This window comes from Diabrotica virgifera, chromosome 1, assembly GCF_917563875.1.
Source record: "Diabrotica virgifera virgifera chromosome 1, PGI_DIABVI_V3a".
Lineage (NCBI taxonomy): Eukaryota > Metazoa > Arthropoda > Insecta > Coleoptera > Chrysomelidae > Diabrotica > Diabrotica virgifera.
The window spans coordinates 274,088,119-274,232,297 of NC_065443.1; the positions used below are offsets into that span (position 1 = coordinate 274,088,119).

Consider the following 144,179-nt stretch of genomic DNA (forward strand, 5'->3'; position numbering starts at 1 on the left):
ATTGGGTTTAAAATAAAACATTTTTTTTATTTTGAAAAAAATGGAAATTTTACGGAATTAACTTAAAAATTATTAGTAATACCAAAAATCCCAAAAAGTAATAAAATGTTCGTTTTGATTTTCTGAATATTTCTGATTTTTTGTTTTCTTGTTAGACAAAAATGGGTTATAATATGGCTGTTCAAAATTTGCCTAAACTCGTGATTAGTTGCTCGTTCAAGTCATTTTAACTAAAGCTTTTTCAAAATTAAGCACTTTGAACCGATGAAATTTACAGATTAAATAAATAATACATAAGCAAAGTAACTTGTCAAGTGGTAATGATAAAATTTATTTTTGATGTTTATTAGAGGGTGATTTTCGAGATTTTTTTTACCAAAATAAAAGGGACCATCAATATTTTAAGCGTAACTCACTTACTTTTAATGTTAGAAGTTTTTTTAAAAAACAAAAATAAACCTTTTTTTAAACACAACACTTAAAAAAAGTTGAAATGAATTTTTCCCGAAAAGTGTTCCGTTTTTGGGTTATTTCACATTGAAATATTCGACTTGGAATTTGACGAAGAAGAACCTACTTTTCATTAGCTACAACTCTGCTTCTACTGGGTCTACAGACCTCATGCATAAACCGTTTTTTTTTTTAATTTTTTATAAGCTATATTTTTGCTAAGAATATTTTTTTCAATAAAATATTTACTTTTTGAGTTATCTCCGAAAAACCGTCCAAAAACATGTTTCTTTTTTTTTTGTTAAAAATGAACATGTTCACTCGCAAATAACTCAAAAAGTATTGACTTAGCGAGAAAACTCTATAGAACAAAAGTTGTTTAGAATTAGTCATTTTATCCAATTCCGGTCTTATTTTAAATGTATATTTGTCATATTCGAGAGGGGGCATTCCCCTCTATTTTTGTAAAATGGAGGGGATGTAGAATTATAAGCTTTTTCTTATATAATAAAAGACAATTTCAACTACCTATTCCCAAATTTTCATCCTTCCTTTATTTTTTTTGGGTCAGATTGTTCTTTAATCGGGCTAATTGGCTGCTGCGATCCTGTGTCAGATAGACGGCTTCGTGTAGGGATTTTCCCACGACAGTCTTCAATTGGTCTGCCAATCGTGGTAAAGAGCTTCCTCTTGGTCTTTTGCCTTCTAACTTTCCATCTACTACCAATAGTTGCATGGCCCACTTTCTTCTGGCTAAGTGGCCAAATAAATTTCGGTACGCTCGGTTTACTTTTTTTAATAACCTTTTATAATATACAGCTCGTCCAGAATTGACAGGTTTGTTCTGTGTTCTGTTCAGGCCTTTCTCTAGACTATCTCTTGGTATACTTCCTAAAATTGTGAAAACAGGTATTATGTATACCTATTACCATCATCATCAACAGCTATTTCATCCATCGTCGGTTTTAAACCTCCCTTATACATATTAGTTCATTCATTTCTATTCGTTGTTTTTTTACATCCATTACATTTGCAATTTATTTAAATTTTTGCAATTGATTATTTCTGTTTTAACTTCAATATTATTATTATTTAAATATATTGACGATTTATGTAATTTTAGTAAATTGGATTGTTACTGTTTTGTTTTTTTGACTATTTATAAGCTTTGTCGATAAAATTGTAAAATTTTTCATGACAATAAAGCATATTTCTATTCTATTCTATTCTATTCGTTGTCATACATTCGCTTGATGTCATCAGTCCATCTAGAGAGAGTAGTAGAGGCAGATCTCAAACCAGATGGAGTCTATCTATATCGATACCAATACCTAAATATACAGAGAGAGTCTGTAAAGTGGAATAAATTCAATATCTCAAATACTAATTGTTTTTTTGGAAAATGCTCAGACCCGTCGATTAGTATTTCAAATTGTCCTTTTTGACATTCAATAATAATGTATACAGGGTGTCCCAATTTAGAGATATGACGTCATCGTCGATTTTCTTAAATGGCAACACTGTCATTTTGATAGCTAATTTGATAGGGTTTGTAAAGTTATACATAACTGCAACATATCAAATTTTTATTCTCTACCATTTACAAGATAATAGAAAATAACAAAGTTATATCTGTAATTTGGAATATATTCAATAATTAAAATACTAACTGTTTTTTTGAAAAATGCTCAGACCCGTCGATTAGTATATCAAATTGTCCTTTTTGACATATAATAATAATGTATACAGGGTGTCCCAATTTAGAGATATGACGTCATCGTTGATTTTCTTAAATGGCAACACTGTCATTTTGATAGCTATTTTGATAGGGTGTGTAAAGTTATACACAACTGCAAAATTTCAAATTTGTATTCTCTACCATTTAGATGATAATAAAAAATAACAAAGTTATGAAAAAGAAGTAATCAACTAATAATTGAATTTAATTATTTCAATAAATTAAGCAAAAACTCATAATGTTGCCCTCAATTATTGTCAAATTGTCAATGGGCAACGTTATGAGCATTTGCTTAATTGAAATAAATAAATTCAATTATTATTTGATTACTTCTTGTTCTTCATAACTTTGTTATTTTTTATTATCTTGTAAATGGTAGGGAATAAAATTTTGAAATTTTTCAGATGTGTATAACTTTACACACGCTATCAAAAGAGCTATCAAAATGATAGTGTTGCCATTTAAGAAAATCAACGATGACGTCATATCTCTTAATTGGGACACCCTGTATACATTATTATTATATGTCAAAAATGACAATTTGATATACTAATCGACGGGTCTGAGCATTTTTCAAAAAAACAGTTAGTATTTTAATTATTGAATATATTCCAAATTACAGATATAACTTTGTTATTTTCTATTATCTTGTAAATGGTAGAGAATAAAAATTTGATATTTTGCAGTTATGTAGAACTTTACAAACCCTATCAAATTAGCTATCAAAATGACAGTGTTGCCATTTAAGAAAATCGACGATGACGTCATATCTCTAAATTGGGACACCCTGTATACATTTTTATTGAATGTCAAAAAGGACAATTTGAAATACTAATCGCTGGGTCTGAGCATTTTCCAAAAAAACAATTAGTATTTGAGATATTGAATTTATTCCACTTTACAGACTCTCTCTGTATACACATACACAGCGAGTGTGTTACAATCCAAGCTGTTTGTCGCTACCTCTGCTTCAGCGAGATCTATCAAATCTAAGTCATTTTGACCTAAATTCCTCGCTAGCATTTGATTTTGGACCTAAACATTCCAAGTCCAATTTGGCCGTTCTTCCTTTGCAGTTTCTTCCTTGCAATGAATGCCCACTCCCACACTCTTTTCGACCGTCGACTCTCTTCCATTTTCTGGAGGTTTCCATACCACATACGCTGCTTCATATTAATATTATTGAGGATATTGTCGTCTAATGGAAAACTACTAATGGGATGTGGCGCGGCTGTGGTTTCGTGTTGCAACGAAATTGAAAATGGATATTCATTTTTGATTTACATGTTTGCTCTGATTGGAGTACGAAGGGAACCATTCTCGTTGGAACTTTACCGCTCTGAGTAGATGAGACGTGAATTATAAATTGTAAAATTCCCTCATCTTCCTTAGTCTCAGCATCCGTTATGGCCTGCAAATTTTAGAAGCCTCGGAGGTGCAACCAGAGAAGGTTCCCATTGTTTTCGATCTGGTGGGGTGTTGGGCAACATTTTTGGTGTTGTTTAATGTGCTGTTAGATTGAAGACTTAGTTTTTTGCTGGCAGTTGCCACTGGGCATTCCTAACATTTCGTTCGTTGCAGTTCGTGACTGCACGTCGGGGTTTGTCCTTGTTGGGTCGGAGAGAGCAGCATGTGTGCCCCCTGGTGAGAGACTAATAACTTTCGAAACCGGTAGGGGTACTTGCGGCGCTCTCTGATTGGACTGGGATGTGGAGCAGCTGTGGTTTCGTGTTGCAACGAAATTGAAAATGGTTATTCATTTTTGATACTATTTGTGATTCGGAATAAATCATACACATAAATTAAAATTTTTTGGAAATTTGGGAGTAACTTTTATTAGCGTTCATATTATAGTAAAAAAATATTCGATAAACACATTTTTGGATTTTGAAGGTAATTAATTAGGAAAATAGGTAAAAAGTAATTTATTGTGCAAGATTATAAATTTTCTGTTTACATATATTAAGTTAATTCCAGGTTTTAAAATATATAAAATATTTCATTAATATACCGGGCAAGTATAGTCTTTCCAGTAGCTGAGGTCCAATTTGTAGATAAGGTTGCATGGGATTGGAGAATTTCTAAAAAAAAGTGAAGGTTGACAAATATTGATTATGGAAAGAATAATAAGTATAGGATCCGAATATAGGTCGATTTGTACACATCTGCTTGCCAGATGGAACATTGATTTTATTAAGTTTCATACATAGACAAATATTTCTAGCATGGGTTGCCTATCAAAATTGTGGCATAGCTATCCTTAAAGGTGTTGAAATCAATATTTCAAGCACATTTTTTTGAGAGTTTAGTAAAATTATTTTATTTTTAAATTAAATAGGCATATTCAAAATAATTCATAGATTACTCAAGAAAAAATTCAAGAAGAAATATTGAAAAATAATTCAACATCATTGAATCATGTTAAACAAAGTATTCAAAAATATTTTATTAGATCATGGGTTTTTCTAGGTAATGCTGTCAAGTTTTTTTTAGTTTTATCGAATTTTGACTTTTTGATATCACTCAGAAACCAAAACAACGATTTTTTTTTTGCAAAAAAGGTTGAAAATCAACAACATATTTATTATTGTTAAACAAAAAATAAGCATAAAACAAAAAATATCTCGAGAGCGTTATCTCAAGGAATGTCTAAAGACAATATATACAAAATTTTAGGTGGGTTGGTCAAGTAGATTTGAGTTACAATGTCTACAGCCTTTGAAAAAAGCGGTTTTGATTAAAACGGGTTTAAAGTATTGTCAATTTTTATTTTCAATTTTTTTTGTCTGTCAAATCATAAAGTGATGCACACAGGAATATGCTCTTGAATTGCGAAGTAATTTACAAAAGAAAAAGAGAGCAGCTGTTGACCGTTTCTCACTACGCTCAAGCGCGCTGGGACAAACTTTCTGCAAAGCGAGTCGAAGCTAGGAAGGTAGGGAGATAGTGTTAATATCCCTACCTTCGACTCTCTTTGCAGCGGGTTCGCGTCAGCACGCTTGAACGTAGTTAATAACGGTCAACAGCTGTTCCCATTTTCTTTTGTAAATTACTTCGCGGTTCAAAAAGATACTCTGATGTGCACCATTTTAAGGTTTTACAGACATAAATAAAATTGAAAATAAAAGTTGACAATACTTTAAACGTTTCTCCTTAAAACTGCTTTTTTTTTAAGCTGTAGACATTGCAAATCAAAAACTACTTGACCGACCCACCTGGAATTTTGTATACATGTTCTTTAGACATTTCTTGAGGTATGCTGTCGAGACATTTTGTTTTATGCTTATTTTTTATTTAACAACAATAAATAAATATGTTGATTTTCACCCTTTTTTGCAGAGCAATCGTTGTTTTGATTACTGAGTGATATCAAAAAGTCAAAATTCATTAAAACTAAAAAAAATCTCGACAGCGTTACCTCGAAAAGCTCATAAGCTAATAAAATAGTTTTGAATTTTTTGTTTACCATGATCCAATGATGAGTTCTGATGTCCACCGCAAAATTCATTGTTTTTTGAGGCGTTAAAATTTTGCCACGGTTGGCTTATTTTTCAATATTTTTCCTTGAATTTTTTCTCGAATAATCTATGAATAATTGTACTGAATATGCCCATTTAATTTAAAAATAAAATAATTCTACTATACCTTAAAAAAGATGTGCTTGGAATATTGATTTCCACTAAGGATGGCGGTTATTGACAAAACACCGGTTTTCGGTTATACTGGTTTTTTTACTTACGGTTGAACCTGGCGGTTATAACCGGCCAAAAAAAGGTTATTGCAATAACCGGTGTTCGGTTTTTCTAATCAACAGCCAATACCCAGTAGTTATATTTATATGCACTGTACTTTGCAATACTGCATTAGGATCGGTATCAATGTTATCGATAACGATAACATTGGAAGAGGAAGAATACATAAATACCAAGATAATTAATCGATATGTAAAGGATTCAGGATGGCTTACAGCAGAACATAATCTCATGGATGAATTCATTTCTCATAATGTGTTCGAAATTTATCTTTTGAGATTTGATGGCGGGCTCGGTTATTCTTCATTCTTTTGCGGATCTCCCCATTTACGACTCATCAGTCCACGAGATCTTAAGTATTTTTTGATATACATAGCAGTATATCAAATACTTCGAATTTTCTGTACATATCTTCGTTCAAGATCCATGATTAGACACCGTAAAAAATGACAGAAAAGACATCGCCACATTCTTCTTTTTATACCAAAAGCGAGGTTGAAGCTCTCGAAGGAGGCCCTTATCCGGTTGAAAGTGGATATAGTTTTTTCAACAGCACTCTTATCCTGGTTGTTGGTTCATTCTTCATTCATTATGGTGCCGAGGTAGCTGTAGTTCATTCTTTCTACTGAGTTTTGGTTGGCGTAGACTAGGCCTTCTGTTATCTTTTTCCTGATAATTTCTATGATCTTTGTGCTCTAGATTTACAATAATCTACAATTTTGGCACATTGATGAAAAAACAGTCAATATATACTTATAAAATCCGCCTTTATTCTCAAGGCAATACAAGGTTTGAAGAATAATACCTTAGCTATCTAGTTTATAGATGCTTTTATTTCAGTTTATAGATGTTTCTCTGAAAATATATGAGAGTGGATTAATATACAGGGTGAGGCAGATAAAGGGACTATTAGAAATATCTCGAGGACTAAAGGTAAGAAAATCATGAAAATTAAAATATAAGGGTTTTGAGGTGTGAACGATTTAATGAAAATATTTTGGTCTCTTTGCTACTTCCGGTTATACCGGAAGTTGACTGCAACTTCGTTTTTTTAAATGAGACACCCTATATATTTTTACATTTTTCTCCTCGATTTCTTCTTTCTTAAAATAGAAGGTTTTGTAATATTATAAAAGGTAGGTTAAAAGATAATTACGTTTTCTTATTAATTTCGTAGCAAAATTCGCACCCTGTAAGATTGTAGTAGTTTGACATAATAAACTCTATTTATGTTCAGATGATTTTTAATATAATCTACTATTGTTAGGAATTATTGGTATAGATAAATTTTTCATTTTAGTATACAGGGTTGGTCGAAACTCGGAATGAGTGTTTTCTGAGTTTTCTTAATTGGAACACACTGTATTTTAGTACTGTAATGAAATGTTATTTTATGGTACTTTTTAACTTCTTAAGCATTCCCTATACCTAACTGCTTTAATTTGTGAGTTATTGGTGATTCAAGCCAAACATTAATTGCAACACAAAATATGTGAAATTGTATTAGGTTGGCCGTGAAAATATTAAATCACAAATAATTTTTGGAAATAAATACATATTAATCTAGACTGATATTTATAATTGCCAATAATGGTTAAGATATCAAAATACCAACGAAGTTAAGACTGTCGGTACGATTAACAATTAAGCACAAATTAAAGCAGTTAGGTATAGGGAATGCTTAAGAAGTAAAAAAGTACCATGAAATATCAGTTCATTACAATACTAAAATATAGGGTGTTCCGTTTAAGAAAAACCAGAAAATACTCATTCCGGGCTTCGACCCACCCTGTATACTAAAATTAAAAATTTAGGTATAATAGTAATTGCTAACAATAGTAGACTATATTAAAAATCATTTGAACATAAATATAGTTTATTATGTCAAACTACTACAATCCTACAGGGTGTGAATATTGCTACGAAATTAAAAAAAAACGTCATTATTTTTTAACCTACCCTGTATAATGTTACAAAACCTTATATTTTAAGAAAGAAGAAATCGAGGAGAATCAAAAATGTAAAAATATACAGGGTGCCCCATTTAAACAAACGAAGTTATAAGCCAGTTCCGGTATAACCGGAAGTACCAAATAAATGAACATATTTTCATTAAATAGATCACTCTTCATAAAAACCTTGTTCCAATTTTCATAAGTCAGTTGCCTTTAGTTCTCGAGATATTTCTAATAGGCCCTTTATCTGCCTCACCCTATATATTATAAACCCCATAATATATAGAAGAACTTTTCCTCTAAATTCATTATTTTTCCAGAGCTAACTTATCCGGTTTTTCACCGGTTATTACTTTAAAATGGAAAAACCGGTTAAAACCGGGTCAAAAAAACCAACCGACAAAACCGATTATTTCGAAGTAAAAAAACCGGTTTTAAGTTATAACCGGTAGGTTTTGCCCATCCCTAATTTCAACCACTACGGCCCCCCTTAAGGATAGCTATGGCACGATTTTGATAGGCAACCCTTGCTTGAAATATTTGTCTATGTATGAAATTTAATAAAAACAATGTTTCATCCGGCAAGCAGATGGATACAGATCGACCTATATTCGGATCTCAGACTATAATTAAATATTTGTATATTCTTGCCCAAGTATAATTTCGTTCCTAGAACATCATCAAGGGCGTTTCCTCAAATCAGGAAGGTATCCTAGCAGACTGTTTTAACATTAGTTTAGTGTAAGAGAGATGGCCACTGGCCAGCCTTCATTTTTGACGTGCAAATGATGTAGGTAGTACCGGCATTTATTAATATTTGTTCTGTTTTGTCCTTTGTCCAGTGTTTGTTTTATGTTATGTATTAATTTGCCAAGCCATCTCTCTTACTAAAAATATGTTACAACATTCTGATAGGATACCTTCCTGATTTGACGAAACGCTCCTGATAATGCTCTAGGAGCGAAAGTATACTTGGGCAAGATTTAATAAAACTCAGTGTTCGATATCTGCCTTTTATTTCCATAAATTTCAATTAAATAATGTGTTACTGTTTTATGTCATTCTAAATAATAAAAATAATAGTCTCCCGTTTTATGTCGCTAAAGCAGGCCGCGCACTGAATCAGCATAGAGGGATCGGCTCGGCTAAGAGCAATCGACAGATTTTGCTATACATGGAAATAAATGAGCCACCGCGCACCGCCTAAGAACGTTCGAATGTCGAACGGTCTTAGGCGGTGCGCGGTGGCCTATTTATTTCCATGTATAGCAAAATCTGCCGATTGCTCTTAGCCGAGCCGCTCGCTCTAAGCCGATTCACTGCGTGGCCTGCTTTACGCGGCTTTGGAATTATAGCAGGGTTGTCTACTATATCTAGGGCCTAGGGTATACAAGGAAGATAACAGGGCCAATGCTACGCTTTAACCGCCTGGCTTTACCCAAAGTACTCATTTTATTCAGGCTGAGTCTACCTGGGGCCTCGAATTGTTACTAACAAAATGTTGTCTGGATTATTTTAGTTTGGCTTAGAGAGAGAAACATATTTTATGCATTATCTGATGAAAAACTAACGAGTTTTGAAACCGTAAGGTCAGAGTGCATATTGCGCGAACTGAGATATAAGACGGCTTTGGCTTCGTGTTGCAACGAAATAATAGTACATTATATACCGCGGGACTGAAGTAGTACATTTAATCCTGAAGGTAAAGTTTATGGCCCGACCGCAGGGAGGGCCATAATTTACCTGAAGGATTAAATGTACTTCAGTCGCAAGGTATATACGATACTTTTCGTACTTCCGGTATGATTTTATTAATTATTTCAATAATTTCAATCAGTTTTTTCTCTCTTCAACTCATTTAATAAACTGTCTTTAAAATAAGTTACCATAGTAACATTGCGTTGTGACAGTTATAATAATTTAGAAACATTGTCATTACTAGTGTCATTGTAAAGAAACATTGTTATTGATAATTATTGGTATCATGAGTGAAGAAGGTGTATCTGATATTGATAAAAGAGCAGCCGAAGTAGGTGAAGAATTGTTACCACCGAAATCTAGAAAACTATACGAGCAGCAGTACGATGCTTTTATATGTGTAAATGTTTTATTTAATTTAGGAAAGACTGGTCAATATGACGAACTGTCACAATATTAATTTGAATATTAACGTTAATTACCATTCTAATTAATTATATTTTTCAATAAAATATCCCTTAAATTCGTTTGTTTGTGATTTAATCGTTCCGGGAGTTTCGTCAATATTTAATCCCGGAGGGATTAAATGTGACACTTTAGTACCTGTCACAAGGGAGTGAAGTTGTCACTTTAGGCCCGGAAGTACGAAAAAATGGTTATTCATTAAAAAACAATTTGCTTATACTAATGGTAGGGTTTCAGCAACGACAAAAATATAAGTGTTTTCGATGAATAAAAGTTATTCGAACAATAAAAGTTACTCGACCAATGAATCTGCCACATTCTTATCATGACTTATTTTATTTATTTATCAAATAAATATTTAGTCTTCAAATAAATTGACAAGTTCGTTTCTTTTTAAATATCGATAATAAATAAAATTTGCCCGTTTAACTTTATATTATCAAAATTGTACTGAAGCACAATAAAAATAAATATAATCGACTAATAAATTTTATTCGACGAATAACTATTCACTGATTTATTTGTTGTTAATGAAATCGGCCCTAAAACATATATATTGTTATGCGGAGTAAAAAATTGCACCTAGGCGGCAATTAAAAAAAATGCCAAAAATGCGCTGGACAGTTGCGCGTACGGTTTGTCGCGTGTTCATTTTTGCAGTATGGTAAAAGTAGAAACGCACTTTAAAAGGCACAAATGAAGTGTTAACTATGAGAATTTACTAATTGGAGCTGTATATCTTAAAACGTTGCACTTTCTGTACTCCAAATTAATGACGTTAAAAACAAAAAATACGGCCTTTACACATAATGTTTAGATAAAATGTAAAATGACGTAAAATAATAATTTTACGTTTTGTCAGATAGTTTGATCAGGACGTGTGTAGTGCTAATCCTGAGAAGAATGGTAGGGGAATTCTGTCATGGCAGGAGGTTTGGTCAGAGCGTGCGTAAACAAAGAAATCTCGAGTCTCATAACATAAAATCATAATAGTTGCAGAACAACACATTTTAGTGTCTTTTGAATAAATAAATACTATATAACGTATACAAAAAAGAAGTAGATTCAGTTGTGACTCATTAAATTTTTCTAAATATATTCAACATGTACTTTATTCGTCCTTTTTTTTGTATTATTATAAGATGTAACAAATCCCATGTACTTTAAAACAAAATACGAGTGGCAATATAAAGCAAACTGGAATCATAAAAAGAGTTACTTGTAAGAAAAGAAAAGAAAAGAAAAGAAAAGAAAAGAAAAGAAAAGAAAAGAAAAGAAAAGAAAAGAAAAGAAAAGAAAAGAAAAGAAAAGAAAAGAAAAGAAAAGAAAAGAAAAGAAAAGAAAAGAAAAGAAAAGAAAAGAAAAGAAAAGAAAAGAAAAGAAAAGAAAAGAAAAGAAAAGAAAAGAAAAGAAAAGAAAAGAAAAAAAAGAAAAAAAAGAAAAAAAAGAAAAAAAAGAAAAGAAAAGAAAAGAAAAGAAAAGAAAAAAAAAAGAAAAGAAAACAGAAAAGAAAAGAAAAGAAAAGAAAAGAAAAGAAAAGAAAAGAAAAGAAAAGAAAAGAAAAGAAAAGAAAAGAAAAGAAAAGAAAAGAAAAGAAAAGAAAAGAAAAGAAAAGAAAAGAAAAGAAAAGAAAAGAAAAGAAAAGAAAAGAAAAGAAAAGAAAAGAAAAGAAAAGAAAACAAAAGAAAAGAAAAGAACAGAAAAGAAACGAAAAGAAAAGAAAAGAAAAGGAAAGGTAAAAAATCCTGTTTGAGAAAAAAGGCAACGAAAAAGTGTGTAAAGATACCGAAATAAAACCAAATACGTATAGTCCAAGGGTAAATAAAGCTAAGTTAGCCAAACTCTTATTTTCCCAATTTAGACAAGCCACCGCGACTTTGATGATAAATGTTACAAACTAAGGTTTCAGTGTATATTCATTAAATTATAAGTTTCTGTTTACCTGCCAATTGTGTAATACTTACAGATCCACTGGTGGCTTCAAAGCATATAGTTGCATCTTATCAACATCATTACCATTTTCACAGATAAATCCAGCAAGACTAGTTTTTCTAATTTCCGCTAGCTGAACATTGGAGAATCCTGCCTCCTTGTGCTCGAACCAAAATCTGTCGCATCTGCGGACTCTCAGGAACTGTTTTGTTATGATACAATGGAATGTTGGACCCACTTTTGCACCAGACTTAGGTGTTTCAAGACTACCTCCCACTATTCCATCTATATCGGCCACCGATTCGTACGTTGATTGCAATCTTGCAATATTCTACAAAATTCGTCGACTTTAATGTTTATACAGCAAGAAATTAAAGATAGTATAAATATAAAGAAAATTAAAATAAAAATCTACATAGAGCCAGTTTATCTATGATTCGGGAAAGGTTACAATTTCATAGGTCAAATTTATTTTTTATCGAAGAAGACATCGTAAGTATTGAAGATTTGCTTTTTGGAATGATATCAAATTCTGATTTTGATCGAATTACTTTTAGTTTACAAATAATTTATCAAAATTCATACAAAAACAAAGAAATATACATTTAAATAAATTTAATATTCTTTTAGAACAAAATAGTTTACATGCTTTTGATAACCTAAATAGAAATAATGACATGTTAGCGACAGTTGTCAATCTATCAAATAGAAATTTGAAAATTTAGTATTGTCAAAAGGTTTAAACTATGCTGTTTCTCATCCATCTATTCCAAAATTAGACATAATTAGCTCAGTGGAAAATATATCCCAGTGTTTACCAAATCATGAAAAAGAACAATATAGGGTACTATGTAAACTTGAATTGGAAAAAAGTCTAATAAAATTGAACAGAACATCAGCAAAGAGGAAATTAAAGCTTTAAAAACTTTAAAAAATTATGACTCTATAACAATCCTACCCGCAGATAAAGGAAATGCAACTGTAATAATGGATAAAATACAATATGAGGACAAAATTACAGATCTAATTACAACTGGACCTTATACCAAATTAACGAAGGATCCAACGAAGACACTGGAAAACAAAATCTATAGAACTTTATTCAGATTTAAAAATGATCTAACGTACTATCAAAGAAAATTAATGACACCTCATTACAGTAAGACACCACATTTTTATGGAGTACCGAAAATTCATAAAGCGAATATTCCACTTAGACCCATTTGTAGTATGTACCATCAATTCTCCTTGTAGTGAGCTATCAAAATTTTTATTAAATATTATAAAACAATTTGCAAATAATAATGACACATTTATAAAAAATAAACAACATTTTTTAAAGAAATTAACAAATATTGAATTTAATCAAAATAAAATTTTAGTAAGTTTTGACAAACAGTATATTTACAAATGTGCCATTAGATAAATCTTTAAACATAATTAAAAGGAAGTTAGAAAATGATGATACATTGACAACTAGGACAAGACTAAATGTATCAGCTATAATGGAATTATTGACATTATGTACTAATAATACCTATTTTCAACTAAATAATGAATTCGATAAACAAAATTTTGGTCTAGCAATGGGTTCTCCTTTATCTCCATTATTGGCTAATATATTTATGGAGGATTTCGAAACTAATATCATTTCTAAACAAAATTTAAAACCCACAGTATGGTGGAGATATGTAGATGATATGTTTTCAATATGGCCTCATAGATCAGAATTGTTGAATACATTCCTGAATATTATAAACGATCAAGAAGAGACAATAAAATTTACAATAGAAAAGGAATACAATAACACTTTGCCTTTCCTCGATGTTTTAGCCTCAAAGAAGGATACTAGATATGAGACTCAAGTGTATAAAAAATCAACACACACCAAGAGATATCTCAATTACAAATCAAATCACAACATCAACGTTAAAAAGGGAATCATTAAATCCTTATATGATAGAGCCAAAATTACTTGTTCTAACGAAAATTTATTTTTAGAAGAAAAACAATTGTTAACATCTGTTTTATTAAAAATGATTATCCTTTATCGTTTATAAATAAGGAATTGACAAGATTGGATGGAATGGAACAGAACAACTTAGAACGGGATCCTACAACATTCACAAGAAATAATACGAGGAAAATAAAAATACCATATATAAAAGGACTATCCGAGAAACTTAAAACAATAGGAAATAAATTCAACATTTCAACAACATTCAAAACAACGAACACATTGAGATCTATTCTATCTAAAACTAAACCTAACAATGAACAAGAAAAAACAAAGAATTGCATTTATAAAATACCTTGTGAATGCGAATAATTTTATTTAGGTGAAACATCAAGACCATTAAACGTTAGAATAAGTGAACATCAGTCTTATATTAAAAATAGAGAATTTGATAGATCTCAAATATGCCAACACGCATGGGATAATGAACATAGAGTTCAATGGAGAGATTCAAGTATAGTCCTAAAAGAATCAGATAGTAAAAAGAGAAAAATCAAAGAAGCGGCTCTAATTATGCTAAAAGAAGCCAATTGTGTCGCAAATTCCTCGGTAGAATGCAGTAGGATGGGGTTACCCATAATGAAAGAGGAAGTCAATAGAAAGAAAATACCACGATAAGTAAGTCAATAACATATCGAGTTAGTACAAATTTTATATTTTAGTATTACTTATTGTATATCTATGTATTATTAATATTATTTATAATTTAAACATATTAAAGTCAGAATTTGGTATTCGTTTTTTGAAGGTAAATTAAATGTAAGACCAAATACTTACGATGTCGGGATAGTATCACGAGGTTTTTTCCTGGTTTTCCCTCGTGATTTACTATGGAATCTCTAACGCGAGAATTTTACTATCATCGTTGCATTTGGTTGTCTTTTTAAAGACAGATCATATGCTATGATTTTTGCGACGGATATTCTTGAGTTGGGATTGATTTCATGTAATCGAATGAACTATCTTTTAGTAAAGTCGTCCCAGGAACGCAATTCATAAATATTGGCGATATCATTTTAAAGTCTTCTACTTTAAAATGTATAATATACGTCTGAATTGCCAATATAAATGAGTCAGATTAAATAAATTATTAAAAGAATTTTTTTACTTAGCAACAACATTTTTGTTTATTTTAATACTATTTTGTATTTTGACAACGAAACCCGATTTGGGCTTCGAAACGTTAATAAATTCATTTTTTAGTAAAATTGTGGCTTATTTCCCATAGAAAATACTTAATTATAAAGAAAATTAAAATCATTGAAAGTTAAAATCATTAAAAAATCATCGCTGTAATTTTTATTCTTGTAGCTTTCTATTTGTCAGAATCTCTATGAATGAAACTATCAGTAGTAATTACACGAGAGCTCTAAAATTATCGATTTGTATCCCGAGTGATACCTTGACAGTTTAAATTTCACGACCTGAAGGTTAGTGAAATTATGTCAAAGTGTCAGGATGGCAAAACAAATCAATAATTTAAGAGCTTGAGAGTAATTCGGAAAGATTATTTCATAAATAAAACTATCTTTTTAAATCATTTTCACTAATATTATATTGACATCGCCTGAATATTTACTAAACCTGTTCCTTGGTGTTCTCTGTGACAAGTAGTAAAACATTAATTGTCACTAATGTCACTGAATGTACTTTTGCGTAGCAACGAAAGGCATCTGAGTAAAGTACTTGACGACGTAAATTATCAAAAATCATTGCTCTAATTTTTATTTCTGCAGCTTTCTGTTGGTCAGAATCTCTATGAATGAAATGAAGGGTCAGGGGAAAGAACGATGAATGTCTATCTGGAAGCATTTTTGGTAAAATGAGAAAAAGAGTTACATATTCATTGTTTTTTTCCCTCGCGTGTTTCCAATCTTGTGACGTGTTTTTAAGACAATTCTCATTGTTATTTTCCCTTGGCCATTCACAGGTTGATACTACTCTTTTTAAGCAAACAGATTGCACAAAAATCGCAAAATTACCAAAAATTTACATTTCAAAATTCTGACCCTTCAAATAATTTCGTTAATTCCCACGCACCTTTCGTGACCCGGCAACCATATTAAAAACCTTTATTACCTTCTGCCAGGTTTCTGAGTAGGTTCTCTACTGAGACAATACATAGCTACTTGGCTATCTGTATAAATATCGATTCTCTTTGCTTTGGGGTTTTACTGTACTCAGGAGTACTCAGTAGTGTAGTGAAGAGTGAACACTGTAGTTTCTGGGAGCTTAGGAGACTGATACCCGGGAAGCCCTGAAGATGACATAAGAGAGGACGTCGAAAGCTCTGTCCTCTGAATATTGTGGAGGTTCAACCGGGAAGTCTGCTGAGTTTAAATTTAAAATTAATTCTGAAGCAGAAATAATTTCTGGCTACATATTTTTTTAATTATTTTCTTCCTTTCATTAGATATTAACTACAGTAGGAAAAATGAAAGAATACTCATGAACGAACATATAAAACAGGCTCTATTTTCCTGTCACCGTGAAGCACAAAAATTTGGCCAGCGCAAGTACATGTAATAATTATTGTTACATGTACTTGCACTGGACAATTTTCTTTGTGACACGGTGACAGGAAAATACAGCGTGTTTTATATGTTAGTTCATGGGCATTATTTCATTTTTCCGACTGTACTTTATATCTAAACCCCCCTTACAATTTTTTTATTGAAATTCCAATCTTTAAATTTCACAAGAGCCAACCCTGTTAAAAAAATTCGTATGAAGAATTGTATATCAATTAGACGTTACTATGTTGTGGAAATTGCCTACCGAGTAGGGGGCGATTCTGGTGTTTTGGCGCAATAATTTTTGAATTTTTTCCTACGCAGTATCTTTCCGCCCTATTTACATAGCTTTTTATGAACAAAGAGGGTATTTTCACACTGTGATTGGCTAAATAATACCGGTTGACCACTAAAAATAAAAGCAGATGACAGTTGAAGCAGAACCCTCGACTCGACTCGTAAGAAATGCGATAGAACGCAGAAAATTTGGCAGTCCCAGAAAAACCCTGTTGATCCATAGGGTCTACCCAAAAGAATGGGGATTTAATAGTTTTTGGAATGGATGATTGATTTGTGACAGCCAATTAGTGCCCTTTCGTCGAAAACAGCTGAAAATACCTGTTTCTCGGAGGCCTTTGTGTATTGTTAACAAGTATGGATATGGAATAATAAGTGTGTTCCCGTTGTCCCACTTTGCAGTGAAAAGCCAGCCAGCCATTTTTAGGAAAAATTGGCCCCTTTTTTGTGTGATTAGAATTTTGAAATTTGATGAAGTTGATAGTTTTTGTAAAGTGTTTTGGGTTTCCTTCTTTAGGTAACATTCTCTTAAAATCCCTCATTTTATTACGAATAAAAAGAAATGAACATTTTGACAATGCATCCCTTAACAGTCTAAATTCAAGTTTGGAAGTTTTACACTGAAATAAATATTGCATTCATATTTTTTATGTATTTTTTAATACAATTTTTATTCATAAAAAGTAAAACCAACTTAATACGTTCTTTAAAAAAAATTATTTAATTAAACTTTCCAATTTACAAGTGACAATTGAAGACCTTGGGACCAGAAGGGTACAGCCACAATTTCGTCAAAAATGAGTTAAATAGAAATCGCACACCTTAAGATCATATTAATGTCCCAAACAGAAAATTTCAGCTGTTTTCTCATAGATGGTGATGCTGTAGTAAGTCCCGTTGTGTCACCAATACTTTATATTGCAACAGACAGAGACAAGCCACAGTAGTAATCAACCAACATGGAGGCGGAACATTCCCGTGTATATAAACGGAAAATAGAGTTTTCTGAGTTTGATTCTGAACACAGTGACCAAGATCCGTTTTTACATGAAAGCGAAGATAACAAAGACTATACAGTATCCGGAAGTAGCAGCGATTCGGAAAATATAAACTCAGGAACAGTAAGTTTATTAAATGCGTGGCTACAAATATTAAGATTGTTGTAAAGGTTTTTGTGGCTTACCGCTTTTTAGTAAAATACCTTCTTTATTGTAGGTTTATACCCCCACAGACTTCTGGAGGTCTTTTGCCAACTCCAGAAAAGAAGGCGCCTCCTAGATGGAGACACAAGGATACCCAACGACATAAAAAAATTAAGCGCAAGACTAAAAGAAATCTAGGTTACGAATATATCTAGATTTCGAGGCCATAATTGACATTATAACCGGTATAGTTAAGAGAAAATCCGAGTTGGAACGACTGGAGCAGAATGGGTGAGGCGGGTCAACACAATAGTTGTAAAATAAAAAAATAAATATAAAAAATAAAAAAAAAATAAAAAAAAAAGCAAAATAAGAAATAATAAAAAAAATAATCCGCGTCAGAAAAATATGACCCTAATTCTTCTAGGGCTCATTCTATCCGCCATACTACAGAACAGTCACCCAAGCCCTGCCGTCTTCAGGCAGGGGTTGGCCCACCTTCCTCCGTGTAGGAATCAGACTTTTCTCTATTTAGTCCTACCGTTTCTAGGCTGGAAAATAGACCCTTAAATGAACCAATGCTTCTGGTTACTTTCTTTCAGACAGCTCGGGATATCCCCATGCATCGCTCCCTAAGGAGCACGTCCAGGGATATTCCGGGTCGGAAGAGGGGGTGGTTTTAGTTGGTAGGCGGCTGGTCATGGGGGGCATGCGGGACGCACGGGCCATATTGTGGCTGGCGCGCCCTAGCGTGTTCTCCTTTCCTGTCCGAGTCCAACAGTACTAGGGACACCTTCCCTAGTCTGCTAAGAGCGTTCCACCTCAGTCCAAAAAAAAAAAAAAAAAAAGGTTACGAATATATAAATACAAAAGGAAGAAAATACAACCACAAAAATTAGATGCACCTTGCGGTTGCACAAAACAATGTAGGCAGAAAATGGTGCTTGTCAATAGATTCTACCAGATAATGAGAATACTGAACCACTGGAAGACATTGAACATTTGGACGACTTTTCAGATACTGAAAATATTGACAACTGAATTATTTTATTGTTGCATTTTATGTTAATTTTTTTAGAATATATTTTTTTATACAAAAGGGGATAAGCCTCATATTTTCTCAAATAATTTTCAAATACTCAAAAACCGTTAAATAAACATTTGTGTTACTTTTCTTGTGTTTTTAATAACATATTTCCAAACGATTATGGGCCTTACTTCCGACAAAAATGTAAAAATTGGATTTCAGGATTTGAAAATAAGTTTAAAATGATGTTTTCTCCAAAATATTGTTTGGTGGCATGTCCCCTTCTGGCCCCAAGGTCTTCAATTGACAGCCGCCATTTTGTATTTGTATGTCAAAATCCACTTGTAAACAAACCATACATGTTTCCTTCATTTTGAAAAAAAAAAATTCCTCAAATATAAATTTAAATCATCATAGTGTAAAAAAGATAATTTTATTTTGTTTTATTCTAATGGTAGAGAAAGAGTCGTACCCATAATTTTAACTGTTTCACAAGGGCAATGAATCTAGTAAAAGGTAAATAAACTCAGCCAATATCAAGAGCTAGTTTTATTAAATCTTTAGACAGGAGATCGTAGTGAACAGTAACTAACCACTATAAAAGTTTTTAGTTGAACCAAAAAGGCAAGAAGAACCCTAAGAAGTTTTCCAGAAATTCTTGAAAAAGGAGCCCTTTATAAATATTATCAGTAACTTCCTTTGTAAGTATCTTTATTATTATGAGTATTTAGCACTCCTCATCCCCTAGCCCCTTAAACGAAGCTAGGATACCTGTGCTCTCCAACCAAAACGCGAGTAGCCATCAAGCAACCACAGCAGTGGGGTACATTGTCCTTCCCGTAGTTTTCAACATAAGTATTCCCGTAGTTTTCAACCATATATATTCCAATAGTTTTCAACCCCTTTAGAGTAAGTACTCCATTAGCTACAATTCTTGTAATAATATTGATTTTAGCTTACTCATAATGTTTCATGAGACTATTTACCACTAAAGAAGTTATTGCTTATACCGGCAATCATTCTGTAGGAATACTTACCTCTGCACTCATACAGTCTGAAAGGTCGCTAAAATTCTTAGGCCTAGGTAAACCGCAGTAAACTCTTAAATCATTGTAAAACGGTACACCATGATCTCTGCTTCTCTGAATATCAATTGCAATCAAATCTAGGCCATATTTTTTTCTCAATAGGAAAAGCCTATTGGTAACCTAATGAAAAAAAATAACATTATTAATAATAAGCATGTCTTCAAAGTCTTTCGAGGAATCCGGTTTATACATTACCCTTAGACCATAAAAACTGATAGACACGCCTTGTACCGAACCGTTGAAGCAAACACCTTCCGCGAAAGTGACGTCACAATACGGCAAGAACTCGTTTGGATTGTTAGCAAAGCACTAATAAAATTAACCAATTTTAAATTAATTTTAATATAACTTCAATATTTTGTAAAAAATATGGAAGATAAATAATTTAGCAAAGTAATTAATAAATATTTTTGACTTAAAGTAATTTTGTAAAAATAAATGTTTTATTTAAAAGTAGGTAGGTACACATATTATATCGTTGGTATACCTCTTCTTGTTTGATAATCAAAAATAAATTTGAAGGAGAGTAATTTTCTTTTGGGTGGAAGTTTCAGGTTAGGTGAAAAAATATGTAGGAAATCTATTAATTTATTGACCACAAAACAAAATAGCTTTTGTTAATTTACTTCTAACTCTTATTACATTATTTAGTTTTTCACCTTCGTGGTACAATCTGATGTTGCAATAATGAAAACAAATTATTTTTATTAGATTAAAAAAATGGTTTGTCTCAAAATCATGATTAAACATATGATCTTTGTATGTACATATCTTCTCATTAATTTAGAATTGTTCAATTTTTTTGAATTGTACATGAATCTAATTTCGATTTCAGCAATTTTGCAAATATGAATGACGTCTTTAGAAGGTTGAATTAATTTTTTTTTGATATGCTATAATTTTTGTGTCTTATGAATGGAGATTGTAAATTATCACATTTAATTGCAGACAAACGTATGTCACAATTGAATGTTTTCTTAACTTTCTTAACTACAAACCCAGCGATATAGTATAGTCAACATCACAAACATAAGATGACAATGATTTTGAAAAACTTAAATTATTTACAGTAAAATCATGGTTACTAGTTATTGTTTCCCTATTATTTTCATCAGTTATAAAGTTGTCAATGAGTTGATGATCATCTGTTTTCATTTTCACAGTATTTGTTGTGCTCATTGCTAAAATTATGGAAGGTGTCTGTTCTATACAATTAACCTGGGTAGATCCTGTAACGCTTGTGTGCATTAAGAGTCTTTTATATGCAGCTTTAAATTGTTTTGCCGTTGGGTTGTTGTTGTAACCTCCATGACACCTAATAGAACTAAAGAAAACTTCTAAGTGATCTTGAGAAAGTTTATAGACCGAGAGAACTTCAGACCTTTATCCATATCCTCCAAGTAATTTTTCAAAATTCCCATTAGTGACTTTAAACTAATGATCATACCAATAAAACCCGTTTTTTTTTGGATTGGATTTTATAGTGGTTCACCATTGTTTGAACATTTAAATGATCTAAGATATTTTATAGATTCTTCAATTTTTTGAAACATCGCTTGTTTATTGTGCTGCTGTAAACTGGATTTTAGATGTTTTGCCAATAAATTTCGGCTATTTAAAATATCAAAAATATCATTAATATGTTCAATGAAATTTTGAGTAGCTTCGCTATGTACAAATTCTTTTGAGATTTTATTTCTCAAATAATGTATTGCCTTAACAACTTTTTGGCTGAACGTTTGGGCAGCTAATTTCACCTTCATTTTTTCCTTATACCAATTTAAATGCCTTCGGGTTATCCTAGTTGCAAGATGAAGGCCTTCCTTTTCTTGTATGTCTACTAATTCTTCCAAATATTTCCAATTAATCGCTTTATTATTCCCGTCAAAAAATTTCTTTTTAATGTAATATACGTTTATTCTAATCAATAGTTATTACAATAATTTACAATTTCAGTTTACTTACAATGAAATAAACGTAAAAAGTCTTAAAAGCATGAACATGCTTGTTGACCTAAATAACCTAAAGTATTGCGAATAAGTTTTAACATATTGTGGAGGGTCAAATATTGCATATTTTGATTTGTTACTGGATGTACAAAATATACTTTATTTTAATTCACAACGCCTATAAATACTTCTAATATCTAACGTTTTCTGCCGTAAAGTGACGTCACACACAGCTGTGTGAATCGTTTTATGTTGGCATCACTCTTCGAGACTCGATACGAGAGAATGGCATTATGGCGTGTCTATCAGTTTTTATGGTCTAAGACATTACCTCGGGGTCATAATCCGGACCAAGCTTGTGTGCTTTTTGTGTAAGTGATCCTGTGAGCAAAGGTTGAAATTGGTTCCTAGTAAATTGAGGTCTAGCCAAGGAGTCTCTAAGTGCTACGCCAAAAAATGGTTGACGGCATTCGTTAAAAAGGCTGTTAAATAAATTAGAAATTTAATAAGTATTCTTGAAATATTTCAAGTGATTAGATGTTTATAATATAATATGATTATACCATATTATGGTATAATAATAACAAGAATAAAAAACCGCTAAACGGCGTAAAAATGAGTGGCGCATACAATATTTCAGCTACAAAAGATCTGATATGAATATTAGTGGAGTCAATGAAGGTTTTCACCTCCGATTTCGTTGAACCTTCATAGATTTTCATGAAAATTGGTGAGTAGTTATAAGATACTTCAAGGAACAAAGGTGACATGATGCCAACTTGCGCTTTTACCCTGGGGGTGGATGCCACCCCTTCTCGTGGGTGAAATTTTTTTTATTTAAAATAATACCAGAAATCGATAGAGGGGCCACTTCTAAGCAAAATTTGTTATATAAAGTTATTAACATAAATCAATACTTTTTGAGTTATTAGATATCAAAAATTTTATTTTTTCTTAAAAAAATGCATGTTTTAAAGCCGTTTTTCACGTATTACTCAAAAACTATAAGCTTTTGTAAGAAGCTATTCTAACCAAAATTAAAGATAATAAAACATTTAGTACACTCCCTACTTAAAGAACTAAACTAAATTATTTTAAAGTGAGTTATGGGTAATTAAATATATATTTTTTTCGACGAGTACTCAAATCTAAGTATTCAAGCTTACATAACGGGAAAACGATGCATTTTATAGAATATACTTTGGATACACTTGTCAAAGTACTTCGGAATACCTATCAAATGAGCTCCAGTAGAAGTTAATAGCATCAAAATTAAGCAAGTTATGATGAAAATCAGAGAACCCTTTCGATTTTTTTAGGAAAAAGTGAAAAATTAAACATACGCCATTTCCACAAAAATTAAAATTTGTAGTAATCCTCACAAGAATTTCTTTAGGTTAACATAGTTAATGATTTCAACAATTTTTGCCGGTTTAGAATGCATATTTTTTGAAAAAATGGTATATTTTAAAAAAATCAGAATTTTTAAAATTATGGTACTTTTCATTTTCTTTTGAAATAACTCAAAAAATACTCAATAAACGTAAAAAATGATATATATCTAAATTTTAGTTTCTTCTGTTCGGAATACACTACCCATTTTACTATTTCCGTAGAGTAAAAAATAACCGAGATAGAAACGTTTAAATTTTCAATTTTGCTGCGAGAACCATGTAACCGGGGCCATTTTTAACCTTTTACTTTTAAAAAAGTAAGAGGTTTAAAAGACTAATTTCGACGTTTTTAATAGCTCTTGGAATCAGCTTTTAAATAGTTTTTAGGTGAACCTGATATATTAAAATTTAACGGAGTTGTTTACAAAAAAACAATAACATTTTTTGGAAAAAATTTTAAATGATATATTTTGAAACATTTGAGTGCATAAATTTTAATGCTATCAACTTGTTCGAGGGCTTATTTGATAGATATTTCTATTATCTTTGACAAATGTTTAATAAGGTTATGTTGTAAAATTCATCATTTTCCTGGTATTTAAGCTTGAATACTTAGATTTGGGTACTCGACGAAAGAAATACACATTTAATTATGGTTTGTTCAACAGTAAATGATTGAGTTCAATTAGTGCGGTCGTAAATATAATTAAATTTATCTGACCTGACCCATTGCTAACACCCACCCGGAGCGATAAGCCACCGATGTAGACAGAGTTGGTCTTTTGGAATTAACACTGACTAGACGGTATTCCCATAATAAAGTCTGAAATAAATTTTACCTGAAACCGGGCCTTTATACTATTATCGGTTAATCCAATATGTTTATAGTGGTAACTAATTGAACTCAACCATTTACTGTTAAACATACCATACCTATATCTCACTTTTAGTTAACACTGAAAGGTTTTTCTAGTAAGTTATTTGATTTTTTATTAGCCTCAATTTTGATAATAATAACTTTTTTCTAAAAACTTATAGTTTTTGAGTTATTTATGAAAAATCGGTTAAAAACATGCATTTTTCTCACCAAAAATTAAAATGTTTGATCTTTAATAACTCAAAAAGTTTTGATTTATTTTAATAACATTATGTAACAAATTTTGCATATAATTTTTCCCTCTATCGAATTGTGGGGTTATTTTTAATAAAATAATTTTCACCACGAGAAGGGGTAGCATCCACCCCCAGGGTAAAAGCGCAAGTTGGCACCATGTCACCTTTGTTCCTTGAGATATCCTCTAACCACTCATCAATTTTCATGCAAATCGATGGAGGTTCAACGAAATCGGAGGTAATAGCTCATATCCACCTTCCCATATCCAGTGACTGCACTAATTACGTGGCGCGAAAATGAATTTTCATTTTGATGCAAAACAAAATTCTAGTTTTATTTTACAAGATTTTTCTATATTATTTGCTCAATTTGAAGTAAAACGCGCCACAAAAGAGTAAATTTGATACAGTTTAAATTTTGAAAATTTTTGGGCCGCGTTTACTTCAAATTGAGCAAATTGAAAAATCTTTTATTATAGAAATAGAATTTTGTTTTGCATCAAAATGAAAATACATTCTCGCGCCACGAAATATTCATATGAGACCTTTTATAACTGGAATATTGTATGCGCCACTCATTTTTACGGAGTTTAAAGGTTTTTTATTCTTCTGTTCCTTATACTGTAAAGGCAAGGTGGGACCGACTATAGTTCCCAAACTGGATATTTGCAAAAAGTGCAATTTTTACAAAATAAAGAAAACTAATTTTTTTATTAGAATTTGCAGGTTTTGGAACTAACCATCATAAACTAAGAGCCGCTATATGTGAAATTTGCTAATCATTTTAGGCACTATAAGATCCTATAACTTTAATAGTAAAACCTAAAAGAAAACGAATGAACACTGTGTCGTCACTTTTTAGTGGCACATGCGTCGACAGTGGCGCATCAAACTTTCCACTTATGGACGGGATAAATAAATTAAAAGGTACCCTCCATCACTACTAGAATTCAATTTTTTTATTTTGTTTAAGTTCTATCTGATTAAAAAATAATACACAGCGTAATTTTAACCCACCACCTCCTTCCCCCTTCCCCCCTCATCAAAAACTTCATTTTTCGTTTTTATTTTTTAAGGAGTTACAATAAATTTTAGAATTTCGAAAAATTCATAGGCATGGTTGGAGCTTTTACAATCATGTCTATTTTTTATAGATCTGTAGGTTGACTGGACATAACCACAAAAAATTAAAAAAAAAAATTGGAAAAAACCGTATAACTTTTTTTGGAGGGAGCTGGAGGTCTAATTCTTTTTTATATATTGTGTATTTTATCAAACACTTTTTTTTAATTTTTCCATAAGGTTCGTCACCTTCAAGAATCTAAAAAAACAGTTTTTTTTTGTTTTTTTTTTTGGTTTTTGGGGATTTACCCAAGTTTATAGGCTTCAAAATAGATCAAATCAATGTTTTTTATAGGTTGTATATAAATTGAAGTAACTGAGTCCTTTAGAACATTTGAAAATAGCAGAAACACGTTCAAACCCCCAAAGGCCCCTTAAAAAACAGCTTTTTTGGATTTTTGAAGGTGGCGAATCTTTCGGAAAAATCTGAAAAAAAATTAAAAACAAAATGTTTGATAAAATACACACAACATAAAAAAATTAGACATCCCCCTTACAAAAAAAAGTTATACGCTTTTTTCCCAAAAAAGTTATACGCTTTTTTCCAAAAAAATAGACATGTTTTGTAAAAGCCTCAACTATGCCTATGAATTTTTTAAATTTTAAATTTGACTGGATCCTACCTAAAAAAAATAAAAACTAAAAATAAAGTTTTTGATGGTGGGGGAAGGGAGATGGGGTGGTGAGTTAAAATTACGCTGAGTCTTATTTTTTAATCACATAGAACTTAAAAAGAATGAAAAAAATTGAATTCTGGGTGTGATGAAGGGTAACTTTTAATTTATTTATCCCGTCCATAAGTGGAAAGTTTGATGCGCCACTGTCGACGCATGTGCCACTGAAAAGTGGCGGCACAGTGTTCATACGTTTTCTTTTAGTTTCTACTATGTAAGTTATATGGTCTTATCGTGCCTAAAATGATTAGCAAATTTCACCTATACCGGCTTCTACGAGGGTGGATTGATATAAAACTAGCCTTTGATAGAAAAAAACAAGTTTTTTGGGATTAAATGGATTTATTTCTCAACATAGTCCCCTTTTAGCTCGATACACTTGGTAAGACGATTTTCCAATTTTTTTTATCCCATCCGAATAGTACTTTTGCTCGAGCTCTTCAAAATAGGCCCAAGTTTCAGCGACTACTTCATCGTTTGTTGCGAAACAGCTTCCTCCGAGCCATTTTTTTAGGTTTGGGAATAGAAAAAGTCACTGGCGGCAAGATCTGGGGAATACGGTGGCTGTTCAATCAATTCATAGTCCAATTCGTGTAATTTTGCCATGGCGACGGCCGATCGGTGAGCCGGTGCGTTGTCTTAGTGAAAGAGCACGTTTTTGCTTGCCAAACCGTGACGTTTTCGACGCAATGCGGCATCGAATCGATCCAATAATGCTGGGCAGTACTCGCCATTAAATGTTTTTCCTTTTTTCAAGTGGTCGATGTGGATGATGCCCTTCGCATCCCAGAAATCAGTCGTCGTCACTTTGACGGCCGAATGTGCACTTTTTGCGTTTTTCGGCGGGCCTTAGCCGCGTTTGCGCCACTGTTTCGACTGTTCTTTGGTTTCCGGTGTGTAATAATGCACCCAGGCTTCATCAGCGGGGATAAATCGGAGAAAAAATCCTTCGGATCGCGCCGTATCATCGCCAAAAGCGTCTCCGAAGTGGTCACACGTTTTCGCATTTGGTCGATTGTCAGCAAACGCGGCACACATCGCGCGGATAGCTTTTTCATGTCAAAATGATGGTGAAGTTGTGTACGCGTTCGTATGAAATGTTTAGGGCCTCTACTATCTCGCGGAGCTTGAGTCGACGATCTGCCATAATCATGTCATGGACTTTGCTGATCATTTTCGGCGTGGTGACATCACTTGGCCTCCCTAGACGTTAATCATCAAAAACACTCGCACGACCACGAACAAATTCAACTTTCCAAAATTTTACTGTTGGTAACGAAGGTACAGCCTCACCATATACTTCATAAAAGTCGGCTTTGATTTGCGCATTCGTGTTCCTCTTCTTGTGGAGAAAATTAATCATCGAACGATACTCAATTTTTTCCATTTTTCCGAAAACATAAAAGTTGTTTGCTTCTAACGGCTGTAAAAACGGAACTAATAGTTTTTTGGCTTAAAATTTTTAAAGACGTCATGTCATGAATGGCAAATATTAAAACCGAGAGCAATTCGGTATCAGGTAACTCCATGTATCAAAGGCTAGTTTTATATCAATCTATCCTTAGTCTATCATCTTTTAATCTATTTTAACCTTTCGTGACTAACATTGCGTCTGTGAGATGGACCACTTGGAGTTTTTACGATTATATCCAAATTGTTCGTTGCGTATTTCGCCGCTATCAGTAGCTGCCTGATTCATGTGTCTGTTTTTAGTGTTGAAGTTTAAGTCTTTAGTGTCGTGATTATGCAATTATCGGCAATTTTATATAAAATGTTTTTTCAGAGACCGATGTCGGACGTGACATATTCGATGAAAAAATATTTATATCAACGAAACAGCATGCGAACAAGTAGTACTGATAACCCAATTGTCAGAAGTAAAAGGTGAAGATAGGTACAAAAAAATGGCAGTGGAAAAATTGAACTTGTTTTTCACAAATGAGATGTTGTATAATTGTTTTGATTTTATTTGGGATTTTGCTAATGTTTAAGAGGCTTAATACATTAAAAATAGCGGCGGGTGTAATTTCCTCACCAAACTAATCTTTTACCTGCGTTTGGAAGGGTATGCCGTAATCCCACAGGTATTTTCCTCACCAAAATCGAAGTGATTATTTCAGGTAGATTTTACAAAAAGACATTCAGGGGAATTATTTATCTACCTACTCTAAGATTACAGTAGGTACCTATAATAATTAATGAATTAATAATTATGGTATTTTATTTTTAGTCACAATTGCAATTTTGGCATATTTAATATGCAATGGCATATTTAATAGAAAGTAATCGCGATAAACCTTTACTGCTATTTGAAAATTTTATTTTTTATTAAGTGAAAGTTTTATAAAGTGAAAGTTTTAAAAAGTGAAGAAGTGTACTGGAGGCGTAATAAAACAATTTGTAGTGCGAAATTGTTTACTATTGGTGCAAATTTTACAATTTCTAGAAGTAGCCTACAACATAATCATGTACCAGATCGTCAGTAGATAGATCGGAAAATTGTTTCTAACTCTTGTAGACGTTAAGCCGAAGAGAATATTACTGAAAAACCAGCAAAAATTATAGGCCAAGAGCTTGCAGCTAATTTGGCTGAAATAATTCTACAATTGATATAAGAAAAAATATACGTTAATAATAAATATACGTTAAATACAGTCGGAAAAATGAAAGAATACCCATGAACGAACATATAAAACACGCTGTATTTTCCTGTCACCGTATCACAAAGGAAATTGTTCAGTGCAAGTACATGTAACAATAATTATTACATGTACTTTCGCTGGCCAATTTTTTGTGTGACACGGTGACAGGAAAATACAGCGTGTTTTATATGTTCGTTCATGGGTGTTCTTTTATTTTTCCGACTGTATATACTTTAAATATACGTTATAAGTTACATAAGAAAATATATATAATTATCGACAAAAAATGATGCCTGGTCGACTTCCTTCCAATATTGATAAGGTTCAATAAGGGGAAAAATATTCCCTCTATAAGCTGTGTCAAAGGTAAGATAAAAGTGAAACAAATGTAAGACTTTTAGCCACATTGAATTTTATATATTATATAGATGGCACATTTTCTTACTGTACCAGATATTATTTGCAATCATTCACTATTCACGGGCTAATTAATGGGCATTGTATTTCTTTATTATACTGTTTACTGCCAAACAAAAAAAAAACAAACTTACAAACATCTTTTTTATTTGTTAAAATCAGAAATTCTTAAAGATCTCAAAATTAGGTTTAATCCTAGTAAAATTTTTATAGATTTTGAAAAAGCTATACATAATGAAATCATTCAAATATGTCCGAACACTGAAATACATGGTTGCAGATTTCACCTACTGCAAGCTTCTAGTATGTGGTATAGAAAAATTCTGTCTTGATTTAACATCAGAATCAGAATATACGAATGATTGTGAAGTAGGAAAGTGGCACAAACCTACTTTTGGCCTTACCTACATATATAAAACCAGAAGACGTATCAGATTGTTTTGTGTTTGATTTAATGTCACGCAAACCAGAAAATGAAATTTTAGATAGATATGTTGATTATTTAGTTGAAACCTATACAGCGTGTTTGGTAAGGAAAGGACCGTAGCTTAACCTTAGATTTCTGAGGTTAAAATAGGTCGATTTAAGCTAACTTACCTTAGTACGAAAATTGATAATAACCGAAATGCACGGTGTCAAAGTTAAACTTTTATTTTATTTATTCTTGAATATTTCCTAAACTAACAGGCATGGGATAATAATACGAAATTTGGTAAGCGGGGGTTTTTGTGACAAGAGATCTAAATTTGCCACGAAAAATGAGTTATTATCCAGAGGGCGCCACATATTATGCCTTTCGCCGCTCATTTGATAGGTTCATTTTTTTATTATTGACTCTATATACTTTTTTGAATCAAAACTTTTATTCTCTTAAAATTTTTACTTAAAAAAGATATGCTAGATTTATCTCGCTGAACTCAACCGTTTTCGAGATAAACGCATTTTAAATCTGAGAGGTAACATAATTGTATGAATAATAATATCATTGTAGTTATAGGTACACTAAAAATAACTTAAAGCAATAAAAATTTCCAAAAATATATCGCAAAATTCTACAAATGAAATTTGCGATGCAAAATGGCCAAATCTCCGCTTCGCGTCTTTCGGCAAACTGCAATCGCGTGCGGAAAAGTATGACTTTCCGCACTTGTTAGGAAAATAACTATTGCCGGTCCTTAACGTTCACTTTCCGGTCTTGACTGGCAAAACGGTACTTTCTGTACAAAAAATTATTCAGAAAGTGTAAAACTATGAATCAGTATAAAACTATCATGCACCGTTGGGCACTTAAATACAGAAATAAAATTAAAATATTGTTTCTCTGATGTGGTATTGCACGAGTTCTTTTAGCTATAAACATCGAAATGTGTATTATATATGTAAAAAACACAGAAGTAATATACCTATTACTTAGAAGTGTTTTACTTCAGTGTTAGAGTTTTTTACATATTTTGTTTGTTACAAAAACCTCCTAATATACTTTTTCAGAGTGATTTTGTCGATTTATCTTGATTTGACCTTGAAATGACCTTTACCTGACGTGATAGATGTCAGTGGACTCCGTATTCGTGATCAGCGACCGCAAAAACTTCCTAGTCATATGGTTTCGTCAGATAGTCAAAATTTTTTTTGTAAACATGTGTTATTATTGTAGACCTACGTTTTCGGGTTGTAGTTTCGAAATTTCGAAAGCAAAGCGTACTATTTTGGAATTTGAGAACACTATTCTTCTGAAATTGTGAATGGCTATTGGTGAAAATTTAAAAAGATTTTTGTAAGAAGTCAGGATCTCGATTTTTGACCCTTCGCTTCGTTATCGATCATTCGCTATCGGTACACTAAACAGATACGAAGCGAATACGTTCGATAACGAAGCGAAGGGTCAAAAATCGAGGTCCTGTAAGTTTAAGTCACAGAAATTTCTGAGATTCTACTAAATATAGGTTTTCCCCGTTCAGTAAAACTTTTATAGGTCTGGATCCCGCGTATGAAAAAAAATTGATTAATAGCAAGCTGAAAATTTGTTAATAGCTTAAGGGTGTCTAGTCGGACAAACTTTGATATATGGGAACACTGGAACAGGGGAAGTTTTAATTGTGGAACAGGTTAAAAATTTGGAACGGTCAGGCCACGAAAACGGCACATGTATTTTGTCCGACAGAACAGACTTAAACTCTCCGAACAGAGATTAAACTCTCATGCAAAAATCAGACTGCAATTTATCACCAAATGGGCGTTTTAATGAGTGGAACATGTAGAATATGTCAAATGACAGGAATTATGACAGGTGATAAATAGCAGTCTGATTTTTGCATGAGAGTTTAATCTCTGTTATATGGTTTTACTGGTTGGTGAGGAATTTACCTCCGCCCAAAAATAAGTGTCAGTCTTGTTCAATTTCACTACTTCAAGGAGTAAACACAACCCTAAACTTGAAAGTGTGTCAATGGAAAAATTTTTTATATCGATCTCTGAGACGGATGTTAGCTTTAACCCTTGTAAGGCAGTGCAGGGTGTAGCCGCACCCCAGACCTCGTTTTTCTCACCTATCTTTTTTAATAAATTTTTTTGACTTTTGTCCATTTTTTTATTCGTATTAAATTCAATTCTAAACGTATTTCACCCATTAAAGCATTTAAAACTCTTTGCGTTTACGCGCTTTTTTGAAAAAAAAAATGACTTTTGGGTGCAAATGATGAAAATTTCGTATCCTGAATTGGACGTTTTTGATGTTCTACCTGGAGCTAACAGAGCTACGGGACAAGGTCGGTGTTACTTATGTCAGAGAAAAAAGACCGAAAGTCCCGGCATAACTGTATTGTGTGTAAAAACTTTGTGTTGCCCATTCTGTGAAAAATTTCATGTGTTTGTCTTGCGATGATAATAATTTTTTTTTAAGAAGAAATGAGTAGTTTTTTGTAAAATTATGTTTCGTACTATAATAAATAAGTCCTAGTTATCATTCAAATTAATTTCCCCGACGTTTACATATGAAAAAATGGATATAGAGATGGGGTGCAAATGCACCCCGCACCGTTGTTTACGTAAGAATCTAAGCACTGCCTTACGAGGGATAACCCTAGAAGGACCAAGGAGGGTTAAAAAGTATCCACAACATTGCATTAAATCCAATTTTCTAAATACCTTTGATCCTAAAAATCGCAAATAATTAGTAGTTGTCGGCGTACTGCTGCCCTATTAGATGGCATAATTACCATTTATATAATTCAATTCATTTCCTCATACTTTTATAAAAACTGGACAGTGGACTATAAATAATCCCCGTGAATACCTTCAACACCATCCCAAAATGGAAAGGGACGATAGCATTCATGTGTCAAATTAGGTGTTTGTTCTTCCAGATTGTGTCATTAAGAGATCCCGCCGCTTTACTTGTTTTTAAGCTTTGTTGTCGTACTCCCTCTTCAACATCTCGGTAACTGGTTATATCTATTCCCAGATATCTAAACCTTGCTTCCTGCTTTATTATTTTCCCATCAGTTTCGATTTTACATCGTAGTGGGTATTTAAATGTTGTCATACATTTGTTTTTTTCTGATGATATTATCATATTGTATTTCTTGTCTGTTGTATTGAAGATGTGTGTTAATCTTTGGAGATGGTCTTCTGTCTCGTGCTGAAATTACTCGTAGTAAATTTATGTAAAAAAAAATAAAAATGATTAGCTTTCAAAAGCTAGTTTAAATAAAAAATAATACATTATGCATACTTTTATTTATTTATCAACATTGGCCGCTTGCTTATGACACTGTCGTTATTGACCGGTTATTGATGAAAGCTCTAATTTTAAGTTATTTTTTTTTTTAGAACATTGGCCAATAAGAGCTAATATTATTAAGGCCGGGCATTATTGCTAATAACCAGGGAAAATAGACATTGAGAAAAATTTTGAGATTTTTTTTTCAATTTGGAGAATATAATAATTGCATATAAGAACATAGTTTTTAATTCCACATAACTTTTCTTTATAACACATAACATTTTTTCATTCCACATAACATTTTTTGATATTGTGAAATTTTACTCCTTAGTAAAATTCATATTTTTTAACATACCTCGTATACTATTGATAAAATACGATATCTGATGATTGCATCTTAGGTTTTACACTATTGCCGAGCAAACCCAAATAGAAAAAGTTAAGACATACAAATATCTGGGAACCTGGGTTGATGACAAAAATGACCAAAGCAAAGAAATTAAAGTCCGAATTGAAACTGCAAGGCAAGCATTTATAAAAATGAAGACACTGCTTACAAACAAAGACCTTCAGTTGCCTCTCAGATTGAGGGCTCTAAGATGCTACATATTTTCTATATTGCTATACGGAATGGAAGCTTGGACATTGAAGAGACAACACATAAGAAGAATAGAAGCGTTCGAAATGTGGTGTTACAGAAGAATATTGAAAATTCAGTGGGTTCAAAGGATTACCAATGTTGAAGTGCTACGACGTTTAAATAAGGAGTTAGAAATTATGAAAAGTATAAAAACTAGAAAACTGGAATATTTGGGTCACATTACCAGAGGAGAAAAATATGAGTTGCTGAGAATTATTATGCAAGGAAGGATCCAAGGAAGAAGTGGCATAGGAAGAAGACGCATCTCCTGGCTGAGGAACCTTAGAGAATGGTTTAACTGTAGTTCATTACAACTATCCAGAGCAGCAGCCAACAAAGTGACCATAGCCATTATGATATCCAACCTCCGATAGGAGAGGGAACTTTAAGAATAAGAAGAGCATATAATATTTTTCAAAAAATTAATTATAAAAAACTTTTCCATATGGTTTCAACTTAGTGGGACATATTGCATGTCGTGTTTATGTGACATTTGACAAATCATATCTTGTTTAAAAATAGTCCTAGAATTTTTTACAATACACCATTATTATTACTATTTATTACTATTATGACATAGAAACTGAAAAAAAAAAAATTTATAATTTTATATTGGGTCCTAAAAATAATGAAAACGTTTTATTATAAAAATGCTCAAAAAAAATGTTCAAAAAAATGCCAATAAGTGGGAAAAAACAACCATTGTTTGTTCAAAATGCAAGTATGTATGCGGTAAGCACAGCAAAAAGTCAAAAATATTTCTGTATCCTACGATGATGCCAATTCCACTGAAGCCGAAGACTCCGGGTAAATTATAAATTCGTATCTTTTAACTATTTCATTAACGTCTAGGAATCATATAAAAGTGTTATTTTAAAATTATTTTAAATAAAGAAGCACGTTTTTGATTAATTTATGTGTGGACATTTATTGACCCTCCTTGGTCCGCGCTGTTTCTACTAAATGGTTGGTCCTGCGAGGGTTAATCTTCAGAAAACCTATGTTAGTTGTGAAAGGTTAAGTATGGTAAATGGCCGCCTTTGAACATTTTTCATATATAAGAAGGAAGCTTTTAAGGATCTTTAACTTGGAATTTCCGTTAAATTTTTTTGCAAATGACAGGTTTGGGAACTAGACTATTCAATTTTAAATGTACGTTCTTTGTTACTTACCCAAGTGTTCCAGTGATAAATGGGTGTAATACTCTAAACGCAGCTGTTGCAAACTCATTAAGAACATTCGGACTACAATATGGATCGTAATCGTTAATATACAAATAATAATAGCTTTCAAATGTCAACCCAGATTGATACATGTTCGATTTGCCCAAAATTTCTGGCAACATTTCGTTAAATGTGAACCACTGGTGCAGGGCGATAACAATTTTTCTGGCCTCTTGGAAAACTTTTTCATTATCCCAACACGGGTTCAATTTTTTTAGTTTTGTAGCTATATTGTTATGAGCCCTCACCCAGAGAATATGTTGAATGGTTATATCGGGGTTTTGATTCATTCTTTTATCACCTGAAAATAACAATTATGTAGAAAATTTCTAATCGCTGAATAAAATGGGTAAAATCATTAAAAAACGGTTATTCTCTCCTTTTTTCTCGAGTATATTTCATATATAACACTTCATTACTATAAAGTGAATTTAGGTCTGGCAGCTGTTATACTGATGTGTGTTGGCTCAAAACAAATCATAGAAAAGAAACAGCAGAAATCAAGAAATACGCATAACATTTTTTGGTTCTCTTAGCCAAGCCGCACACCAAAGAAACATGAAACGAAAAACATGAAACATGAAACGAAAAACATGTTTCATGAAACTAAAACACTGCTAAACAAATCTCAAAGTCCGCCTACGAATGAAACGAGTGTGATTTATGCTCATGACACATTTTTATTTTCGGAGAGTTTCTTAAATGGCCGGACGTATATATGTTTAGCAGTGGTTTATTTCCATGAAACGTAATTTACGTTTCATGTTTCTTTGATGTGTGGTCGGGCCAAGAGGCGTACAGTACAGTTAATAACAAGTGCTAATAACAAAACTTTAGAAAGTACCTCGATTCGAAGGCTACGTCCAGGTATCTGCATTTCTTCAAGACTTATATAGCAAAAGCATTACATAATTGGAAAAGAGAGTGCCATGGTAGGGGAATATAATATATTTTTTCTATTCTCATACTTATAATATATCAATTATGATGTCACTACCTGTATCATAATGAACTTCATTAGGATACAGATTTTCATTAAGATACAGATTTTTAACCAATAGAATCTCTATATGGCATTCGCGATAAAGGCTGTACACGCGCAGTGACCAATGGCGAGTCAAATACATACGCTTTGACAGTTCTCAATATGTAAACAAACCGTCAAACTGACAAACTACTGAATTTATTTGTGTTACAAAATTAATAAAATTGAATATATTTTTTGTTGTGAATGATCATAGAAAAAATAGTGTATACAACTTGCATTTAATTATCATTATGAAGCTCGAACTCTATACGAAACTCGCCGCATACGGCTCGTTTCGTTGCCCTCATACTCGCTTCATAATGACCATCATTAAATGCTCGTTGCATAATATACTAATATACTAGAACTAGAGTATGGAGATGACCAGGCCATAATAATAAAATTACGATACATGTAAATCAAAATGTAATTCCGTAAAAGTAGGAACTAATCATATATCAAAGTTTAGGTGAATACACAATGTATTCAAGAATGTATCTAAATCATATGATGAAGGGGATCATTGTTTAAATAATTAAAAAGGGGTCAACTTTGCACCGTATTTCCTTTTTTAACTGCTGAGGTAATTCACGTTTTTATGAAGGTTTTTCCGATTTGTTTCTGCATAGTTAAAGGATAAAGATAAAAAAGATCAAGGCAGGTTTAGTTTATATTTGATTCAGAGTTGGACCACCATCTCCATATAGCTATTTCAGCATCCTTATGCCTCATCAGTGAAGCTCAGAAGTCTTAACTCTGAAGGAAATACAAACAATTCTGCCAATTTAAGCAAACCATCGCAATGCCATGAACCCACCTCTGAGACGCAATTTAGCGACATCTCTCGTATTACGAGGAAAACAACGAAAAGCCCCAGATACAAAGTTTACTATATTTTGTGTGTGTGTGTGTGTGTGTGGAAAGATAATGGCATGGAATCAAGTCTATTTGCCACAGAAAGTTGTAAAAGGAATTTTCTTATAGTATAACTACAGAGATGTGGGTTATGCCGTTTTAAATTTGTATTTTATTTTCTTTAATAAAATTTACTAAAAGTTCCAAGGTGTTTTTATTGGCAGCTAACAAAATGTGTGTGAGATTTAATGGAAGAAAATATTTCATTTCTCTACATTTTAAACAATTAGAATAATTGAAATAAAAATACAATAAACACTATTTTAAATCTAAGACTTTTCGTTAATAAACTGCTTTCTGGCTGCATATCGTATCTCCGGATTTTACAATATATAATCACAAGAGACGACTAAAGTAGGAGAAAGCAAATAGAGGACGCTTAGGCCACGCATTTACCTTCCCTTCGTCAAGGAAAAGGACCGAAAGACAGTTTCTAAATACTCTGAGTAAAAATGAAAAAGATAAAAAAGATCAAGGCAGCTTTTGTTTATATTTGATTCAGAGTTGGACCACCATCTCCATATAGCTATTTCAGCATCCTTATGCCTCATCAGTGAAGCTCAGAAGTCTCAACTCTGAAGGAAATACAAACAATTCTGCTAAACATTCAGCCTTTGTATCTGGGGCTTTTCGTTGTTTTCCTCGTAATACGGGAGATGTCGCTAAGTTGCGTCTCAGAGGTGGGTTCATTGCATTGCGACGGTTTGCCTTAAATTGGCAGAATTGTTTGTATTTCCTTCAGAGTTGAGACTTCTGAGCTTCACTGATGAGGCATAAGGATGCTAAAATAGTTATATGGAGATGGTGGTCCAACTCTGAATCAAATATAAACAAAACCTGCCTTGATCTTTTTTATCTTTTTCATTTTTACTGTTTGAGTATTTAGAAACTGTCTTTCGGTCCTTTTCCTTGACGAAGGGAAGGTAAATGCGTGGCCTAAGCGTCCTCTATTTGCTTTCTCCTACTTTCGTCGTCTCTTGTGATTATATATTGTAAAATCCGGAGATAGGGATGTAACCAGAAAGCAGTTTATTAACGAAAAGTCTTAGATTTAAAGGATAAAGTTTTACCTAAGACTTACTTAATTAAAGGACCTCGCAGTACTCCTTTTGGAAAACTGGTCTCGGTTAAATTTAATGAAAGTTTGGTAAATAATACTTCTCGATTTGTAGATTAAAAAGTGCATGGGACCTGGGTCTGAATATTCACTATTCTCGAGCTACAGCATTCTGAAATTATTGGATTCGGGTGCTCGATTTACGTTAAGTGCACTAATTCACAGTCAAGTGAACGAAAATATTTATTATTGGAAGAAGAGAGACTACTCAGGCAACCAAGTGACGTCAATAACGTCGAGGAAAGGTCAGTGTTTGGTTGAATATATACACGTGTTTGAATATTACGTCGGGTAAACATCTTTTGTAGGTGATTATAAATACGTAAGATTAATGACGTTAAAATACCTTTAAAAACACGTTTTCATTTCAGACAGCCTAAGTCTGACGTGACGAAATTGGGAGGAGCATACTTGTCAAAAGCGTCAAAAGTTACAAAACAAAGGTTATGTTGTTATGTTTGAGTTTGTGTTTGTATTTTTGTATCATCGTTTCACTTTTGTTTGTCATTTGTGAACTTAATATACTTACCACAATGCAAAGTGATTATTTAATGGAATTATTATTGGAACCTCCAGATGTTGGAGAAAGTGAGAAAGGTAGGCGAAACATTTTTATTTAGTGTTTATTTTTCCCTAATATTTATCAATAATGATGAATTTTGCAAGCAATAACATTATTTCTTTTATTGTTTTAGATATTCATTGTAGCTGAAAATAATTGGACATTTAGATATTCCACCAATTACTATTATAATGCTATTATAGATATTTATACATATCTGGTGGAGTCTCACAGTTACACTACTTTAAACAGCAGATGAAAGGATACAAAAGCCTTCAGGCACATAAGAGCCTTTACAACAACTGGATTTGTTTTGTTACGAAATTTGTTAATGATTGCTCTATTATTGTTGGAAAGGTATGCCTTTATTTTATTTATTCACCATTAAGAAATATATGGATAACAGTATTAGTGTCTTTTGGATAAATTGGTTTTAAATATTAGATTTATTTACGTTTATATATCTGTATGAAACCAGACATACAGTCGAAAAAATGAAAGAATACCCATGAAACGTCACATCAATCACATATTTTGTATTTGCTGTTTTTTCCATAAATAACAAACGAGAGAGATAGTGTAGGAAACAGAGGTTGAACCTTGCAAAATAGACACAAGTTCGGTTTTATTTTTTTTCTGGCATATCAAGGGGTGCTTATTATCAGACTAACTTTTTCTGAAAAAATTTCGCCCCGGAACCCCCCTTTTCACCCCCTTTAAAGGGGTTAATTTATGGTTTTTGCAGAACGTAGCCCTTCCTGTACCTTTTACAAAAAATTTCTTTTATAGAAATATGAAGAGGACTATATTTTCTACGATTTATTTCCCACAGCATCTCTCTATCATCCACCGTTTAGCAAGGGTGGCGCCCCAAAGTTGACAAGTTTTTAAAAAAGATGTTTTTAGAAAAAATATATTTTTCGCTAACTGTAACGGAAATTAAAAAGAAATGCTACGGAGATTATTCACAAATATATGATTGATTTTTTCGTATAGGTTTCACTTAAGGGTAATTGCCCTTTTTTTAAATACAGGGTGTTACATTTTAAAAAACTCCTTTTTATACCATCTGAACCGTTTATGCTAGAGTAAAAAAACTTTCAGCGATTACCCATGTACTGGTGTTATTTACAAATTTGTATAATGCACCCCCATTTTTCCCCGGAACCACCCAAAAAAGAAGAAGAATCAATAAATAAAGTGATTTTCTTGGAATCCTTCACACACAATGCCCTTCATTAATATGCTTCATATATCATTTTGTGCAAGTTATTATTACCCGTGCATGGACACTAAAAAGCGATTTCCTAGTGCAACCCTTGTAGCCAAAAACAATAAATAAAATGGGGGGTTAAAATTTTTTTTTGTTTTTTGCTTTTTGATCCATATGGGCATATGCTTCATCAATAGTGCTTTTCAAAAATATATATGGTTATTGCAACATCCCTGCGCAAACCACCCCTATCCTTGAAAATATACTGCAGAAACTACCCCTATACCTTATCCAGCATGTTTTTACGATTTTCTCATTACCTATTCATTTTTTTTAAACAAAACTTATACAAGGTTAAAGACCACTATTTACTCTAAAAATTAGGTCCTATTCATTTTTTTCGTTTAAGCAATCGTTACGGCACAGTGGCGCCGTAAACCTCATATATGCTTTGACGGGCTCCAGTTTTTGTTTATTTTTTCGTCATCTGTTTGTTTTATTCATAAAGTACTTATGTAAAATAAAACAACACAGTGTAACCTACAAATCATGACCTATGCACATTTTACATTCTTTGCTCCCCAAAGCTACAGTGGTGGCCCAAAATAAATTTTTTCATATTTTCGCCACCTACACGCATTTTATTGCGTTAATGCTACCTTAATAGCACAATATTCACCCCTAAGTGGTCGCTAAGCAGTGGCGGATCCAGGGAGGGGTGATGGGGGCCATCACCCCCACCCCTCTCAAACCAAGTGATATTATATTTGAAGATTATAAAAATATTCATTTTTTTTATGGAACTACTTATATAATATTAATATTATTTTTATAAGAATGACTTTTTATGCTTTAGCGACAGTAGCGGATCCAGCATCGTTAAGAGGGGGGTACCGATTGGTTAAATTTCTATAAAAATAAATGAATATTTTTATAATCTTTGAATATAATATGACTTGGTTTGAGAGGGAAGGAAGTTTTCACCCCCATCACCCCTCCCTGGATCCGCCACTGCGTAGCGACCACCTAAGGGTAAATATTGTGCTGTTAAGGTAGCATTAATGCAATAAAATGCATGTAGGTGGCGAAAATATGCAAAAATTTATTTTGGGCCACCACTGTGGCTTTGGGGAGCAAAGAATGTAAAATGTGCATAAGTCATAATTTGTAGGTTACACTGTGTTGTTTTATTTTGCATAAGTACTTTATCAATAAAACGAACAGATGACGAAAAAAGAAACAAAAACTGGAGCCCGCCAAAGCATATATGAGGTTTACGGCGCCACTGTGCCGTAACCGTTGCTTATACGAAAAAATGAATAGGACATAATTTTTAGAGTAAAGAGTGGTCTTTAACCTTGTATAAGTTTTGTTTAAAAATAATACATAGGTAATGAGAAAATCGTAAAAACATGCTCGCCAAGGGATAGGGGTAGTTTCTGCAGTACATTTTCAAGGATAGGGGTGGTTTTCGCAGAGATGTTGCAATAACCATATATATTTTTGAAAAGCACTATTGATGAAGCATATGCCCATATGGATCAAAAAGCAAAAAACAAAAAAAAAATTTCAGCCCCCATTTTATTTATTTTTTTTTTTGCTTAAGGGGTTGCACTAGGAAATTGCTTTTGGTGTCCATGCATGGGTAATAATACCGTCCACAAAATGATGTATGAAGCATATTAATAAAGGGCATTGTGTATGAAGGATTCCAAGAAAATTAATTTATTTATTAATTCTTCTTTTTTTGGGGTGGTTCCGGGGAAAAAATGGGGGTGCATTATACAAATTTGTAAATAGCACCAGTACATGGGTAATCGCTGAAAGTCTTTTTACTCTAGCATAAACGGTTCAGATGGTATAAAAAGAGGTTTTTTAAAATGTAACACCCTGTAATTAAAAAAAGGGCAATTATCCTTAAGTAAAACCTATACCAAAAAATCAGTCAATTATTTGTGAATAATTGCCGTAGGATTTCTTCTTAATTTCCGTTACAGTTATGGAAAAATATATATTTTTTAAAAACATCTTTTTTAAAAACTTGTCAACTTTAGGGCACCACCCCCGCTAAACGGTGGACGATAGAGAGATGGTGTTGGAAATAAATCGTAGAAAATATAGTCCTCTTCATATTTCTATAAAAGAAATTTTTTGTAAAAGTTACAGGAAGGGCTACGTTCCGCAAAAACCACAAATTACCCCCTTTAAAGGGGTGAAAAGGGAGGTTCCGGGGCGAAATTTTTTCAGAAAAAGTTAGTCTTATAATAAGCACCCCTTGATATACCATAAAAAAAATAAAACCGGACTTGTGTCCATTTTGCAAGGTTCAACCTTTGTTTCCTACACTAAGATTGATTATTAATAATCTAAATAATATGTGACTGACATAGGCGTAACCAGGATGATCCTAAGGGGGGGGTTACAACTACCTGAAAGGGGGGGGTTACAACTACTGGAAGGTCTCTGAGGGCTATTGTGTTAAGCGTATAGAGCTCAAAGTACATCCCAATGGGGGGGGTTACAACCCCCAAAACCCCCCCCTGGTTACGCCTATGGTGACTGATGTGATCGTTCATGGGTATTCTTTAATTTTTCCGACTGTATTGTCGTCCTAATTTGTAAACTCCATATTTCTCTGAAAATGAGTTATTACTGCCATTTATTTGAAAAAATCCCTACTCGTTTAAAAAAGGATGCACGTGCATATTTTTACCAGTAGAATAAATAGTGACATCTTCGTATACACCGTATCTCCCTTGCGGCAAATTTAGTACGAAAAATATGTAACTCCTCAGTTTCTCATACCACACGACTGACCTCACTGTTTAGAAAGTGATATTTTCAAGAAAAAGTTGGTGGTAAATAATATTAAATACAGTCGAAAAAATGAAAGAATACCCATGAACGAACATATAAAACACGCTGTATTTTCCTGTCACCGTATCACAAAGAAAATTGTCCAGTGCAAGTACATGTAAAAATAAATTATTACATGTACTTTCGCTGGCCAATTTTTTGTGTGACACGGTGACAGGAAAATACAGCGTGTTTTATATGTTCGTTCATGGGTATTCTTTTATTTTTCCGACTGTACTCATTAAACAATATACAAATGTTAGTGATATGTGTATCTATAAAATATTCCATTTTAGCATCCTATCTTTTAAAATGGGAGATATGTAGTATTCACATTAGGCATATTTAGAGAAATAGTTTTTTGTGATTTTTGTAGTTTTTTGAAAATTTGGATAAATGGAGTTACGCAGTTTACAGATTAGGTAGACGACATGTAATTGCTATGATAGAAAAGAGAATAATAAACAGTCATGATTGTTTGTCCTAAAATTATATTATATGAATGTCTGATTTTAAAATATTCTCAATCATTGTAAAGAACGCAAATACTCAAATAAAAATAAATTTTTATAGTTGAAGCATTCCCACAAAGATAAAATATTTTTTTAGGTGAAGAATTCACAAAAAGCTAACGCTAAACCACTAGATGCTTGGGTGATAGCCAGTTCCAATAGCATAGCAAATGCACATTGTATGTGTATGGCCGGTAATAGTGAAGTTTGCAGCCATATTGCAGCAATCTTATTTGCAGCTGAGTATGCCCACAGCAAGACCGAAGACGAAGAACCCAATGCATGTACAGATGTTACAGTTATGTACATGGTTTGGAGATAGCAACATATGCATTCTCTGATGAAAAACTAATGAATTTTGAAAGTGTTCGGTCAGAGTGCTTGTTGCACTCTCTAAACGAACTGAAATATAAGACGGCTTTGGCTTCATGTTACAGCGATATGAAAATGGTTATTCATTTTTAGTTATAATGTAGTTCTTCATCACGAGTATTTATGTATTAGTCTTTTAAATGTGTATTATCAGATATCACATGCAAATGGTTTTTATCATTTTAATTTGGCCATTGCAGTTCCTTAATCAAAAAATATATTTTTCAGGTGTCTCCAGATCTTTTTGCATGCAAAAATATGTAATAATTATTTGGAATCAATTTGAGGATTATAAGAGTATGAAAAGATATGTGAGAACACAGACTATTATAGTTTTGTCCTATTTTTTATCATTCAATCGTTTTCCTTAAAATTTATAAATATAAAGCAGATAGTTTTCATTGAAATTCAATATATTGGGTCTTATTTGTATGTATTCATTTCGACTAAAGGTACGATTCTGACAACGACTGCAGACGTCAACTGCAAACATCAGTTGCAGTTGTCAGCATTACGGACGTTACTACTTTGCACTATTTATTTGTACGAGACTGATTCCGACATCTGACTTTGCTAATAATTATGCAAAATAATTATGTCTGTCATGGTAACAACTGTAACTGCCATCTGCAGTCGTTGTCTGAATCGTACCTTTAAAGTGTGTGGTATAAATATAATAATTATACAGGGTGTCCCGAAAATATTGGTCATAAATTATACCACAGATTTTGGGGTCAAAAATTGGTTGATTGAATATTACTTACCTATATACAATAGTGCACACAAAAAAAGTTACAGCCCTTTGAAGTTACAAAATGAAAATCGATTTTTTTTCATATATAGAAAACTCTTAGAGATTTTTTATTGAAAATAGACATGTGACATTCTTATCGCATCAACATCTTAAAAAAAAATTAAAGTGAAATTTGTGCACCCCATACAAATTTTATGGGGGTCGTGTTCCTTTAAACCCCCCAAACTTTTCTGTACGTTGCAACTAAATTATTATTGTGGCACCATTAGTTAAACTAAATGTTTTTAAAACTTTTTTGCCTCTTAGTACTTTTTCGATAAGCCAGTTTTTATCGAGATATTTTGAATATTTGTCGAATCCACCACATATTTGTATATGGTTAAATAAGATTATAGAGACTTGTTAATAATCTGAAAATTTATTTATAACTTACATTTTTAGGTATATTTTGAAAAAGAAGCCACATCTCGATAAAAGGTGACATCAAAAAAAGACTGAGGCAAAAAAGTTTTAAAAACACTGTGTTTAACTAATGGTATCACAATAATAGTTTAATTGGAACGTACACAAACATTCGGGGGGTTTAAAGGAACAAAACCCCCATAAAATTTGTATGTAAATATATTAAAAAAGAAGCCGCATCTCGATAAAATCTGGCTTATTGAAAAAATATTAAGAGACAAAAAAGTTTTAGAAATGTTGTGTTTAACTAATGGTGCCACAATAATGAATTAATTGGAACGTACACAAAAGTTTGGGGAGGTTTAAAGGAACAAAACCCCCATAAAATTTTTATGGGGTGGACAAATTTCACTATAATTTTGTTTTAAGATGTTACTACCATAAGAATGATACATGTGTATTGTCAATAGAAAATCTCTAACAGTTTTCGATATATTGAAAAAAATCGATTTTCATTTTGTAACTTCAAAGAGCTGTAACTTTTTTTATGAGCACATTTGTACTAAGGTAAGTTAGGTTAAATCGAACTATTTTTGACCCCAAAATGTGTGGTATAATTTATGACCAATCTTTTCGGGACACCCTGTATATATTACATAACTTTTTTTATTTTTTTTATAATGCTTTGGCTTAGCCAATTAGCCAGACTATTTGTTTTTGTATGGTATTACAATAACAATTAATTTAATCATCTAAGCCTACTTATAATCTAAATTTACAGTGTGTTATAATATTCATGGATACATTTTACATGGATACATTTTGTGTGATATGTTTACAATTATTTTTAATTTTATTACCTAAGCCTATTTAAAATTTAAATGTACATGACGTTACATATTTGTAAAGACATTTTAACGTCTGCTGATTATTTGAAAAAATAATTTTATTTAAATTAATAGGTAAAGGGCAATTTAGATCAACTAACTCTTCATACATTATTTTAATATTTTGTCTGTACTGTCCACACTCCAATATGAGGTGCTGTAGATCTCCAATTCCACCACAGGCGCAATATGGGTTATCACTGATACCTATGCTGTGTTTGTATGCTGGGTTATATATTATATTATATAACTATTATATTGCTTAAATGGTTTAAACTGAACCTGCACCCCACGTGGCAGTTGACGCCTTGCAAAGCCACGTGGCAGGTGCCGGTTTAAAGAATTACATTAAAATAACTCAACCGTGCACTTCGCCGTACGCTAGTTTACAGTGCGCCAATGTTTGTGAGAAGGGCGACTTTAGCGTTATAAATAAAAAATATAGAAGATACAGATTTAATTTTAGAAAATTCTTTATATAACATTTTTTTTGTAAAATTTCCTGAACTTTTCAATGGTCAAGTCAGTTTTTTTCTAAAATTTATATTTTCGGAGTTATTTAAAAAAACATCTAATTTCGCAGTTCATTTGCTTAATAAAAAATGAAGCACTCACTTCTCGAGTAGAACTTTTTGATATGTTGTTTATTAAACATTTCTTTGAAATTACAAAAAGTTTGAAAAATTTTGTTTGATTTTTCCGAAGTGAAAATCTATATGCACTCCCCTATAAATTGGGAATTAGGTATCCTATATTTTGACGTTTTGATTTCTTGTCAAAACGAGAGACGTTTTCGATGATTTGCTTGTTTCTCTCGATAACAGGGCTGATTTTGATTCTTCTCGAAGGACCACAATGATTATGATTTATAATTAGACTTTTGCTGTGTACTTTCGATTGCAAATTAATATTTGGAGTGAAAATTTCGTAGAGCAATAAAAAAATACGTCTGTATCTCCTTACAACTTTTAATAAACTCGTTGCCAAGCGTCGTCTTGGACAATGTTTTTAAAGCTAAGCTAGGGTCTAAACAATTTTCGATATTGTGAAATATCAAGGTACTTATTTTACCCATTTCGAAATTCATATTTATTGACACACCTTGTATAAAATTAATTAAACTTGATATCTGATAGTTTTATCTTAAATTCTATACGATGCAAGTCATTTTATAATGAATAGATTTTTTTCGCAAAACTGATAATAAAAAAGATTATTAATAGGTTCCAAGTTATGCAGACATACTGTATAAGAGCTCAAAAAATTTTTTTTAACATTTATTATTTTTAAACTTGATACTAAATGTATTTTAGTTAAGTTGTGCAGAAAAAAGTTTTGATGACTTTGTACAAACATTTTTTTAACTGATATTTTTTGGTTTTTGTATAATATTTTTTTATCTTTTTTAATTGTCTCAAAAAAGAAGTTGTTTATTTCATGTCTAAAGTAAAAAGTGTGATGCATTTCAAAGATTTCATCTCAAGCTTTAAAAAAAAACCCATAAAATTGTGATATACGTGTTCAAACTTGTGTAATACTCTCTAAAAGTGGTAGTAATTCTGTAAAACTACGAACTTTTTCAAAAATTATATTTTCGACGTCGTATCATTTGAATTAAATTTTGAGATTTTTTTTTAAATAAAACATCATTTAGTAATATGTTTGAAAGGAAAGTTGTGCAAATTTGAGAGTTATATAAGTAAAATTGTATTAGTTCTTCTTCTTCTTCAAATGCAAATCCACTAATGGATGTTGGCGAGCACATTTTCCATTAACTCTCTGTTTCTTGCAATGTGGATCAGTGATTGTATGTCGGTAATCCCTGTCCATTGCCTTATGTTTCGGAGCCAGGACATTTTCTTGCGTCCTATTCCTCTCTTGCCTTCAATTTTACCGTGGATTATAAGTTGAAGGAACTGGTATTTTTCGTTTCGCATGATATGACCCAAATACGCCGTTTTTCTTTTCTTGATGTTTTCGAAAAGCTGACGTTCTTGGTTGATTCTTTTAAGGACATCCACATTTGTGACTTTCGCCGTCCATGGTATCTTTAGGATACGGCGATATAGCCACATTTCAAAGGCTTCTAATCTGTTTATATCCCTCGTTTTGAGTGTCCAGCCCTCTATGCCATATAGCAGCACCGACCACACGTAGCATTTAGTAAACCTTAGTCTCAGTGTAAGGTCGAACTCTGAGCAGCTCAGTACCTTCCTGAATTTTACGAAAGCTTGTCGAGCTTGCTCAATGCGACATTTTACTTCCCTGTCCGATGCCCAGTCTTCAAAAAGCCACGTTCCTAGGTATTTGAATTTGCTCACTCTCTCAATGGACTTAGTATTCAGTGTTATGGTGGAGTTTTCAAATGCATCCACGTTTCTGGAGATGATCATGAATTTGGTCTTTTTGGTATTAATCTCTAATCCCATTCGCTTATTGTATTCTGCGATTATAGTGACAAGTTGTTGAAGATCTGCTATGTTGTCGCAAATTAAGACAGCATCATCAGCATATCGTATGTTGTTTATTAATACTCCATTCACTTTGATTCCCATCTCTGCATCTTCCAAAGACTCTTGAAATATGGCTTCCGAATAAATGTTAAATAAAAGAGGGGAAAGCACACATCCCTGCCGAACACCCCTTCTTATATGTATGGATTTGGATATAGAATTGTCTATTTTTAATTGTACTGCCTGATACCAGTACAAGTTTTCAATGCATCTTATGTCTTTTTGGTCTATATCAAGCTTCTTGAGCATCTGCATTAACTTGTGATGTTGGACACGATCAAACGCTTTCTCGTAGTCTAGAAAACACAGGAATACGTCCTTCCTCTGATCGTAACAATTTTGGACCAACACCTGTGTTGCTACTATTGCTTCTCTTGTTCCCAAACCTTGCCTAACCCAAACTGAGAATCACTGATGTCCCATTCACATTTTTTGTATAATCTTTGATGTAGTATTTTTAAGAATATTTTTAAAGTGTGACTCATCAGGCTAATGAGTCTGTGATCCTCACATCTTTTTGCATTGACTTTTTTGGGTAGGAGAATAAATGTAGAGAGCAACCACTGCTGAGGATAGCAACCAGTTTCATAAATAAAATTAAATATTTTATGTAGTGCTGAAATTCCCCTTTCATCTAGTAGTTTGAGTATTTCTGAAGGGATTTCATCAGGTCCAGTTTTTTTTTTCATTGTATTAGTTACACATTTTTAAACAAAATCCATAAGGAAAAATTTCCTGTAGCTGGCTGTATAACTGTATACCATTAATTACAAAAATTGAAGAAAAAGATCGTCTGTGTAAAAGGTATATTTATTTAAACCCCAATAAAGGGCTACAGTAAAAAACAGAACGTTTTCGTTCTAAAGAGAGCATCATCAGTGTTCTAAGCCTGAAATAAATATAACCATAATAAGTGAGAACAAGAGTAAAAAATTTAAAGGATGACCAAGAAAAAAAATTAGGTTATACTCACAAGCTCTAAATGCTAAGTCACCAAAAATACATGGGTTAAAACCATTAAAATGCCGACCAAAAGTCTTACATTGGCGTGTTATATATTAAACCCTGGAGATTGGTGAAATTTAAACAAGAAATACCTCAAAGCATCATATTCAGGGTGTCCAGAAACTCTACCGACAAACGAAGACAGGAGATTCTTCAGATAATTTTAAGATAATTTAACCCAACTCACTTAGTCCAAAAATGCTTCCTAAGGGAGCTAGAGCTCTTTGAAGATGGCGTCTTGTAATTAGTTTTTCTTAAATACCTCCAGAATGCTTCTATTTAGAAAAACAAAAATTGGTACGCGTATTTACCTTCAAGATATAAATCTAATCCATCTGTTTCAAATTTCTAGTACCGATCATAGGCGTCCGTTTTAGGTAGGGCAACAGTTATTTTATCGCATAACTTTTTATCTTTAACTTTTATGCATTTCTGACACTGGATTATTAAATTGTCAAGTATTCTAGTACTAAACGGTACTCTTGTTTTAAATCGGTAGGACACACCGTTTTCTAGAAAAATCGATTTGAAAATTTTTGGCTTTATGAATTAAAAAAAAAAATTCAAAAAAAAACTGTTTAGAAAGACGAAAACTGGTACATTTATTTATATTCCAGAGATAAATAGATTTCATTAACTGCGAATTTCTAGTACCGGTCATAGGCGTCCGTTTTGGGTAGGTCAACTGTTATTTTATAGCATACTTTTCTTGTCTTGAATTTTTGAGCATTTTTGACATTAGATTATTAAATTATGAGGTATTCGAGTACTAAAAATTAACTCTTACTTTATGTTGGCAAAAAACTTCGTTTTTTGTTGAAAAGTTCTTTAATTTTTTTTCAAATTCCAAAAACAAAAAACTTTCAAATCCATTTTTCTAGAAAACAGAGTGTCCTACCGACTTAAAACAGGAGTACCTTTTAGTACTAGATTACCTCACAATTTAATAATCCAGTGTCAGAAATGCATAAAAGTTAAGGACAAAAAAGCTACGCGATAAAATACCCGTTGCTCTACCCAAAATGGACGCCTATGACCGGTACTAGAAATTTGCAATTGATGGAATTGATTCATCTCTCAAACGTAAATATGCATACCAATTTTCGTTTTTCTAAATAGAAACGTTCTAGAGGTATTTAAGAAAAACTAATTTCATGACGCCATTTTCAAAGAGCTCTAGCTCCCTTAAGAAGCATTTTCGGACTAGATGAGTTGGGCTGAATTATCTTAAAATTATCTAAGGGATCTCCTGTCGTCGTTTGTCGGTAGAGTTTCTGGACACCCTGTATATACCGCGAGCATGTGGGTGGTTGATTTGATTTCTCTGTCTTCATAAAGAGAAAGGTAAAAGCCAACTGATAACAGGTGTGACAGGTGTGAAAGCGTTTCTAACTGATAACAGCACGAGACAGACGGTGTAATATGAAGTTTTGTGAACTGATATGTATTTAGGTACACTAGCCACTAGTTACTCCTAATCAGTGTTGAGTAACCCTTACATACCCCATAAACTTTACTATAGTATGAATTTCAGTTACATTAATTCATCCTCCATATCAATATTAAAATATCAGCCATACAGAGCTTCATGCCTCATAGTTTTACCACTAGTCATACCTATGTTGACTTTCTCATTTCATTCAGTTAGATACATCAATCACCTTTGTGCTGAATGTCAAATAACTACATACTCATAAGAATATAAACTTGAACCTAGACATTGCCCATCATGTTTAATAGTTTAAAAAAAATTACTTATTTTCTCTGCCCTAAATGCATTTGATCATATGGACAAATTATTCTTTTTGAACTGTTAAAACAAAGCAAGATCTTTATTGTTTTATTTTAAAATACACCTCATGTATGGTTGGTTGCCTATCTGTAGTAATTCACTTATTAAACCCCGCTGACAATTGGTTTTAAATAACGTTATTTTCACCACGTATATTATTCTTGTTAGCTAAATAGTGAATACTTGTAATCCCAGCACACGGTGTTTGTTGTTATTATTGAATTTTACCACAAATAAAAAAATTTTAAAATTATCGGCTAGTGTACCTAACTACATATCAGTTCACAAAACTTCATATTACACCGTCTGTCTCGTGCTGTCATCAGTCAGAAACGATTTCACACCTGTCACCTGTAATCAGTTGGCTTTCACCTTTCTCGTTGTCACAGCACACCCCCACATAGCAATGCAAGTTCCGTGTTAACGAGTGAAACGACGATTGTCGCATCAGCCAGTGCTCGGGAGCGTAAATATATGCCATATGGCGGTAAATTCAAAAGACCTGTAAAATTAACTGGGATTGAGAACTCATTTTAATTTAAAGGGTAATCAATATAACCTTAAAATATCAAAAGAAAACAAAATCCTTATCCTATACGATAATATTTGTATGGTTGATTGATAAAAATATACCTGCATGTATTTATCAATCAACGTTTATAATTCGTATACTATTTGGATTTTCTTGTGTTATTTTGAGGTTACATTTATTTTCCATTACATTAAAATGCCAAAGTGGTTAAAAAATTAAAGAAAAAACAAAGAATACAATCTTTATTTATAAAAATGTTTATATGTATGTTCATAAAATATGTTTGTTATCAATTATCAATGTAAAAACTTAAAACACAACTACCTTATTACACATAATATATATTTACACAATATTATTTACCTATTCATCAGTTTATACCACACCAAAATTGTACATATACATTTGGAATAAAACACAACTGCTGTAATTCACTTTACACTTTTTGCTGTTGTATGCACTATTTAAACGCTATTTATTAAAAAATAAAACAAATAAATATGGCGTCGTATTTTTCTCAAGGAAATGAAAAATGAAAGCACAACGAAACGAAAGTGACAGTGGTGACAGAACGAGCGAACGAACAACGTGCAGAAATCTGCAGAAATGAGACTAGTATCTCCATCCTGTGCCAGGGAGCGAACTAGCAAACGTGTGTTGACCTTGAATATCCCTGTTACATTGCTATGTGGGGTTCTGCTGTGCTCTTTGTGAAGACAGAATCAACTCAACCACCCACATGCTCGCGGTATAGTCATATTATGATGCTTTGAGGTATATCTTGTTTAAATTTCACCCATCGCCAGGGTTTAATATATAACACGCCAATGTAAGACTTTTGGTCGGCATTTTAAGGGTTTTAACCCATGTATTTTTGGTGGCTTAGCATGTAGAGCTTGTGAGTATAACCTAATTTTTTATCTTGGTCAACCTTTAAATGTTTTACTCTTGTCTTCACTAATTATGGTTATACTTATTTTAGGCTTAGAACACTGCTCTCTTTAGAGCGAAAACGTTCTGTTTTTTTAATGTAGCCCGTTATTGGGGCTTAAATAAATATACCTTTTACACAGAAGATATTTTTCTTCAATTTTTATTTTTCAACAGCATTCATGTAAGTGTCTTTTTCCGCCCACACCATACTTATGCCCATATATTTTATTTCTTTTCATTATAACTATAAAATAGCCCTGTTATTCTTCTTTTATTTCGGATTTGTAAAATTTAATTTGATCAATAATAAAATTATTTAAAGCATTATAGTAAAATTACTTAACCGTGAGCTTCGCCGAACGCTAGTATACAGTGCGCCAATGTTTGTGAAAAGGGTGACTTCTCACAATAGCGTTATAAATAAAAAATTATAGAAACTATGGATTTAGTTTTACAAAAATCTTTATATAAGGTTTTTTGTGTAAAATTTTCTAGATTTCTCATTGGTCAAGTAAGTTTTTTCTAAAATTTATGTTCTCGTATAGTAGGTATTTAAAAAATAACTAATTTCGCAGTTAATTTGTTTAATAAAAAATTAAGCACCCACTTATGGAGTAGAACTTTTTGATGTGTTGTTTACTAAACATTTCGTAATGAAATTACAAAAAGTTCCATCTTGTTTGATTTTTTAAACCCCTATTTATTTAACTTACCTCCTCTAAAGCATACTTCCTGGACGTTGCTAGGGATTAAAGGACAAGTACTTTTGGTCGGATCATTGGGCGGATAATCTTTTCCATTAAATACTTCAGTTGCTAACAAATAATGGTTGGGTACTCTTAAAGAAGCACTTACTGCTAAGGTGTTTCCATATACAATGTCTAGATCTAAGAAAGCGGTGGTTGTCGTTATCTGTAATATTAATGTTATTAATTTATTAATTCATGAGCTAATAATGTTTAGACTGGATAGCCTATCTGAATTTTTATTTATTTTTTTCCACCAAAAATAGTTAGTGTTAAGTGTAAATCGAGAATATACAAAGCTGATATAAGGCCTTTAAATGACATATACACTAGGGTGTATCGAAACAAGCAAAAAAAAATTTTTTGGGGGATGGCAAAGTAATACCTCACAAAAGTTGCCTAATCCACTGTATAGTATTTTGGTAAAATTTGGTCGAAATTGGAAAATATCTGCTGCCTCCCCACGACAATAATTAAAAATTTTTAGAAAATAATAACAGACGAAAAAAAATTTTATTTTGAAACGATAATTTAATACTTCACAAAAGTTACCTAACACACTATTTAATATTGTAGTAAAATTTGGTTGAAATAAGAAAATATTTTCTGGCCCCCACGGCAACTAAAAATTAGAAAAAGTGCATTATCAAAAGGCGAATTTCTTTTGTAAGGGGAATGTAATGCCTCATAAAATTTATTTGAATAAATAAATTCGGTTTAACTGGAAAATATTTTCTGGTTCCACAAGGCAATTAAAACTTTTACTTAAGAGAAGTATGTTCCAACATTCTGTTTATCACAAAATAGCCTAGCTTTCTGTCTCCCTGAGGTCACCGATTTTTTTTTAATATTAAAATAAATATAAAGCAAAATAAAAATTTACTATAATTTGAAAATGGTGTACCTATTATATAAATATTACAAAAATTATGGTAAAAACATTCTATTTGAAGATGTCTTCTGATTTAGTATTAAAGTGAGGCAGAGTGTTTCTGGAATCAATTCGCGTTTTTATAAAAACGACCCCTCCAATACGCTCCAAAAACTGCTAGGGAAGCTTGTGTCACAAGCTTGACACATTGTTTGTGGCAATGATATTTTTCAAACTCAATGTTAAAAGGGTCTAAGTTAGGATTCTTAATAATATCTCGCAGATTGTCACTCGAAAATCTAGAGAAGATAGGTGGTTCTGTGACGTGATATTCTTGCCAGTTAATTAACTCGGTAATTATAAAGTAATCGTTTGCATCAAAATTTTTATAGGAGAAAGTTTCAAGATCTTCACGTTTTTTGATTTGGGTACTGGCAAACTTCTTTTGATATCTAAGGGTTAGATCATTGGAATGTCACAGACGTACAAACCACTGAAGCGGTTTTTTAAGATGTTCTTGTAACAGTCGTATTACATCACCCTTAACGCCAGTATTTGCGACTGTCCCGTCACATCTAGTAGCTGGATTTGATACTTTCTGATGTACCGCACAGCGGAGACACATATCCGAAATATTTAGAACCGTGGCTCATGCATAAGTGTTATGTCGTGTTCTTCCACGATCGATTGATGATAAAACTTTATACCGTTTTTTATTTGCCCTACAGTTTTGTGTTTGCATCGGTACCTTTCTTCTTTTACCGTTTTTATCTCTGAGTATGTTTTTCCCTATCAATCGAGATTATCACCATTTTTCTGGGACCTCTTTGATTTAATAGAAATTCGCGATCATCCAGAGGCAGTTTTTGAGATTTGCTATAAAGACAATTCATTTCCTTGATTTGTCGCTTGTACCTGAACGTGTGAAGGTCGTTCTGTACTCTGTGAATCGTTATTTTAATTTTAAAGTGGATATTTGGATTTTGAATTGACTAATTTTTGGACATTTAAATGTAAAGGTGTAGTGCTTTGGAAGCCGATATTTACTACCGTCTGCGAGTAGGCGAAGGGTAGATATTATTTAAAATTTTACTACAATTGTTGCATCGAACTGTTTATTTTGTTTATCTCTGAACTTTTTTGTGATCATTAGTGAAACATTAATACCTTTCAAATCACCTCTCGCTTAACGACAATTTTATAGGCAACCAGTAATACGCCATGGTGTGTTGTTGGTATCTGGATACTGGTCAATAATTACAATAATCATGGATAATCCTGAATCTGTTGCTTTTGACTACAAGGGCAACAAAATTGAGCAAAGTACTTCAAATGTAACAAAATCCGCAATGTCAACAAATAACGAAGAAAATAATACATCTACAGCTTCTTATCTTGCCGCAGCTAAAGCAAAACCGAAACCTGTTTATCCAAAATGAGAGCAAGCAGTTATCATACATTTTCATCCTAATCTTGTGCTACTAGACTACGTTAAATCAATCGGAAACATCGTTAGTCCCAAAAATGTTTGTTTTGCATCGAAAATCTCAAACAATCGAGTGTGTATCTACTTATCAAGAACCGACCTTGTAGATCAGCTTATATTGGAGCATCCCACAGTAACTGTAAATTCCGTTGAGCTGAGTATAAGAAGACTAATTTCTCCAGCTAAGAGAGTATTAATATCAAATGTCGATCCATCCTTACCTAATGAGGTCATAGAACGTGCATTGAAAGATTTCGGACTACAAATGGTATCTCCTATATCACTATTGGAAGCAGGTATCTCAGGGGATGAGTATGCGCATATTTTGAGTTTTAGGCGACAAGTCTACGTTACTCCAGCTACTGAGAACTACGAGCTTCAAACGTCACTTCTAAGACAACATGAGCATAACACACACAGAATATTCCTGTCTACGGATTGCATGGAATGTTTTCTTTGTAAACAGCCTGGACACACAGCAAACAAACGTTCTAACACAAACACACAAACAAATACAAATATTCCTTCAGTTTCCACGGCGAATACAAGAACAAACGAAACACCTTCTTCACCTGTACCTGGAATGAAGAGAGCCTTCTCAAGTTCAGTAGATTCCAACGCAATCAACCTGACAGAAACAAAAGAAGAAATTTCATCTGTAATGCCTCCTCCTGACCAAGAAGCAAACAAGAAACCAACGAAACAACCTAGGAAGAAGTTAAAAAAAGATTCAACTGACAGTTCAAAAATCACTGATGCCTCAAAAGAAGAAATAAAAGATTGCTTTAGTAAGTCATCACACTCTTTTTCTATTTCTGTAGACAATTTCATTAGTTTCCTTGAAAATAGCTACGGTAGTAGCAATCCACTATCTGAAGCACAACAGTTTACACATGACATCAAATCTTTACTCTCTGACATATATAATGTTTATCCTTCTCTAACAGATAGGTCACTAAAGTATATATTTACAAGATTATCAAAAAAACTTAAACAAGCTTTTCAGTCTGACACAGCAGATACGGTGAGTTTAAATTTCCTCTCATCACTGGATCCCAAGGATGAAGAATATTTCTCAGATACCTCCCAACTCTCCGAAAAATCCACATTTTAGTAAAATTCAATCTAATTCAATGGAACTGTGATGGGCTTTACCCCAGACTTGAACACATCCAAAAGTTAATCCTTGATACTACTGCCGACATATTGTGTTTACAAGAAACAAATTTCAAATCTGATCACAAAAGACTTCTAAAGGGTTTTGTAGGCTACCATTTCTTGAGAACTGACTATGTTAGGGCTAGCGGTGGAACATCCGTCTTCGTATCAAATGATCTCTACTCCACACATCTTCCAATTTGCACAAACCTAGAAGCTATCGCCGTTAACATCTGGTGCCCAAATAAAATTACAGTTTGTAGCATCTATATTCGTCCAAATTATAGCCTATCTGAAGCTGATCTAGTGGACCTCATATACCAACTTCCTTCATATTTTCTTCTTGTTGAAGATTTCAATGCCCACAATACAATGTGGGGTTCTGAAAGAACCTTCGGCCGAGGAAAGACTGTCGAAAATGTTTTGAATATTACTGACACTTGTATGATGAAGGGCCATTCAAAAACCCATTTTAATATTGCTACTGGCACATTCTGCTCTATAGATTTAAGTTTACGTCATCCAAGAATATATCCTAGTCTTATATGGAAAGCTGTTGACGATCTTTATGATAGTAATCATTTCCCTATTTTGATATCTGAAAAATTAGAAAAACATTTCGACACCTTTAAAAAATGGAACATTTCTAATGCCAACTGGGATAGCTTTCGGATATATACTGAAAGAAAACTAAAGCAGCTTGAATTATCAGAACATGCCGATAAAAATATTGCCGCTTTCAATAACTGTATAATCTCTGCTGCTGAAGTAAATATTGGACAAACACCAATCTCTTTAACTCATAAAGCACCACCTTGTTGGAACGAACAATGTTCTCTGGCTATACAACAAAGTAAGGCAGTATTAAATAAATATCGTCGAGATAGCACTAAAGAGATCTCATCAACTTAAAAAAACTGAGAGCTAAATCTAAGTATGTAATTAACCTTCGGATGACCAAGCGGGGGAAATTGTTACCCCAGCGTAAGTTTTTCTTTAATAAATTCAAAAGTATTTTTAATTTTTAACTCATTATTTTTTTATTTGACCTTAATATCATTCTAGATATCCTCATATTTTGAAATAAAAAAAATTCCCTATATTTTACGAATAAAAAATATATTCTGAAGTTGATGTTTAGTAAAATAGCGTCTATTATATGTAATTACAAGTATTTTTACGGTAATGACGTCGACTTTGCAAAGTAACAAGACACGTTGTGACTGGCTGAATGACATAAAGTCCAGGCCAAAAAAAATTGAAAATTAAAAATTAAAAAAAAAACTTTGTTTTATTAATTGTCATTTCTGACGTTTTTGACCTGGGGTCATTTTTCCCCCCTTGGTCATCCGTGTAACAAAAAAAGGTTGGTCATCGGAAGGTTAAACAAAGCAAAAAAGACTTCTGGAAAAACCACATCTCATCCATCAATACTGACACTCCTTCAAGCCAAATTTGGAAGAAAATTAAACACAGGTCAGAAAAGAAAACATATTCAAGAATTTCTGCCATACTCACTCAAAATAGCACAGTCACTGACAGTCAACAAATTGCTAACATTTTGGGTGAAAATTTTCATAAGAAAACAACAAACGCACATACTTCAAATTTTCGGCCTCCCACGTCTACTAATCTAGAATCCAGTTTATCTGATTGCAAAAAATCCGATCTAGACTCTCTAAATCTGCCGTTTACATTACAAGAATTATCAGACACATTGTACTGTTGCAAAAATTCAGCTGCAGGTCCAGATAACATCCCCTTTATCTTTATTAAAAATCTTTCTCGACCTTGTCTAGTCAAACTGCTTGAAATTTACAACTTAATATGGACCAAACAATCATTTCCAAATATGTGGCGAAAATCTATAATTATCCCAGTTAAAAAACAAGGCAAACCTCCAACTGATCCAAATTCCTACAGGCCAATTTCTCTCACATGTACAATTTGCAAACTTATGGAGAAAATGATCAATAAAAGACTCATGTGGTACCTAGAAAAATATAATATATTAAATTTAGCACAATCAGGTTTTAGGTCACTTCGAAGCACAGCAGACAATCTAGCAGTTCTCCAAACATCAATCATTAACGCCTTCCAGTGCAAGCAAAACGTAATAGCTGTTTCGTTTGATATCGAAAGAGCTTTCGATACCCTCTATAGGCCTCTTATTATAGCTAAACTCAAGGAGTACAATATATCCGGAAATATATTTTCATTTATTAATGAATTTGTAACAAACAGAACTTTTAACGTAAGGGAAAATGGCAAAATCTCCAGAACTTTCAAACAAACTAATGGCGTGCCTCAAGGGTCGGTATTGAGTCCTACACTTTTTATACTTGCTCTAAATGATATTTGTAAAAAATTGAGCTTCCAGTCAAGTTCTCTCTCTACGCTGATGATTTAATAATTTTCTGTCGAGGCAAAGACACAGTTGCCACTTGCAAACTGGTTCAGAATGCCACTGACCAATTGAATGAATGGTCTTTAATGAGTGGACTTAACTTTTCTGTTGAGAAGACAAAAATCATTAAGTTTTCCCGCAGGACAGCCAGTACTATAAATCCTAAAATATCCATAAAAAGTACCTTACTACCTGTCGTGAACAGTATACGAATCTTAGGTCTCACGTTCGATAGCAAACTCACCTGGAAATGCCATTTAACCCCATGCGAGAGATGCGTACGTTAATATCGGAAGTATTATGCTATTTATGAGCCTTATTTTAGTCTTCATTATTAGTTTGCTTCTCTTTCCTGTTAGTCCTCTGAGTGTTGCTCTTGTCATGTTGGTTTTTTGGACTGTGGCTTCTACGTGTTTCTTGAAGGTTAAACCTTTGTCCATGATGACTCCTAGATATTTGGCTTCGTCTTTTCACTCGATGGGGGTGTTCTGTACCGTCACTTGTTCTGCTGGCTGTTGCCTTCCTTTCTTATATAGTACCGCTTGCGTTTTCTCGGAGTTTATGGCTATCTTCCACTTTATGCTCCATTATTCTATGTCTTCTAACGCTGTTTGCAGGTTGGTCACTGCTATGTATACATTTCTATGTTTGGCCGCTATTGCTGTGTCGTCTGCATAGAGGCTCATAATGATACCCGGAGTTCTAGGTACGTCTGCGGTGTATATTTTGTACAGTAGGGGTGACAGGACTGCTCCCTGCGGTACCCCAGCTTTCGGGCTTCCGAGCTCGGACAGGACTTGTCCTATTCGAACCCTGAAGCACCGGTCGCCCAAGTACGAAGAGATCAGTCTCGTCATCGCCTCGCTGTACTCATAGCCTCGCATTTTATATATGAGCCCCTTGTGCCATACTCTGTCGAAAGCTTTGCTTACGTCCAGGAATGCTGCTCCAGTGTACTGCTTGTCGTTGAAACCAGCTGCTATGTAATCAGTTAGTCTGAGTACTTGTAGCTCACTGGAGTGCTCTGCTCTGAATTCAAATTGAGCTTCTGGGATTATCTCTAGTCTGTTTGTTTCCGCTTGCAGTCTTCTGAGGATGATTCTTTCCACTATTTTGCTGATCGCTGGGAGTAAGCTGATTGACCTGTAGTTCTGCGGGAACGTGTGGTTTTTGCCAGGTTTTGGGATTATGATGACATGGGCCTCTTTCCATTTGTTTGGGAATCTTTTATATCATAAAATCGCATTCACTATGTTTGTAAAATACACTATAGCTCTTCTGGGAAGGTATTTCAGGGCTCTATTTGATATTTCGTCTAGACCAGGCGCTTTTCTCGGTGAACTGTTTCTTATATGTTCGTTTATTTCTTCCGGTGATGTTGGGGGGATGATGTCTTCTGGATCCTCTGGTCTTTCTTCTTGCTCTTCGACTTCTTCTAAGAAGTCGTCGTCCTCGTCTTCATGGAAGTTTAGCCTGCATTCACTTTCGAGTGTGGACCTCATCGCCTCAGCTTTTTCTTCTATGGAGTATACCATGCCGTTTGCTCCATGTAATGGGGGGATGGGTTTTCGGTGGTTTCTTAGCATTTTCTGAAGTTTTCAGACGTTTTTCATATTTGAGTCTGATTCTTCCATCTCTTGTACGAAGTTGTCCCATTTTTCGCTGCGGTGTAGTCGAAGGGCCGTCTTCACCTCTCTGTTTAGTGTATTTGCCCAGGTTTTATCTACTCTGTTTCTCGTTTTTCTGGCTATTTGCTTCGCTCTGTTCTTTTTCCTTATAAGATCTTTTACTTCTTGTGGGATGTCTTTGAACCTTCCCGTATGGATCTCAACTTCTTCTACCGTTGTGCTGTTTCTAATCGCTTCTTGTATGATGTTTTCTAGCTCTAAGACTTTTTCTTCTATTTGTTCTGGATCGTTTATAGTTGGCACTATGTTTATGCCTTCACTAACTAATCTTTTATAATTTGTCCACTTTATTTTCTTTTTATAATCAAGTATATTCAAATGGGAAATAAGCCACAATTTTACCTAAAAATGATTTTATTAACGTTTCGACGCGTAAGTCGGGTGTCGTTGTCAAAATACAAAATACTACTAAATTAAACAAAAATGTTGTTGCTTAGTAAAAAATTCTTCTAATAATTTATTTAATCTGACTCATTTATATCGGCAATTCAGACATATGTACATACATTATACATTTTAAAGTATTTTTTAGTAAGCAACAACATTTTTGTTTAATTTAGTAGTATTTTGTATTTTGACAACGACACCCGATTTGGACGACGAAACGTTAATAAAATTATTTATGTAATTGTGGCTTACTTCCCATCTAAATTGTTAATTATAAAAAATAATACATATTAGATTAATGAGCAGATCCATGCCCTTTAGCGTTAGGTTGGTTCTCTGTTTATTATCAGGTTTCTGCTTCTTTTTTTCCTTTTGTTGCCTAGGCTTTGGAAAAACAGTACGTTTATAGATGCTAGCGTGTGTTCACACTAGGGTCTTGAAATTAATTAGGGTTTGGAAAAACAGGACATTTACAAATAACACAAAAGAACAACATAAAAAATAATGTTGTTCTGAAGCTATTTCCTTGTGGCATTTTTATAATTAACTATTTAGATGGGAAATAAGCCACAATTAAATTGAAAAAAAAAATGATTTTATTAACGTTTCGACGCCCAAATCGGATGTCGTTGTTAAAATACAAAATACTACTAAATTAAATTAGTATAATATATGTCTGAATTGCCAATATAAATGAGTCAGATTAAATATATTGAAGACCCAAGTGGAAGAAGGAGGTATTTATAGTCGAGGAAATGAAGCATTTTGGCTCGCAATTTTTTCGTCCAGCATGGATTAACTTGAAATTTTCACAGACGGTAGGGAATAGTCCAAGGATCATTTTCTATATCATGCCGCTGTACGTTATAACCTTGGGGGTGGGTGCCACCCCATCTCGGGGGCGGGAATTTTTTATTACATTTTAACCAAGTAAATCGATGTAAAAGATACTTCTAAGAAAAAAATATTCTTTACATTTTCTTCGTAAAACTAATATTTTTCGAGTTATTCGCGCTTGAAAGTAACAGTTTTTTGATGAAAAAATCGACTTAGAGGGTTTTTTGAGAATACCTCGAAAAATATGCATTTAATCAAAAAAACTGTAGATATCAAAATTGTATCCTTTATTAACACAAACCAAATTATTTTTCTATAATATCTTTAAGACCAATACAAACCGAGATACGGCATGTTAAAAGTTAGCTTTTTTCGTCAAATGCATAATTTGAAATATTCAACGTAAAATAACGGAAAAACTTTGCATTTGTCGAGGAAAACTGAAATAATTTTTTTTTTCAAGTATACAGTTAGCCCTTTCAAAAAATAATAATAAAAAGTTTCTAGCCTAAAAATTAAGCGACTTATGATTAAAACAAATGTCAGTACCTGCTTTTCTCTATGAAAAAATCAGTGAAAACAACCCCCTAACTAACCTCCTAATTAAAAATTGGTCTTCACTGTTCTGTAATTCCTTCTATGTTTATATTATCAATACATCCAAGAAGTATGACCTATTTAAAAGGCATAATTTTAGAGAAATTGGAGTTTAAAGAAAAATTAATTTTTTGGAATTTCCCATTTTTTACCTTTTACTTCAAAATATCTCCGAAAATATTGGAGATACGAAAAAAATGATGGACTACTACTAAATTGTCGCTTTTTTAATAACTAAAATTCCCTTGTGCATAGATTTTCATTATAGTGAAGAGTTAGCGAGATATAGCTGTTTAAATCCTCTATTTACGAGCAAACACCCCCTTATTCGAGCCTTTTAAACCCACTCTAATTAAAAACTAAGGGACCATAAGGAATTTAGTTTACACAGTCTTATACCTCTTCAAAAATCCTACAAATTCATTTTTGAAAAAACTTTTTATCGCCAAAAATAAAGGAGCTATGTTTATAAAACGAATTTTTTTTTTTTCGAAAAATTCGGAAAGTCCGTTTATGGATAATTTTCAATGTATGTATAATAGCACAGAACCGGTTTGTATACTGGAAGATGACTAAAAAACTCTTTGTATTTGTATTTGTACATATTTGTAAATTCGTATTTTTGTGTAAATAAATGTTTTTGTAATTCTTTAATTCTACTTTTTTTTCTGTATAGATCCATTAAAATATCTACTTATAAAAACTGTAATGTTATTAAGAGTGATTTTTAAGGGTTGAAATATTATGATTATATTATATCCTAAAGTATAAAATAATCATTATTTAACTAATCAAAACCAAATTTTACCCATATGAAGTTTACAATGTTTTTATATAATTTTTGACAATAAGGGGTAGTTTACACCCCTGAAAATAATCAACGCCCTAAAGCATGATATAGAATATGAAGTACAGGGTGAGATGATCCTAATCCCAAATTTTTATGTAATTCGATGCAAGCCGAAATTATTCTTTTAGGATAAGTAAATTTTTTTATATATAACTCCAACAAGGGTGGTTTTAAGGGTTGAAATATTATGATAGTATATCTTAAAGCATAAAACAATCATTATGTAACTAATAAGAACCAAATGTTAACAATAATAAAGTTTAAAAAATTATTTTATAATTTTTTACAATTAGGGGTAGTTTTCACCCTTAAAAAACCAAAAACGTACAACGGCTCAATATAGAAAATGAACTAGAGGGTGAAATGAGCCTAATCCCAAATTTTTGGACAAATCGATGTTGGACGAAAAAATTGCGAGGTTTTGCCATTTTTTCAGCTTAATTTCCTCGACTATTAACATTTTCTAAAATTTTGAGTTTCTTAGTGAATGAAGGTGGTATGTAACTTAACTATCATATTATGCCACTTTTACTGTAGCTCTAAAAAGCTTAATAAGAGATATTCTAGTGGATGAAGGAGATATGTAACATGTAGAATACAATTCTTGAATGGAAGAAGGAGGTATGAAACATTTTTCGTCTTTTTCAGGTTTAAATTGTTTATAATTCGAAAACTATTAACTTTAGAGAAAAATTACAAAAGACCTTTTTTGTTTCCAATGATCAAAGGACCTAAAATAATGTACACAGGCTAAAAAAATTGATATTTTTAATTTGTTTAAATTTTTTTTTATAAATGTAGCTAAGGCTAGGGTAGCTATTAATAAAAAAGGCAAGGTAGACGGAAGAAGAAACGCCAGGTCAAAGAAGAAAAGCCAGGTCACAGAAGACCGTCATGGCTTAGAAACCAGTAAGAATGGTTTAACAGATCCTCTGCATCCCTTTACCGAGCTGCCATTAACAAAATTACTATAGCCAGTTTGATAGCCAACATGAACATAGCAACATGAAAAAGAAGATTATTTTGTGTTTAATTATATAAATTTCTGTAAAACTGAATATAGAGCATTATTTCATGCCACATACCCCCTTCATCCATTCAGATAAAGGATAGTTATACAAACTAAAATTAATGGAAGAAGGCTATTAGACAGTTTTTATTTATTTTTAGAAAAAATACTAAAAATCAAAACAAATTATCAACATTATAATATGTAAAGAAATGCTTATAGCAATATACAAATAAGACAAATAATATTTTCATGCTCAAAGTAGAGGAATAAAAACTTTAACTGCCCATATTTAAAAGGAAGGATGTAACATACTTCCTTCTTTCACTTAGGTATTCAATTACTAGAAGAATTTTTTACTAAGCAACAACATTTTTGTTTAATTTATTAGTATTTTGTATTTTGACAACGACACCCGATTTGGGCGTCGAAACTTTAATAAAATTATTTCTTTCAATTTAATTGTGGCTTATTTCCCATCTAAATAGTTAATTATAAAAATGCCACAAGGAAATAGCTTCAGAACAACATTATTTTTTATGTTGTTTTTTGTGTTAATATATTATTGTTTATATCCCAACAACGTTTAATTTGTTATTAATACCTAAATCGCTTAAATATTTTTCCACAGCAGTAGGTATATAAAATCAATGTCAATAGCCGTTAGCATATGCATGTATAACCACTAAAAAAGCTATCTGCTTTCAACACTCTGGTGTCCAAATCTGTTAGTATTTGTAAATGTACTGTTTTTCCAAACCCTAACTGATTTCAACACCCTAGTGTCAACACACGCTAGCATCTGTAAACGTACTGTTTTTCCAAACCCTAACCGATTTCAACACCGTGGTGTCAACACGCGCTAGCATCTGTAAATGTACTGTTTTTCCAAACCCTAACTTATTTCAACACCCTGGTGTCTACACACGCTAGCATCTGTAAATATGCTACCCGGAATATTTTCTTACATAATCAGGTGTAGGGATTATCAACATAATATGTTCAACACCAAACCACTGCTTTAAATTTTTAAGAAAAACGTGGCCTTATTATGAACACTTCACTTATTGTTGCAATATCTATATCTTTGAAAATCAGTTCTTAAGAGAAAATAATAATGTAAGTAAGTGTTGAATAGATAAACTTTTAATTTTGCTTCGAGGTTTTATAAAGTATTTATGTAAGTACAGTGGAACCCCGATAAGTCGGCCCCCGATAACCCGGAAGTCCGGCTAACCCGGACCGATTTTCATCAGACAAAAATTTAACAAATAAACAATTTAACAATTTTATCAAATAAAAATGTTTGTAGGCCAAATAATATTTCAGAGATAATGTGTATTTGTGTAATTTGAACACATAAGTACAATAGTAAAAATGATTCATGCACACGGCGGCAGCCAGAGCGACCGTCTCAGCTTATCGGAAAGAACAGACACCTGTCTGTATTCCTTTTCCTTTATTTATGTCAAACTGTCTTAGCATTGTTTAAAAAAGACGTGACTATTTAAAAATTATTTTTTAAAACAATGGTCTTGTCTGTTCTTAAATAACAACATTGTTCCTTGTGACCGTATTGTGTGTAGTACAGCCTATTAATCACTTCCGTTCTGTAATGTAATCGTGCTTCAGATTGTGTTTGCTTTGTCTACGTAATGGTAACAAAACGTAAAAATGTTGTAGTGGCAATGGAAAAGAAACTAGAAACATTAGGTAGGATTGATAAAGACGAATCTTTAAAATAAATTTATTGCAGCATCATAATATGATATTATGCTACCATAGGTCTGGATCCCGCGTATGAAAAAAAAGTTGATTAATAGCAAGCTAAAAATTTATTAATAGCTTAAGGGTGTCTAGTCGGATAAACTTTGATATATGAGAACACTGGAACAGGGGCAGTTTTAATTGTGGAACAGGTCAAAAATCTGGAACGGTCAGAACACGAAAATGGCACATTTGTTTTGTCCGACAGAACAGACATAAACTCTCCGAACAGAGATTAAACTCTCATGCAAAAATCAGACTGCTATTTATCACCTGTCATAATTCCTGTCATTTGACATATTCTACATGTTCCACTCATTAAAACGCCCATTTGGTGATAAATAGCAGTCTGATTTTTGCATGAGAGTTTAATCTCTGTTCGGAGAGTTTAAGTCTGTTCTGTCGGACAAAACACATGTGCCGTTTTCGTGGTCTGACCGTTCCAAATTTTTGACCTGTTCCACAGTTAAAACTTCCCCTGTTCCAGTGTTCCCATATATTAATGTTTGTCCGACTAGACACCCTTAAGCTAATAACAAATTTTCAGCTTGCTATTTATCAATTTTTTTTTGTACGCAGGATGCAGACCTACCTTATTATGGTGTCGGTACATCTCTACAGTATGACTGAGTTTTTTACCAAGAAATGAACAAAACTCTACACTCTATACAACTATACGTAATTTAGATGTGTACTGTGCATATGTGTTTCATGTTTTTGTAATTATAATGGAGGTTATTTATTAATTTTTACTATATTCTCCGGCTAACCCGGATTTTCGATAACCCGGATCGGCCGCGGTCCCGATTAATCCGAGTTATCGAGGTTCCACTGTATATATTTTTTTATCTTTCACTACCTACCGTTCGCTCAAATTATTAATTAGTTTTTTTATACAAACCAATAATTGTTTGAACATCTTATAGAAAATGCATTGCAGAAATATGATAAAAGTACTTATAAAATCATCAAGACATAAAATTAAGCTTTGTTTGTAACAATACAAATTTATAGACCCAAATTTTTTTAAAATATACCATATTGTGTTTCATGTAGGTCGGTAATACTATCCTGTTATTCACCGGTCATAGTGCTGCTTATCGCATTTTTCTCACATAAATATAACCGGATAATACCTTTTCAAATTGACTCACTCTATGAGTAAAAGTAATTACCTGTTGAGCGTATGGAGAAGCTAGGTCGCAGTTTTGGTCATAATTTGTCTTTGTCCTTGCCATAGGCATGCAAGTCATATTACATTCCAAAGTCTGTATATCGTTTGAAGGTAGAAGGATATTTATACAATAGGCTGGCGTGTTCGGCAATATTTGCATATCTTCTGTGCAACAGACAAAAAAATTGGCAACTAAAAAACAAAAAGGTCTTTGTTATTGAGAATATAATATTCTAACATTAAACTATCCTAAATGCCAACCGATATTAGGCCTGGTTCCGCGTACCAAAGAAAAGTTTATTAATAGCAAGCTTAAAATTTGTTAATAGCTTAACGGTGTCTAGTCGGACAAACTGTGATGTACGGGAACACTTGAACAGGGGAAGTTTTAATTGTGGAACAGGGTACAGGTTTCACACGTCAGACTACGAAAACGTCATATAGTCCAGAAAGCCGCTGCGCATCCGCTAGGAAAAATATTCCGATTCAGATTTTTTGCACAATCTTACTCAAAAAGGACCCCTTTTAACAAATTTGCATGTTGCCAGGACCAAAAGTGGGTCAAAAATTTTTTAAATGTTTTTTTTTTGTTTTTTTCCTAAAATTTTTTTTTTTGCACGGAATAAAGTTTTTTTAGGTTTTTTGGATCATTCCAAATAGAAAAGGTCTTTAATGACTTTTCTCTAAAGTCGATAGTTTTTGACATAATATAAGCGATTAAAAATTGAAAAATTGCGAAATCGGCCATTTTTAACCCTCAAAATCTATGTGAAATATTGAAAATTTGAACGTTGCCAAGATAGGTAGATATTCTATAAACATCGATTGATGAAATACCGTAGAGTTTTTTGCAATACAATATTCAAAACTCCTTTGTTTTTTAATTGGTAATCAAGCGTTCGCGACACTATTTTCCACCGTTGCATGTGTATACAGTATGGTGCAAATGAAAGGAATAAATTCGTTATTTCGTAAACCGGCGACTTTAAGGAAAAATCCAGAAACACGTCGATTTTTATTTTTAAGTTATGATATTGTGGCATATATAGTATACTTGTGACGTCATCCATCTGGGTGTGATGACGTAATCGATGATTTTTTTAAACGAGAATAGGGGTCGTCTGCTGGCTCATTTGAAAGGTTCTTTAATTCTCTATTCAGTAATATAAACATTTACATAATTATTTATACAGGGTGTCCAAAAAAATTTTATTAACTTCAATTATTTGACATTTATTTATTTTGAATTATTATTTACAATGTGTGTAATTTATTTAATTCAAAATACATTTTACTGTTACTCCAAAACTAAAATATGTTTATTTTACAAATAATCATTGCTTTTCGGTTAAATTTAATGTTCAAGCCAGCTCCCGCCAGCCACCTGCCTCTTGGATGGAAATTTTAACATTTAATTTAAGCGAAATGCAATGAATTTTGTGAAATAAACTTTGTTTTCTAATTTGCGAAAGCAGTATATTGTATTTTGAATTAAATAAATTACACAAATTCTTCTTTTTTTGTCAAATAATTAAATTTATTAAAAATTTTTTGGATACCCTGTATAAATAATTATGTAAATGCTTATATTACTGAATAGAGAATTGAAGAACATTTCAAATGAGCTAGCACACGACCCCTATTCTCATTGAAAAAAATCATCGATTACGTCATCACGCTCAGATGGATGACCTCACTAGTATACCATATAAGCCACAATATCATAACTTAACAATAAAAATCGACCAGTTTCGGGATTTTTCCTTAAAGTCGCCGGTTTACGAAATAACGACTTTATTCCTTTCATTTGTACCATACCGTATACACATGCAACGGTGGAAAATAGTGTCGCGCACGCTTGATTAGCAATTAAAAAACAAAGGAGTTTTGAATATTGTATTGCAAAAAACTCTTCGGGATTTCATCAATAGATTTTTAAAGAATATCTACCTACCTTGGCAACATTCAAATTTTCAGTTTTTCACATAGTTTTTGAGGGTTAAAAATGGCCGATTTCGCAATTTTTCAATCTTCAATCGCTTATATGTCAAAAACCATCAATTTTAGAGAAAAGTCACTAAAGATCTTTTCTGTTTGGAATGATCCAAAAAACCTAAAAAAACTTTGTTCCACGCAAAAAAAAAATTATTTTAGGAAAAAAACAAAAAAAAAGTTTAAAAAATTTTTGACCCACTTTTGGTTCTGGCAACATGCACATTTGTTAACCCGGCACCTGCCACGTGGGGTGCTATCAGCACTCCATAACACATTTTTATCAAATATTTGGCATTTCAAGTTTGGTAACCGAGCTGTCCGTCATAGTAGCTTTCTATAATATTATATATTATGTGTTAGTGTTTGAAGTAGTTATTTAGTGTCATTCTGAACTTATAGCTCTAAAGCTCTTATAGCACTTTAAGTTTTAATTTTTTTTTGCATTTTTGATAAACAGGTAAAATTTACATTTTGTATTGAAAAAACTGATTTAAATTATTAATATAGACTCTATACTCACTAAATCTTAATTTTTTAGATATTTTACTTGACTTTATTTATTATGGCTTGGTACTTGCTAATTTGCTTATAACACCTTTTTCATTTTATTTTTTAACTTTTATAACATATTAGTGGCTAATAAGTGAATAAAACATGTTTATTTATATTCTTGTGTTACTCAAAACATTATTTTGTTTTTTTAACAAGTAGATCACAGACAATTTTTAAGGGGTGCTGTGAGCACCCCACGTGGCAGTTGGTGCCTTGCAAAGCCACGTGGCAGGTGCCGGGTTAAAAGGGGTCCTTTTTGAGTAAGATTGTGCAAAAAATCTGAATCGGAATATTTTTCCTAGCGGATACGCAGTGGCTTTTTGAACTAATATGTATTTTGTCGGAGAGAACTTCCAATTGATTTGTTACTCTTTCATTAAACTCTCCTGCAAAAATCAGACTGCTATTTACCAACAACATAATTCTTGTTATTTGACATGTTCTCCGTGTCGAACCTATTATATTGCCCATATATTATATAAAGTTTACTATTGAACAAACTTAAAAAAAACCTGCTAATTTTTACAATCATAATCACCACTTCTCAGGATGACACGTTCCACAATTAAAACTTCGCCTGTTCCAGTGTTCCCATACATCACAGTTTGTCCGACTAGACACCGTTAAGCTATTATCAAATTTTCAGCTTGCTAATAATAAACTTTTTTTATACGCAGGATCCAGGCCTATAGAGGGGTAGACTTGGGGTGCGCGCAAACCAAAGAGATGCAGTTGCATTTGGATACATTTGGAGCCATCGATATAATAATACGTAGATTAGGCAAATTACGAAAAATAGTGTAACGCGGAGCAGTTCGGGTCGGTGGTCTATCTATAGTCGGTTCGCTAAACTCAGACGCAACTGGCTAGATATTTTAGTCGATAATTTTTTTGTTTTTTGCCAATTTTGCAAAAATTGGCAAAATTACTAACTATTTAGTGATTATTAACTATTTAGTAATTATTTTTTGCTAATTTTACTAAAATTGGCAAAATTACCGACTAAAATATCTAGAAAGTTGCGTCTGAGTTTAGCGAACAGACTATATCTCTCTCTACCTGCGCTTAGCTCTCTCTCTCTCTAGCATATGATGACCGCTGACGCTGTGTCTGTGTAGTTTCATTACTCCCACCTCTTGGTAGATACGCTGACACTCGTAGGTAGGACAGAAAAAGATAGCTAGACCACTGTGCTTAATATTGGCGTTACACCTCGATGCATTGAGCTGCCTATAACTAGCCTTATTATCTATTGTTAATATATCTATATTTAGAGCTCCATGCCTCCGTATTGCACAGTTGCCACGGTTCTTACCAATGTTGACTTATTAATTATTGAAGTTTTGAATAATGAATTATTGAAAATTTGTAAATTTTAAATAGTTATTTTTTAAAATTTTAAAATTTTTTTTGAAATCGTGTAGACAAGCTCTTTTTATTAGTCTGTAATTCCCGTTTATTAATATTTTTTAAATATTTATGTCTAAAAATGTTTTCCAAATTTTCAAATAATATGAAAATCATTTTCTATTACTGACATGAAATGTCATAATTTGCTACCTGTCAGTTGCTGCAACGTCACTCTGTATCTCGTGCGTAACATACACACAGTGATGAGCGCGCTAATAACCGGCAAAATAACGCAAAAGATGGAAAACATTATACATTGTGAAGTAAAAAGAGATGAAACTACTAGAGGTGGAAATTATCGATATAAACGTATAAATTAACATTACATTACATTGTTTCCCACCTTTAGACGTATCAGATGAGTATGACAAGTGACACTGTGACAAGAGAATTTTATAAAATACTCCTGTCACAGACGTCTAAAGGTGGGAAACTATGTAATTTAATGTTAATGTACGTTTACTTAATACGTTTACATCGATAATTTCCACATCTACTAGTTTCAACTCTCTTTATTCTATAATGTATTATGTTTCCATCTTTTGCAGTATGTTGCCGGTTATTAGCGCGCTCACCACTGTATATTTCTATCCCGCTAGTGGAGGTCAAAAATGTATACATTATTATCATAGTTGGTCACTCCTACTTTTTAATTTAATTAGAGAAAAATAAATTACAATTGTTATTGAATGTCCAGTTATCAAATTAATAACAATCAGTTTTTTTCGTGATTTCCATCATTACTGCCAATTTCGCACAGATATTGCCAGATTTTCCTAAAATTTCACCACACTTTGAGACAATTTGTTTTTGTTATTTTAGTAGTTACCTGGGCAACATACCTAGTTTTTTTTATTATTTCTTGATATTCTATTTATTTTTAATTTTTACTGCAAATTTGTTGAACTTCTGGTGTTTCTGGCGAGTTAAAGAAAAAATATCGTATTATACATGGCGCAAAATGCAGATTTTACCGTTCTCTTGATTTAGCGCTCTCCCCTATGCGTCGGAACGTAACTTTCATGTATCGCGCTAAAATTTGATATTTTTGTCCTTTATACACAACAATAATATGATTTGACAAAATAATTTCCGTCTAATTTGAATATTACAATGTTTCTTAGGGTGGGTCGAAAAACAATAATGTTTCAATTTTAACTATTTATAATGGGAAATAAGCCACAATATTATTAAAAAATGATTTTTATTAACGTTTCGACGCCCAAATCGGGTGCCGTTGTCAAAATACAAAATACTATTAACATAAACAAAAATGTTGTTGCTTAGTAAAAAAATTCTTCTAATAATTTATTTAATTTGACTCATTTATATCGGCAATTCAGATACATAATATGATACATTTTAAAGTAGAATATGTCAACACGCATGGGATAATGAACATGAGTTCAGTGGAGAGATTCAAGTATTGTCCTGAAAGAAACAGATAGTAAAAAGAGAAAAATCAAAGAAGCGGCTCTAATTATGCTAAATGAAACCAATTGTGTCGCAAATTCCTCGGTGGAATGCAGTAGGATGTGGATACCCATACTGAAAGAGGAAGTCAATAGAAAGAAAATACCACAATTAGTAATTCAATAGTCAAGTTAGTACATATTTTATATTTTAGTATTATTTATATATACATGTATTATTGATATTATTTATAATTTAAACAAAATTATAGTAAAGTCAGAATTTGGTATTAATTTTGAGAGTAAATTAAATGTAAGACCAAATACTTACGATGTCGGGATAGTATCACGAGGTTTTCCTGGTTTTCCCTCGTGATTTACTATGAGATCTCTAACGCGAGAATTTTAATGTCACTGTTGAATGTGGTTTTCTTTTTAAATACAGATCACATGCTATGATTTTTTTGTGACGGATATTCTTGAGTTGGGGTTGATTTCATGTAATCGAATGAACTATCTTTCAGTAAAGTCGTCCCAGGAACGCAACTCATAAATATTGGCAATATAATTTTAAAGTCTTCTACTTTAAAATGTATCATATTATGTATCTGAAGTGCCGATATAAATGAGTCAAATTAAATAAATTATTAGAAGAATTTTTTTACTAAGCAACAACATTTTTGTTTATGTTAATAGTATTTTGTATTTTGACAACGACACCAGATTTGGGCGCCGAAACGTTATTAAAAATCATTTTTTAATAATATTGTGGCTTATTTCCCATTATAAATAGTTAAAATTGTAAAAATGCCACAAGAAAATAGCTTCAGAATAATGTTTCATTTTTTAATCGCTATACCGCGGAAAACTTGCCTTTGGGGTGTATAAGTAAAATGCAAAATAAAATAAAGTTATATATTGAACCCCCAGCTAGCGCATTACACTAAAAATTTAGTTTTTTTCATAAATCAAGACATTTTTCAATAATTTTTACAATCTTTAGCCAATAATATTTGAACGTGCTATAGTGAAAACTGTTTAGTTAATAGTTTAAAAAATAGGAAATACATTTGAAACAGACAATATCTTTTAATTTGCGGTAGCGCAAAATACTCAAAAATTGTTAAAATTCACATATTAGCACCTTTAAAGAAGGTGTGGTCTAGTATGTTGTGTTGGGTGTTATTAGCACAATCCATTTTTTGTTCTTTTAATTTACACTCCATTTAATTGGAATATAATTATTATAGTGTGTTTAAAGTTATAAAGGATATAAATAAAACAAATTATAATTTTAATAACATGTTTAATTGAAACAAAAAATAAACCAAATTATAGCCAAACAATGTCAACAAATTAAATGAAATTTTGACTTTAGAAAGAGTCTTTTACTCACTATTTCTGAGTGGGTACGTTGAAGCTGCGCTTGCTGTCAAACTTTGGCATCGAAGCTCTGGATGCTACGGCAGATCTTATGAAACCATCTCATTACTTAGCACCGACGACTTTTTTAGATGCTTCAGTCACTAACTTGACGCAGAGTTTCACTGCTTGAGCATGACAATGAAATTTTCCAAATTTCCAATCCTGGAGTGTTTCACCAGCAGTGATTTTAGCCCAAACTTCATTATCAGGGACTGTCCGTAACAGTGATGGTGGTGTAATTTTACTGGTGTTCTAATCAAATAATTCAGTAGAGTCAGTCGAATGAATGGTGATTTTTGGAGGTGGAAAAACCCTAATTGTTTCTGTTTCTATAGCTAACATCCTTGCTTTGATTATTCTTCGGAATCCTAATTCTGTTATATGTGTTTCCTTTCATCCACTATCAACCTCAGTAGCAAATTTTCTGGGTGGGAAAATTCATTTCTTTCGATTACAGGATCAACTACCTACTTTAATTAAATTCTCTGGTAGAAATCTGGTTGATTTGATAGCCTCAAAAACGTATTCAGGTCCATCTGTTATGTATTTGCTGTACTTTATTTTGGACCATACAGGCATGTATGATTTAAAACTGAAGGATACTAACAATTAATGTCAACTGAAGACGTTTCCACACTTACATACAGTCTGAAAACTCTGTTAGCTGTAGTCAACCATCTAGAGTGGGAAAGTGGACCCGGCTCTCGAACAGATAAGTCCACAGGGCATTTGCCTGACTTTATCGCACAACTTTTGTCTAGAAGATACTATTCATCTCTACTCAAAAGATTGCGATTAATTAGTCCTCCTAGTGATTAGCAACGAGATGGTTTCATAAGATCTGTCGTAGCATCCAGAGTTTCGATGCCAAGGTTTGAGAGCAAGCGCAGCTTCAACGTACCCACTCAGAAATAATGAGTAAAAGACTCTTCCTAAAGTCAAAATTTCATTTAATTTGTTGACATTGTTTGGCTAAAATTTGGTTTCTTTTTTGTTTCAATTAAACATGTTATTAAAATTATAAGTTGTTTTATTTATATCTTTTATAATTTTAAACACACTATAATAATTATGTTCCAGTTAAATGGGGTGTAAAGTAAAAGAACAAAAAATGGATTGTGCTATTAACACCCAACACAGCATACTAGACCACACCTCCTTTTAAGGTGCTAATATGTAAATTTTAACAATTTTTTAGTATTTTGCGCTACCGCAAATTAAAAGATATTGTCTGTTTCAAATTTATTTTCTATTTTTTAAGATCCCGTACTAAGAAATATACATACTTGTTAAGAGAAGACCGCTCAAATCATGGGCAACAAACTGTGAAAGTGGAGTAATTAAACGAGTTGTGTACTGTTCAATCTGGAACAGAGTATCGTCGGGAAGACATTTTACACGTACTGCTCTTGCATTTGGAAGGGCCTTTCCACTTTTGGCTTTTGGCATGCTGCTATTACCTAGAAAATAATATACTATTTTAATCATATATTAAAAAACAAAAGATTTGCTAACCTATGCAGCATAATTCATCCATCCTATCAGTGCCCTATTAGCAAAAATTGAGCAAGAAGATATGATGGTGCAGACTTTAGAAATCATTCATTGTATCGGCATGTAGGTAAGTAGAACACTACTTATACATGGCATAATCATATACTATTACATACAGGATAGCGAAAAAATATGGAAACACGGTAATTTGTCGGAAACCGCTGAAACGATTTTTATAGATTTTGGTGGATAAGGGTCTTCTAATGTAGCCGATATTGTAGTGGTAAATAGATTGTTGTCAAATCTTCCGTTTTTCTGGAAATCTAATGAACTTTCTTATGCCAAATAAAACACCCTGTATATTTCTTACGTTTTTAAGTCCTTAAGAAGTACTGATCATTTTTCATGTTGTATTTCTTATACGTAAATGCATAATTTAGGAGTTATGGCTACATTGTATTAAAAAAAATTTAAACAAATTATAAAAGTCAATTTTTTCGGCCCGGATAGACATTGTTTTAGGTTGTTTGGATCATTGGGAACAAAAAAGGTCTTATCTAATTTTTTTCTAAAGTTAATCGTTTCCGAATTATAAAACATTTAAAATTGAAAAAAAAAACGAAAAATGAAAACTTTTCAATGTTTAAAAACACAAGTAAAAAAATAATTTTTTACGAAGTACCTAAATTCAAGCTCAAACCGTCTTCTATCAGATCCCTATAAGAATTTTTGGCATATTTTATTCTAAAACATTGTATATTTTAATTGTTACTGAAGCGCATATGAGAGGACGGGCAATCTGGCTACACTAACAACTAAAAAACAGTGTTTTAAAATGATATAATCCCATCGGTATCTTATAAAGTAAGGTTTGATCTTGTATTTAGGCACTTCGTAGATTCAAAAATAAACCTTTTACCTGTTTTTTTTAACCTAGAAAATCGTCATTTTCCGATTTTTTCAATTTTAAATTGTTTATAACTCGGACACGATTAATAGGGTGGAGCGAAAAAATCGACTTTTAAATAATAATTTGAATATATGCGGAAAAGTGGTCTAGTATTGAATCAACTTGTGTTAAAATTTTTGCTCAATCGGATGTTATTTAGTGGTGCCCCCACCCATATTTGAAGACACTGATGCAAGAAGGAGATAAGTAACAATATGTAAATTTTACAGGAGTAATTTAAAATTTATGTTGTTCATGAAGTAGGTCCGAACTAATACAACAGGTATATATGATTTTGCCGCCATTCTACAGCCAAACAACAATGCTATTAAGGAAAAAAAAATTTGGTGCAATAATAGGATAAGTTTAAACCTTTTTTGTACTGTAGTTTACAGCAGGTGCAAAAAGGGGATAAGTTACATTAAAACCCATTTTCAGAAGAAATACTTTATTATTAAATGTGGAGTACTTATTAATAAAAATGAATATAAAATAAAGCAACGCAAATTTTAACAGAAAGTGTACTTCCTATTTCCTATATTATTTTCAGCTTTTCGGTTTCTGAAAGTTTGTCTATGCATTTCTTACTGCCGCCTTGTTTCCTTTCTGGTACCACTTTTCTCGTTGTCGTAGATATAAACTTCACCTCTAGCTCTTTTTATTTTCTGTACATTTCTTTTCCAGCTCTTGGGATCTCTTCATTCGAAGGCAGAAACTCGCTGCCTAAACTTTGAAATGGTTCATCCTCACTATTTGAACTTATAATAATATCCTATGATCTAGTAATAATAAAAAAATCCTCGATATTTTACTAAACCGTACCTCTCGCACTAGCACTATGTTAACTCTCCAACAGTTTCTCGGTGACTACGTGACTTAGATCGCGTTCGTGGCTCGTGCAGATACCGGTACCTTACCCAATCGCGGCAAGCCACCGGTGCAATAGTGGGACAGAATAACACACATATAAAAATTAATTCAAAATTTGGTGCAAGAACGGGATAAGTTACACATTTCTTATACTGTTCTTGCACCAGACCATACCAGGGGATAAGTTGTTTTCTCTTATAATTTCAGTATCTATTACCTGTACATATCCTATACCTGCGTCAGGCAAGAACAGTTACTTTTCAACCTAAATAAGCACCTATCTCGATTTTGCAGAATTTGGTACTTATCCCCTTCTTGCACCAGGGTCTTCATTTGTGAATAGACGCTTTCTCTTCTCGGTCGGTCATGCACGTGCTTATGAGTAAATGAGTAAACCAGTTTGAGGTTGTCTAGCCTCAGTATTGCGCATATTTTTATGCAGACTGTGTGAAATCCTTCAATTACAACTTGTTTTGTGTTGTTTTTTGCGAATTAGTGGAAATTTAATAAACCAAAAGAACGTAATTTTAATGTGTAAACATGGCAAACACTAGAAAAAAGACTGAATGTGTTATATTTGGTGCCCTATCACAATTACAAGACAATGTTTTACCTACTGACGCAGATGTATAAAAAAATTATTTATGAATAAGACATTCGTTAAAAGAAGCATCTCCTTAAAAATCAGAACTTTCATTAAGTAATAATTTTTTTAACTTTAATAACGTACTCACTAAATTTAAATTATTGTTTGTTATGTAATATAGCTACAATTGTGATGGCGGAAGTCAAATTATTATGGACAAAAGCACGATTACCAATAGTGTCCGGTCAACAAATACTGCATTTATTGAAAATGAAAGATCTGAAAGAAAAATGGCTATTGGTTCAATTGACCTTTTGTCGACTAAAAAAGTGAACAATCATTGTATAGAAGATAAATTAGAAAGTTCTGCAACTTCTACGAGTACATCGCCAAAAAGCAGTTTAACAAGTGGGCATTTGAAATTACCAAAAAGAGAAAATATAAAACCACGTGATTGTGTAACTTTGGATACAAAACTTTGCACTACACTTCAAACAAACCAAATGCGAATTCGGCTACCAAACTTAACACAAGCATGTGATAGAACTGGCGTTTCTGACAGATCCGCTGCTATTAGAGTAAGTTCGGTTCTTAAAGATAATATGGGAATGGTAACACATGTTGAAAGTCAAAAAATTGTCGACCGAAGTAAAATCAGAAGAGAACGAAAAAGAACTAGAAAGTTTTTAATTTATAAACAAGACCAGAAAATTTTGCACGGTATCTATTTTGATGGACGTAAGGATAAAACGTTAGTTTAAATTCAAGTTGAGAATCGAGCACAAAAGAGAACCATAACCTAAGAAGATATTGTGTTAGTTTCAGAACCAAACTCTAAGTATTTTGGACATCTTACTTTACAATCTGGTTCAGCAAAAAGTATTGCAAACAATTTATTCAATCTCTTAAAATCGAAATGTGACTTTTCGACTTTGGTTGCAATTGGATGCGACGGAACAGCGGTACATACTGGCGTTCACACTGGTGCAATTTGAAAATTAGCACTTTAAATTAAGAAACCGTTACAGCGGTTCATTTGTCGTTTACATGGAAACGAGCTGCCATTACTACATTTGATGAAGTATTTAGATGGAGAAACCGCAGGGCCTACCGGATTTTTGGGTGAAATAGGAAAGCTTTTAGAAACTTGTGAAACCCTACCTATTTTTGAATTTCGAAAAATTCAGTGAACTTTCTGAAGTAGATATTAATACATTAAGTACAGACCAAAAATATTTGTACGAAATTAGCAAAGCTGTAAGTAATGGTACCGTATCAGAAAGCTTCAAATATTGACAAATAATTAAATAAACTATTTTTTAGTAAGTTCTGATTTGTAAACAAGCAAAACAACATTAATATAAAATAAAAAAGTTATTTTTTTTTTTCAATATTTTTTTTAATTTTCAAATTTTTAAAGTTCTGAGGGCACCGGAAGATATTGTTCTATAAATCCCAAATTTTGGATAATCTTTTGCAATTATATCTAACCACTTTTCCGCATATAGGACATATCAATTTGTAAAAAAAATGTTTTCTTGTTTTTCGCCCCACCCTAACGATTAACTTTAAAGAACAATTACAACGGACCTTTTTTGTTTCTACTGATCCAAAGAACCTAAAATAATGTCTACCCGGGCCGAAAAAGTTGATTTTTATAATTTGTTTAAAAGTTTTTTTTAAATAAAAGCAGCAATAACTTTTAATAAATGTAGCAAAAACTCCGTAATTATGAAATTTAGGTATAGGGAATATAATAAATATGAAAAATGATCAGTATTGCTTAAGGACGTCTAAACGCAAAAATATATACCTATTTGAAATAAGAAAGTTCATTAGAATTCCAGAAAAACGGAAAATTTTACAACAATGTAATTACCACTATAATATCGGCCGCATTATAAGTCGCTAAGTGTTTACTTTTTCGCTATCATGTATAGATACGTGTGTATGTGAATAATGAGTGTATACTTGTATATGTGCATGCATATGTGTATGTCTGTAGTTGTAATTTTTTTTATATTGGTTTAATTATAGTCTTTGATAACCATCACACAACGTTCTAAATCTGCTTTTTGTTATTTGTAGCATTTAGTTTACTTGTAACCGTTGACCTGATGATGCTCTGCAAACTGTAAAGAGCAAAACCGGTCACCGGAGTAACACAATAAATTATTGGCAGCACGACTCTCATTTCCTAAGTAGCAATTTTACGACCTGCAACCAATTTTGTCCTAATGGGACGTTAAATTTAAGGACAAAATGTGTTCACAATAAGCCTTAACCAAGGACAACGTCTGTTTTTCCTATGAACCAACGTTGCTGCTAATAAGTAATATAATCTGATGACCAACCGACATCGGGAATAACGACGTCAATTATTAGGATAAGGTTTGACGTTAAGCTGACGTCGGTCTTAACCTATCTGTAGTATAAGTGCAATTAAGTGGCATACATCAACGACTACTCAACGTCGGGAATTACAACGTATTTTTAAGGATAGATGCCAACGTTCAGAGGACGTTGGTGTTTATCGAGTATGGTAGACGTATTTTTCGGGAAGACGACAACAACAATCCAACGTTGAGAATACCAACGTTAATTATTAGGTTAAGGTTGTTTAACGTTAAGCTGACGTCGGGTATAACCTCTATACTACAATGTAATTTACTGGAAGACATTTAACGACTGCTCAACGTGGGGATTACAGAGTATTTATTAGTATCGAACCCAACGTTCAGGAGACGTCGGGTGTTTTCTCAGTAGGTATATGGTAGATTGTTGCGTGTACTTGCGGGAAGGTGAGAACGACAATACAACGTAGGTGATAACAACGTAGTACTTAAGTAAAGTTGTATACGTTAACCCAGCGGCGGCCGGCCAGGTGAAGTAGGTGAAGGTGATCTTCACCAAAAAATATAATCAAATTGAGAAAAAAAAATAAAAAAAATATAAGTAGCATTATTATATCTAAATACTGAAATTAATTATAAACCTATTTTTTTTAATTAATCCAAAATTTAAAAAAGAATTTTAATATGTAATCCAAAAATTAAAAAAGAATTTCAATATGTAATCCAAAAATTAAAACTGTAGGTCCTTGACGGTAAGATACTGACCTGTGTCATTTGACTTCTATGACTCGAACAGAGTTAGATGAAGACGTATATGAAATTTCGGCTCTCGGCTGCACAAGCGTCAACGGTTGTCATGGCAACGTGACGTCATCATATCGGCACTGGTAGTACCCAAATTAGCAAGTGCAGATGAATTTAAAAATAAGTCCGCCGTATTCACCTAGTAAAATTTTAGTTGGATGTGTGCTATGATGGGCAGTATTCGTTTTTTTTTTTCGGAAGATGGAAGACCGCAAATCAGTTCAGCTGGCTAAAGGCTTTTTATGAGATTTAAATGATTTTGAGTTTACATTTTTAGCAGTTTTTATCGACATGTTTCATATTATAACAGATATTTTATATGACGTTCTTAAAAAAAACGTCCCTAGATATTCATTTTTGTTTAAACTAGATAAAAAGGACTCGTCAATTAATACGTGATAAAAGAAGTGAATAATTTTTTAATTCTGTTTTTGACAAAGCAAGCAAAATGACCGTTATTAATACTTTGAAAAGATCTATAGGTGTGATGATGGTATTAGCACGAATGCAAATTCTACCCAATTTTTTTATTTAATATATATATTTTAATGGAAATGGATTACATTTTCAGGATTGTGATGAATTAAAATTCTTTGTGAATTGTGATTGTGATGAATAAGCTTAGCAGATACAACAAAGTTTAGGTCATACAGTTTGATCATTCCTTCCGACGCTTTTCAAAATTTATTTTGAGTTTTTGGCAAATATTTACTAAAACTCAAAGACATAAAAGAGAGCTCTGCCTTTTTTATGCTGACGGAAATTTAAAAAATGGTAATTTGCAAGAAATGGTTATAAAATTACAACCAATTAAAGACATTGTTACAGAAGCCTATAATTTGTTTTGTTTAATTCTGAAAATTCCATCGAATACCGTATCTGTAGAAAGAGAAGTTTTTCGTGCTTAAAAAGGCTAAAAACTTTTAGTTTATCCTTTCTATGAAGATATAATTGATAGATTTGCTTCCATAAACGATCAAAGACTCGACTTGATTTATAAAAATTGATTAAGTCAGTTTTATTAATCTATCTAATACATACTGCTTTTTTGTTTAAGTATCTCTTCATCCTCGTCTCTAATATAAGTGCCATAAAAAAGTTTTCAAGTTGTTAGGGCCCTAAACTCTTAAACATTTTTTAAAGAATTTTTAATGAGATTTGGGCGCGTCATAGGTATAAGTATACCGAAATTTCTTTTGGGTCCGGCAGACTTTCCTCATCTTCACCACTTTTTTAGGCCACGAGCCGCCGCTGCGTTAACCTGAAGTCAAAGTTTTTTTTATAAGATACCTGTAATTTACTAAATAACGTCGACGACTATCCAACGTCGTAAAGTAAATTTTCGACAAATTGGTTGTTTAGTTCCCAACTACAAAACGACGTAAAAATTTGGGAGTCTGTCGTCAAGACCAGGTTGTTTGGGCTTACTTTAGGACGTATTAGGTATACCAATAGGTAAATTCGAGGTGTGCAAGGTAAAAATAGGTTATACTAAAGGTCGGCAGGGGGTGTTCTTGTCCAAATCAGTTAAAATGTAGTGCAATTTAGGTCGCGAGTCAAATTCGCCATTAATGAAAAATCGCCATGGTTCAGCCATTTTTTGAAACATAATATTTGGCAATTTTTTTGCTAGATTTTAATGAATATTTGATTTTAATTAACGAATTTTGTTTATATGTAAATCAAGGATAATTTTGTATGGGTCTAGACATAATAATATGTTTTTTTTTTTAATTACGATGGGTATTTCTATTTTTACCGTTTTGTTCGATTTAACCTGTAAATTTCTGAGGCGCTTTCAGTTTTTAGCAATTTTTATTGCTAGTTTAACAGTACACTTCCTTGCGTTTGTAAATTTTCGACCGCATTATGCAATGAGGCAGATGATTAATAAAATAATTATACAAGTCACTTAGGTTATATTCTGAATAGAGTAGGAACCTACTTAAATAAGTATCAACAGGCCGTCATGCATCTTAGTTTCTGATGATTTATTATCCTCCAAGATTATTAACTTATTTGGTAAAAATGAAGTGTGTCGGCCGTACTTCTGTGGTAGAGAATTTTATACTATTACTTTACAAGACCAAAGTCCTAAAAACTAACGTTATTTGACGATAAAATATCTCGAGCCTGAGAAGTCGAGAGGGGGACGTCGAGGCAACCCGTATTTCTATTCCCCACTTAGGTAGAGATGGCAACGATGTATCGATAAATTAAATTTATCGATATATTTTAAAATTTTATCGATATTTTATATCGATATTCATCTTTCGATTTATCGGAAAATATATCGATATTTGAGATTCAATATATCGCACACACAAGATTAATATGCCATATTGGCAAGATATAAAATTATAATAAAATCTTATAATATTAATCATATCCTTATTTTTTTGAGACGCTTAGTATATTATAGGTACTAAAGAAAAATATTCTACTACACTATAGAAATATCATAATCAAGATTTTCGACCAGTATTATTTTATTTGAATGTCGTATACCCAACCTTGCCCCTAACTTGTCCAAGTTGCAGGTACATAAATAGTACCATATTTTTTAACTTTTAACAATGTTTTTCAAGAGGACAGGCTATGTAAACCCTAATAAAACGATCTCAAATTTACCATTTGTCACGTTCACGTAGTACGTTCTATAAAATTTTAAAATAATTGTATGTATTGTATTGACAAAAACCCTAAACTCAAGATGCCAATATTACTGGTGTTAAAAGGAGCAACTGCTACCAAAACAAGGAACCGCTTAGCAGGCAAACGGTTGTCAAAATTAATATTTTTGAATTCACTACCACAAGAATTAAATTTATTACATACCTCATCCTTTTGTTTATTATTTTGTATAATTTACTTTTTTAGTAGTTTATTTTAGTAATTCTTTTATTTTATTTAATTATATTAAGAATATATCGATATATCGCACCTATCGATATTTTTTCTCTGATATATATCGTATATCGATATCTTCATTCGATGTATTATATGATACAATATATCGATGTACAATTTGTTTTTGCCATCCCTACACTTAGGTGCAAATAGCGGTTTTCTGACCGTCGTCGCAACGTCGCGTATTAAGGTTGGGGCATTTAATTCAACGTTAAGACGTCGTAATATTTCGTCCAATTGCTTCTTGGGTATTACTTTATTATATTCTGTCAGAGCATGACTTTATTATATTTTATAAAATCACTCTGAACGTAACTGTCATTTTTGTAAATATTTCAAGAATCATAAAAAATCCTATTGTTGGTCGTGCTAATAAATTCCAATTAAGACTATCTACCACCAGTTATTGACTAACTTGCCGTTGGTTTTTGTTTGCACATATTCAATCTACTCGCTTCAATTTCTCGCTGTAATCCGTCTAAAAAAGTTACTGGAAAATATAACATTATTTATTCGGACCACACAGAAAACAGTAAGTAACTGTATCTTTCTTATTTAAATATTTTTCTATAAAAATAACTACCTTTTTATTTCTACATAATATGTATTTTCCATTTGCAGACCAAATCGACGCATCAAAGTGTAAAAGAACTCCGGCCTTGTAACTCGTTATAAAAGTATCGATACATTTCAGCTCCGATTAAACGTGTTTTTTGTTGGTTTATACCAATAATTAGAAAACAAGTTTGTAATAAGAGTGAAGTTTAAAGTGGTTTCTATGTACAGAGAAGAAATATTGTAAGTACAATTTTCATTTCGACCATATCAAACCATTTCTTAAAGAATATTTCTGAAACCTAACCAACAGAAAATCCATTTTTATTTAAAATAAAAACGCCGAATAGCCGGCTTAATTACATTAAGTCAGGAGTGGCTCTAGAAAATTTCCTTCAAATGAAGAATGCAAAAATTAAAAATGGATAGCAATAATTTAACTCATACCAAACCACTATCAACACCAACTACCTCTTCAACATCTTCAACAATTATTTATTCCAACGCCGTAACCAATTTTAACTTCCCCACCAAGCAACAAGCAGTCGTTTTGTCATCTGTACCAGACATAAAAATTCATGAATACATAACAGTAAATGGAACTTTAGTACAACCAAAAAATATCATCTTCACGTCCAGAATCTCAAACAACCGAGTATGCATCTATCTTAGTAACACCACAATCGTAGAAAATTTACTACATAATCACAAATCCGTTTCAATACAAGGAAACGACATAGATATCAGAAGATTAATTACTCCTGCAAGCCGACTAGTGATATCAGGTGTCTGTCCCAGTATTCCAAATACTATAATCGAAGAAGAGCTCAAAAAATTGGAGCTTACTGCAGTGTCTAAAATAACATTTTTAAAAGTTGGCATGCCTGAGTCTGAATACAGTCATATATTTAGCTTTAGGCGTCAAGGATTTGTTGCTCCAACAATTAATAATTCTATCCCAAATTCACTTCTAATATCTCACGACAATACCCCTTACAGAATTTATCTTTCCTTAGATGGTCTAAATTGCTCTAAATGTAATACCACAGGGCATAAAGATGAAAACTGCACTACTGAATCAATTAACGAACAAAATCTTGACCAGGTATCTCAACCTATGAATGTTAATATTTCTGAAACAGAAAGTTATCCAATAAATCAAAAATCAATTACATCAGAGTCTACAACTGCTCATCAATCCAGTACTCCTCCTACTTCTATAACCAACCCACCACCAAGTACCTCCTCCAACTCACAAAACCTATCTGAGTCATCATCTAATACTACCAACATAGTAGCACATACTTCTAGCAAAAGACAAATTTCAACATCTCCTGAAATAATAGAGTCAGAAAATAAAAAAATAATACTTCCAGCTCCAAAGCAATCTGCACCCAAAAGAATAAAAAAAGCATTTAACATCGAAACCTCAATGAAACCTATAGAAGCTATTTTATCGTCAGCCACTACTCCTTACCAACTAAAATACACAGAACTATGTGACTATATTACAAATGCTATAGGCTCCAAATTGCCTGAAACAATAGCAAAGGATTATACTAATGACCTAGAAGGACTTAGCGCTGAATTGCAAATGGTGCACGCAAACGCAAACGACCGACGCCTTAAAAACAACATTTCAAGGATTTTAAAAAAGATAAACGGAACAGACAACTACTCTTCTGTTACTGAGGAAGAAAGCGACTGTAACCCTATTCAATAACAAATTCATAGTTCAATGGAATTTAAATTGCTTCTACAGCCATATCGAAAACTTAAAAATACTAATCAATGAATTTTCACCTTTAGTAATATGTTTACAAGAAACGCGACTTTCTAATAATAAAGTAAATTTAAAAAACTATACATCTTACACTAAATGTAGACCGGTGCAGCAGATAGCTAGCGGTGGTGTAGGTATCTTTGTGAAATCTACTGTCGAGTCCAAAGAAATTCCGATAAACCAAATTTAGAAGCGGTTGCAGTGTCAGTACTTCATCATTTCAAAATCAACATTTGCAGTATATATCTACCACATCCAGACGAATCCATACTCCTAGAACTACAAAAAGTGATAGAACAAATTCCATCTCCTAAATTAATTCTGGCTAACACAAACTGTCATAACGAATCTTGGGGCTCTGAAAAAACTGACAAAAATGGCAAAACTCAATTGGAAATAATTAACAACCTCAAACTAGTACTATTAAATACGGGAATGCCTACCCGTTTCAACGCATACAATGGCACGTTTTCAACCATTGATTTATCTATCCCTCAGTGATTCAACTTTAGCACCACTACTTGAGTAGAATACGCTTTCACACTTATATGACAGCGACCATCTACCAATTTTAATCACTCATATTAAAGATGCAAACATTAATACAAAACCATATGAAACATGGAAATTAAAGTCAGCAGATTGGGAAAAGTACATTAGTTTAGTAACTGCACGAATGGAAGACTTCAAAATATTAGAAGATGTAGACACAGCAATAACAAATTTTAATAATGTTATAGTTGATTCAGCAAGAGAAGCGATGGGAAAAACTAAAGCTACCACTAAAACACCCATACCCTGGTGGAATATCGAAATAGAGACTTCTTTGAAACAAACAAAACATTCATTTAATATATTTAAAAAACACAATTCCGAAGTCAACTTATCTAGATTTAGAACCTTAAGAGCCAGATCCAGATTTCTAATCAAAAAATCTAAGAAAGAAAGCTGGGCCGATTATGTCTCGTTAATAAATTCATCTACACCCATAAGTGATATATGGCAGAAAATAAGGAAAATAAAAGGCTGAAACAAAGTTAATCATATCACCATTACTACAGATAACTTAATTACTTCAAATAAACTAGAAATTGTAGAAATCTTAGCGGATCGCTATCAATTACATCCAAGTAATGACCAATATAACTCTATTTTCTTAAAACACAAAGAAAAATCCGAATTGTCACGAATCGAAATACAGTAGAGCGTCTATAATCCGAACCCTAGTAATCCGAACGATCGCTAATCCGAACGCAAAAAAATATGAAATTAAAAAATATGATCGCGGACCGAATTTCTCGATTTAATATGACAATATGGGCAAACTATGACCGCGGATTTTGTTTTGTTTATGCAGAAATACATACAACATATATATTTGTTTATTATGCAAGTGTTTTATTCCTTGTAACTAAAACGTATGTACATATGTACATGTACTATGTTTATGAGCTTTGTATGTATTTTGAACATATGTTCTATAATCCGAACAATTTGATAATCCGAACTACCCCTGTACCAGTTAGTTCGGATTATCGACGCTCTACTGTAGAAGATATTTTATGCCCTCTCAATATGCCTATTACACTAGATGAGGTTAACGAAAGCCTAAGTAATGCTAAAAAAACTTCTCCAGGACCTGATGATATTCCAACTATATTTATTGAGAAATACCGGAATCAGCAAAGAAAATTTTAGTTGACATCTTTAACAATATTTACACAAATAAAAAGTTCCCTTCAATATGGCATCAAGCAATTATAATTCCATTTTTAAAAATGAATAAGCCAAAAAACTTACCATCCTCATATCGTCCAATATCGCTCACCAGTAATATTATGCAAAGCAATGGAGAGAATATTAAGTAAAAGACTGAAATGGCACTTGGAAAACAGAAATCTTTTTACTCCAATACAAAGCGGATACCGTTCAGACAGATCGACAACTGATAACATTTTCGCACTAGAATCCGAAATTCATAAAGCATTTACAAAACAACAAAAAGTAATCGCAATATTTTTTGACATTAAAAAAGCTTTCGACACGACATGGACGCATTATATTCTCAAAATGATGAAAAACTGGAAAATAGATGGCAAGTTTCTCGCTTTTACCAAAAATTTTCTTCAAAACAGGTCCATACAAGTAAAAAAAACCAATGGATTCATATCAACATCGAAATCACTCCATAATGGAATTCCTCAAGGATCGGCCTTAAGCCCAATGTTATTCTTAATCGCAATTAATAATATAACAAACTACATAGAGCTTCCTGTAAAAGCTAGTATTTATGCTGATGATCTAGTAATATATGTTAAAAGTAAAAATATAGGTTTAGCTAGGTAAATTCTACAAAGAACATTAAACAGCGTGGAAAAGTGGTCTTTAGAGACTGATTTAACATTTTCAACTGAGAAGACTAAAGTAATAATCTTTGACAAAAGAAGAGAGGAATACAACTTAAACCTGTGTCTAAATGGATATTCTCTGAAACAAGTCCGTGAAATCAAATTTTTAGGTATAGTATTTGACTCACAACTCACATGGACTTCACATATCAACAATTTAATTCAATTCTGTCAACAACGAATAAATTTACTAAGAGTTTTATCCAATCATAAATGGGGTTCAGACACTAGAATTCTCCTAAAGCTATATCAAACATTAATAAGAAGCAAGCTCGACTACGGATGCATGTGTTATGAAACAGCAAACAAAAATCAACTAAAAAAATTGGATATCATTCAAACCACATCTGTACGACTAATCTTTGGAGCCTTTAGAACTACTCCAATAAGAAGCCTTCAAGTTCTAGCAGGAGAAATACCATTATACCTCAGAAGACAATACCTATCACTATGCTACAATTCAAAACTCCTAAGCGCAAAGGAAAATACCTTTCTCGCAAGTTTAGTATCGGAAGAACCACCAGAACAATACAGAAATTACACAACCAAGGCAATACCATTTTAAGAACACATTAAACGATTACCGTATAGCATCAATCAAAACACCTCAGCATCCATAAAAAAATATCAGACACCCCCCTGGACAATTTCTTTACCAATAGTAGACCTCTCCTTACATAATTCTAACAATCATTCACACACCTCTGCTGAGATCAGGCTTCAATATCATACAAATTTACTCAAATACTCTTCTTACAAACTTTTCTTTACCGATGCCTCCAAAAATTGCAACGGAATAGCTGCTGCTACTCTATCAGAAAACGTAATTTCCGCCACTAGATTATCTGATGGCTGCAGTATTTATACCGCAGAACTTCAAGGAATACTTGACGCACTAAATCATTGTAAAAATACAAATGCAAACCAAATACTAATATTATCAGATTCACTAAGTTTTTTACAGGCCATCAAACATGTTTATCCTGCCAACATCAATCTATTTCTAATTAAAGACGCGTTGCATCAGCTCCAATTTTCTGGGAAAACCATCTCATTTATGTGGATCCCATCCCATGTAGGAATAATTGGTAATGAGTTAGCAGACAAAACAGCGTTCGAAGCGATAAACAATGTGAACATTCCGACTACAGCAGGCATACCAATCTCTGACACTAAACTTTTATTCAAGAATCATATAAACAAAATCTGGCAAGAAATATGGGATCAAACAAACACAAATCTGAAAACCATTAAACCAGACGTATCTTCAAAAAACCTTCTTATGCCACCAAAAAGAAAAGACCAAGTAATTATCAGCAGACTCCGGCTTAGACACACACGACTTACCTACAGCTACGTAATCTCCAAGGAACCGCCACCAATGTGCCAAAGATGCCAAATACCTCTCACAGTTAACCATATTATAATAGAATATCCAGAATACACTTCAGCGAAAACAATATTCAAGATACCCAACAATCTGAAAGAAGCACTGGTCAAAAAATTCAATGAAGTTCTATCTTTTGTAAATCATTGTAAACTGTATAACAAATTATGATTCATTTTTTTTTCTTTGTAAACTATAAATAATTTCCATATCTTTGTCATTCTTATATTCTAAAAATGTATATTTTGCTTTATCTATTGTGTATTATAAATGTGCCGCTAATAACCCGAGTGGTTGTGCGGATAAAAAAAAAGTGTAAAAGAGTTTTAATTTTGTTTCGAAACCACATTCAAAGGATAAGTTAGTTATTTTTTAGACCAGTGCGGATCTGTAAAAAAACGTCTATTTTTGTATGTGCGAGTGGCATTCGGATTTTTGCAGATAAAGTTAGGTGACAACTTCAACAATAATAATTGACTTATGTTCCTTCTCAAATATGCCCGGAAATTTCGAATAACATCGATTTTTTTCTAATTTATTTGCTTATAACTTTAAAACTATTTACTTTGGAACAAAGTCGCAGGGAAAGAAAATAAAGATAATTGAATTTTGTATAATATACGACTGGTTTAAAATGTCAAATTATTACCCTTTCTGCAAAATAGTAATAAATAATAAATAAGGGGACAAAAAAGACTGTTTTTATTCAATGTTTTTCAACCACTTTGGTTCCACTTAAAACCTTCATAATTCGCTCAAAAAATTATTGCAACATACTTAAACCGTCCATCAAATTTCAATAAAGTCGACGTAATAGATTTTGCATAATAATTTTGCAATCTAAATTTTTTTTAAAAAGTTCAAATTTTTTAAAAACTTTTTAAACAAAAAGTAGACCATCTATAAATTTGCTAATTTTTTTACATATAAAGAGGTCTTTAATTATTACCCTTTCTGCAAAAGAGCAATAAATACAAAATAAGGGATCAAAGTAAGCCTGTTTTTATTCAATGTTTTTCAACCACTTTGGTTGCACTTATAACTTTCCTAATTCGGTTAGAAAATTCTTATAGCATACTTAAGCTGTCTACCAAACTTCATTAAAATCGAAATAATAATACGTTTTGCATAATAAATTTGATATCAAATTTTTTTAAAAAAGTTCAAATTTTTAAAACTTTCTGAAGAAAAAGTTGACCATTAAGAAGTCTGCTATTCTTTTTAACATACAAAGAGGTTCTCTACCTATCTAATACACTTTACAGAATTAAAATTGGATTATTTAAGCGGCCTCAGCATTGTTTTAAGGTTATAAACAATGTTTTGGCTTATAAACAAGTCTGGCGCTATGGAGCGCCAGACGTTGGGTGTCTCCCTGAGGGACCGAATCCCAAACGAAGAAATACGTCGTAGAACAAAAGTAACGGACGCCGTCGAAAGAATCGCGTCGCTCAAGTGGAACTGGACAGGACATGTCGCTAGATTGTCAGACAACCGATGGACAAAACGTACTGTCGAGTGGAGGCTACGAGAAGAAGCACTACGGAGCAAAAGACGACCACCAACCAGATGGGCTGACGATCTGAAGCGTATTGTCGGCAACTGGATGCAAGCCGCACAAAACAGAGAAAGATGGAAAGAGTTGAGGGAGAACTATGTCCAGCAGTGGACGAGTACGGGTTGATGATGATGATGATCTTTCAAAATTGGATGTAAACAAGTTAACTCTAGATCTAATACCTACCCATTGTTTGACTAATAAACTAACTAAAAGCTATCAAGTTTATTCTTGTTAAGAGCATGCTCGATTGGCGATTCCGGCAGTACTATGTTACTTAAATTTTTCTTTGGTTGAAACAGCTAAACTTGAAAATTTTTTTAGAAGATTCATCATTTCTGTACATAACCTCTGTTTTGTACAATATTTTACTTTTCCCTGCAGTTTGGTTGGCTCGAGTTATGATTATTCTCTTGGCTTCACTGATGCCTATACCTTTTTTGAGTGAAAGCGTTGCATGTTTTATGTCATCATACAAAGTTCAATCATAGCCCAGTTTTCGGACTTATCCTTTCTTAGAATAGATTTCAATATTATTTTTTGGTGACTTTATAAAAGCATAGGCATGTAAATCTAGCTCAACTTGACCAAAAATTCAATTAGCTGGCATAAACGAATGGCCACACGAATAAAAAAGTCATCGAAATTGGTTTAATACTTTTTGGGGTACTATTTAAAAGTCACAAGGTGAGTGCATGTACCATGTGGTAATTTTTATTCTGACCCTCATATCCGTCTGAAAAAAATCTTACATGTTTAACCTCTGCCACTGTTCTCTTTCTCTTAAGTCTCTTTCTGTTAAGCCATGTATAAAAAACAGGAGTGTTTGCTAAATTATCTGTCACACAAAATGTAAAATAAGGTCTGTACATAGTAAAAAATATTTCTAGACCAACGAATCGCATTTTGTCCAAAATAGCGCTATTTGTTTTTCTCTCGCTAATGGAAAAAAATGCGTTTTGTTTGTCGAGGTGATTTTTAAAGTCACAAATGGATGTGAAATATTACGCTTAAAATGACTATGAGTGTATTAATTAATAGATGATGCTTTTATGAATCCAATGCCACCTGTGACAATAGGACAAAGTGCGATTTGAAAGTCCAACTATAGTCTTGCTGTTCCACTTCCGGCTACATTGGGTGAAAAATAGGACTTACAAAATCCAGCTGCTTGCATTGTATACCTTGGAGGATAGTGTATCAATGTTCTAAGTGTGATTCCTCATGATCTAGTTCACTATGTATGGTAAAATATTTGAACAAAATTATGGCTATCGGACCAGATATTAGCAAAGCAAAGTTACAATGCATATTCTAAATTTTAGAGACAAGTGCAGAAAAAATATTGATAATAAAATAACTGAAATTTACTCACCATCTGCATAGTTTGGAGGCAATAAACGGTCATACTCCGACAAAATAGTGCCATACCATGGCTTTATTTGGTTATTGCATTCTCCTGTAACAGTCCTGTAAACCTTAGTGATTGGCGGACAAGACGATGGGACTATCCCACAATACTGGGCGCCAGCTTCAAGACAAACAATTTTATGAAAAAGAAAAATTCCAAAGAGAAGTAACTGGTTAGCTTGCCCCATGTTGCAAAAGTCTTTACTGAGTTATCTGGTAAAGTATTTGATATTTTATAATTTAAAAATTATTTATTTTAGGAAAAAATAAAAGAGTGTTTGTGTTTTTTTATAAACCAATGCCCCAGGATTTTAGTACATGCACATCTCTGAATAAATAAATGCAAGGTAAACATGATGAGTTCCGAATGAATGTTTATATTACTTATAAAAAATAAGTTATAAAACAAAAATATCCGCATACACTTATGTCGTATAATAATAATAATGGAAAACTTTGGCGATTTAACGCTTAACTCTTTAATCACTGACATGCGGTACGCCATACCGCACCCAAAATAAATATATTTTGCTGTAAAACGTGTTTTATAAAAGATTCCTAGAACACAATCTTTGTACCTTCAAGTGGTGTGTAATTGTACCTGCTCTTAACTGCTAAAATTTTTGGTATTGTTCTAAAGCTATTTCCTTCTGAAATTTTGGTAATCAACTATTCTAACGGGGAAATTAGCATTTAACGAAAAAAAAAGTTTTAGTAGGTATGGTTTAGTCTTTGAGCTTCGTTGATGTAAAGTTTTTTTTACAGTATCACGTATACATGTCAGTGTTTACATTTCTATAGTTAAAGACATTACAGCCTAGCAAACAGACTTGAGCCCAATTACGTGATAATTACGTTAAATTTACGGCAAATTTCAACGAATACGTAACTCGGTGATTTATGACGGGAAAAAAACGTATTTCAGTGCCAAATCATTCACCTACATATTAGTGCTTTCTTTATACATGTTTGACATTAGAATAATATAAAATCAAAATGACGAATATAGTAGGTACATGTTTTTTATAATATTTGTGAATTTCGGTTACATCGCAAAGGTACGTTTATTTCACGTAATAATCACGAAACAGAAATAACTTCCTTTGGTTAAATTTTGAGAAATATTTTGGAAAAAAATTTTACAACGGTGTTGGTTAAATACGTATCGCTTGAATTTTACTCACTATGTATTTTATGGACGTCGAAAAATTAGATGTATTTCACGTAAAAGTAATGTAAATAATACCAATATTTAAACAAAAAGTTTACAATTTCGCTTTTAAGATCATTTAGCATAACTATTTCAATCCAACTTGATTTAAGCTATTTTTTTCTTTAAAAATATCACAGGAGCTAAAATGATGTTGTCTTATTTTCAAATCGCGCGCGGTGATGAAGTACTACCAAGTTTTTCTCCTCCTTTAAATACCATCACGTGACTAACATAGTTGGTTCGAAAACTGAATTAATCGATTTATCGAATAATAGGTTTATATACGTTAATAATACGTTTCGATAGGATTATTTTTTTTATATTATTCTGGTATTGAAATAGATTTTTAGTAAGACCAATTAGTTAATAGTAGAAGAAATTTAAAAACAAAAAGAAAATTCGTAATACTAATTTAAAGTAAGTAGAATAGTTTAACTGTAATTTAAAAATGATCGATTTTTATAATCGATGATCATATCCTCTAATATCAGCTTCTCTGGCTCTGGCTTGGCTTCTCACTTCTCACATTTCTCACAACAAAAAGTGAAAAGTGAAGAGCTTTATTTCCCTCGTTTTATTTTAGGCGGGTTTATTTTATAATAATGTCTTTCGTATTAACGTTTACCTCACTGCTCGAGGGTTGAAGTGCCATGATGCAATTAGAAAAAACAAGAAAGTGTCGAAGTGTCCTCCTCGAAATAAAAAGTGACCTGTGTTGTGTTTTATGTTGGCAAATATTTTAATGTGTCTTTAGGTCGGTACCATTTTTGGTTCATTATCTTGTATAATAATTATACAGGACAAATGTTTTAAAGTCTCTAAATTCTACTAAATAAATACATTGTTAATACTTTATATGCTTGTTTTATTTATATCATATTATAAGGATAATAATTACGTGATTCAAAGTTAATTAAGGTCGAATTATTTACGTGAACCGAGGACGTATCTTTCACGTGAATACTAATATATACATTCCCTAAAAGATACGTTAATCAACACGTATTTGCAACGTGAATTTCCCGAAACATTTTATTGCTATTTAAGTAAATAACACGTCTATTGAAGACGAGTTATTCACGTAATTTAAAGACGTATTTTCAATGTGACATTCCAACCAAATTTTCACGTGAAATTCACGTAAGCAATTTACGTATATTGGTGACAAATGTACCTAAAATTCACGTAATTAACACGTCGGTCTGTTTGCTGGGAGAGTATTATGTCGCTATTATAAAACATACTGACTCATAACTCAATACTAAAATATCTTGTAGTAAATCTTGACAGAACTTTAGGTTTTAAAAAACACCTACAAAGAACGGCAATAAAACTAAAAACCCGAAATAATATCATCCAAAATATATGTGGCATTACATGGAGTGTCTCAACCCATCGGCTACATACTAAATTTACAATCTAGATGCAGTAGAAATAGTATGATACAATTGATCCAAAAGATAGCATAACCCAGACATCCAAAGTGAAAGTTATCCTCCAACGCCAAATTGCTCTATATGGTCCATATAATGTTCATAAAAAAGTCACACCATTTTGAGCGTCGGGTTTGGGGGGAGAGGGGGAGAAATCGGTAAATTCATAAATTTTTACGTTTTTCTTCAATATTTCTAAAACTATGCCATTTAGCATGAACAACCTTCTATACAAAAATGTTCTACATTAAATTTGAAATAAAAAAGGCCCTACGCATAATCCTTCTAGTCCAGAAAGCCACTGCGCATCCGCTAGGAAAAATATTCCGATTCGGATTTTTTGCACAATCGTACTCAAAAAGGACCCCTTTTAACAAATTTGCATGTTGCCAGGACCAAAAGTGGGTCAACAATTTTTTAAACGTTTTTTTTTTGTTTTCTTCCTAAAATTATTTTTTTTTGCATGGAACAAAGTTTTTTTTAAGTTTTTCGGATCATTACAAACAGAAAATGTCTTTAGTGATATTTTTCTAGCGAATAAAAATTGAAAAATTGTGAAGTCGGCCATTTTTAACCCTCAATAACTATGTAAAAAACTGAAAATGTGAATGTTGCCAAGGTAGGTAGATATTCTTTAAACATCGATTGATGAAATCCCGAAGAAATTTTTGTAATTCAATATTCAAAACTCCTTTGTTTTTTAACTGCTAATCAAGCGTGCGCGACACTCGACAGTATGGTGCAAATGAAAGGAATAAATTCGTTATTTCGTAAACCGGCGATTTTAAGAAAAAAACCCGAAACAGGTCGATTTTTATTCTTGAGTTATGATATTGTGGCATATATGGTATACTAGTGACGTCATCCATCTGGACGTGATGACGTAATCGATTATTTTTTTAAATGAGAATAGGGGTCGTGTGCTAGCTCATTTGAGGCTCTTCAATTCTCTATTTAGTAATATAAACATTTACATAATTATTTATACAGGGTGTCCTTCTACTTCTTTTTTGTCAAATAATTTAATTTAATAAAAAATTTTTGGACACCCTGTATAAATATTTATGTAAATGTTTATATTACGCAGGCAATGGACAAGGAAATAAATAAAGATAACAAAAAGAAAACTAAAGTCAACTTGGGTACATGGAATGTAAGAGGCACATACGAAACAGGAAAACTCAAAGAATTAATTAGAGAAATCAAAAGATATAATGTAGAAATAATAGCTTTACAAGAGACAAAACAATTGGAGACAGAAATAGTAGAAATAGAAGACGTGGCATTTTTTAAAAGCGGGGGAGAAACCAGAAGGTTAGGAACAGGTTTTATAATACAGCGAAAATGGAAGGAAAGAGTAATGGCATTCCAACCAATATCAGATAGATTAGGCACAATAAGATTGAAAGGGGACAAACGAAACATAAGTATAATAAATGTACACGCACCGATTGAAGATGCCACAGAAGAAGAAAAAGATGAATTCTACGAGCAATTGGAAAGAGAATATGATAAATTACCAGGGTTTGACATCAAAATAATAATGGGAGACTGCAACGCCAAAGTCGGAAGAGAGAATATATATGAACACATAATAGGGAAATATAGTATGCATGAGGTGTGGAACGATAATGGCCAAAGATAATAGGCTTTGCAACAGAAAGGCAAATGGTGATAAGAAGCACACAATTACGCCGAAAAGATATATATAAAGGAACGTGGATTTCCCCTGATAAGAAGACAGTAAATCAGATAGACCATATATTAATAGAGAAGAAGCATACAAACAATGTAATAAATGTAAAGAGCATGAGAGGAGCGGACTCTTACTCTGACCACTACTTGGTGAGAGCAGAATACAAAATCGAGCATAACATAAAGCGAAACAATAAAACAACGGAAAAAATTGGAAAACAATTCAACATAGGACTGCTAAAAGATAACAACACAGAGAAGAAGTATGAACAGGGAATAACCAATAGACTAATCAGGGAACAAGAAACCTCAAGTCCAGACAAACAATGGCAAAATATCAAAGAAGCAATCTTGAACACAAGTAAAGCAATCCAAAACCAAAAGAAAACACAAAACAAAAGATTGGTATGATGAAGAATGTCAAGAAGTAGCAGAAGCAATAAGAAAAGTAAGACTCAAAAATCTCACAAATGACGAAGAAAGCACTAGAGAAGAATACAGAGAATTGAGAAAAATCATGAAAAGAAAATGTAGAAGCAAAAAGAGAAAATACAATGAGAACAAATTGAAAGAAATAGAAGAAAAATTTCAAAAAAAAGAAATAAGATCATTCTACCAGGAAGCAAAAAAAATGGAAAGAGGATATCAAAAAAACAACCCATATATGAGAGATGATAAAGGGATGTTGCTAAATGAGCCGGAAAAAATAATGGAAAACTGGCAAAGCTATTTCACAGAACTGCTAAATAAGAGCGAAGTACAAAAGGAAACAAGCCATTAAATTGAAGATGATCAGATAGAAATACCCACAGAACAAGAAATAAAGAACGAAATAAAGAGCTTAAAAAATAACAAAAGCCCAGGAATAACAGAAATATCGGCCGAAATGATAAAATCAGGAGGGAAAAGACTACAGAAAGAGATATATGACCTGATAAAAAGAATATGGGAAGTAGAAAAAATGCCAGAAGAGTGGACCATAGCAAGAATATGCCGTATACGTAAAAAAGGTGATAGAATGCTATGCGAAAACTACAGAGGCATCGCACTATTAGAAATAGTTTACAAAATCTTGGCACACAGTAAAAGAAAAACGCTAAGTCATTATTCGGAAAAAATACTGGGGGAATACCAGGCAGGTTTTAGAAACAACAGATCAATGACTGACCAAATATTTGCCTTAAAAGAAATACAGACTACCTGCTACGAACATAAAACAGTACTATATGCTTTGTTCATAGACTTTAAGCAGGCTTACGACACAGTAAATAGACAGCAGATGTACGAACTGATGAAAGAACTGGGGATACCAAGTAAAATTGTTAGGATGATAAAGATGACGATGGAAAACACAACAAACGAAATAGCTTGGAAAGGGTATACATCCAAAAAGTTTGAAACCAAGGAATAGACGGAGAGCTAGAGGCGAGAAATCATCGTCATAAGTAATATGGAGTATGGCATGTGAAATGTGTCTATTGTATATTGATAACTATGACCCCTTTCAGGCTGACACCTCAGTGGATACAGGAAGTAGCAATAAGGGATGAAAGGGGAAAGTTGGTGCAGTCATTAAATGTTTTCACCTTCTATTTTGTTAAACCTCCATCGATTTGCATGAAAATTGGTGAGTAGTTAGAGCATAACTCAAGAAACAAAACTGATATGGTGCCAACGTGCGCTTTTACCCTGGGGGTGGATGCCACCCCTTCTCGGGGTGAAAACTATTTTATTAAAAATAACCCCACTAATCGATAGAGGGACAAATTTTAAGCAAAATTTGTTACTTCTAATTATTAAAATAAATCAATATTTTTGAGTTATTAAAGATCAAAGATTTGAATTTTTCGTGAAATAAATGCACGATGTAAAGCGGTTTTTCGTGAATAATTCAAAAACTGTAAGTTTTATCAAATTAGTTATGATTACCAAAATTGAAGATAATAAAAAATAAAAGAGATTTGTTATTCGAAAAACCTTTGAGAATTAATAAAAAGTGAGTTATAGGTGATGGAATATATATTTTTTTCGGCTAGTACCCAAATCTAAGTATTCAAGCTCAAATAACGGGAAAACGGTGCATTTTATAAAATATATTTACTGAACACTTGTCAAAGTACTCAAGAATACCTATCAAGTGAGCTCCAGATGAAGTTTATAACATCAAAGCTAAGCAAGTGATGATGAAAATAAGAGAACCCTTTCGAGTTTTTAGGAAAAAGTGAAAATTAAAACATACGCTATTTATATATTTATTTTCAAAAATTTGTTAACAGAATAATTTTTAAAGGAATTTCGGGAATGCAGTTAGGATTATAATTTATTATCAAGTTCGTTTTATTACAATGTGAATATAACAAGTTAAAAATGCGAGCATTATTATAACGAAAACTTTGTTTTTTATGTATTTAAATTCCTAATATGGAAAATTGCTATTATGAAAAGTTGTTTAGAATTAAAAATTATGTTTAATGTGTAATTATATCCTACTATTTAAATATTGTAAGCTATAAAGGCACTTTACTGAGCCAATTTCTTGAGCGAAATTCATATTTTTTACACATTGACTAAAATCGATACACTTTTATATAATCTTATGTTTATGATTGCATCTTGGATTTTAGACCGTGCAGATCTTTTTATGAAGAATAATTTTTGTTCGTAAAATTAATAATATAAGAGTTATAAATGAAAATGATGATTGGTAGGTATCTCTAATTTGAGAAAAAAATTAAATATTTTCTTTTTATTAGAAGAATGTAGATATTAGTTACATTATTATAATAATTATTAATTATTTAATTATAATAATAACTATTGCATATATTAGAACACAGTTTTTAATTCCAAACAATTTTTCGTAGTAACAATAATTTACAACAGTGTGAAAAAAAGTTACTTTAATCTTGAGCGAAATTCATATTTTTTAAAATACCTCCTATAATATAGATAAAATTTGCTATCTGATGATTGAATCGTAGGTTTTAGACGATGCAGAATTTTTATGAATTATAACTTTATTTCGTAAAATTAAAAATAAAAAAGTGTCCCGTAATATACAGTGAGCACGTAAAGGTTGGAATAAATTCATTTTCTCGAGAATGGACGGTTTTGGAAAAAAATCCCGAAACAGGTCAATTTTTATTTTTAAATTACGACTTTTTGGCATATATATCATACTAGTGACGTCACCCATCTGGGCGTGATGACGTCATCGATGATTTTTTTTAAATGAGAATAGTCCATATATTGTTCAGTAAAAAGTTACACCATTTTGAGCGTCCGGTTTGGGGGGATGGGGGGAGAAGTCGGTAAATTAGTAGTTTTTTTATGTTTTCATCAATATTTCTAAAACTATGCTTTAGCGTAAACAATGTTCTGTACAGAAATGTTCTATATAAAATTTAAAACAAAAAAGGTCCTATACATTAGGGTGGGCTGAAAAAAATAAATGTTTTTTTTTTCAAGTGCTATACCGCGAAAAACTTGCATATATACTTCATAAATAAAATGCAACTGAGAAAAAAATTATTTTTTCAATATCACGGTAGCGCAATGCAATTAAAATAGTTCGTTTTTTGAAAAAAACTTGGATTTTTAAAATTTTTTCTCCGGTGTAAAAACTTTAAATAATCAATCGCTATAGTGAAAAAACTGTATAATTTGACTTAGAAAACAGAAATACACAATGAACCAGTTTAAAAAACAATGTTTACGGTAGCGCAAACAGCTTTAAATAACGGATAATTACGCTAAAAGGCGCAGTTTACAACACTGCCGTCCCGCGCGGAATGATTCGTTTTGTATGTGACTGTACCGTTTCCCCCACCACTCGTACCCAACCCACAATTCCTTGTGTTGTGTACGCTTGCTTCGCCATTTTGTGAGCTCGCGTCAGTGACTCGGCAGTGTTTGTCAGTGTCAAAGCTTTTGTTGTGTTACTTTTACTGTTACGTTGAGTGTGTGTTGAGTGTCATGGCTTTGTCCAAGAAAATTACGCGTAGTGAGTTTGATTGTCCAATATTCGGTTACCCAAAGGAACTACCTGTAAGTAAACTGCCTTCCTATGAAAACGTTTTAAAGTGCTTCTTTCTTGAACATTACAATTTAGCTGTGGAAACCAACAACAAATTGTTGAACAACAACAGTTTTTCACAAATTTCTAATATTGTTGCACCGAAAGTTAAGCAATTATTTGATAAAGCCTCAATACCAACAGTCTCCCTTTACAGAATTGTTCAAATGATCAATGCCTACAATAACAGTTACAGAGGTCTTATGAAGTGCTACAAACGAGATAAGGAAAAAGACTCGTTCAAAAAAAAAGTTGAAGATTTCAAGCAAAAGTCCTTGCGACTGTTTGATATCTCCGCATGCAAATGCACAATAACATTAGATTGCAATTGCCGAAAGGCCGTTGACTTGTGTGAGTGTCCGGTATCGATTGTTTGTACATGTGAGAAGTCAAAAAAAGTACCAGTCATTGAACTTAAGTTTTTGTACCTTCAAAGAAAACATAGTTTAGGCAAAATTGGTAACGTAGATGTGAAGGAGTCAAAAAAAATTATTCAAAGACAAAAAAGAAAAAACACTGAGTCTGAGTACAGCAGATGTCAGTCGAACGTTGACTCATTGTCACAGCCATCGTGCTCAAAAACTATGGAACCTACACAAATAGAAGACTTTGACTCAACTGAAATAAATAGAAATGAGGATAGTAGCGATGAAGAAGAGTTTGAACCTGTTGTAAAGTCACCATGGCAGATGCGAATTAAATTGACTAATACTGCGCTAACAAGTGATCGTTTTGGAGTTTCTGATAGAGCAACAGCTGCTATTGCTTCTAGCCTTTTGCAAGATTTTGGTATTATAACTGAAACTGAACATTCTAATGTTATTGATAAAAATAAAATCCGAAGGGGGAAAAAGGTTATCCGCACAGAACTGCAGGTGCAGAATAAGGCTGAGCTCAACACATTTCAAGGATTGTATTTTGATGGAAGGAAAGATGACACCATTGTGATTGAGAAGGTAAATTCAAAGCATTTTCGGAGAGTGATTAAGGAAGAACATTATTCTATCATTCAAGAACCTGGATCTGTATATGTTGGTCATGTTACACCTTGTTCTGGATCTGCTCAAAACATTGCCGACAGTATAATTACTTATTTGAAAAAAACTGGACTTTCCCTTGATGATTTAGACGTCATTGGATGTGACGGCACCGTTACAAATACAGGGTGGAAAGGGGGCGTAATTCGAACAATTGAAGAAAAATTGAAAAGGCCAATGCAGTGGGCAGTTTGTCTCTTGCACTTCAACGAATTACCACTCCGACACCTGTTCCAGTTTTTGGATGGAGACACTACAGGGCCTACAACATTTAAAGGACCTATCGGAACAGAGCTCAATAACTGCGAAAAACTCCCCTTGGTGAAATTTGCTAGTGTGGAGTGTGAAATTCCAGATATTGACCGAAGCATATTGAGCAAGGACCAACAGTATTTACTGGACATAAGTTCTGCTGTACAATCAGGAATCTGTCCCATAGATTTATCTCACCGTGAACCTGGCCCACTCTCTCACGCAAGATGGCTAACAATGGCTAACAGGATTCTAAGATTGTATGTGAGTGTTGAATATCCATCAGACGAACATAAAATCGTAGTTCATTTTATTCTGAAGTCATACATGCCTGTTTGGTTCAATATCAAAAAAAGCAAGTACTTAACTGATGGACCAGAACACATATTTCAAACTGTAAAATCCTCAAGATTCCTGCCTGAAAATCTGCTTCAAGTAATAGACCCCGTTATTGAAAGGAACGCTTACTTTGCCCACCCAGAAAACTTGATGTTGAGTATGATAGTAGATAAAAGAACTCACATAAGAGAATTGGGATTGAGACGAATCATAAAGGCCAGGACATCAGCACCCAAAAGAAAGTCAATTAGAGCTTTCCATCCACCCAAATTAAATTTTCAAGCCACAGAGTACAGTGAACTGATTGACTGGACTGCCACCACATTGTCACCACCACCATTACTAAGAAGAATCAGCGACGAAGAAATTCGTGCAAAAATCTTCACTGGGGACACCGCAGCTGAATGGAGATTCGACAAATTTCCTTGTCATACGCAAGCGGTTGAACGATGCATCAAACTTGTAACCAGCGCTTCACAAAAAGTAGTTGGTTTTGAAGCAAGAGATGGGCTCATCCGAACTACACTACAGTCAAGAGCAGCTATGCCATGCTTTGAAAGCAAATCAGCCTTCAAACTTCCTAAACAAGAATGATTATGGACTTAGTGATGAAATATATTCTACTAATCAAAATTCCTTTTTGAATTTTCAATAACAATTTTCATGAAAGATTTGTAATGCTATGATTTAAGTTGATGCTAATAAACTATGTTAAAAGGAATTTGAATTATTAATTTGCAGTCCCCACACTTTAAACAACAAATAAATTAAAAGAAATCTTTTTATTAAAAGGCATTGTGAGTAAACTGTCGCAGGACGGCAGTGTTGTAAACTGCGCCTTTTAGCGTAATTATCCGTTATTTAAAGCTGTTTGCGCTACCGTAAACATTGTTTTTTAAACTGGTTCATTGTGTATTTCTGTTTTCTAAGTCAAATTATACAGTTTTTTCACTATAGCGATTGATTATTTAAAGTTTTTACACCGGAGAAAAAATTTTAAAAATCCAAGTTTTTTTCAAAAAACGAACTATTTTAATTGCATTGCGCTACCGTGATATTGAAAAAATAATTTTTTTCTCAGTTGCATTTTATTTATGAAGTATATATGCAAGTTTTTCGCGGTATAGCACTTGAAAAAAAAAACATTTATTTTTTTCAGCCCACCCTACTATACATAATTGTTACAAAATCAACGGTTCCGGAGTTACGGAGGGTGAAAATTGGAGGTTTTCGATACTTTTTATATTATTTGGATAATTTATAGATAATATTTATTATTACTGATTGAAGAAATCTTCTTTAACAGGATTGTGTTTTGTAAATAGAATTTGCTAAGCCCTTGAAGAAACGTCAACCTTACCACCCAAAATTATCATCAATTGCCCAAAAAATATAAAAAATATCGAAAACCTCCATTTTTCACCCTCTGCAACTCTGGAAGCGTAGATTTTATAACAATTATGTATAGGACCATCTCCCCCCAAACCGGACCCTCAAAATAGTGTAACTTTTTACTGAACAATATGTGGACCATATAGAACAATTTGGTGTTGGAGGAAAACTTTTACTTTCGATGTTTGGGTTAGGACTTTTTTTGGACCAATTAATTATACTACACTACCACCGAAACTTTGGAACCGTTCATTTTAGAAGGATTATTCATAGGGCCTTTTTTATTTCAACTTAATGTAGAACATTTTTGTATAGAAGGTTGTTCATGCTAAACCGCATATTTTAAGAAATATTGACGAAAAACCTAGAAAACTACGAATTTACCGATTTCTTCCCCCTCCCCCCCCCCCCCCAAACCCGACGCTCAAAATGGTGTGAATTTTTTCTGAACATTATGTGGACCATATAGAACAATTTGGTGTTAAAGGATAACTTTCACTTTTGATGTCTGGGTTTGGGTCTAGTTATACCATACTAAAATAAATAAACCAAGACACGTTAAATGCTACTAGGAGCACTCGCGAATCATAATTTGCAATGTATAAACTTTAGAAATCAGGATTTGGGATTTACAGAGCAACTATGTACATTGTAAATTACGATTTGGTATTGCTTCTAGTACCATTTAACGTGTCTTGGTTTGTTTATTTCTACTGCATCTTGATTGTAAATTTAGTTTAGGAATTACGTATTCGGCAGCTCAATATGCTACCCCGATATTGCTCAATAGCAAACACCCGAAGATTGTTGACACTCAATTAAGACAGGCAAAGCGAATGATAGGAAAAAGTCATTACCTAAAGTCAAATAATATAGAAAAACCGAGGATATTCATCAACTACCCATCCACCATAAAAAGATTGATATCGAATTGAATACACTGACTGCGCTCCAGATATTCTCCATTGCTAAATGCCATCTCCTTATATCAGAAATTTTTCAGCCTCACCAAGGCCTGGAGAAGACAATGAAGACAATTTATTTATTTATTTATTTATTTATTTATTTATTTATTTATAGTACTATACAATTGACCTGGACTCTTGTGACTAATCCAGGTCGTTTCCTGATGTGATTACAGTAGTTTATTACAATATTATTATTTTAAAAATTTTTCTATTTGACTAATTAACAATAGCCCTAATTTACTACTAATTATGAAAACTACAAATTGTAAATAATTTTAATAAACAATTCTAATGAACAAATAATAAAAACTAAACAAAAACTAATAAACTAAAGATAAATTATTACTTTTTTTTAAACATATAATTTTTATAAAATTGCTCCCATTTCTCATTATCAGATGAGAAAATATTCTATTCATCTAAAAATAGTCACGAATAATAATTTTAAGTGCAAGTCTAATCGACTTTATGATATTCTCAATGGTATTTCGGTGAGCCTCAGACCATTGAGTTTTAAAATTTCAGGTTGTTAGTTTATTTTTTTTTTGTTTGATTAATATATTTTCTTTTTGATTTTTGATTTATTTTATTTTATTTTATATTTGATATTAATTTTTAATTATTTATTATATAAATATTTATTTAATTATTCCAATATTTTATTTTGTATTTTTATATGTAATTTTATTATTTTTTTGTATAATTTCTTATTCAAATTCATAGAGGTTGGATATTATTTACTTGATTTCTTCTTCGTCTAATATTATATTTAATTTTTCCTTTGATATTATGTCCGCTAAATTAGTTAGTGTATTAAATAATTCTTCATTTTGTATTATATTTTCTGTATTTATGCCAACAAGGTCTCTTCTCATTCTTTGTAGTTCTTGTGTATTTGTCATATAATGAAGACAATACACCAAATAACCTGTGTCGATCAGAAACCGCCAGGCTGTGACCTGCCCTGTGGAAAACGCTGAACAGCATAAGAACAGTGAACGGCCGTAGCTCAACGGCATGATCACTGGCTTCATACGCCAGAGCACGCGTTTTCGAGCCCTGCCAACGACAATCAATTTTTCATTTCTAAAAATGATACGAGCCGTTTCATCGTGCCTCGGAGAGCACGTTAAGCCGTCGGTCCCCCTGGGCTAGTGTACATCGACACTATTACATGAAACAGGGTTAAAGATATAAATGACGCCGGAACAATCCGAAAGGATCTCCCCGGCAAAAATGCCATACGTTATTATTATATTAGCATAAGAAAAAACAGAGGTAGATGTGCTACCAGCTTCCATAGGTGAGGAAAAGCCCTTACTCCTGAGAGTGATTATGGGGTACAATATTGTTGATGAATTGCTCCGAAAATGGATCCCTGTAGTTTTGATGAGTTACTTGTCACTTATAGTTCTATATTCTGTTAAAATAGGCGGTTTAATGAATCAAACTATTTTTTTTATTTTTGTCACACAAGAGCACATTTATTGGTCAAAATAAATTTTCTATTTAAAAAAAGACGTTCTAAAACCCATACATAATATATAAAATAGCAGGCAAACGCAGTACAGGGCGAAGAAGAACTTCATGGTTGAAGAACTTCCGAGATTGGCATGGTGTTGATACAAGCATGCTATTTAGGGTGGCAGTGAATAAAATTAAGATAGCTATGATGGTAACCAACGTTCAGAAAGGACATGGTACATAAAGAAGAATAGCAAAAATGGCCACGAATCGCATCAACTCGTAAATTTGATGTATTTTTGTGTATTACAGTGTAACCTCTGTAATCAGAACATCTTATTCTCAGGTCTCATTCAGAATGTTCGAATTGTTTGGATTAACTAAGACATAGAATTTATGTATTATATTATGATTGTATGTTGAAATGTACTTCAATATAACATAAAAAAATCGATCGGATAGCTTAGCGGGACGAGCCGTGATGAATGAGAGTTCAATTCCCAGCCCGGTAAATGGAAAATAAAAAGGCTAATGCAGTAGTTTAAACTTGGACTGGCGCTGAGGCTGACTGGAATATGCGAGCGTCTGATCGGCCTATGGGGGAGTAGTACGGCAAGTGATAAGGGCTTGGGTCTCAGTGATACTCTCCCATAGATCACTACGGGAAGGACGTTGACGCCTTAATAGCATGCCTATATAACATAAAAAAACATCTAAATGCGAGCGAAATTCAAAATATTAAATTTTAAAAAATGTTGTCCAAAGATTTTTTAGCGATTCAGACAAATAATAGTTTAAATAAATACATTGTAATTTAAATGAATACAAGTATTTGTTTATAACTTCAATTATTCTTAAGTCTTTTTTGTTTACTTATGTTAATAAATACAACACTCAATACATAGGGAAAAATTAATATTTTTAGTCTATTCTATTCTATTCTATTCTATTCTATTCTATTCTATTCTATTCTATTCTATTCTATTCTATTCTGTTCGATTCTATTCTATTCTATTCTATTCTATTCTATTCTATTCTATTCTATTCTATTCTATTCTATTCTATTCTATTCTATTCTATTCTATTCTATTCTATTCTATTCTATTCTATTCTATTCTATTCTATTCTATTCTATTCTATTCTATTCTATTCTATTCTATTCTATTCTATTCTATTCTATTCTATTCTATTCTATTCTATTCTATTCTATTCTATTCTATTCTATTCTATTTTATTCTATTCTATTCTATTCTATTCTATTCTATTCTATGTTAATAAATACAACACTCAATACATAGGGAAAAATTAATATTTTTATTCTATTCTATTCTATTCTATTCTATTCTATTCTATTCTATTCTATTCTATTCTATTCTATTCTATTCTATTCTATTCTATTCTATTCTATTTTATTCTATTCTATTCTATTCTATTCTATTCTATTCTATTCTATTCTATTCTATTCCATTCTATTCTATTCTATTTTATTCTATTCTATTCTATTCTATTCTATTCTATTCTATTCTGTTCTATTCTCTTCTATTCTCTTCTATTCTATTCTATTCTATTCTATTCTATTCTATTCTATTCTATTCTATTCTATTCTATTCTATTATATTCTATTCTATTCTATTCTATTCTATTCTATTCTATTCTATTCTATTCTATTCTATTCCATTCTATTCTATTCTATTCTATTCTATTCTATTCTATTCTATTCTATTCTATTCTATTCTATTCTATTCTATTCTATTCTATTCTATTCTATTCTATTCTATTCTATTCTATTCTATGTTAATAATTACAACACTCAATACATAGGGAAAAATTAATATTTTTATTCTATTCTATTCTATTCTATTCTATTCTATTCTATTCTATGTTAATAAATACAACACTCAATACATAGGGAAAAATTAATATTTTTATTCTATTCTGTTCTATTCTATTCTATTCTATTCTATTCTATTCTATTCTATTCTATTCTATTCTATTCTATTCTATTCTATTCTATTCTATTCTATTCTATTCTATTCTATTCTATTCTATTCTGTTCTATTCTATTCTATTCTATTCTATTCTATTCTATTCTATTCTATTCTATTCTATTCTATTCTATTCTATTCTATTTTATTCTATTCTATTCTATTCTATTCTATTCTATTCTATGTTAATAAATACAACACTCAATACATAGGGAAAAATTAATATTTTTATTCTATTCTATTCTATTCTATTCTATTCTATTCTATTCTATTCTATTCTATTCTATTCTATTCTATTCTATTTTATTCTATTCTATTCTATTCTATTCTATTCTATTCTATTCTATTCTATTCCATTCTATTCTATTCTATTTTATTCTATTCTATTCTATTCTATTCTATTCTATTCTATTCTATTCTGTTCTATTCTCTTCTATTCTCTTCTATTCTATTCTATTCTATTCTATTCTATTCTATTCTATTCTATTCTATTCTATTATATTCTATTCTATTCTATTCTATTCTATTCTATTCTATTCTATTCTATTCTATTCTATTCTATTCTATTCTATTCTATTCCATTCTATTCTATTCTATTCTATTCTATTCTATTCTATTCTATTCTATTCTATTCTATTCTATTCTATTCTATTCTATTCTATTCTATTCTATTCTATTCTATTCTATTCTATTCTATTCTATGTTAATAAATACAACACTCAATACATAGGGAAAAATTAATATTTTTATTCTATTCTATTCTATTCTATTCTATTCTATTCTATTCTATGTTAATAAATACAACACTCAATACATAGGGAAAAATTAATATTTTTATTCTATTCTGTTCTATTCTATTCTATTCTATTCTATTCTATTCTATTCTATTCTATTCTATTCTATTCTATTCTATTCTATTCTATTCTATTCTATTCTATTCTATTCTATTCTATTCTATTCTATTCTATTCTATTCTATTCTATTCTATTCTGTTCTATTCTATTCTATTCTATTCTATTCTATTCTATTCTATTCTATTCTATTCTATTCTATTCTATTCTATTATATTCTATTCTATTCTATTCTATTCTATTCTATTCTATTCTATTCTATTCTATTCTGTTCTATTTTATTCTATTCTATTCTATTCTATTCTATTCTATTCTATTCTATTCTATTCTATTCTATTCTATTCTATTTTATTATATTCTTTTCTATTGTATACTGTCCTATTCTATTCTATTGCATTCACGTAATTATGTATTAAACGTGAAAATGATACGTTTTCGAATCTGATTTCATCGATTCAGTTTAACTTCATTTCGCGATTTGGCATTGCTTGTTAGTTTGACTTTTGACGCGTATATAAGTCTTATTGTTCAGATATTGATGGTATAGGATTGTGGAGGATACATTGGGAAAATTAATATTTTTATTCTATTCTATTCTATTCTATTCTATTCTATTCTATTCTATTCTATTCTATTCTATTCTATTCTATTCTGTTCTATTCTATTCTATTCTATTCTATTCTATTCTATTCTATTTTATTCTATTCTATTCTATTCTATTCTATTCTATTCTATTCTATTCTATTCTATTCTATTCTATTCTATTCTATTCTATTCTATTTTATTTTATTCTATTCTATTCTATTCTATTCTATTCTATTCTATTCTATTCCATTCTATTCTATTCTATTCTGTTCTATTCTCTTCTATTCTATTCTATTCTATTCTATTCTATTATATTCTATTCTATTCTATTCTTTACTATTCTATTCTATTCTATTCTATTCTATTATATTCTATTCTATTCTATTCTATTCTATTCTATTCTATTCTATTCTATTCTATTCTATTCTATTCTATTCTATTCTATTCTATTCTATTCTATTCTATGTTAATAAATACAACACTCAATACATAGGGAAAAATTAATATTTTTATTCTATTCTATTCTATTCTATTCTATTCTATTCTATTCTATTCTATTCTATTCTATTCTATTCTATTCTATTCTATTCTATTCTATTCTATTCTATGTTAATAAATACAACACTCAATACATAGGGAAAAATTAATATTTTTATTCTATTCTGTTCTATTCTATTCTATTCTATTCTATTCTATTCTATTCTATTCTATTCTATTCTATTCTATTCTATTCTATTCTATTCTATTCTGTTCTATTCTATTCTATTCTATTCTATTCTATTCTATTCTATTCTATTCTATTCTATTCTATTCTATTCTATTCTATTCTATTCTATTCTATTCTATTCTATTCTATTCTATTTTATTATATTCTTTTCTATTGTATACTGTCCTATTCTATTCTATTGCATTCACGTAATTATGTATTAAACGTGAAAATGATACGTTTTCGAATCTGATTTCATCGATTCAGTTTAACTTCATTTCGCGATTTGGCATTGCTTGTTAGTTTGACTTTTGACGCGTATATAAGTCTTATTGTTCAGATATTGATGGTATAGGATTGTGGAGGATACATTGGAAAAATTGATAAAGCTTTATTAAATTAGAATAAAAATATTTTGTTATAATTTTAAATAAAATATGAATATAAAAAATGTGTAAAATATCTTTTTATAATCCAGAAAAAAAACATTTAGGATCTATCCAGTAGTTCCAGTTGATTTTATAGAAAAAGGCGCATGGAATTGGAGTGTTGCTAAAAAATAAAAAGAATTAGTTGATAAATAATACTAAATACGAATAAGATTATTAACTATTTATTACCGCTATATGTTATTACTATAATTCAGGTACAGAGAAATCTAACCCAAAAATTTACAGGTATACAGATTATCTGAAGGCGCGAAGTCACTCAGGTAGAATATCAAGGAAAGTGGACTTTATTTGGTCGCGTTGGTTGGTGCAAAAAATACATGTCCATTTAAAAAAGCATTGTTGACGAAATCACGAAACGAGATAGAGTCGTCGAATAGTTATTTTAGTCCAGGGTAATAAGGTTTTTTCCATGACACTTCAACAGTCAGGGTTCTAAAGCGTTTTTTCGACAGGTAATATCTATAAGAACAAATTGTAACTATTTCCTGCGTAGGATCTTCCGGCAATTTCTATTTATATACAATTTAGTGTCAAAAACGGTCTTTATTCCTTTTTTTTTCAAATTAATGGAAAACACTGGGACTTTAAAAAAGCTTTAAAATGGCGTATTACAGAGTATAATACACTCATTTATTGTTAACATAATTGCGAACAAAAGTCAAAATTTCAAAAAAAATAATTTTGCAATAACTATTGTAAAAATAAGCGTACAGCTTTGAAATTTTTGTCAAATGAGGGACGTTGCTTAATATGTGATAAAAATTTCAAAGCGATTCATTCAATTTTTTAAATTTTATTCAAATTGTTTATCCCAGAGAGCTTTTTTTGCAATAACATACTAGAACCATTCTACAGGTTTCAAATGAAAGCTAAACTTTCAAATTGGTTTAAAAAAGTGAAATAAAATAGATATTTTTCTACAACCACTATTCAAAGTGCACTTTTCTGCACGGTTTTATGTTAGCAAACTTGATATTTTCTCACAGTATAAGATATTTGACATTAGTGTGCAGAAAAGTGACGTTTCTGTGCCGCAAAGTGACGTTTCTGTGCCGCAAACTTCTTTTCTGCACAGTTGACTACCTCATTCTGAGTAATGTTATATTCTGTTTACGTCCGTGGACTACCGCATTCTGAGTAACGTTATATTTTGTTTACATCCGTGGTTAAACTTTAGACAAATATATAACCTATAAGACAATTATTATATTTAACTATAGCATAGAAACTAAATTATGGATGTTACAACTGTTTTATTTTACAATTTTATTCTTATTAAACATTTTATAATTATCAAATAACCAATAAGGATTTAGCAACCTGTGCAAGAGACGTCGAATGAAGTAGGTTTTGTGTAAATCCGTGACTGCATAAATATAATGTCAATAATGTGTAATAATTGTTTAAATTTAAACAAACTAAGGCAGTGCATTAATTTTTTAACTGATTTCTGTGCAACTTATTTAGGTATAAGAAATTTAAATTGATTAGTAGGTATTAATTAAATACAGTTTAAAATTTATCACATAGGTACCTATTATAATAATTCGTCGTTTGCCAATTGTGATTTTTATTTTTAGGAAAAACTGTGCTTGTAGAAAAAGTATAGTGTGAAACACGTTCAGAAAGGTAATTTCTCACTCGTTTGAATTGCGGCACTCGCTTGCGCTCGTACCACAACTTTTCAAACTCGTGAGAAATTAGTACGTTTCTGCACTTGTTGCACAATATACTAACAAGTGCAGAAAGTCATACTTTTCCGCACGCGACTGCAGTTTGCCGAACGACACGAAGCGGGAGTTCGGCAAGTAGTCGAGTAGGGAAAAAAGACTTTCTGCAAGAGTTAGGAACAATATTTTTTCTACGAGTCTTTAAAAAATGACCAAATCTTAATCAATTAATTTAATTAATATGAAAATATATACACAAATTAATTCTTTGACAAGGTTGTCAAAACCAAACTTTCAATATAATTAGTTAGCATGACAACGATCTTGGTTTCCATGACGATGATTCAAAACGACTCTTATTGTCTACCGATTTGACTTTCCATTATTATGTCAAAATAATTTTATTTCATCGAATTGTCGCGTTAATTTCATTAAAACAGGAACACAATAAGATACATTTGAAATAAAATAGTAAATAATTTCTAAATATTAGTTTATTGAATGTATTATAAGTATTTTAAGGCCATATTAAAATACTTAAACGCGTGCGGAAAAGTAAAACGCGTGCGGAAAAGTAGATAAAACGCGTGCGGAAAATTAAAAGGCGTGCGGAAAAGTAAAACTTTCTAAACTAAACTTTTTATTTTTTTATATAATAAATTATATATAATATGTAAGCTTTGTGGTGACACTGACATTGTCAATTTGTCATTACAATCATAAATGAATTTGCTTTAATATAATTTAATATTTAAAAGTTTAAAAGACAATTCAAGTTCTTATAATAAGAAATGTAAAGCATGAACATTTAATTGTCGATTCTTTGTTTTAGGATAGAATTTCATTTTCTATTAAATAAACTTTGTTTTAGACGAGAATCATATTGTCTTATGCTTTGAAAAAAAATCCAATCTTATATATATATATATATATTTATTACAATTTTTCATCAATTATCATATATATAACATTACTTGGTAGTTGTGCACCTAAAAAACGGTAAAAAACTGGATTTTTAAAAAAAAAGTTTTTCAAAAAGTTTATAAGGAAAAATTGACGATCCTTTGGCATAATTATTTATTACTAATATTTCCCTTTTTTTCATATTTTCTTAAACCAATTTGAAAGCTTAGTTCATGTTCTTTCACTTGACACCTGAAGAATGGTTCTAGCATTATTTTTTCTGATTTATGTTATTGCAAAAAAAGCTATCTGGGGATAATCAATTTGAATAAAATTTAAATAATTGAATGAATCGCTTTGAAATTTAAATAATTGAATGAATCGCTTTGATCTGTTTTAGGTTAGAATTTCATTTTCTATTAAATAAACTTTGTTTTAGACGAGAATCATATTGTCTTATGCTTTGAAAAAAATCCAATCTTATATTATATATTTATTACAATTTTTCATCAATTATCATATACATAATATTACTTGGTAGTTGTGCACCTAAAAAACGGTAAAAAAATGGATTTTTTAAAAAAAAGTTTTTCAAAAAGTTTATAAGGAAAAATTGACGATCCTTTGGCATAATTATTTATTACTAATATTTCCCTTTTTTTCATATTTTCTTAAACCAATTTGAAAGCTTAGTTCATGTTCTTTCACTTGACACCTGAAGAATGATTCTAGCATTATTTTTTCTGACTTATGTTATTGCAAAAAAAGCTATCTGGGGATAATCAATTTGAATAAAATTTAAATAATTGAATGAATCGCTTTGAAATTTTTGTCACATACTAAGCACCAAAGAATCTTCATTTGACAAAAATTTCAAAGCTGTACACTTATTTTTAAAATAGTTGTTATTGCGAAATTAAATTTTAAGAAATTTCGAACTTTTTCGCAACTATATTAACAATAAATGAGTGTATTAATCTTTGCGATAGGCCATTTTAAAGCTTTTTCCATTCTCTCGAAGATGTCTGTACCAAGAAAATATAAGTTTTACTCTTTTCCAATAGTTTGAAAAAAAAAGATAAAAGGCCGTTTTTTGAAACTAAATTGTTTACAAATAAAAATGGCCGGCAGATCCTACGCAGGAAATAGTTACGGTTCGTTCTTATAGGTATTACCTATCGAAAAAACGCTTCAGTACCCTGGCTGTTAAAGTGTCACGAACAGGGTATATTTTTGTTTTTTTTTACACACACCGTTCATTTGGAAAAAGAGAGTTACATCTCAAAGTGTTAAAGTTTTTTTTTATTGCACCAATAGCTTCCAAATAATGTCTTCTACTATGGAAAAAATAGTTACATGTGTAAGTACCCTAGTCTCCGATAGATGGCAGATGTAACGCTTTGGATTTCCCCTAACTTTCTTTACAGAACATTATTCGCTTTAGAGAATACAGTTATATCTTGGAATATAATAGACAAAAGATAAATTAATTTAATTAAAAGGATGATTTATTTTTGGTATATAGAGTTATATACACACCCAAACTTATATGGAATCATCTGATATTTCTTATTGCTTCGTGCGAATTAAAAAAAAAACGAACATACGAAGTCAAACAGTTTTTAGTTTAAAGCAATTAAATAACAAATACATAACAATTAAATAAAACAACAAAGTATTTAACAAACAAATTGAAAGTAGTTGTTGTAAAGTCAGTAGCATACAAAATTTCAATGTAAAAGGAATAATGTTTAAATGGTTTTAATTTATTTTCTTTGTATTTTGTGGTAGTCAGTGTTATCACCTCTAGTCCTTATGCAAGCTTCAGTTTGTGTGGGCATGCTCCTAATCAAATTATCAACATTTTGTTGTGGTAGGTTGCTCCATCGTCTAAGAGCAGCTTGTACGAGCCGTGCGGCGTTTTGTGGATTATCCTGGCGAGCTCTAATTTTTATTCTAAGCATATCCCACAAATACTCTATGGGATTAAGCTCGGGTGAGCAAGCAGGCCACTCCAAACAAGGGATACCTTCTGCTTCAATGATGTCTGTAGTCACTCTAATGGTATATAAAGGTCCATTATTATCCAATAAAATTAAATTTTCTCCTGTTGCACCTCTCCAGAGCCTGACTACAGGTTATCAACATACCTGTGAGTAGTTAAAGTTGATTGGATGAAAATTAAAGGAGTTTTTTTTACGGATCACAATTCCTCTCCAGAACATTACACTTCCCCTTGTATATTTGTGAACAGATCTGAAAGTTTTCGTACTTGCTTGTCTTCCTCGACCTCTAAGTACACGATTTCGTGGGTCATCTGATTTTACGCAAATCCTGACTTTTTTTGAAAATAGCACATTTTGTCAATTTCCAATGTTCCAGTTTTGGTGGTGAAGACACCAATTTAGGCGATCAATCTTGTGCTGCCTGGATAACTCGGGAACCCATAAGTGTCTCCTGCTGTATACTTCTTGGTACGAACACTTCTCTTATCGTTTTAACTGAAACAGTTACACCTGTAGCTTCCAAAAGCTGCCTTTGAAGCTGCAGATGAGAAATGGTTGGGTGTCTTCCAGCTGATTGGATAACTAAACGATCGTGGAGAGCCGTTATTACTTTTGGCGACTTTCCCTTGCTTTATTTTTGAGCTTTCCTAGTTCCTGTTACCTAGCATATGTTTTGGACAGAACGCCCTGTACTACGCCTAGTTCTACAGCTATGTCCTTCTGAGATCATTACTTTCTCCACAAGACCAATAATCTTTCCTCGTTGTAAGTTCTATAACCCCACATGAGGCATATTTTCGTTTTTGGACGCAAATTTAGTTTATTTATTTTTGTTCAATTTGCCACTCAAGCAAATAACCTATACCGTACCGAGCTGTACATACTATCCGATTGTCTTATATATTTGTTTATTTTCAATAAAAACCCTTCTTATGCGCAACAGTAACAAGTTTTTTCAAAAGAAATAAATATTTCTTTAAAATACATGGTGATCCCATATAAGTCTGGGTGTGTGTAAGTAGAGATATACCCATTTTCCTTAAAAGTTGTAACACTAAACATGAACAGTATATTCTGATAGAAGGATACTTTCTTAGTTGTAACTTTTTTTTTGATAATACATCATAAAAACGAAGCAATATAGTTTGCGTAAAAAGTAGTTTTGTGAAATGTAACCTTATTCTCCAAAGTTATTTTGTTATGAAGTTAATATCAATAATGTTGCTTAAAGAAAGATTTTACACAAAAAGTGGGAATAACTAAAGCTAAAAAAAGGATTGTTGTCTTTAATAAAGAAAAGCGATGTGTTCGTGAATACTATTTAGGTTTTCACAAAAATCTGTAAAAAAAAACAGCTATTATTATTGCTTTGTGTTTCATTTTGTGTTGTATAATGGCTACTAGCCCAATAAATGACCGTTTTGGAGTGTAATTTTCAGGGGCAACACCGAATTGCATGAAAATTTGGATTCAGGTTCTACTTACCCTCCACTTTAAAGTTGAATTTGTACCGTTGGTTGCTTGTACTTGGGGGGTGACATTTACCCCTTCTCGGGGGTTGAAAAACGCTTGTTTAAAATAATACCGGAAATGGATAAATTGACTTATTTTAAGCACCTTTTGTTCTATAAAGTTTTTTACGTAGGTCAATACTTTTCGAGTTATTCGCGATTTACAATGTTGATTTTTCGACAAAAAAAAACTACGTTTTCAGACGGTTTTTCGCAAATAACTCAAAAAGTAAATATTTTATCGAAATAAATATTTTTATCAAAAGTGTAGCCTATAGATAAACGAAAAAAATGGTGTACCAGTAAAGTCTACAAATTGAGCAGAAGCAAAGTTGTAGCTCATGAAAAATACGTTCTTATTCGTCTAATTCCAAATCGAATAATTCAACGCGAAATCAGCGAAGAAAGAAGCGTTTTTCGGGAAAACCTTATTAACATTTTTAAAGTATCGAAAAAAAGCTTATTATTTGTTTTTTACAAAAGTTTAGAGCATCAAAAATAAGCGAGTTACACAGAAAAAAAAGTTGGCCCTTTTTTTTGGTAAAAAAAAATCGTGAAAACCTTCCTCTATTTAGCACCCTAAATGAAATTAATCGTTTGGCTTTACCATATATTTTAACTGTATGCGTATTGTTTATATGATCTGTAAGTTTGATTGGTTTGAAGTGCTTATTTTTGAAAACATTTGGTTTTATAGTAAAAAAAAAATTCTAAAAATTTTTGAAAAATTTAATTTTTTCAAAATAACTTAAAAAGTATTAGTGATAAGAAAAATCTTAAAGAGTAAAAAAATGTAGGTTTTGCTATTATAAATATGCTAGTTTCATTTTGTTTCTCTGTGAGACAAAAATTGGTTAAGATATGGCTGTTCACACTTTGCATACACTCGTGATTAGTGACCCATTCAAGCTTTGTCAATTATAACCCTTTCAAAAATAAACACTTTAAACCGGTGAGACTGACAGATCATATAAAAAATAGATAGGTAAGTAAATTGTTTGTAAAGCGGTAGCGATTAATTTCATTTGGGGAGCTAAACACGGCGATATTTTCATGATTTTTTACAAAAAAAAAGAGGGCCAACTTTATTTTGAGCGTAACTCGCTTATTTTAATGCTAAAACTTTTGTTAACAAATAAAACAAATCTTTTTATTAACACTTTAAAAAAGTTTAAATGGTTTTTCCCGAAAAGTGCTTAATTTTTCGGTGATTTCACCTTGAAATATTCGATTTGGGATTGACGAATAAGAGCGTATTTTTCATGAGCTACAACTTTGTTTTTGTTTGATTGATAGACTTTACTGATATACCATTTTGTTGGTTTTTTTCTATGCTACATTTTTGCTAAGGATATTGTTTTCGATAAAATATTTACTTTTTGAGTTATTTGCGAAAAACCGTCTGAAAACGTAGTTTTTTTGTCGAAAAATCAACATTTTCAATGGCAAATAATACGAAAAGTATTGACATACGTAAAAAACTCTATAGAACAAAAGTTGCTTAAAATCAGTCAATTTATCTATTTATAGTCTTATCCTTAATGTATGTTTTTTCACCCCCGAGAAGGGGTGACTGTCACCCCCCAAGTAAAAGCAACCAACGACACAATTTCAACTTTGAAGTGGAGGGTAAGTAGAACCTAAATCCAAATTTTCATGCAATTTGTAGTTGCCCCTGAAAATTACACGCTATCGCCGAATTTTCCGTTCATTTACTGGGCTATACGAACTACCTTTTTTTTTATTTATTAATCAGTTTTAAAAATCATATTGATATAATGGCATTTTTAATAATACTTTATTAATACAATTTCTAAAATGTAACTTTATGAGCAAAGACAGTGTCTTAAAAAGATAAAATTTCTTTATTCAAGAATGTTATACGAAGATTTTTTTTCTCAATCTGATATCTTAAAATAGAAAATTCTTATCAAGAGCAATCAAGAATCAGAAATCTACCATACTCAATCATTAAATCCAATAATATCAATAAACACTGCACAAAATAAATTAAATAAACTAATGTGAATTTTAAAAAGTGAAAATTAGTAGTTGTATAACCCTCTTCTTCCAAATGAACGACATGTCCCTGGCCTATTTACACACAACAAAATGTTAATGAATGAATATCATGAATATTTATATATTTATATAAATGAATAATTAAATGATAAATTAATGGACAAATTTACATGGAAAATATTGAAATAACATTGAAAATATTGAAATATTGACAAATTTGGACAATTATCCCTTATCCAGGCAAGGCGGGTCCAACGGACCCGAGACGAAAATTCTTTTATCATAAACTGATAAAAAAAATTTATTGAATTTTATGCATCACGGAATTTGTTTAGAAGTATGTTTACTTCAATATAGTTATGAGCTGTTCAAAATATTCATTATCATTTTTGAAATTATTGCGTCGAAATAATTTTTCACGCAAAGGGACAACACGGGCCAGACGGACCTATTTGTATTTATACCTAAAGTCTAAATCTTTGTTAGAGAAGTTAATCTGGCAGTCAGGTAAAGTTTTTGTGTATTATCTAAACGACTTTTATGATTCCGGAAATCCAATAATAAAGTCTAAACGTGTGACAAACAATGTAAACATCTCTATGATGTGAACATCAAAGAGATGCTTACAATAGGTGTTATATCTATTCTAAATGAATTTCAAAAACTGATAATCATTCTTGGAATGCAATAATAGGTAGGATACATATTTTGAAATAAATAACGCATCTGCTATCAGTCGTTTGATATCGATGTTAGTGTTGACAACTAAACTCCTAAAATTATATTGAATTAAAGTGAAAGTAGATAGTGCGAATAAATGTCCCGAAAACTGATCTATGGTTTTTATTTGTATTTTTTTTTTTAACCTAATACTTAATAATAATTTAATTTGTCATATCAATTTGTCATTCTAGTTGGGAATAAGCTAATCTTGTGGTTAGTCCCAACTAAAATAGTAAATTGATATGACAAAGTATTGTAGCGTGATTAGTGTAATTACTTCTAATTACAATAAAACTAGCGGTTCGTAATTTATATACGACTTTATTTATATAAGTTACAGACGAATTTATCTTATACACTAAACTTATTCACAAAATATGCCCGTATTTATACCCAGTTGTTATTCTGGAACAATCGACTCCCATCTCGAGCTATCGGCTTATTCCGCCTACGTGACGTACCTTCCAGAATTCTCCGGCGAGGCCTAGCACATCCGATTACGTCATTCTCGAGGTGTTTACTGTTATACGGGGATCGGCCAAGATTTCTCTTCCGCTACACTGCTCCCCTCTTAAGATCTGAGCGTCTCGATCAGCAACTCTAAATGAAGGCCCAGGATGGCGGAATCTACACGACTCTCCAGCTCTGCATACACCCTTCAAGAAGAAATAACAGTCTACTGTCTTTGAAGGGTACGACATCTTCGGGTTCATGCAACACACAGTGATTTGTACACCAGTTCCTCTGAAGACCACTTCAAGCATGCTTCTCACAATCTTCCAATCCAGATTTTCTACTGCATGGCCTATTTTTGGTAAAGCCAAATTTTTGATGTCATAATTACACACGATTTTCTTCAAATTAGTTAGAACACGCCATATGTTCTCGTAGCTTGGCGTGTCCGTATAAGACTTTCTGGTCACCATATACAGCAAAGATCGAGGACCATCTTCCAATCGCAGTACTCTTCCAATTTTAGGCTGCTGATTTCTTAACTCGTCCAGGCGGCCGAACTTTCTATTGAATACGGACGATATTCCTTTAGTCATCTCGAGGTCTTGGGCAACACAGTGGGCCAGAGAGACGTTTTCTGGAACACCAAACAGATCTTGCTGAACTTCTGTGGTCACGCCAAATCTAGCACTCTTTCTCGCTGCGTAATTTGACATAAATTGATTAAAACTTGGCTGTGCGACATCTTTCATCTCCTGTTGGAGGACTCGTGCTTCTTCTGTTTCATTTGAGCCAGCATATGGTGCAAGACGATTTATGTGAATAACTTTTGGTTTACCGTTTGGCAACTTCTTAATTCTATATATTACGTCATTTATTTTCTTCTTAACTTCATATGGACCTTCCCATTGTCTTTGCAGTTTAGGACATAAGCCTCGACGACGTTGCGGATTATAAAGCCAGACAAGATCACCTACTTCGAAGCTTTCATTCTTGCATCGAGAATCATATTGATCTTTCATTCTGTCACTGGCTATCTGGATGTGTTGTCGGGCAAGTTCATGAATGTTGTTCATTCGTAATTTCAGGCGGTCAACGTAGTCTTCGCCTGCAACATGTTCCTCGGAAGGTCCGCAGCCAAACTCTAGGTCGCAGGGCAACCGAACTTCACGACCCAACATCAGGCAGGTTGGTGTTTGACCTGTAGTTTCATTTACGGCCGAGCGGTAGGCCATCAGGAATAAATGAATGTGTTGGTCCCAATCTCGCTGATGTTCAGATACAACTTTGGACAAGTGTTTACCCATCGTTCGGTTCATCCTCTCGACCATCCCATCTGATTGAGGATGCAGGGGTGTTGTTCTGGTCTTATTGGCACCAATCAATTTACAAACGTTTTGGAAAAGAGCTGACTCAAAGTTTCGCCCTTGGTCGGAGTGGATCTCCAAGGGAACACCAAATCGGCTAAAGAATTCTTTAACAAGTACCTCTGCAACGGTAGCAGCTTCTTGATTTGGTAATGCATAGGCCTCAGTCCATTTTGTAAAATAATCCATGGCTACCAGGTTGTATTTATTTCCAGCATCGGTTTCTGGAAATGGACCTGCAATGTCGATAGCTACTCTTTCCATAGGACTTCCAACATTGTACTGTCTCATGGGTGCTCTCTTTTTACCAACCGGACCATTACCGGATGCACACGGTTCACATTTTCGGCACCATCTTCTTACATCATCTTTACAGTTCACCCAATAGAACCGTTCTCGAACCTTTTGCAGAGTCTTCGTAATACCAAAGTGTCCACCTGATGTACCGTCATGCAACTGACGCAATACTTCTGACACTTTACTTTTAGGTACAATCAACTGAAGCTTAGATTCTGTACCATCATCGTTCTCAAAGGTTCTGTACAGAAGATCATCTTTTAGTATCAGGCAATTCCATTGGCTCCAGTAGGCCTTGACTTCCGGACTACATGCACTAATGTTTTGCCAACTAGGTCTCTCACCTCGACGCATCCAATCCAATACTCTTTTTATACATGGATCGTCTTCTTGGGCTTCTTGTAACTGTTGTGGCTGCCATTGCTCATTAACGACGGTAGTTCGTCTCACAGGGCAAAGCTGTTCATCTACTTTAAGCCGGTGATTACAACTTTCACTGCATGGCCGTATCGAGGAAGCATCTGTATTTGAACCAACTCTTCCAGCCCTCTTCATGCGTCTCTTCGGCATCGTGTCACGAATCACCCTCCGTACCATTTCCACCAAATGTTCATCTTTTCCCTTATCGCCTTTTTCCACGGTTATTACTCGATTGTTTCGTGAAGCTTGGCTAGCTGCTTCGTGTTCCAAGGCAATAGCAAGTGCTTCATCTAAAACTTTCGGCCTTGCTAGTCGTAAAGCTTTCTGTAGTTCATTATCTTTCAGCCCATTGACGAAGGTATCTACTGCAATTTCTTCTAAAACGCTGTCTGGCACCTCTGGATAAGCCAACCGCACCACACGAGCCACATCTGCTTCAAATTCTTGCAGATTCTCACTTGCTCGTTGACTTCTACTTCGCAGTTGTGCTTTGTATACTTGTTGTAGATGGGCATCTCCATAGCGTTTTTCTAGACGAGTGAACAAGGTCTGGTAACAATTTTCTTGACCCTTGGGAATTGACCTTAATATATCTGCAGCATCACCTCGTAAAGCAGCAGTCAAGGAAACAGCCTTTTCTTGTTCGGTCCAATGATTGGCGGTCGCAATAGCTTCAAACTCTCTAAGATATATGGACCAAGAGGACTTTCCATCAAATGGTGGTAATTTGAATCTCATATTATGCGACGTTTCGTCTCTCGGTAGTTCATCTTTCACTAAAGGATCTAACGTTGCTGCATTAACTGATGGTTGTACTTTTGTATCGGTTATCCTGCTCTCTAGCTGTTTGATCTTTTCTTCTACGGTCTCTACACTTTTCTGCATCTTATCGAATGTTCTAGAAACTTCTTCAAATTTCTCATTGTTCTGTTTACAAACTTCTTCTAGTTTTTCGTTGTTTTGCCTAGAGACCTCTTTAATTATTTGAGAAGTCTCATCGAATCTTTTAGCAACATTTTCGAATTTCTCGTCGCTTTTTCTACTAACTTCTTCAAGTTTCTCGTCGCTTCTTCTACTAACTTCTTCAAGTTTCTCGTCGCTTCTTCTAGAAGTTTCATCGATCTTTTGAGAAACACTTTCAAATTTCTCGTTGTTCTGTCTACTAACTTCTTCAAGTTTCTCGTCGCTTCTTCTAGAAGTTTCATCGATCGTTTCAGAAACAGTTTTTAATTTCGATAAGATTACTTGTTCTGCTGACTGGAAGTGGAACGTCTTTGGGTCTTCTCCGTTCTTCGTGAGGACATCCTCGAGTCGTGCTTGTAGGACTATCTTGAGCCCACTGCTGTCCAGATCCCGTTCCTCGAGCTGTTCACGGAGCTGTTTTACTGTAAGTTCTTGTAGCAACACCTTTGGTCGGCACACACGTACTTTCCAAAATGTCTTTTAACAGTCTTTCCGAATACCGAACAATCAACGCACTTTAACTATTCCCGACGAATAAAGTCCAAAAGTATTTTAAAGTCTTTCCGAATACCGAACAATTAACGCACTCCGGTTGTTCCCGACGAATAAAGTTCAAAAGTCTTTTAAAGTCTCTCTGTAATTCACTTATTTATATCGCACTAAGTTAACCGAACACCGACACCAACTGTAGCGTGATTAGTGTAATTACTTCTAATTACAATAAAACTAGCGGTTCGTAATTTATATACGACTTTATTTATATAAGTTACAGACGAATTTATCTTATACACTAAACTTATTCACAAAATATGCCCGTATTTATACCCAGTTGTTATTCTGGAACAATCGACTCCCATCTCGAGCTATCGGCTTGTTCCGCCTACGTGACGTACCTTCCAGAATTCTCCGGCGAGGCCTAGCACATCCGATTACGTCATTCTCGAGGTGTTTACTGTTATACGGGGATCGGCCAAGATTTCTCTTCCGCTACAGTATTAATTTGTAAAAGTAAAATAATAATATTCTTCTGACTTATGCATTTTATTCATTTTGTAAAGATTGTTTTTGTCGGTACTTTATACATGAGATGCTAATTATCATAATCTTTTCTCAGAAGGGTTTTCACACAATAATGAAAGGCAACAACACCGTAATTTTTTCCAGGCTATGCAAACATCAACCTCTCTTTTCAAATAAAATGGCCTGGTAGATTTACAACAGTTTTTAACTGTTTATTAATTAAGTGTTTATTTGGCTCCAAATGTTTATTACTTGTAAATAAATATTTTTTCTACAAAAGTTTTCTTGCATTTCATTATTTTGTGCAAATCTTTCAGGTAGATCTTACCCTCGAGGTAGACCGCATACTACAGTAGCACCTTTTTTTAATCTAGACAATGTAAATTTAACTTTAATAAAAAATCAAAAAAGAATATTAGAAATATATGGGTAAATATGAATAGTACATTCAAGAACAGTGGTGGGCCCAACGGACCCGAGTTGCCAGGTTACGTAAGTAAAATGTGTTGCCCGGATAAGAGTTAACGATAAATTATGAATAACTCAACAGCCGGTTGAGTTATTCGAGAGTTGTAAACAGAGAGTTTAAAAAATTGAAAATACTAGTTAAGGGGCTCCATCAGCTCGTCATCAAGTTTTTTCGGAAGTTCTGCGAACTTTTAACAGTGTGGCAACAGTGCGTCGGTAGTAACACAGTGACAGTGACACTTATTATCCAAAACAAAGGCAAGAATTGTGATAACAATAGTTATTATTCTCATAGGCGCTCTAAATATTGCCAAGTCAGTCAAGTTCGATTTCTTGTTATGGATAATCGATATTTAGTAATTCAAATGTGACAAGAAATCTAGGCATGGGATAAAAAAGTTTATTTGAAGAAAGTGTATGTTTTTGGTCTTCTTAATGGCGATAGAGACTCGTTTTTATTGTACTACGAATATGTTTGCCAAATATCTTGAAAAAATACTCAAATTTAAAGCTGCAATCTTGGAACGCATTTTACGCTCGCTGATGTTGCCTTTTAAACAAAAATTCTCAACTAAAATTTAAAAAAATAAAGTCGTAGGCTCTTGTTTGTAGAGTGTATGACCACCTCTATTATTATTGACAGCTCGACATCGATCTGGCATATGTACTTCTTATTAAAATTTCAATATCGTCTTGCTCAATTTGTTGCGATTGCTCTTGTATACAGTTTAGCAGCTGTTTCCTTCCCAGCAAACTTATACAGGTGGGAAATTTAGCGATAAAAACCTATAAATTTACATTATATTTATTGTTTCCCATCTTTTAGACGTATCAGAGGAGTATGTCAACTAAAACTGTCACTGTCACAGTGGCAGTTGTCAAACTCGTCCGATACGTCTAAAGGTGGGCTAAATTTTACACCTCCACTAGTTTCATTCCTTTTTACGTCACAACTTAATATGTTTTCCACTTTTGCGTTATTCTGCCGGTTATTAATGCGCTCTAGCGCTAAAATATAGCAGGATGATATCAAAAAATCGATAGGAGTAATAAGTACTTATAGTCTGGGCTGATTATCGGAGAATAGGCCATTTTTGGGAAAAGTTATTTACCAGTAATGTCATTGCTGGAATCGAAGCTTATGATTATATATATATATATATATATATATATATATATATATATATATATATATATATATATATATATATATATATATATATATATATTAATAATATGGGTATGCAAAGTCCGCAGATAGTGTACTACTCTTTTTATTAACAAAATGGCGCCCCCAAATCGTGTTTTTTTTCAATTTTTGGTCCATAACTCCGAACATTTTTTAACTTTACACAAAAAAACACACTAATAAAAATTCACGGAAATTAAATTCTGCATAAAGGCATGTTTTTCACGATATGCTCCGACGAAAATTTTCCTCGGAAAATGCGGGTTTTCCCAACAAAATCTTTAAATTTCAAATAAAGTTTTAGATAAGTAATTATCTACCAATAATTAAATAACTCGGTATCATGAAAGCTTTCTTGGTTTAAATTATAGCTCCAGAAGCCGGTGAAAATTAATCGAATATTTTAGCAACAATTCAATTGTTAATTATAGTATATTAAGTATGGAGAACGGTAAGGGTTTTATACCGATCGAAGACAATTGTTTGGAGGAGGAGCGGAGCGACGTGCAAAACTAATATTTACGGTCGCAATAATAACCAAAATAATTATGAACACTGATAAAATTTTGAAATCTTATAAAGATGAGACGCCTATTTAATATTTTGTGGACAAAATATAAATTTTTAATTTTTTTGAATAATCTTTAAATGTTAAAAAATTGTTATAAACAAATTAACGTTTCTCAGAAAGTTTGTATTATATTCTAATTTTAAAAAATAGCTAAAATGCGTATTTCGAAGATCTTGAAAATGAATGCTTTAAAACTTTTTTGGAGCCATTTGCAAAAAAGTTATGAAACAGCAAAATAAACATACGATTTCTACGTTGTTTATATATTTTTTTAATTTTTTCAAAGCGTAAAAGTGAGTTTAAACTACAAGCTAATTACTTGCAAAAAATATCGATTATTAGTTCAAAGGTTATATTTTAATTAAAGATTATAAATATTTTTTTTTTGTAATTTACACGCGCGAAAGTAGACTAATACAGTACCGTAGCTAAAATTTTCACTAGAAGCGACGACCAACGCGCGACGTACAGTAGTTAATAAATAAAATTATTTATTGTAACCCGTCCACATACACAACTCGCGCGAGTTTAAAACGTGTCAGTCGCTTCGAGTGAACATTTTAGCTCCGGTTCTGTATCAAGCCTACTTTCGCGCTAAAAATTAAAAAAAAAACATTTTTAATCTTTGATTAAAATATAACCATTGAACTAGTGTTTGATATTTTTTGAGAGTAATTGGTTTGTACCATAAACTCAATTTTAAGCTTTGAAACAAATAAAACAAATTATAAACAACGGATAATCGTATGTTTATTTTGCTGTCTCATAACTTTTTTGCAAATGGTTGGAAAAAATTTTTAAAGCATTCATTTTCAAGACCTTTGAAATACGCATTTTAAGAATTTTTTTAAAATTATAATATAATAAGCAATTTCGGAGATATGTTAATTTGTTTATTTATAACTATATTTTTTAACACTTAAAGATTATCCAAAAAATAAAAAAATTATATTTTGTCGACAAAATATTAAATAGGCATCACATATTTATAATCTTTCTAAGTTTGATCAATGTCTCATGATTATTTTGGTTGTTATTGCGACTTTTTTAATTAACAATTGAATTGTTGCTAAAATATTCGTTTAATTTTCACCGGCTTCTGCAGTTATAATCTATACCAAGAAAGTTTTTATTTCTCCAAGTTATTTAATAATTGATAAACAATTACTTGCCCAAAAATTTTTTTTTTAAATTCGAGATTTTGTTGGGAAAACCCACATTTTCCGAGGAAAATTTTCGTCGGAGCAAATCGGCAAAAACATGCCTCTATGTAGAATTAAATTGGAATGAATTTTTATTTGAGTGTATTTGGTGTAAAGTTAAAATCTTCGGAGTTACAGACCAATAATTGAAAAAATCACGATTTGGGGGCGCCATTTTGTTAATAAAAAAAGTAGCACACTATCTGCGGACTTTCCATACCTATATTATTAATATATAGGATCATAATATTTGATTCCAGCAATAAAATTGCTGGTAAATAACCTTTATTTGTACTTTACTAATTAGACCAGCGTATTATAACTATTTTTCTTCAAAATTTAAAAATTATGCAAAAAACGAAAAATTTATATTTTGTCGATAAAATGTTAAATAAGCATCTCATCTTTATAATCTTGTATAAGTTTGATCAATGTATCGTGATTATTTTGGTTATTATTGCGATCGTAAATTGCTAATTAACAATTGAATTGTGGCTAAAATATTCGTTTAATTTTCACCGGCTTCTGTAATTACAATTTATACCAAGAAAGATTTGATGTCACTTAGTTATTTAATTATTAATTAATAATTACTTACCTAAAACTTTATTTGAAAATTAGAGATTTTGTTGGGAAAACCCGCATTTTCCGAGGAAAATTTTCGTCGGAGCAAATCGGGAAAAACACATCTCTATGCAGAATTTAATTGCGGTGAATTTTTATTTGAGTGTTTTTGTTGTAAAGTTAAAATCTTTGGAGTTATAGAGCAATAATTGAAAAAAAAATACGATTTATCGGCGTCATTTTGTTTATAAAAAAAGTAGCACACTATCTGCGGACTTTGCATACCTATATTATTAATATATAGGATCTTATAATTCGATTCCAGCAATAAAATTGCTGGTAAATAACTTTTCAACGAATTTTGCTAATTAGCCCAAAGTATTAAATAAAAAAGTAGGTTCTATAATACATGGGTAATACTAAGATTTTTCGTATTTAGCTATTAAGTAATACTTACAATCCGTATGGCGGTGCAAATGGGTCTGCCTGCATCGTATCCATATAATTGCTGGTTAAACAAATAAATGCCGCGACGGTGAAACTTCTGATTTCCTTTAGCTGGTAATTGGTGAAGACATTAGAGTGCTCCAAAAAAAATCGGTCGCACCGTCGGCCTCGCTTGAACTGCTCTGTTAATATACAATTTGCCGTTGGACCCACCTTTGCACCAGACACGGGTCTTTCAAGTTGACATCCCACATATGCATCTACATCGTGTACCGATACGTACGATTCAATCAACCTTTCAATAGACTACAAAAGCAATAAACTATTTTATTGTTTGTAACACCAAAAATTATAATAAAGAATATTATGTGTTTTAATCGCACTATGAGTGCAATATTATCACAACTCAAAAAAAGTAAATGTGAAAATAATGAATGTTTTAATTTAGCTCAAATTTTTATCTTTTTTTACATCAACCATATTAATGATGGAATGGTATTGTGAATTAAAACAGCACAATAGGTATTTAGTCCATTAAAATATTACATTTTTTAAGCCATACATTGCATTTGTTAGAGTCAATTTTATTTCTTTAATGTGTAGTGGGGATCAGTAGAAGCTTAAGTTTAAGTTTTTGGGGTCACCACCCTTGTCCCCCGGCCGCCATATTGGAAATGGGGTGCAAAGGAGTTTCGCACTATATCTCGTAAATTACTAACCCTACGGAAAATCTCATTAAACATAAAATGTAGCAAAATAAATTTTCTACAATTTTATATCTATTACTTTTTATCGTCAAGTGACCAACAAAAAAGATATAAATAAAAATATCTAAAAAAATTTTAACAAGTTTCCTTTTGGAGGTTGTAACTTTTTTTCAGTTCATTTTAAAATAAAATAATATTAAAGCAATTTTATAAAGGGTTTTTCAGCGAACAATTTTCACTATCAATTTGTTTAATTCTATTTATTTATATAGGTTTTACAGCGCACCAAACTTGATCAGATTCTCGAATGTTCATAGTGATACAATAAAAACAAAAGTTAGGCTTACTTTTCTATGTATATATATTTTTTATTCATACAATTTATTATGATTTTAACATTTCTATGCTATTATTAAACTGTTTTTTTACCTTTCTCCCCACTATAAAACTTATAACCCTAAGCATATATAGAAAAGGCCCAAGAAGTTGTTTGAGGACAAATTCGCCGGTTCAGAAGAAGAATGACGCAACCGCAAAATGCAAAATTCTTAAGAAGAGCAAAAAACGAATTTTTGATATCAAAATCATAGAGTATGATCAAAATTAGCCATTCACCTAGATATAAGCATTTTTTGGGGTGTGCCGTTTTTCTATGAAGTAACATAACTTTTTTCCTATTGTATATTTTGACTTAAAATTTTCCAAAAAACTTCTTCATGATTTTTGTTTTATTGTTGTGTTGGTTACAATTATAAACTAAAAAGTTGTCACTCAACTTTTTTAAGTAAACATGAAAGTAACGAAATATGATGACATAATGAGTAGTGTATATTTGTACTAGCAAATCCACCGATTTGATCGGTGGAGCGTGTCAATAAACGAGGGTGCATATTAATTAGGTAAGAGGGTGAATATTAATTAGGTAACGCCAACACCATTGGATTGGAATATTAATTAGGTGAACATCCGCTAGCGAGGGTGCATATTAATTAGGTAAGAGGGTGAATATTAAGTAGGTAACACCAACACTATTTGAGGAAAGGGAGGGGGAACATATGATATTGTACTAGCAAAATGAGCAGGTCATCGACCTGGTGCATCTGGTGTGTCTAGACAACATCGAGAAGTAGAGGTAGTGGAAAGAGTAGGGGGAGGGTTATTGTGTATAAGAACCCGAGACGTGCAGACATGGATCATAATTCCAAAATGAGTGCTACATATCGAAACGTAGTCCTGGGTGAACGCCGGTTTTACCTGAACCCATCGAACTCAAAATTTGTTTCTGTTTGCCTAGCACATGAATTAAATTTTGAACCGGTAGTTGTTATCAGCGGTAACAAACAAGATCGCGTTTTGTTTAGTGAACCCGAGTGGTTAAACTTTTTATCACATAAAAGTGTAATTGACAGTTTTATGGCAGGGAATCCACAACAATCGATTAATGATGGTAAAGTACAACTAGAGTTCATGCATCTGCCCCACATGTCAGTTGTGAAAGTTACCAATGGTGAGTCACAGATAATTTTGGGTGCCAATTCCATTGTATCGCTGTGGACAACACTTCCAATAGTTAACTACCTTTTGGAAACTTTGAAAAAGGAAAACTTTATCAGCTCGTTAAAAATACTAAAGACGGGAGTTGATTCAAATAATCCTATTGAATCTGGGATGCAAATAATGGAACCAATAAAGAATATAAATAAAACAACTTATGGTATGGCGCTCGAGTTAATTCATAGATACCCAGAGCTACTCTATGATCAAATTTAATGAAAATGTTCGTATTCACTACATTGAATCAACTTGTTCCTGCAGAACAAGGTACTGGGAGTTTGTGGCTGCTGACAGAGTAAGATTTCAAAGTAGAATAAAAGAACTTGCTAAAATTATCAATCCTGTATTAGATGTAAGCCATAGAAATAAATATTTATATAAAAATTGAATATATTAATTTACCACACCCCTTCCACTACAGAAATAAATTATTTTATATGTAGGAGCACATCTTTTAAAAACTAATAGTCACCATGTGTCTAGAAGACGAGTCAGACAAACTGAATAGTTTTTATGGAAGGTTATCCACATTTAAAAACTGGAGGGGGTTGGTTCCTTCGATTGAGTTAGCAGCATATGGATTTTACTATCTACAAAAAGAAGATATTGTAAGGTGCTTTTGGTGTCATGTAGAAATTTATCATTGGTTGTCTACTGATGATGTGTATAAAGAACACATCAAATTTAGTCCAAACTGTAGTTTTGCACAAATAATTCACTCCAAATTTCCGAAATACCAGATCACTAAAGAAATCCAAACCGAAAACAATCAACCAAATGGAAAAATTAATTTATATGTAAATGTGCTTTTTAGTGTGGTACATTTTGTGTTTTTGCTATTAAGTATCTACGTAAGTAGAAAAATATGATCCAATATGTAGATATAAACAAAAACTGTGTGTATGTTGAATTATTTACACAAGTGAAATAAAAATATTTTTTTTGTAAAAAAGTTTTTTATTTTAATATTATAATACATTATTTTTATTAATCCATGAATTATGAGTAGAATCCATCCCTAACCATTTCACAAACACCTTGTTACCCTTTCTTTTCAATACCTTCTCGACTAAGTAGACATCAGGATGCTGGGTTTTCATTAATTCTTCGCTGTAAAACGCCCCTTGAATTTCTTCTTTGCGTGAATCTTCTAGTAAGTAAGTCACTGGATTTGTCTGCTTGACTTTTCTTATTTTAAAAATCTCATTTGTCCAGTTGGGTAAATAACCCTTAGTAAACAAATTTCTATATCTCGAAATTCGGACGTAATCACCAACTTTGTATTTATTTTTTCGAGGGTCAATGATTTTAAGGTAAGTATATGCTGTTATATTCCTGGCATTCTTTTCATTAACTTTGCTAGGAATGGCACCTGTGGTTGAATGTTTAGTATTATTGTACTTTTTAACTATATCAGGAAGATTATTCACCCATTTGTAAGTACCTTGCAAGCTAAACTGCCTCCACAACATTGATTTTATTGTTCTAATGACTCTCTCAGCAATAGAGGCTTTTAAAGTCGAGAATGTGCTGTAGTGGTTAATACCACGTGACTTCAAGAGCTCATGAAACTGAGAATTGTAAAACTCTTTACCCAAATCTGTTTGAAGGTTTTTTGGTGTTTTCTTCATTTGATTTAAAATTTTTTCCATGGCTTTAGTAATTTCAGTCCCTGTTTTTCTTTTAACCGGTTCCGCCCATACAAATTTACTAAACGCATTAATTACAACGAGAATATATTGGTATCCACTATTTACTTTGGCATAAGGAATCATTATAGCTAAATCTGCTTGAATCAGATCGTTTAATCCTGTGATGATTACATGTCTCCGTCTAAAATTTTTTTTTGCCGGTTTATGCAGTTCGTATACGACTTGTGATTTAATGTTTGACATCTTTTTCTAAAGGACAACGAAGAGTAATATAAACTACAAAAGTAGAATCTTTATCTAGTTTAAAAGAAATTGTATCACCTTTAAAAATTTTTACTCCTGGTAATTGCTCATATTTATACTCTGTATTAACTGATTTAGAGGTTATCATTACATTTCCACTTGAAACATTAATTTGCACTTGATCAACAATGCCACTTAGTGTAAATTGGTATGAAAATAAACCACTTTCTAACATATAATATTGTTTGTTCAATTTTGTTTCTTTCGTTCCTTTGAAAGTTAACACACATTTACTATAGAAAGAAGAAGGATCACACACAAAATATAATGGTGATGGAGATAAATCAGAATTTTGATAACTTTTTAAAAAATGACTTCCAAATCTATTCATAGGCATTACTGTATTATACCACCTTCTCGAAGTTCCTCAATTATAGATATAATTTCATTCACCACTCCGTCGTTTCCTGCAGCCAGTGATGCTAGGAGCAGTTGTAATCTTTCTATTAGTTCATTAAAATCATCAAAGTATTTATACTCTAATTGTTTGCCACTATATTTTTTGTAAAGTGCACCGCCTTTTTTATTCAATAATTCTTTAGCTAGGTTTCGTGTTATTATTCCTGATATATTTCCAGGAAGCGAATTTAAACGAGTTCTAGGTGGTTGAGATCTAGTCTCCAAAGCTGGTTTAATAATAAAATTATATTTATCCTTTATTTTTGACGGAATACTTTTTGTAGGTAATGCAGGATTATTGTTTCTATGTATCGCATTTGTTCTACGTAATATATCAATATACTTATTAACATCTTCTTTTTTAAACGATACGGGATTAGCTTTAAATAAAAGCTCGTATAAACCAGGTGTTCCGCGATATGTAACGTCGTTGATAGTTAAGTCAGGTCCTTCAAAAGTAATTTGAGAATCTCCAATAGAAAATTTTTCAGTTTCAAGGTCGTGGTAAATTCCCAGGTCGTGGTCGAAATTACCTTCAGTGTCTTCAATGTTAGCTTTAATATAATTCTTTGGCAAGGGTGAAGTATAATTATCATAAAATTTTTTCATTACAGCTGGATTATTGATCATCTCATTAAATTCTCTAAGTGTATCCTCAAAATACCGATTAATATCCTCATCCGTGGTATTTGCTTGTCCTTCCGACACAAAAGTTTCTTCTGGTTGTATTGTTACTTCCCTCGGAATAATAGATTCATTTCCAAAATTAGTAGGTGTTTTTGATTGTTCATAAGTTACACTCTTATTTGGAGATGAATTTTCAAAAAATACACTCTTATTTGGAGATGAAAATGCTAAACGATAATTAGATTTTCGTATTTTATAGTCCTTTGGTGTGAGTGGTTCGTATTTAATATTTGGTTCTTGTTTAATAGATGGAACAGTATCGAGTTTGTGTAAAAGTTCATTAAGTGGTTGAGTAATTGGCTTATAGTTTTTTTCTAATGTAGACTGAGTTTGAGCTATATCCCTTTTTAAACTGCGATACTTTTTCTTTAATGCTTGTCGCGATAACAGCAGTTTTCGTGCAACTTTGGGATCCATTATGTATTCTAAACCACTTCTTTACAGCCTTATATACTTATCGAACCCACACCGATATCGCCCATTAGATTTGGGGGAGTCTTTATCAATGACAAGAAATCCATGTTTATCTTTCCAGCAGAATGAGCACAAATCCTTAAATTGTTGAAAAGTCATATCAATATTTACATGATCATCAAAGATATGTTTTAAATTCGTAAAGTCTTGGTGAAAAACTACAAGTAAATTAGAATTATCTCTAATTAATTGTTTTGGAATTGCACTGTAAGTTTGACACAGATAAAAACAATCCAAGTGTTTATGTCTTCCGTAACAATAATAATTTTGTATAATTTTTTGATCACATGATGGAATATCGTCAAAAATAACTACTGAATTTTCTTTAATATCATCAGGAGGTGGTACATTAATGGAATCATTATATTCTTTATACCCAATTTCGTGTATAGGCTCAATCAAGTTTCGCAAGTATATATACTTTGGTTGGTACAAAGATTTGGAATATAAATAAATATTTTCAAATCTAAGACCATTTGGATGTTCAATTAAAGACAATAATACGTTAGTCTTGCCACACCCACTTGGTCCAACAATTAGAACCCTTTTGAGCCCATTGAAAAGATAACTATGTTCTAGTTGAAGCTCTTTGGTAATATCATCGTGGTTCGTAATGGGAAGAGAGAGTTGTTGTGGTTCAATCTTCATTGCGAAAATGAGTTTAAAACTTTGGGTATATATATATAGCCCAACACCTATATATATAAGAGGCAGACCATGAAAAAAAAGTTTCAACGAACTACTAAAAGAAAAGGACGTGGGTTATTAAACTCACTCATTAACAAGCTCCCTCCAGAACTACATCTTCCCGGATATTCATATTGTGGACCAGGAACTCGTTTACAACAGAGATTAGAACGGGGGGATAAGGGAATCAATAAACTAGACGAGGCTTGTAAACAACACGATATTGAATACTCTAAACATAGTGATATATCAACCAGACACGAAGCGGATAAAATCTTAGAAAACAAAGCGTGGAATATTGTGAAATCAAAAGACACCCCGTTTGGACAAAAAGCAGCCGCCTGGTTTATAACAACAGCTATGAAAGGAAAACGTAAGTTGGGAATGGGTCTTAAACGCAAAAAAGGCGGTTCTCTTCGGAAAAGGATAAATAAAAAAAAACGAATAATTAAAACACCTAAAAAGGGAGGATTTCTACCATTACTTTTACCTTTATTAAGCGCACTCGGAGCCGTTGGAGGAATGGGTGCAGGAATTTACAAGGCCATCGGTGATGCGAAAGCTAATCGAATGAATCTTGAAGAACAAAAACGCCATAATTTAGCCATGGAACAAAAAGGCAAAGGATTGTATTTAAGACCGTATAAAGGGTATGGATTATACTTAAAACCGTATTCAAAAAACTAAACCTTCCTCATCACGCTTTAACAAATACAGATATAATGAAGTATGGTAAAACATTGCCATATTTTAGAGGTGTATTTATGAGAGACATGCTACCTAAAAATATTCATAAAAACGAGTGTGGTGTTATAAATTTAGATTCAAAACGTGGTGAGGGTACACACTGGGTAGCCTATGCAAAATCTAAATCCCATATAATTTACTTTGATTCGTATGGGGATTTGCCTCCACCACAAAATGTAATCAAATATTTTTTAAGTAATGGTGCTGTACAAATATATTACAACTATGATAAAATCCAAAACGATTCATACAAGTGCGGTCATTACTCATTAGATTTTCTATTCAACTACTATAAATAGCAAATAATGTTAATTGCTTGCGTAAAATGTCTTTAAACTTTACGCTTACTGGAAGCTCTTCAAATCTGAGCTATAATTTTAATCCTCCAATTTACCTCTACGATGAATTTGATTATGAAATTGGTCTAACCAGTTTCTATAGTTTTAATACTATTCCAAATGTTGATGAAAGCAATAACCTTTTTCTCTGGAATTTCAAAAATTTTACCCATAGCTACAAGTTACCTGAGGGGGCCTATGAGTTGGATGATATTACGAAGCTTATTCAAGAAAACATGAAAAAGATTGATAATGATGCGACTTTAGAAATTACTCCACAATTATCAACTTCAAAAGTTGTTATTAAGAGTAACCGAGAAATTTCTTTTCACCCCGTAAATTCCATTGGACTATTATTTGGTTTTAAATCACGACAACTAGCTCCAAACCAAACACATGTTTCAGATAAACCCGTGGAAATATGGGGGGCAAACACCCTGTGTGTTGATTGTAACATTGCTTCGGGATGCTATTTAAATGGGAATCCAGTTCATATCATCCATCAGTTCTTTCCGACAGTACCGATTGGGTATAAAATAGTGGATGCTCCTCAAAATATTTTGTATTATCCAGTTGGTGTCAAGACAATCACCAACCTTACAGTAAAGATTATTAACCAAGCAGGTAAACTTATTAACTTTGGGGGAGAAGAAGTAACAGTAAATTTACATCTTAGAAAACGTATATAAATAATGGTTTTAGTTTTTTCCCACATACCAAAAACATATATAAAGAAATCACCTTCTAAAATAGTAACACCATCTATAAAAAAAACATATAAACGGAGATCACCTTCTAAAAAACCATCTATACCAAAAACATATAAAAGGAGATTACCTTCCAAAACAATAACATCATCAAATCGCCACTTTCTGCAATCGTTGGGACTTAAAGTCTTAATATAATGGAAATTCTACATGTTACTGGTCAACCTTTCAATGACAACACTATTGAAGAGTATCAATTTCACACATATCAACCATACATCCCTGGAAAGTTAGGTTATAATGATGAAATACGTATTCCAATTCAAGATTTAGATGCATACACATATCCGGCAAATAGTTATCTCTATATCGAAGGTCAACTTCTTACCCACGATAATAAAGTCCCAACAAAACTAAAATTTATTAATAATGCTATAGCTTACTTGTTTCGTGAAATACGTTTTGAATTAAATGGGGTAGTAATTGATTCAGTACGTGATGTAGGCTTAGTATCAAGTATTAAAAACTACCTTAGTCTTAACGAAAACCAAAGCCTGCAATTGGAAAACTCGGGATGGTTTCCAAAAAGAGGTAGACTGGAAACTAATAATGAAGTCCCTAAAGACAGTGTGTTGGTGGATTCAAATGGAAACTTTAACGTATGTATACCTCTACGACTGCTATCAGGTTTCTTCGAAGATTTTACGAGAATCATAATGAATTTAAAAATGGAATTAATACTTATTAGATCAAATGACGATATTGATGCTGTAGTAAGCGAAGATGAAAGCGAACGACCGAAGATTGATATTAATAAATTATATTGGGAGGTTCCACATGTAACACCAAGTATACAAGAACAGTTACGGCTTAATAAGATTTCACATACAAATCAAGAACTTCCTATTAAATTTCGCTCATGGCAAATGATTGAATATCCTGCTCTAAACAACTCTACCCGCCATACATGGTCTGTGCGCACTAGTACGAAAATAGAAACACCTCGTCACATCATTGTTGCTTTCCAAAATAACAGAAAATCGAAATTAACAAAAGATATGAGTAAATTTGATCATTGCAATTTAAAAAATATTAAAGTGTTTTTAAATTCTGAAAGATATCCTTATAATGACCTACAAATAGATTTTAAAACAAATAGATTTGCGAAACTTTATGAAATGTTTGCTAATTTTCAAGAAAGTTATTATCACATGGTGCTGAATCAACCTATATTTAATCCACATGACTTCAAAATGATTGCCCCGCTTATACATATTGACTGCTCTCGTCAAAAAGAAATCATTCAATCGGGGTCTGTTGTGTTACGTATAGAATTTGAGACAGATGACCCAACAACCTCTGATATCTCTGCTTATTGTCTGATATTACACGAAAAAGAATTTACGTATAATCCCTTAACTAAAATAGTAAAACAATTATAAAACTAAATATTTATATTATGCTGGACAAGTTAAGGTATGTGTACATAATGAAGTCATGAGGCTATGACATTATATGGGGAACCCTCTCATGCGCATGAGTCAAATTAGGTTTATAAATATAGGTTAGACACCATACAAAGACAGACTTTAACATGCACCTAATAATAGATGTACAAGGTTTTAATACCGAGAAAAATAAATTTATCGCAAAAGAGTTGGCCACTTATGATGGTCAAAAAATTAGTCATCATTTCTTCAAACCACCATATCCAATGAGGTTGCTGAATCCAGAGTTTCATAAACAAGCTGTATGGTTAATGAATAATTATCATGGTCTTAACTGGGATCATGGATTTACCCCGGTACATCAAGTTCATAATATTATCCAATGCTTGACAAGTAATGTCGATATCGTCTATGTTAAAGGAAGAGAAAAGTCTCAGTATATAAAAAAGTATAGTTTAGCCCCAGTTGTGGAATTTGATGAACAACCAGGTTTGGAAAAAATGGAGCCTAAATGTCCTTACCATTTAAATAATAATAGTGTATGTGCGTTATCTAACGTATTTTATTTGTATGATACTTTTATGATGCAATAAAGATTTTTTTTACATTTTTGTTTTATTAATAAAAAACCTTAATAAAAAATAGTACTTTATTTAACCGATATAATTGTTATATAAATTTTCCAGTGCAAATCTGCATAAACGGCAACTGGATTGAGCAGGAGCAGTACCTTCCTCTGTTCTCCATTCGGGACGATTGAAATGAACAAAACACGGAAGTCGAGTTCGAATTTCAAAATCTTGCACAAATTTCTGGGGTAGGAGATGCCAAGACTGAAGTAGTTCATATGGATCTACAGATTTTCTAATGTATGGTATGGTAAAGTTTTGTAGTTCTGCTTCTGTAAACAGGTATAAAGGTTTTTGCGGGTGTTGATTCATCACAATTCTTTTCTGGCAACATTCCATTATTGTTAAAACGATTAATGTTTTTAAACACCAAATCTATCCACTTTTGCTCCTCGATTGCAGAAACAAAAAATAGTCTATTTTCTTCTTCAGGAGGATAAACTCTTCCACTACGCAAACGCATCACTTATACTAAGTCGTGAAAAGTTTTTAAACATATATTCCTTATCTTTATATTTTCTTATTAACTGGTTAATACTCTTCTCTAACTGTTTAATATTTCTTGTTTTTTCATAAACTAAAATATCACGTTTTATTCTGTTAATACCTTTACTAAATTGTTCAACACGTTCACGAAGCCTTCTTGAGCACATACTGTTTACATTATCGATGTTTCTGTACTCTTATATCCTCCCTTCTCTCATTGACACCAGTTGCAGATGTGTGGGTCACTATCCCCCACTCCTAGACTTTACCAGATACGCGAGACGTGATCAGCTTGCGTGACTCATTCCCTTTGAAACTTGTTAAGCTACATCATAAACCAGATCGTTGTTTCCCACTCGTCACCACTATAGTTAAATAGATCGTCAAAATTATCCGCATATTTGTGTGACATATTTGAACACAACGCGTGGTTTCACGTGGATTACAACGATCTGGTTTATGATGTAGCTTAACAAGTTTCAAAGGGAATGAGTCACGCAAGCTGATCACGTCTCGCGTATCTGGTAAAGTCTAGGAGTGGGGGATAGTGACCCACACATCTGCAACTGGTGTCAATGAGAGAAGGGAGGATATAAGAGTACAGAAACATCGATAATGTAAACAGTATGTGCTCAAGAAGGCTTCGTGAACGTGTTGAACAATTTAGTAAAGGTATTAACAGAATAAAACGTGATATTTTAGTTTATGAAAAAACAAGAAATATTAAACAGTTAGAGAAGAGTATTAACCAGTTAATAAGAAAATATAAAGATAAGGAATATATGTTTAAAAACTTTTCACGACTTAGTATAAGTGATGCGTTTGCGTAGTGGAAGAGTTTATCCTCCTGAAGAAGAAAATAGACTATTTTTTGTTTCTGCAATCGAGGAGCAAAAGTGGATAGATTTGGTGTTTAAAAACATTAATCGTTTTAACAATAATGGAATGTTGCCAGAAAAGAATTGTGATGAATCAACACCCGCAAAAACCTTTATACCTGTTTACAGAAGCAGAACTACAAAACTTTACCATACCATACATTAGAAAATCTGTAGATCCATATGAACTACTTCAGTCTTGGCATCTCCTACCCCAGAAATTTGTGCAAGATTTTGAAATTCGAACTCGACTTCCGTGTTTTGTTCATTTCAATCGTCCCGAATGGAGAACAGAGGAAGGTACTGCTCCTGCTCAATCCAGTTGCCGTTTATGCAGATTTGCACTGGAAAATTTATATAACAATTATATCGGTTAAATAAAGTACTATTTTTTATTAAGGTTTTTTATTAATAAAACAAAAATGTAAAAAAAAATCTTTATTGCATCATAAAAGTATCATACAAATAAAATACGTTAGATAACGCACATACACTATTATTATTTAAATGGTAAGGACATTTAGGCTCCATTTTTTCCAAACCTGGTTGTTCATCAAATTCCACAACTGGGGCTAAACTATACTTTTTTATATACTGAGACTTTTCTCTTCCTTTAACATAGACGATATCGACATTACTTGTCAAGCATTGGATAATATTATGAACTTGATGTACCGGGGTAAATCCATGATCCCAGTTAAGACCATGATAATTATTCATTAACCATACAGCTTGTTTATGAAACTCTGGATTCAGCAACCTCATTGGATATGGTGGTTTGAAGAAATGATGACTAATTTTTTGACCATCATAAGTGGCCAACTCTTTTGCGATAAATTTATTTTTCTCGGTATTAAAACCTTGTACATCTATTATTAGGTGCATGTTAAAGTCTGTCTTTGTATGGTGTCTAACCTATATTTATAAACCTAATTTGACTCATGCGCATGAGAGGGTTCCCCATATAATGTCATAGCCTCATGACTTCATTATGTATACATACCTTAACTTGTCCAGCATAATATAAATATTTAGTTTTATAATTGTTTTACTATTTTAGTTAAGGGATTATACGTAAATTCTTTTTCGTGTAATATCAGACAATAAGCAGAGATATCAGAGGTTGTTGGGTCATCTGTCTCAAATTCTATACGTAACACAACAGACCCCGATTGAATGATTTCTTTTTGACGAGAGCAGTCAATATGTATAAGCGGGGCAATCATTTTGAAGTCATGTGGATTAAATATAGGTTGATTCAGCACCATGTGATAATAACTTTCTTGAAAATTAGCAAACATTTCATAAAGTTTCGCAAATCTATTTGTTTTAAAATCTATTTGTAGGTCATTATAAGGATATCTTTCAGAATTTAAAAACACTTTAATATTTTTTAAATTGCAATGATCAAATTTACTCATATCTTTTGTTAATTTCGATTTTCTGTTATTTTGGAAAGCAACAATGATGTGACGAGGTGTTTCTATTTTCGTACTAGTGCGCACAGACCATGTATGGCGGGTAGAGTTGTTTAGAGCAGGATATTCAATCATTTGCCATGAGCAAAATTTAATAGGAAGTTCTTGATTTGTATGTGAAATCTTATTAAGCCGTAACTGTTCTTGTATACTTGGTGTTACATGTGGAACCTCCCAATATAATTTATTAATATGAATCTTCGGTCGTTCGCTTTCATCTTCGCTTACTACAGCATCAATATCGTCATTTGATCTAATAAGTATTAATTCCATTTTTAAATTCATTATGATTCTCGTAAAATCTTCGAAGAAACCTGATAGCAGTCGTAGAGGTATACATACGTTAAAGTTTCCATTTGAATCCACCAACACACTGTCTTTAGGGACTTCATTATTAGTTTCCAGTCTACCTCTTTTTGGAAACCATCCCGAGTTTTCCAATTGCAGGCTTTGGTTTTCGTTAAGACTAAGGTAGTTTTTAATACTTGATACTAAGCCTACATCACGTACTGAATCAATTACTACCCCATTTAATTCAAAACGTATTTCACGAAACAAGTAAGCTATAGCATTATTAATAAATTTTAGTTTTGTTGGGACTTTATTATCGTGGGTAAGAAGTTGACCTTCGATATAGAGATAACTATTTGCCGGATATGTGTATGCATCTAAATCTTGAATTGGAATACGTATTTCATCATTATAACCTAACTTTCCAGGGATGTATGGTTGATATGTGTGAAATTGATACTCTTCAATAGTGTTGTCATTGAAAAGTTGACCAGTAACATGTAGAATTTCCATTATATTAAGACTTTAAGTCCCAACGATTGCAGAAAGTGGCGATTTGATGATGTTATTGTTTTGGAAGGTAATCTCCTTTTATATGTTTTTGGTATAGATGGTTTTTTAGAAGGTGATCTCCGTTTATATGTTTTTTTTATAGATGGTGTTACTATTTTAGAAGGTGATTTCTTTATATATGTTTTTGGTATGTGGGAAAAAACTAAAACCATTATTTATATACGTTTTCTAAGATGAAAATTTACTGTTACTTCTTCTCCCCCAAAGTTAATAAGTTTACCTGCTTGGTTAATAATCTTTACTGTAAGGTTGGTGATTGTCTTGACACCAACTGGATAATACAAAATATTTTGAGGAGCATCCACTATTTTATACCCAATCGGTACTGTCGGAAAGAACTGATGGATGATATGAACTGGATTCCCATTTAAATAGCATCCCGAAGCAATGTTACAATCAACACACAGGGTGTTTGCCCCCCATATTTCCACGGGTTTATCTGAAACATGTGTTTGGTTTGGAGCTAGTTGTCGTGATTTAAAACCAAATAATAGTCCAATGGAATTTACGGGGTGAAAAGAAATTTCTCGGTTACTCTTAATAACAACTTTTGAAGTTGATAATTGTGGAGTAATTTCTAAAGTCGCATCATTATCAATCTTTTTCATGTTTTCTTGAATAAGCTTCGTAATATCATCCAACTCATAGGCCCCCTCAGGTAACTTGTAGCTATGGGTAAAATTTTTGAAATTCCAGAG

General features: G+C 32.3%; 1 protein-coding gene across 1 annotated transcript; it reads right to left on the minus strand.

Moving 5' to 3' along the window:
- Positions 1-4,100: 4,100 nt before the first annotated feature.
- Positions 4,101-93,400, minus strand: LOC126884601 (peroxidase-like). The gene is made up of 9 exons (XM_050650601.1): positions 93,166-93,400; positions 75,419-75,592; positions 67,340-67,530; positions 53,075-53,273; positions 34,919-35,270; positions 22,355-22,505; positions 20,024-20,194; positions 12,023-12,321; positions 4,101-4,269 (listed from the first exon to the last, which is right to left on the minus strand). The coding sequence occupies exons 1-9, from the start codon at positions 93,386-93,388 to the stop codon at positions 4,191-4,193; spliced, it is 1,839 nt and encodes a 612-aa protein (XP_050506558.1). The 5' UTR covers positions 93,389-93,400; the 3' UTR covers positions 4,101-4,190.
- Between the last annotated feature and the right edge of the window lie 50,779 nt (positions 93,401-144,179).

Coding starts and splice junctions, on each gene's coding strand:
- LOC126884601 (XM_050650601.1), bottom strand. CDS start 93,388: ATGGGGCAAGCTAACCAGTTACTTCTCTTTGGAATTTTTCTTTTTCAT. Junction 53,274..67,339: donor CTTCTCCATACGCTCAACAG/GTAATTACTTTT, acceptor TTAATATTACAG/ATAACGACAACCACCGCTTT. Junction 12,322..20,023: donor CAGACTGTATGAGTGCAGAG/GTAAGTATTCCT, acceptor CGAATTTTGTAG/AATATTGCAAGATTGCAATC.